This window comes from Periophthalmus magnuspinnatus, chromosome 9, assembly GCF_009829125.3.
Source record: "Periophthalmus magnuspinnatus isolate fPerMag1 chromosome 9, fPerMag1.2.pri, whole genome shotgun sequence".
Lineage (NCBI taxonomy): Eukaryota > Metazoa > Chordata > Actinopteri > Gobiiformes > Gobiidae > Periophthalmus > Periophthalmus magnuspinnatus.
The window spans coordinates 35,359,740-35,503,918 of NC_047134.1; the positions used below are offsets into that span (position 1 = coordinate 35,359,740).

General features: G+C 40.9%; 1 protein-coding gene across 1 annotated transcript; it reads right to left on the reverse strand.

Annotated features, from left to right (window-relative positions):
• Positions 1-23,578: 23,578 nt before the first annotated feature.
• Positions 23,579-74,293, reverse strand: LOC117376555 (calcium-binding protein 7). The gene is made up of 5 exons (XM_033973068.2): positions 73,602-74,293; positions 34,970-35,113; positions 33,527-33,636; positions 28,410-28,560; positions 23,579-25,017 (listed from the first exon to the last, which is right to left on the reverse strand). The coding sequence occupies exons 1-5, from the start codon at positions 73,708-73,710 to the stop codon at positions 24,887-24,889; spliced, it is 645 nt and encodes a 214-aa protein (XP_033828959.1). The 5' UTR covers positions 73,711-74,293; the 3' UTR covers positions 23,579-24,886.
• Between the last annotated feature and the right edge of the window lie 69,886 nt (positions 74,294-144,179).

Genomic DNA, 144,179 nt, shown 5'->3' on the forward strand with positions numbered 1-144,179 from the left:
ATTATGAGTTTAAAACTCGTAATTATGAGTTTAAAACTCGTAATTATGAGTTTAAAACTCGTAATTATGAGTTTAAAACTCGTAATTACGAGTTTAAAACTCGTAATTAGGACTTTTAAAAGTATGAATTATGAGTTTATAACTCGTAATTTTGGGAATGTAACATTTACAAAAAGTGAACCTTATCAATTTTGATTAAATGAATTTGGTATTTTAATAATTTCCTCAATAAACCAGCGGGGTTGTGACCAGCTGGCACTCTGCTCAGACCAGGAAAACGAGCGCTCACAGACACAGAGCACAGCTCATGAGTGGTCAGAACAGCACTCAGGGCCCACTGATTTGTTCAAGACGCCAGAAACTTTACTGGAGCTTAATTTATTCATTTTTTAAAAGTATGTAGGTGATAAACATAACAGTCCTCCTCCTGTCTCCTCTGCTCTGTACACTCAGTTGCAGTGTGCTACAAGCTCAATTAAGACTTTAAAAGTTCTAATTACGAGTTTTAAACTCATAATTAGTAGTTTTAAAACTCATAATTACGAGTTTTAAACTCATAATTACGAGTTTTAAACTCATAATTACGAGTTTAAAACTCGTAATTTCGACTTTCTGTGGGGCTTTTATTATTTTTTTCATGGCGGAAACGGGCTTCCATACAAAAAGGAGAAGAAGAAGAAGAAAACGTATTAAATCCCACCCCTGTGTGTACTTAAAGTAAAAAGTCAAAGTATTTCTCACAGATTTTGAGTCTGAAGTTTCAAATGTGATTTGTCATTTTGATGCAGATTTGAGCTGAATTTTGTTTTGTTTGTTAAAATAAAATAAACCCTCAGTATTTTCAGCAGGTCTCAAAAAAGTATAAAAAACACTTAAATACTTTTACTTTTTCAGTCCAGTTCAAAAATGTAGTGGAGTAAAAGTAGAGATACTGCTCTCAAATGTACTCAAGTAAAAGTAAAAGGTACATACTGTAAAATGTACTTAAGGAACCTACAGATACCTAAAACTTCAGTGTAGTACTTTTACTTCATTACGTTCCCTGGAGCCGTGACTCTGAGACTCTGTGATTCTCAGCAGGAAAAGCTCAGATTTAAGGTCAGTTTGTATTTGTAACTTCCAGATCCCATTTATTAATTTACTTATTTACATAGCTATTTATTTATTTATTTATTTATTTGCTTACTTACTTATTATTTTTATTTTATTTTATTGATTTATTAGTATATTTATTATTAATTCATTTATTTATTTACTTATTTATATATTTTGTTAATTTCATTTATTTATGTATTTGTTTTATATATTTATTGTGTTTATTTATTTATTTATTATTAAATTATTTCATTTTTTTTTTTCTTTTTACTTTTTTTTTTACAATCTCAAACCCTGCCTCAGTGTGAATGAGGCACGAGTGTAAATGCAGTAGGGCTGTGTGCAGTAGGGCTGTGTGCTGTAGGGCTGTGTGCAGTAGGGCTGTGTGCAGTAGGGCTGTGTGCAGTAGGGCTGTGTGCAGTAGGGCTGTGTGCTGTAGGGCTGTGTGCAGTAGGGCTGTGTGCTGTAGGGCTGTGTGCTGTAGGGCTGTGTGCAGTAGGGCTGTGTGCAGTAGGGCTGTGTGCAGTAGGGCTGTGTGCAGTAGGGCTGTGTGCTGTAGGGCTGTGTGCAGTAGGGCTGTGTGCTGTAGGGCTGTGTGCTGTAGGGCGCACTGCAGAGGCGCGTGCACTGCCCCGGGATGACCACAGGGGGGCAGGAGTGACCAGCACAGAGGAGGAGGAGGGTGGCGCAGTGGAGCAGCCCCTGGAGGAGGAAAAAGGTGAAGCTTCAGCTCAGAGACAGGACTTTGATCAGAGTGACTCATGTGGCTCAGGAGTAGAGCTCTGCGGATGTGTCTGGAGGAAAAAAACAGGGAAGAAGAAAAAAAGAAGATTCATCACAAATGTACAAACCTGGAGAGAAAGAAGAAGGAGGAAAAGTACAGAAAATGATTTAGTTACATGGATTTAGGTGTGTGAGCCAATCAGATACTGTGTCTGAATACTCTGAGTACTCTGAATACTCTGAGTACTCTGAATACTCTGAGTACTCTGAGTACTCTGAATACTCTGAATACTCTGAGTACTCTGAATACTCTGGATACTTTTACACTGGGCTGCATTATATTATAGTGAAAAACATGACATATATTTGCAAACACACACACACACACACATCTGTGAATCTAAACACACAACTGATGATGTTTATGTTAAGAGCAGGATTCAAACCACCAACCTTCAGGTCAATGGGCAAACGCTCTACCCACTGAGCCACTGTCAGGTCTGTTTCCTGTTTTCTGCCTCTCGTGAAGTGACTCGCTGCTTATTTGTGTTTTGGTGTGTTGTGTTGTGTGTGGTGTGTTGTGTGTGGTGTGTTGTGTGTGGTGTGTTGTGTGTGGTGTGTTGTGTGTTGTTGTTGTGTGTCATGTGTGGTGTGTTGTGTGTTGTGTGTGGTGTGTTGTGTGTGGTGTGTTGTGTGTCATGTGTGGTGTGTTGTGTGTTGTGTGTGGTGTGTTGTGTGTCATGTGTGGTGTGTTGTGTGTTGTGTGTGGTGTGTTGTGTGTCATGTGTTGTGTGTGGTGTGTTGTGTGTGGTGTGTTGTGTGTCATGTGTTGTGTGTGGTGTGTTGTGTGTGGTGTGTTGTGTGTCATGTGTGGTGTGTTGTGTGTTGTGTGTTGTGTGTGTTGTGTGTTGTGTGTGGTGTGTTGTGTGTTGTGTGTTGTGTGTGTTGTGTGTTGTGTGTGTCGTGTGTTGTGTGTGGTGTGTTGTGTGTTGTGTGTGTTGTGTGTTGTGTGTGGTGTGTTGTGTGTGGTGTGTTGTGTGTTGTGTGTTATGTTTTGGTGTGTTGTGTGTGTCGTGTGTTGTGTGTGGTGTGTTGTGTGTTGTGTGTTATGTTTTGGTGTGTTGTGTGTGGTGTGTTGTGTGTCATGTGTTGTGTGTTGTGTGTGTTGTGTGTTGTGTGTGGTGTGTTGTGTGTGGTGTGTTGTGTGTTGTGTGTTATGTTTTGGTGTGTTGTGTGTGGTGTGTTGTGTGTGTGGTGTGTTGTGTGTGTGGTGTGTTGTGTGTGTGGTGTGTTGTGTGTGTTGTGTTGGTGTGTTGTGTGTCATGTGTGGTGTGTTGTGTGTTGTGTGTTGTGTGTTGTGTGTGATTTTAAAGTGCTTCTTCTTCTGTAAACCTCTTATCGTTGGAGATGAGTCAAACACTAAAGTTCTTCTTCTCTATTGTTTCTTAGACTTCGAGGTCGCTCTTCAGTTCACACTTAAACGACTTCAGTGGACACAGTTGCCTTTTCCGTCTAAAAGTGTCGTGTTGTGTCGTGTTGTGTCGTGTTGTGTCGTGTTGTGTCGTGTTGTGTCGTGTTTTTGTGTCTTGTTCACTTCTTTGTCGTATTTTAGTTTATCTTTTATTTCCTGAATAAATGAATGAACAAATGTATTTATAAACAGATCATGTCACACGTGGCAGAATGCTGTGATTTTTAATAAGGAGATTTTTGTGAACTGGGCCATCTGACTCGAGGAGCGGGTGGAGCGGGTGGAGCGGGTGGAGCGGGTGGAGCGGGTGGAGCGGGTGGAGCTCTATTATTTGAGCTGGGACGTAGTCGAGAGAGAGAGCGGAGTGGGTGAGAAAAAAGAAGTGAGAAAAAATCAGCCTGGACGTTTAGAAGAACAGAGACTCCACGGAGCCGACTCCACGGAGCCGACTCCACGGAGCCGACTCCACGGAGCCGACTCCACGGAGCCGACTCCACGGAGCCGACTCCACGGAGCCGACTCCACGGAGCCGACTCCACGGAGCCGACTCCACGGAGCCGACTCCACGGAGCCGACTCCACGGAGCCGACTCCACGGAGCCGACTCCACGGAGCCGACTCCACGGAGCCGACTCCACGGAGCTGTGCACGTGAACATCCAGACTGCACCAGGACTGAAGAAACGAGCTCCACAGAATCAGGACACACTGAATAATAAAGAGCGGGTTATTATGGACATGTTTATTATGTTTATTTTGTTTATTATGTACATGTTTATTTTGTTTATTATGTTTATTATGTACATGTTTATTTTGTTTATTATGTTTATTATGTACATGTTTATTTTGTTTATTATGTACATGTTTGTAAGTGATATTTATTTTGAGATCATTCAGTTTAACTGTTCATTCAAAGTCACAGATGCTTAAAATGTCTGAAATGGCAACGTTATGGAAAAATCTACTTTACAGTGAGTCGGCTCAGCCTCAGGTGGAGCAGCTCAGGTGGAGGAGGACGTGGTGAAGATGGAGCTGAGTCCACAGGCAAAGCTCTTGATTTCCTGGTCAGTCTCTGCTCCTGCCCTCAGCTGTGGTCATGACCTTTGACCTAAAGGATTATGGATCTTTGAGCTCCTGGACACCTCCCTGGAGACATGTCCCACTGGGAGGAGGCCCCAGGGAGGACCCAGGGACCTCTGGAGGGACTGTGTCTCTCTGGACTGAGAACAGCCTGCAGTCCCACCAGAGGAGCTGGAGGACATGTCTGGGGTGAGGGAAGTCTGGGAGTCTAATCCCTTCTCCTGTGTCTCTGAGTCACAGCGGTGTGGGGTCGGGGCAACACCGTGTTTATCCAATAAAAACTCAAATCCTCACGTGTCAAAAGTATAATTAAATACTTTTTAAATATTTTCCCTTCACTTCTTCCTGTTTGATGCACATTGTCCTTTAGCACGTCCTACTGGTCAGTGAGGGGACTGCAGCGTCCGCGGGTCCAAACGTCTCGTGTCCAAAGCCCGAGGTCTAAACATGGGTGAGTTTGACCTTTAGCAGCGTTCACGTTTGTGATGATCAGATCTTCATTCTGATCTAGTTTCATTTGTATAAAAAGTGATAATATTAAATTGTTGTTGTGTAAATCCTGATGTCCACCCTGAGTCTGACCTGTCCAGAAAAATCACGCTGCTGTTTTCAAATATCGTGTCCAAACCTTGTTGCCCCAGATAAACTGTCACTTATATAATCAGTATTTTGTCCCACCTCAGGCTCAAAGCTGCTGGACTGTTCCATAAATACTCCACATTTGTACATAAATACTCCACATTTGTACATAAATACTCCACATTTGTACATAAATACTCCACATTTGTACATAAATACTCCACATTTGTACTTCCTGTATCTGAATGAACAGAGTGAGCTCCATGTTCTGTCTCTGTTTCATTGTAAAAGTCTCAGATCAGACGTGAGAATCAGAAATGTGCTCACCTTTAATTTAACAAATATTTGTATAATAATAATAATAATAATAATAATAATATTAATAATATTAATGATAATAATAATAATAATATTAATAATAATAATAATAATAATAATAATAATAATAATAATAATAATATTAATAATAATAATAATAATAATAATAATATTAATAATAATAATAATAATAATAATAATAATAATAATAATAATATTAATAATAATAATAATAATAATAATAATATTAATAATAATAATAATAATAATAATAATAATAATAATATTAATAATATTACTCGTGTCCAGACTCTTCTGACTCTTGTTCTGTTTTGTTCCTCGTGTTTGATGAAGTCGTCTTCTTCAAACTGTGAGCACAAAGACGCCACTGCAGCAGCGAGAGGAGGAGCTTATGAGAGGAGGAGCCTATGAGAGGAGGAGTCTATGAGAGGAGGAGTCTATGAGAGGAGGAGTCTATGAGAGGAGGAGTCTATGAGAGGAGGAGTCTATGAGAGGAGGAGTCTATGAGAGGAGGAGTCTATGAGAGGAGGAGTCTATGAGAGGAGGAGCTTATGAGAGGAGGAGTCTATGAGAGGAGGAGTCTATGAGAGGAGGAGTCTATGAGAGGAGGAGTCTATGAGAGGAGGAGCCTATGAGAGGAGGAGTCTATGAGAGGAGGAGTCTATGAGAGGAGGAGTCTATGAGAGGAGGAGTCTATGAGAGGAGGAGCCTATGAGAGGAGGAGTTTATGAGAGGAGGAGTCTATGAGAGGAGGAGTCTATGAGAGGAGGAGTCTATGAGAGGAGGAGTTTATGAGAGGAGGAGTTTATGAGAGGAGGAGTCTATGAGAGGAGGAGTTTATGAGAGGAGGAGTCTATGAGAGGAGGAGCTTATGAGAGGAGGAGTCTATGAGAGGAGGAGTCTATGAGAGGAGGAGTCTATGAGAGGAGGAGCTTATGACACGGCTCAAGTGAAGAAAAGAGTAAGGTAGGGCATCTGGTTTAGACCGCTGTATTTGTACTGCACTGTATTTGTACTGTACTGTATTTGTACTGTATTTGTACTGTATTTGTACTGCACTGTATTTGTACTGTATTTGTACTGTACTGTATTTGTACTGTATTTGTACTGTATTTGTACTGTACTGTATTTGTACTGCACTGTATTTGTACTGCACTGTATTTGTACTGTATTTGTACTGCACTCTATTTGTACTGTATTTGTACTGCACTGTATTTGTACTGCACTGTATTTGTACTGTATTTGTACTGTACTGTATTTGTACTGTATTTGTACTGTACTGTATTTGTACTGTATTTGTACTGTATTTGTACTGCACTGTATTTGTACTGTATTTGTACTGCACTGTATTTGTACTGTACTGTATTTGTACTGTATTTGTACTGTACACAAATACTTCCTGTGTAGTTTCACACTGATGTGATACTTTGTACTACAAACTAATTCTGCTAAAACATAAACTCCTTAAATGCCCAGATCTCTCTGTTCTCACGTCGTTTCCTCGTCGCTCAGACCTGGACTTGTGTTTTGTTTCATTCTCAAACTTGTTCCACCTTGTGATGTCATCATGTGACACAGGAAGTGCTCCTCTGTGTTTTTAAACTCCACACACCTTCATTTATAGAATCATTTGGATCATTTCAGCGAATCTGGAGTTGTCAATCTACCACTTATCTAAAGGTAAAAGTAGGAGGAGTTAACTTGAAAACTCCCACTTGATGACATCACAAGGTGGAACGTCACATTTTGATCTTTGTAGATGTAACAGACTAAAAATAAATGAAACAAAACACAAGTCCAGGTCTGTTTTTGAGCAGATAAATCCACATTTGCCCGTGCGTCTTGAACCTACAGACACATATTTATCTTTATGGTCACATCAGAGCCTGGACTTTAAACGTGTTTCCCGAGGGCCCGATGCGCCGCTGCCGCCGTCCACCGCTCCAGACGGGAAGAATCTGACATCGCACACACGCCGCTGAGGAATATTAAAACTCCACTTGAAATTGGCGTCTGGATATTTTCAATTTGGCTGTGATTACCTGGGTGAGAGGGGAGCGCGGCCGATTGACTTCCCCGCCGCTTTAAACGCCGACTCGCCCACTGTACGGATGAATATTTTATCAAGAGCGACAGTATTAAATTTGCCGGGGCTGATGAAAAACGGGGCTGTGGTCGACTCCCTCCAGATTAAATTATTAGAAAAGTACGTGTGTAAAAAAGTGGACGAGCGGGTTCGATACGTGTGTTTATATTTACAGTCTGTGGATTAAACTGAAAAGTATGTTCCAAAATAAACCCCAGTGACACAGAAAAGACAAAGTGTCACATCTGGATGGAAAAATAAACAAATCTTTTTACAGATGTGTCTTTGTAAAAGTAGAAACAGACACATGTGTCTCAGTGTCTCTGATGTCACAAACAGGACAAGTGTGGACAGAGACGGAGCATCAAATACTAAAATATGTAGTGTTAGTAGAAGCAGCAGTAATGGTAGTTTAAAAGTAGTAGTAGTAGTAGTAGTAGTAGTAGTAGTAGTAGTAGTAGTAGTAATAGTAGTAGTAGTAGTAGTAGTAATAGAAATAGTTAATAGTAGTAGTAGTAGTAGTAGTAGTAGTGATGATTATGGTGATTATTAGTAGTAGTAATAGTACCAGTAGCAGTACTTTTGATAGTAATAATATATAATAGATTTGAGTATCACTGTTGTTGTCATTGTTGTTGTTGTTGTTGTTGTTTGTAGGTCCATTTGTCACTGTTGTTGTTGTTGCTGTTGTTTTTGTTGTGATGCTGTTTGTCGGTGCTGTTGTGTTTGTGGACCTGAGCGTCACTATTGTTGTTGTTTTTATTGTGTTTGTAGAGCTGAGTGTCACTGTTGTTGTCATTTTTGTTGTTGTTGTTGTTTGTAGTTCTGTTTGTCACGTTGTCTCTAAGTCGTTCATGAATCATCCGTACTTGACGTGGTCTGAGTGTTGCATAATTAAATATTTTCCAAACCCTAAAAGCTCGACGGTCCTGAGCCTCACACTCGTCCTCACACTCGTCCCAGGCCTCACACTTGTCCCGAGCCTCACACTCGTCCTCACCCTCGTCCTCACCCTCGTCCTCAGCCTCGCCCTCGTCCTGCACAAACCTGCTCTGGAGCTGCTCGTTTATTCCTCCATCTCCAGTAATAAATCTCCCTCGATTACAGAGAAAATTTAACTGTGCCATAAAATCAATCCATCTGCCTGTCAGATCCCTTGTCCTTGGCGATTTCTACAAATAGCCATTATTACAGAGAAACTCGAGTGTGAAAAATGAGGCCTCTCTGAAAAATAGCCCAATTACAAAGTGCTGAAGTTCAGAAAAGTGACACTTGACTTGGCCTGGTGTAGATTTCTGACAGTCAAAAAAAATCTAATTGTACAAGTTACGTTTGACTCAGAAGATGCTGAAAAACTGTGATAAACGATAATATTAAAGTACTTTACGACACAATTTAAGACTGAAATAAAGTAAAATAACCTCAGTAAACCGTTTTAAATAGACAGTTTCATTAAAAAACATGAGCTGCAACAAATAAATGGCAGAATGTCACAGTAATTAGCCTCAAATCTTCTCACATTACAACAAAAACACATAAAATCAACTCCTTTACTCCTAATACTAATAAACATTCAAATAATTAATACATAAGGTTTGTGATATAAGACGTGTTTTTGACTCTTCATTTTATGGTTTTATCCCTTTTTATAAACAACCGTGGACGACATACAAAAGTAACACATGGTTTATTTTCTTAAAGGTGCAGAGTGTTCTTTTTCCCATCATGCAGCAGTGTTCATACATCACTCTAATGGAGGAGAACAGCTCTGGTTCTTATCTGTGGCTCCTCTCATCTCAGGAATGTGTGACCTCCACAGAGTTTAAAACACTCTGTTTGACTTTGGTTTTAACGGTTTAACGTGTAACTCCTCAGTCTGGTATAAAACACGGGGACAGCTTCACTTTGTTAGACTCTGGACTCAGGACACGACTCTAGACTCTGGTGGAATCCTCCTTAAAGTCTTAAAGGGATGAGTCCACAGGTTCATGTTCCTAATAACATCAGGTGTCGTTTAAGTCTAAGTTCTGTAAAGTGGCTGTCACAGTTCTGCCTGTTCTGCATGATTTTTCCTCAGTCCGGCTCCATTTTTTCAGCCTGTTCTGGCTCTTCTTTCTTTTGTTTCCTCCCTGTTTTCCTGCAGCTGCCTCTCGTTTCGTTGATCAGCCCTGGGTCGTCTTTACAAACTGCTTCTGTTCTGTCAGTTCTTGCTCGATTGTTGAACAGTCAAAAGCAACAATGAAGCCCTAAATCTGAAATCCTGAACGTGCATTTATCCCTGTCGGAGTTTCCTGTTCCTGAGTTTATTTCCCAGCCTGTTTCCTCTTTGAATTCCCAGTGTTGGATGAGATTTTTGTTGATATTAAATTAGATCGTCCCTCAGTTGTTCACTATATTCTGAATTACCTGTTAAAGTGACTCTTTCTGTTGTAGTTTCTAAAATGTTTGGACTGTTCACTTTGTGTTGCGTTTGAGTCCAGTTTCCCTGTGTGACCGGGGCGTTCTGTAGATTCTGTAGATCATAAACACAAGTTTCATTTGATCAGATCCTGTTTTTGTAATAAACATTTCACTATCAGAGCTTTTGTCTTTTGGGTCATTTCCTGAAAACATCCTGCTCCAGACCAGAAGATACAGAAGAGCAGCTGTGAGGAAACTACACCGGACTCCGCTTTAGACGCCGGGGATGCGACTCGCCGGACTCCGCTGTGAGTTTTGCTGGACGCTGCTTTTAACCCGACTGTTTTGCTGTAACCGACAGTAAACATCTACAGGACGATCCCCGTGTCTCTTCGTCATAATGCAGGAGGATTGGACTCGGGGAAAGGTTTACAGTTTTTATTTACAATAAGTGATAAATAGGGGCGTGTTGTATCCTTGGGCAAGACACTTAACCCACCTCGCCCTCAGTGTCTGGTGTGTGAATGTGTGTGTGTGTGTGTGTGAATGTGCGTGTGAATGTGTGTGTGAATGTGTGAGTGGTTCTTGTTGTAAAGTGCTGTGAGCGCCTTGAAGGTAGAAAAGTGCTATAGAAAAATGTGACCATTTACCATAAACTGAACAATAATGAGGGTAGATTTGGCTGATGATGAGCGGTGGGCGAGGTGCAGGCCACCAGCTCCGCCCAGCTCCGCCCAGCTCCGCCCAGCTCCGCCCAGCTCCGCCCAGCTCCGCCCAGCTCCGCCCAGCTCCGCCCAGCTCCGCCCAGCTCCGCCCAGCTCCGACTCAGGCAGGTGAGGGAGGGGAAGGAGCAAGACAGGAGGCAAAACAGGGAGCAGGAATAACATGGATCATGAGCAACAGAAACTGACAAACTCCTACACAACGTTAGATTTAGGTTTAGATTTAGGTTTAGAGTTGTGTTTATTCTGCTGATGTGGTTTGGTTTGATTAGAACAGAACGACTCTGATCCTGAAGCAAACTGAAATATCCACTTTGTATCGTTTCTTATAAAAGAATCATGTAGAGGCGAGTTTATTTGTGCAGCACAATTCATACACAAAGTCATTCAAATGCATTATAGAATAAGAAAGATTAAAATCACACAAATAAATAAATAATCACAAATAATCATCATAAAATGTATTATTTATTTTATTTTTATTTTTTTTTATTTATTTTTAGCAATACAATACAAAACAAAAGTATTTTTAATATTCTGTTCATCTTATTCCAGACGTTTTCATGAACGTCGCCATCGTCATGTGAGTTGTTGGGTGAACGGGGCGATTTTCAGAGTAAATGACTTTTATTCGGACGACGGCGCCGTCATAAAACCTCCCAGAGAATCGTGAAGTGTTGACTTGTTGTCGCACATGAACAAAAAACATTTTACACAAATCAACTCTGCTTTATTTCATATTTTTGAGGCAAAACTTCACAAATTCGCCACTGAAAATAAACGGATTCCCTCTTAACTGGAAAAGAAATCGCGGTTTGGAGCGTTTAGAGGCTAAAGTGGGCGGAGACGATTAAGATCAATAGAACATTCCAGGCAAAGCTGTAACATCTCCATGGAAACAAGCAGGCAGGCAAAGTTACATAGTGCATCTTTAGATATTTAGAACATACGCATCAGAAAATATAAAAAGAGTCGACAAAAATCATCTGTGGGACGTTTTATATAATCGTGATAATCGGCAACAAAGATAATCGCCGTTATATCACCAGAATGTGCAGAAAAAAAAGATTTATTCACAGAGGAGTCGACAAAGGGGCCCAGAAATGGAGCCTCTTCCTATTAATTTGTATCAGAGGGGGCCCCATGTGGGACTTAATGCCCTGGGCCCCCAAATTTCAATCGAAGGCCCTGTTCATCCAGAATATTCTCCGCTAAAGCTTTGTTGTTTTCACTGAGAACAAAACACAAGACTAAACCAGCCGTTTAAACATGGAACTTATTCATAATATTAAAATTATAATGATTCAAATCCAAAATATTTTTAAACTATCAGAAAATGTCATCGTTTATCGTGATATAATTGTTTATCGTGATTATTTTGGCCATGTCTACTATGTACTACGACCAAACACTCGCTTCATGTCCGCACGCCGCCCAAATGCCACAGAGTACGTTGTGTTTTTGAGTATTGCAGTATTTGACACATATTCTTGTGTCCAGATCTTTGTTGAGGAGAATTTTCCAGTAACCACATGAAGCGTGAGTTGTGCTTCCCCCGCACGCTGCGCCGGCTGAGTGGAGCTGGCAGCCGTTTGAACCGTGGGGATTTCATATTCATTTGAGGTTTGAGATGCAACTATTACAGCATTTGGAGAGCGACGCCAGGGCAGCGGCGGTAAATGTAACGGATCAGTCCTGACACGACAAATAAAGAGCTGGTTTTATTTAGAGTCTCATTGATTCATAAAACACCATCATGTTTATGTGGTGGGTTCAGTTCTGCACATTGGCATTCGTGAGGTCGATTTGGGGCTCGTGTGATTAAAATCCCGGCTTTGACACTGTGTTGAATGTCTCTACACTCTCTTCACCCTCTTTTACATACACCTCCTGTGCTGACGAAATGCTACGTGCTAAATGTGTCAAATATCTGAGAGTAAAACAAAAATTCAAACCGGTAAAACTGGACAAAAAGGTGCAGGAGTGAAGACGTTTGAGCGTTTTTAGCGATGCAACAGGAAACAGTTTTTAGTTTATGATTCACATTATTCTAGATTTTGACAGAAAATAAGTTAAAGTTGTAGTAGTTAGTAGTAGTAGTAGTAGTGTAGTAGTTTAGCTGCTCGTCCAATCCGCTCTTCAGTTCTGGACAGATCACTGCTGTATCTTTAATCCTACGACGCTTTGTCCCGTTTACAGATTTGAGTTTTTGTTTTACTGTGGATCAGACGTGGACGACTGAAGGATTAAACACACACATCAAAAATCTGATAAGTTTTCTTAAATAGAAGTAGCTCAAAACATAAAAAGATTATAATCTGACAGAAATTCTGCTTCTTTTGGCATTTATTTTTCCTCTTTTTACAGACGCACACGGCCCAAAAGTCACTGACAGTTGAAAAAAAATCATAACTCTTTTGTTTCTAAATATTTGTCTTTTATTTTCCAGAGCATTTAGAACGACTCCTCCCACATTAATCTGAGCAAATCCAGCACCAAGGAACGACCCTCATTGTCCAGTGGAACTTTGAGTCACATGGGTCAAATTTGACCCAATACCAGAGACGCCCCGAGTGTAAACGCCATTAAAGGAATAATAAGTGTTTTTCACAGACAGGGGGCAGTATCTCCACAGACCTGACTCGTCCTGATTTCTTCCTGTGGGTGGATCTTAAAGAAAAGGTGTTTGTGAATAAACCTCAGACGATAAACGACTTAAAACGTGACATCGAGGATCAAATAAGAGACATAAGACCGGAAATGATTTAAATGTGACACAGAGTGAGTTGGATCAAGCTTTTAAAAATTAGGTCATTTTTACTTCCTCTAGTTTAAGTCATGATAAGTTCAAGGGTAAATGAACAATTATAACCGTATATATCGCCAAAGATCTCAGAAGGTTATATCGCCAAAGATCTCAGAAGGTTTCAAATTTGGTGAATAAAAAATAAAACGAACAAAAAGAATTATAGGAGGTATTGAAGATTTAAAAGTGTCTGTGACTTTTGGGCTTTTTAAACTTTTTGTACATTGATAAACTAATAAACTGTTTAAATGCATTTCCTCTCATACATTTCCTTAATGCACCGACAGTATTTGGTTTTCCAGAGTTTGTGAAAGACTCTGAGGAGCAGACAGACTTCAGTTCAGTCCAAACTCAAACTGATGTGTCTCCTGATCCAATCACAGGCCTGGCCCTCGTCCACCGCCGCGACATGAAGGATAATGGCACCGTGCACGAGACAGGACGGAGACAGGACGGAGACAGACGGAACCGCGAGGATTAAGAAAGAAGCACGAAACGCAGAATCTGAACTCAGCATATGTCACACTTATTCTGCCATGATGACCCAGATGTTTCACAGAAATGTTTGTGTTTCTGTCTGTGGCGTCACGAGGAGCCGCGGTGGAAAAGCATCAGATGGTGAGACAGATGCACCTCCCACAAAAACATTCACTGCATTTTACTTTTTTAATTTCATACTGTATAATTGTGAAACTTATTGACTAAATCTGTGGCTCTGTATTTGCTGCACTGAACTGTACACTGCCTTTGTGCATTTGGGCAAAACACTTGACTATGTTTGAATGGCACACACTTTTTCAACACTTTACAAAGATGTGAGTCTGGTCAAAGCTGAATCTCCTTGTTTTTTTCAAATGGGTGTGATTGACAGGTGGTTTAGCCAATCAGGCGCAGGCGTCTGGTTCGTCTGGATTCGAAATAATGAAGGAAAAAAATATCCATCGCAGGAAGTTTGAAAAACATTATGGATTTCTGCAGAATCAATGGGCAAAGTTTTTCCCTCTGCAGCACAAACTCTAAACTCTAAATTTATGTGAGATAAGTTTGATTTTATTTGTAAATCACAGGCGACCAATGAGCTCCTTCGTTTCACACGTGTCACTGACCAAACTGATTTGACTGGACGATCACGTTTGACCAGGTTTGAGATGGAACAAAGAGACCGGACTGAAAATAATATGTATAAAAAATACAAAGACATATGAATGAATGAATTTTATTTTGGTTGTTTACGTTTTTTGACCAAGACAAAACAAAAACCCAATATTTTCTTCATTAATTACGACCAAAAAAGGACTGTGTTTATGTGAGACCGTCCTGACCAACACATAATCCACAAAACTGTCACAAAACAACATTTATTTACTTTAATCAGTATTTTAAACAGATGCCTTGACTCTTATAACCTACTGCACTGTTTATGTCTGAATTAACTCATGTTTTAAAGGTTTTTTTGGATTTAGACGGAGTTTTAATTCACTTAAATTCATCACTGATCGTTCCAAAGTCTTTTTCCTCAAACAGACACGTCTTTGTCACATTAGTTCTTATTTTACTAGATTCAAACTGAAGCAAAACTATTAAGTTAAAGTGATTATTTGTTAATTTAAAGAAGGACTGAATTCATACGAGAATATCCACGTTCACAAAACAGAACTGTCAAAATTTAAATATATTTGATTTTATAAAAAGTTCATTAGATCACGTAATCCTGCTTTATTAATTATTCTTATTGCCCTTTTCTGTGGTTTAATTACAGGATCTACATGTTTTACAGACAGAGTTGCTGTTTATGATTCATCATTTCCGAAGAACAGGCAGCCACATTTCCATCAGTCGACCCCAGGGCAGGTGTGACTACGACAGAACCTTCTGAACACTGAAGGTCGGGCGTGAGTTTAAACGTGTAAACCAGTGCTGTTCATGATTTTCTGTTAAACGGTGCCATTTTGAGGACTTTTGCTCAATCACGACACAATATTTATCTTTGAATTGTGAATTGCCACGGTAACAGTTAAACATTTATCATTTTGAAAATTTTGGGATTAGCAATTAGCATTAGCATTAGTTCACCAGCTCCATTAGGACGGACACTTCATCGTAAAAGCCCCAGAGCGTCAGAGGCGACAGGGCAGTTTGTGTTTTTCTCTTGGTGCAGTGGGACAGCAGAGGTTTGGCTGTGCTCCCATAATCCCACTGTGTCTGCAGCTGTGAACATAATCCACGCGTGAACAGGTTAACTGGTCCCGTGCCCACTGTCCGGCCCGTGTGCACGTCCAGGACCGCTCCCTTACACGCCGGTTGTGAACACGTCTAACCCGTTTGCCAGGACTTTAACCTCAGAATAACACATCCACTTTACTCTGCACTGCACCACCGCTCAAACCTCGGGGGGGAAACGTACAGTGACGTGTTCAGGCGGCGTAGCAGAGTTTAAACTGCACTTTGAGCCAGTCCCTTTGGAGCAAAAACATCCAAACTTTACAAAGGTGAGCTGGTTCTTCTTCCTTCAACAAAGTTATAGATTGCTTTAGCTCAGTCGGATCAGCGCGGGGAAGTACTGCAATACCTAAAGTGATTTAAGAGAGTTTAGAGTTTGTGCTGCAGTTTGTGAGGCCAGTGCTGCAGAGACGACACATTTTTCTATTATTTTACAAACTGGATGGCCACAAATCCCTGATCCCAGCTGTTTGAACACACAAAAACCAGATGGAATACAGAAGCTAATGAATTCACACTATTATAACAGTAAAAAAGAAATATATTATGTCCTATGTGGGGTCAAACGCATCAGAAACACACACCTGGAGTTGTGTTTTGTTTCATTCACATGTTTGAGTCACTTTATTATTAGTCTGTCACATCTACAAAGCTCAAAATGCGACGTTCCACCTTGTGATGTCATCAAGTGGTAGTTTTCAAGTGAACAGCTCCTTTTACCTTTAGTTCAGTCGAGATAAGAGACAACTCCAGGACTGAAATGATCCAAACGATTCTATAAATGAAGGTGTGTGGAGTTTAAAAACACAGTGGAGCACTTCCTGTATCACCACATGATGACATCACAAGGTGGAACAGAGCGTTTTCAGTCTGAGAGATTGTGAGCTGAACGAAATCATGTCTTTATCTCTCAAAATGACTCTCTAGCGCCCTCTTCAAAAAAATTTTTTTCAAAAATTCATTACAGGAAATAAGTTTGTCTTTTACTGTTCAAATGGTTTATCCTGTTGTTTTTTTGTTAAATATGAATTAAGATATATATATATTTTAAAAATGTAGAATTATTATTATTATTATTATTACAGTTATTATTATTATTATTATTATTATTATTTTATTATTACGGTTATTGTTATTATTATTGTTATTATTGTTAGTTTTTATTATTATTATTATTTATTTTTTATTATTATTACGGTTATTATTATTATTGTTACTATTATTATTTGTTTTATTATTATTATTATTATGCATTTTTTATTATTATTACGGTTATTATTATTGTTATTGTTATTATTATTATTTCTTTGCTACATAATTCCAAATATCTTCCTTCATATATTTTAATCTCTTCCGTGTGTATAAAGTATAACTAATTCTGAAAAAAAAAACAATACTGAATGCGACTGTGCGTCCAAACGTTTGACCCGTGCACATCTGACCGTCGTACATTTCATTTCTCTGAGTCTCCAGTTCAGAAATGACACATTTAAATGGATCAATCAAGTCAAACTGTGATTAATCTGCGTCGCACAACAACAGCGTCGATACAACAGATTCCTCTTGAACTTTCCCTGATTGCCTCGATCCTTATCATTATACGTTCCATTGATTGCAGAGGGTTAGATAATGACCCGAGTCGTCCAATTAGACATTTCAAAGTCCAAAAGGGGAAATCATTAATAATCTGAAATGCCAAGTTAATTATATATAAGACCAGGTTTACCGTCGTGTTTTCTGTCACCCGGGAGCAGATCCTCAGCTGAACTTTACGTGGATGAAGTGTCCAGATGTTGGTACAAATATTGACAATAATAAACCGAAACGAACAATTTAAAAGATGGAGAGAAGTGTGTGACGTTAGCGAACGAGACGGCGCTTTTGGACGGTTCCTTAACGTTGTTCTTTCTAGTTTTTATCCATTTTCATACTGATTAACGCCATAGACTGTTTATATAAATGGACACAGCTAACGCGTTCAAACAGGAAGTGCTCGTGGGCGCACATCAGGCTCCATCGACTCTGGCTCCAATTCACTTTCTATTGAAAAGGTCTTGAAATGTTGGTATTAACCCTCTACATGATCCTGAGATGTTTATTCCACTATTTTGTCTGTAAATCGAGATATGAACATGAATAACAGACAAATCAGGTCCTTCTTTCCTCCAGTTCGCCCTCGCTAGCGTTAGCAACAGGTTTGATTGACAGCGTTGCTAAGCGTGTGGGTGGGAAGGGGCGTTACCTTCAACATCCTTGCTCTGGATTGGCTCTTTCGTCGCTGTGATACTCGCAGTCGGAATCACAAATACGGCACTCGTCTCCAAATTAGCCGCTGTAACTGTTAGCCTCGATTAGCTTCATTTGGAGCCGGACGCTGTGGTGACGTCGCACTCGCTCAGTCCATTTCTTTATACGGACGAGGATTAGCGCTGAATCAACACAGAGTGGGAGATTCGTACATAAAAAAACCACAAAAAAAAACATGTAAAACTATTTAAAATTATTGTAGCACAAAGGTTTTATTTTGATTGTGCGTCATTTGAAAGAGCAAACACACAAACACACTCCCACTCTCAGTCTGAACCATTTTAAACACATCTCAGCCTTGTTCTCTCTGTGATCAGTTTGTAGATAAACGAGTTCTCACGTCGGCTTCTGTCATAGAAATAAATATAAACGAGACGGTCTTCAAAAGATTCGGATCCCATAAAAGAGCCGAAAGCCCCATTACTAACACAGAGGTACATGGTGGTGCAGTTAGTAACGGTTCACTGATACTGGTATTTAATTATGTGGATTGTAAAATTGCACATTACAGTCGCACATTTAATTAAACGAGATCATTCACGTAATATCTGTGATCATCCGATGTCCTAAAGGCAGAATGAACAGGATTAGTGTTTCTTTAATGTAGTTGCATAATGAAACGGAAAATGAACAGGACGTGAAACGATGAGGAAGATGAGACAGAACTCCACTTTGACAATGTTTAAGTCCAGACTCAAACGCTTCTGTTTAGACCACACGTGTCAAACTCAAGGCCCCCGGGCTAAATGTGGCCCCCCACGTCATTTTATGTGGCCCACAACAAGATAAATTAAAAGGTTTGACCGTCTTAAAATGTCAGTTTATCAGGAGATACAGTTATACAGCCATATTTTTACATCTGAGGAAATGTATTTGTAATATTTTTGAATAAAACATTTTGCCGATGTGGCCCTTTGTGAAAATGTGTTTGACGTCCGTGCTTTAGACCGACTGAATGTGGTGTCATTTCAAACGCGCAACGAAAACTTTCTAAACAGCCGAGGAAACTGCAGGATCGTTCTGTTGTATTTAGAGTAATTCACGCTTAAGTCGTCTTTATTCTCCTGCAAACACGATGCCGTTCCTGTTTTACCCACAGTCTGTTTATATAAATGGACAAAGCTAACCTGCTAGCCGCTGCGTTCCAAACAGGAAGTGACCAAGCACAACGGTTGGATCCGGATCTCATTTTTTTAAAGAATCACATCTTGTTTCTTTCTAGTTTTTGTGCATTTTCATACTGATTAACGCCATAGTCTGTTTATATAAATGGACATAGCTAACGCGCTAGCCGCCGCGTTCAAACAGGAAGTGACTCTCTCTGGACCTGCTGCTGTCCGTGTTCACTTTTTATCTGTAACGCGGCAGCTAGCAGGTTAGCTTTGTCCATTTATATAAACACACTGGCACAAACATGTTCAGAAACGTGATTCTCCTCCAGGACGTGTTTAAAAAGTCAACTTTGCGCAGAATCCTATTAAAACATTAATGACCAAACTAATCTCGTCAGAAAAATGGCAATTAGACGGGCCATCGTTCCAAAATCATTCCGGCCTAATGGTGGGAGGAAATCTCTCTCATTCTGTCTCATTTCTTCCCAAAACACGACGCCTCCTTTACACGGCGTTGCAATATTCTGTGTGAAAGTTGAGTATTTTGTGAGTCAGTGATCCCGCTGAGACGCTGATGGTATTCCTGTCTCTTACACTGGCACTTTAAACACCATTTTTCGACTGTAGCTGGAGCTAACAAAGCCTCGCTCATTCCCCCGATGATTTACGGAGCTGGGAGAAAGCACATTGTCTGACCTCCATTGATCACCAGGTCGCTGTAATGGCGCGGCGCTCGCATGTGATACAGTCGGGTTTGGTTTTATATTTATTTTTGCCATATTCCCCCCGCAGCTGAGAGGAGAAGACGAATGCCGCTGCGGTGGTTTCGTTGTGATTACACGTCTCACCTCGGGGCGCTTAACAAACTGATGAACGCTCAAACGTAAGAAATGAAAGAGTTTTCCCATTCCCCGCTCCCTGTGGGAATGACACGTCGTTACTCATCCTGCCATTTAAAATCCACGGTTTTTTTCTGCACAAAGTCATTTATTTTCTATGAAGTCCCAGACAAACAAAGCAGTGACACCGCCGAGGCCTGGCATTTCCACGGCAAATTCAAACATGAAAAACAGAGTGGATTTAACGGATTTAAACACGTCAGCGTCAAAATAACAGGACGGGACGGTGACGCGGAGAGGAAAGGTTAAAGTTCACTCAAAATGGGACGAGTGAAGCTTCATTTCAAGTGGTAGAAGGTGATGGAGAACAACGAGGAAAGTGCAGGACTTAAGAAGGATTTTCAAGTATCTGTGGTTTATTTAAGTACATTTTACAGCTGGTACTTTTTACTTTTACTTCACTACACCTGAGAGCAGTATCTGGACTTTCTCCTCCACTACATTTTTCTCTTCTTTTCACTTTTCAGTTATTTTTATCATGTTCGTGAAAACATCCGACAAAAGTTTAAAAGTTCAAGTTTCGACTTTGAGCAAAACAAAAATAAAAACAAAACCATTTCTTAAATTTTTCCACTGATATTTGTGTTTTGTTGTTGAAGAAAAATATGTCTCATTTTTAATCAATATCACCACATGAACAACACTGGAGTGAAGTACTTTATACACTTAAAGTACATTTTTAAACGCGTACTTAAATACTTGTATAACTTTTTACCTCTGTATTTGTACTTCACACAACATTGTTCATTTCACATAATTAAAGATTCTGCTTGTCTCCATGGAGATTTCACTGCTTTGCCCAGAATGTTCCATAGTGTGACATTAAACTTACTTATTAAATTACAGGTTTATTACTAAAAAAAAAACAAAAAAACCCAAAAACAAAACCCTTGACCCCTGTGGCATCTCCAGTTTGTTTCCATGGAGACAAGTTTAATTCTATGAGACATTCCAGGGGAAGCTTTATTCATTTAGTTAGAATATGTATTTCATTATATATTTTATTTTATTTTTTTCATATATTTTATATTCACATTCTCAACTTAGCCAATGTAGTTTTGTCAAAAAAAATTAAAAAATTGTGGAGTTTTTTTTTTTTTCTTTGTTACATAATTTACATAATTCCATATATATTTTATATATTTGTATATATTTGTTATATATTTGTCTTCTGTGTGTGTCTAAAATGTAGAAAGTCATAAAAATAAAAAATAAACATTGAATGAGTCTAAACTTATGTCACACAAATATAAAGATGAAGATAAAGAGACGTTTCACTGGAGCCGACTGTGTCCAGGAGATTAGACAACTGTAACCAGGACTAAACCAGGACTAAACCGGGACTAAACCAGGACTAAACCAGGACTAAACTAGGACTATGATGATTATTTACGTTTCAATTTGTCGTATTGTGATTTTCTTTCTTATTCTGTAAAACACTTTGAATCACTTTGTTCTGTATAAATAAACTTGTCTCGTCTGAATGAAAAAGAATAAAACCTCTGACTCTCTCCAGACCTCGACAAATCCATAAACGTGAGAATTCCAGTCTGAAATGTCGACGTGTCAATCAATATGACAAACCTGAGGGAGTCATGTGACGGCTGGAGCCAATCAGGCGTCTGTTGTCATGACTTTATTGGTGTAAAGATCTATTACACAGACAGGGACAGTTCGGACAAGTATCTAAGTCCAGTACAATGGAGATCGAACATTCATGAGACTATTAACAACTCCATACATCTGTAAAAACAAAATAAATATACGTTTGTAGAGTTTTCTCTGGTAATAAATGTACAGACGTGATCGATGTGGGTGAAATAATAAGGCAACAAATAAAATACCGACGTTTCTCTCCTCAGAACCACCGCTTCAAAACAGAACATGTGTCTTTTTCTTTTCATTCAAATGGAAAAATAGATCCATCTTATAATAAACTATGAGTAAAATGACGGGACAATCATGGCGGTGAGTCGTTGTGCGCCGCAGCACGTCGTAAAGTGCAAAATGGACAACGAAATATTCACTAAAAGATTGTGTTTTTGTGTTTTGTGTGTGTTTTTTTTCCCGTGTATTCAGTAGAGAGTTGACACGTTTGACAAATGGCCCGGGCGTCTCAGATAATCGCCGCCGTGCCTGGCTGCGGAGATACCGGGCGCCGTTTGGTCCCAGGCGTCAGCTCTGTACGGTCCGTGTCACAGTAGCTGCCAATACTGACCCACTTTCACATTCTGAGCCGTTCATCGATCCGTGTGTGTCTGCTATAGGGCGTCTGTACATCGGGAGTCGGGCTTTGTGTTTCGTACGATAGAATTTCACTTGACGAACGAGATTATTGACCAGAGCAGCTCTCCGTGTTTGGGTCAAAGGTCGGCTTCGTCGCTTGGTATCGCGCTTTAGTCAAACATCCTCCACGGCGTCGTTACAGGAGGTGTTCAAATCAGTTTAATCGTAACAAATGACCAACAAATGTAACACTAAATAAATTAAAGACACTAATTGACTTCACGTTAGCACTAAAATACTGTTATTGCGCTTTACACCATTTGGTCTTTGCTTCTGCTGATCGTAAATCCATTAGACCCTGTTAAATCGGTTTTGTATTGCCAAAGCGCTGCCAGTTGGCAAAGCGGGACCCTCCGTTTGAAAAGTGCGATAATTTAAAGATGCTCGTCGCTGAAGGTTGCAGTATGTTTGGATCTAGTTTATAGGATGTGTATTTCACGTACACTTATTGCTCTATAGCAGCGTAACCTGACAGAAAGTACAGTACAAACAGGACGTTTCAATACGACACAGTAGAAACATCTGCTTATTCCCCAAAGAGATGAAAAACACGCTGAAGTCATGTCGTGGCCAAACTCTAATCATGACACAAACGACACATCTGAACACGTTTTTTTTAGCTCGACCTTCCGAGAAAGAAAGTTTATCGGTTTTATCGGAAGTAAAGATGCTACATAATCCATCGTCTGTGTTTGGGGAAGTGTTTCTGAGCTCAATGACCGAGGGATTACCCAATGTTTTAATCTTTTTGAAATGTTTTTTTTGGATTTTTGGAAGTAAAGCTGTATGATTATGTCTGTACATGTAGAGATATTAGTGACGCACACGCCTTTACTTCGCCTCCAGAGCAGTACTTTGTGTGTGTGCGTCCTCCTGCGCACACACTACACGCTGCAGTATTCTTGTGTGAGTTAAAAACGTAGCATCACACTGCTTTGTTTTCTCTCAAGACGCTGCTGAAGTTGCGACACGGGCTCTTCGTGCGTTAAACTAAGCACATGCTACAAACGCAAACACATGCCGGGGTAGAACTGCGCATTCTACTTCAAAAAATCCAAAATATCTCAAATTCTTAATCGATTTGCGGAGAAGTATTTTCGCTCGCCATGCAGTTGTGTGTTTTGCGATCGCCGCTAACCCTGTACAACACAGTTTGTCACAGTTCTCTTTAAGTTATTAAAACAGTTCTATTACACAGTCAAGATGGTAAATACACTGAGCGGGACATTTACAGAGACGACATTTGAAACAGTTTAAATCCATGCACATCATCATGCATAGCTGACCAGGGTCCAGGGCGGAGAGGGGGCGGAGTCGCTGTTTTCTTCAGTTTTCTCCTTCCTTCCTCCTTCCTTATCTCGGAGTCTTCCTCGTCTGTTGTGCGTTTTGAACAATGCTGCACGGTACAACGACGCTTTTTGCTTCCACTGGGAATGTTTATCTTTTTTTTTTTTTGTATCGATACATTTCACAGCGTTCTTTTCATTGCAGAATAACCACATGGCGCACGTACAAAACGGCACAGGCACATCACTTTTTCTTCTAATAGCTGCCTCTGTGTCGTACGGCGGCGCTGCTCAAAGACGCACACGGAATACTAAAGAACGTTTCCACCAAGCAGATTCTCTCGATCCGCAAAACTTTTTAGTACTCAACACGTACGTACGGGCTAAACCGCGCGGTAAAAACGAAGGTTATCTACGTGATAATGAAGAAAACGCACGTGTTGAAGAACAAATCAGCTTGTTCTTTACGATTAGTTTGTCCATCACAGTGTTAAGTTAAGAGTCGACGCGTTTGTGTCTGAAACTTAAAGAACATTACAGAACCGCGACAAATTTAAATAAAAATCCACCCCGTGTCTCAGTGTTTTGGTGCGCGGAAGATCGACCAGCGCAGTGAAGATGTACACGCCGCCAACAGGCAAGCACTGGTACTGCAAGGTGTTGGTAAAAGCTGAAAAAAATAAATAAATCCTTAAGTTACAATGATGATGTAATAATACTAAAATATATTGAAACTTACAAGGTTTTGGAAAGTATCAATTATCTTTTTTGAAACAGGGTTAGGTTTTAGGATGCGTGCGTGCGTGTTTTTTTATTAATTTTTTTATTATTATTTTATTTTTGCAATCACATTTTTAAATATGTAGTTTATATTTTTAGTTCTCTGCACATTTATTTAATTTCTGTATCAAGTTTTGTCTGGTTCAAGTTGAGGTGGACCCAAAAATAAAGTCCGCCAAGGTAAAATTCTTTAAAGTAGAGACGGATTTCAGTCCATTTAATACAAGACTCATTTGTTGGTATTGGTTCGTACTTTTCCATGAAATATTCAAAACGTAAACGCACAAATATCGAACCCGACCTTTTTTCTTAGTGATTCGAGCCCGGAACTCACTGCGTTACAACAGAAAACTGCATTTTCACTTCCCTCCTGACGTTTATTAAATATAATTGGACGATAGAATTCTGCGACGTCGTCTGAAACTCACCGATAAACAGAAATCACGACTTGGTGGAAACGGTGCCTGAATTCCATACGATTAACAATGATATGTTTAAGTCGATCATGTTACACTCTCGATGAGGTCCTGATGTCTTTGAAGCGTTTCCGTTGGTCGATAAACGAGCAGCGTCCTCGTTTACTGAGTCCCGAGTTCTGTTTTGCGTGTGATTGTCTGCTGTGATCGTTTGTTTCAGTCATTCGTCCGCCGGGGCCTCGGAGGCGGTGAGGCCGAGGCCGCGGGCACAGTATCCGCCCTCATTTCATCCCGCTCCGCAGCACCTGGTTGGCCGCTATGAGCATGACGCTGATGATGAACGCGATGGCGAACGCGCAGATGAGACTCTTGCGGACGCAGGTTTGCTTCACCTGCTGCGTCGGGCTCGAACCTGGAAGAAGAAAAGACAAAATCGTGAAAAAAATGTTTAAATGACAGTTTGAAGACAACATCAACAAACCAATTTATAGATTTTTACTGGCTTATGGCCACCGGGGGGCGCTGTCTAGCAGTCAACGCAAAAGTGAGACACACGTGGGGAAAGATTATGCTGAAGAATACACCAGTTTTGGTTTTAAACTGTCATTTTGTGAATCATGTACACAGCCTCATCATGGAAAACACATGAAGAAATGAGTAAAAGAAGGAAATAGAGCCACTGCACGGAAGTTTGACCAACAAAGAAGGAAATAGAGCCACTGCACGGAAGTTTGACCAACAAAGAAGGAAATAGAGCCACTGCACGGACGTTTGACCAACAAAGAAGGAAATAGAGCCACTGCACGTAAGTTTGGCATAAATGAACCGATGGTGCGACGTTGGCGGCGGCAGCGGGAAGAACTTAGTCAATGTAAAAACACGACAAAAGCTTCAGGGGAAATAAAAGCAGACGGCCCGTGTTGATGAAGTTGTTGCTGTTTTATTTCCTAAACATGCAGGTGTGTTCATCCCGTGTTGGTGCCGATTTTCAGGCACAGTTTGAAAAAAAAGCCCGTCTTCCTGTGTAAATATCTCATGTTACAACATAAAAACCTGTGCCTTGTATTCAAGTGCAGCTTATTTATGCACAAAGTTTTTTTCTTTTCAAATTTATGTGGTGTGGCTCATATTCAGGTGCGCTCAAGTTAGAAATTTTCGTTAAGTCGGTTTATAGATTTTAGATATAGATTTTTAAATATAGATTTTTTTTTATGAATATGTGTTTTAATGATTATGAAACATCAGTGGGGTTTGTATAAAAACAGAAGCTTAGTTGGTCGTAAATAGCAGTGGCTCAGTTGGTGTTTGCGCACTGGTCTGAAGGTTGGTGGTTTGACTCCTGCTCTCGACATAAACATCTTTGGTAGAGCAAATGAACACTGTCGTTGTGTCGTTGGGCAGAGCACTTCTTCACCACTGCTCTACCTCGCCCCAGTGTCTGTGTGCTCTGCTGTGGGTGAATGGGGGAGTGGCTTCTTGACGTAAAGCGCTTTGAGTGTCTCGAAAGTGGAGAACGGCGATAAAAAATGGAACTTTTCACCAACATGGGGTGAACAATTTAACAGTTTGTTGTCCAGGCAAGAAAATCAGGTAAATTTGGTAAGTATTAGACTTCTTCTTCTTCTTCTTCTTCTTCTTCTTCTACAGCAGGTAACGAGGAAGGAAACTGGACTCAGACGTACTCACTGCCACATCTGGGACGCTTTTGACACTTAATTATTAAATACACTTCATAATCCTACGTTATGAAACACAAATCCAAAATGTAATAGAAGCATCACAGACTAAACACTGTGTAACACTTAAATCAACTTAAATCATTCTTAAACGCACAATATTAGACATGTTTTTGTCTTTGTTCAGTTGTGTTTTGTTTCATTCACACATGTTTAACACACAAACCTGCAGATTTAGAGTTAGAGTTATTTTCTCAAACTGAAAACACTCTGTTCCACCCGGTGATGTCATGAAGTGGTGATACAGGAAGCGCTCTCCAAGGTTTTTAAACTCCGTACACCTTCAGTAGAATCATTTAGATCATTTGCCGTGCTGGAATTGCCCAACTTTGAAGCTACAGCTATTGTTTTATCCTTTTAGACTTTCTAATGACACTCAGTTGTACAAAATGTGAAACGATGGCAAAAACGTGTGATTATTCTCGTGTATCGTACGGTAAATCAGTTCAATTGAGGCTAAAATAGCTGTTAAAACTACCACTTTATGACATCACAAGGTGGAACGGAGCATTTTGATATACACAGCCTATACACAGGATTATTAAAACATGTGTGATTGAAACAAAACACAACTCCAGGTCTGTTTTCGATGACGTAACAACATTTAACGTGAGTCAGTTTTGTACAATATACGACATTTAACATGATCTAACCAGGGATCACACAGGTTCTCCAAAAACAAAAATGCCGTTTGATTTAATGAGATATCTTTTCCAGTGAAGGAGAAGCCTCAGCTCTCATCGGGGTAAAGAACACAATCACAAAGACTCGCTGTCGCTGTGTCTTGTTCTCACACCTGTTCAGAGCCGAGATTGAAAAGCTGATTGAAGTTTTGGGATCACAAACACACACCGGCACCTGAGCGGAATATTTAGTCAGAGATCAGCAGAGATACGACTGCTGGGGACAAAATTAATAGAGATGTGATAGGATGGATTTGTCAGGACGCTCCCTTGGACTGTTTGAGTGTCATAGCAACCAAAGAGCCAATCAGGAGTGAGGATGTTGAAGTTAGGGCCATATAAACTTTGATAATGTGCAACACTTTAGTCTGTTATAAAAGGTTTGTTGTAAAATGTTTGAGGATATTTAGTGCGTCTGCTGCAGCCAAAAGAAAAAAATGTGATACCTGACAGTTTCGACTGCTCACTACCGAGACAATAAACCGGGACGAGGGGCTTTTTCACTCACGCACACCTGCGATACTGTCCTGAAGAAGTCGGACTGCAGATGGCGCCAAAACCTGTTTAAATCAGCTGAACGGACATTACAAAGCAACATCACGTGACCACTGTGAGGCGCTAATGAGCAGGCGAAACTGTCAGGGATGAAAACAAACTAAAGCTTCGTGCGAAAGAGAATCTGTTAAAATAAATTCACAGAAGATGAGACAAACCTCATTTAACGTCACAAACTCAAACTGTTATTTTAGAGAAATGCGTGGAATTTTGGTTTGATAATTTATGATTGAAATTAATTAAAAAAGCTGCAAACAAATAAAAACTAAACTTGCTTTGTAATTCATTAATATTTTGTGCAATATAAAGTTAAAACCATCACAGTGAATCGCACGTTTTAGCACATTTCACATTAATATCGTATCAACGGGGTGAGTTTGTGTCTCTAAATCAAACACAAACACAAACACTTTACTTAACAACAGCACAGATAGAACTGTTCTGGCAGCAAACATAAATAAATTGTTGAGTGGGATAAAGTTGTTTTCACCTTCGCCGGTCGGACGAGCAACAAGGCAACATTTATTTTGAAAAATCAATATTGTATAGACTTTAGCTGCTGCTCAAGGTAACACATTCAAAATCCCAAGTTTTGAATCAATTCTTGGGAAACTGAGTGAAGTTTTTCGATCCTAAAAAGAAGCTGAAAGTCTCATCTCTCCCTCAGACTCATTACATTTGTGTGACAGATGCTGCGCTCTTAAAAACCAGCTGTGAAACGAATGGGAGCCAGCGACGCCAAACCGCGCGGCGATCGCTCCCTCTGCTCCATATCGCGCCCCCTAGTGGAGACGTGTGTCGTTGCGGTGCGTAGTGGCGTGTTTCCTTACTGTCTATATCCACCTGGCAGTCCTCTGGGTTCTCTATGTGGTTCTCCTCCGTCATGATGATGTTCTCGATGTCCTTCATGGAGAGATGGTCGCAGAAGGTGTCGTACAAAAGCCTCTTCAGCTCCTCCACCGTCAGCTTCTGCATATCACACTGCACACACACACACACACACACACGCACATTGTTAGGTTGCTCTGACACCGGGGATGATGGGTAATAAACCACCTGGCTATATAAAGGATGCAGAATGACACTCGGGAGCACTTGGTGTTTACCGAGAAGACCCCCTGCTGTGGAGTCTTCAGAAGTACAGCTCTGGACACAACAGTAATGAGGATGAATGGAGCCTATTAAGATTCAGAGGAAATGGGTCAGCCGTGACAGTCGGAGAAAGCCTTGTAAAAGTGTATATTGCGACGCTGCTTCGATAGTAGAGCGTGCAAATATTATTCCAGCTCTAAGTCATCGAGATTATTAACTGTTAAAGCTCCAATATGACACAAAATGGACTCTTATGAGCTTTAAATCATGTTAGAATGTTGTTATCTTCTCGAAAACAGACCTGGAGTTGTGTTTTGTTTCATTTATTATTAGTCTGTTACATCTCCAAAGCTCAAAACGCTCTGTTCCACCTTGTGATGTCATCAAGTGGTAGTTTTCAAGTTAACAGCTCCTTTTTAGCGTTAGTTAAGTTGAAACTATTGACAACTCCAGAGGCTGAAATGATCCAAATGATTCTATAAATGAAGGCGTGTGGAGTTTAAAAACACAGCGGAGCACTTCCTGTATCACCACATGATGACATCACAAGGTGGAAAAGAGAAGAGCTCAGCGTAAATCTGCAGGTTTGTGCGTTAAACATGTGTGAATGAAACAAAACACAACTCCAGGTCTGTGTGTGACGAAGAAACGACATTAGAACAGAACAGAAAACAGCGTGATGTGTGTGTCCCTCAGTCGTCCACGTCTGATCCACAGGAAAAGACAAAGTTAAATCTGTCACTGGACAAAAACAATGTGGGAGTGACGACATTTTGCTGCTCGTCCAAGTCTCTTCTTCAGTTCTGGTCAGATTCCTCCTGGACACTGCCTCATATCTGTCTGAAGGAGGCGCTAACGACACTGAAACTGTAAACAGCTATTGTTTACAGCGAGTCCTACTTAGCGTAATCATTCAGGCCACTAATGAGTGACATCACACCTATTAGCATCCTGGCTCACTCTTTTGTTTCCTTTGTTTCCTTTGTTTGCTTTGAGTCTGAGGATGGAGTTATAGATGATGTTTCAGGCTCCATTCCTGTTCAAAGAAGGATTGTCTTTCTAACAAAAATCTCTTCTTTAACTCTCGTCTCAAACCATTTCTTTTCTGTGGCTCAGATCTGACCCTCACTCTGTTCAAAGTTGTGGTCAGTGTGTTTGAGATGGAGATGAACAGCAGACTGTGGTCCTGAGCTGCTCTCTCTCTTCTTCTTTTGTGTTTTTTGTGTCTTTGAGATGGAGATGAACAGCAGACTGTGGTCCTGAGCTGCTCTCTCGATGGTGTTTGTCCTTTAAGTGCGTTTAATCGGCTCGTTACATGTTTTCTTGGGTGGAAGTTGCTCACGTGTATTGTATATTTTTTGAAGTACTTTTACAATACTTTACCTACTTCATCTGTTTGTTATTTTAAACACACTGATGCCTCACCTTTTCTTTAAACACTCCACAAACGCCTTTTACTTTTCAAATAGAACTGCTAAACTGGGCAGTACCAAAGAAGAGAGTGAAGAGGGAGCATGGGCAGGTTCTGGAGTCATAAAAAAACTTGTTATTTGTCTCCACACAGCTATTTGGGGTTTGTGTGTGTTTTTTGGGTTCGTGCATCCAATAAAATCATCGTCCAAAATTGTCCAAATATTTTGAGTTCTGCAAAAGAAAACATGTTCTGCTCCTGAGACCCGAGCTCTTGCAGGACTTTATTTGCAAAAACTATTAAGTGCTTGAACACATACATTTTGTGTAAAAAACAAAATGAGAAACAATTGTGCCTCTAGGAACAATGTGTCTCATTTGTGCTGCCGACAGGTGCAGGAAGATATATGCCTTTAAATAAAATAATAAAATAAATAAATAAAAAATAAATAAATAATTCAAATACAATAAAAAATAAAAATAAAATAAATAAATTAATAAAATAAAATAATAAATAAATAAATAAATAAATAAAAAATAATAATAAATATTCTAAACTCTTAGAAATATTCAAAATTGAACATGTTCTTGTTGCTGTTCTTCTAAAAATGTGCACTGTGGCCTAAACAGCCCAAAATGTGCTGTCCACAGGTGAGGACACCAGGTCTCAGGAGGTTAAGCTAAACCCGACTCCACACGTCACATTCTTCATCATGTGTTATACGTGCACTGCTCCCATCCACCTCTAGGGGCAGTGCATCAAACACGTAATCCTCTTAAAGCTGTTTAGATCAAACTGTATTTGCAAAAACCCACAGACCACGTCGTCAGGACATTAACAGACCTCACGATCGTCTCTGAGGAGGACATCTGTTGTTTTACTGGTGAAATGAAAGTCCACGACGCCGGATGTGACTTGAATAAAAGGCAGGTGTGTGTTTCTCCACAGAACGTTCATCGCCCTGAGTCACAGCTTCACAAACTCTGCGGTTTATAAAAGTCGTCTCAGCTTTACCAAGTTGGGGGAATGTCCTTAGCAAACTTTAGATTCAAGCTGTTGTGTCGTCTAATGAAAATAATATCAGTCTTTACGATGGATTGAGACTGAACTAATGACCGAAAGGACAAGATCGTAGATACAAACGGTCAAAATGAGACCCTGGAGTGAGGGAAATCTGGGAATCCCTGCTTAGTCTGCTGCCCCCTGCTGGCCCCGGATAAGAAACTGGACGGATAAATGACGATATGTTATGTTTTCTTCTTTTGGCCGGTAATTTTTAGAACATTTCACACATTTCTCACATTCATTTGGACTTTAGACCATGACTTTTCTGCTTCCTTTTACATTTAAATGAGTCTAATGACGTGTTTCTCAGTTTTTTTCTGGTTATTACACAACACAAATCAATATTAAACTGTTACTAGGAGAAAATACTCATTTGAACAACTATTTCTACTGACAAACTGTAATTAAAAGGACACAGTTGGACCTTTCCTCATGTTTTAGAATGATAATAATCTTGATATTTACAGGATCTACTATAAAACCACTTGAAGAATCATATTTTCATTGAAACTACTAGTGTTTTATCAAAGTTTGTATCAAGTATGAAGCCTGTTCGGATCAAAACGGGGTTTGAATATTCAGTATTGTGACAAAACTAGATATGGAGCTATGTTTTTTCTACATTTTCTGCCTTTTGTCGACTCTTTTCATGCTGAAACTGTCTGTCATTTGCATAAACACTCTGTGAACCTTCATCGAGGAGCTTTAAATAGCGCTCGTTGGCTTTAGTAAACATTGTGCTTGCAGGACGTCCCTCTCTGCGAGTGGAGATGCTGGAGTGACCGTGGGCTTGGTACCACTTTCCTCTTATATAACACTGTCTACGTCTGAAGTCCCCAAGGAGCCGGACTCACAGAGGGTGTTTTCCGTCGTGTTTCTTTTCCCAATCGTATGTTTCTATAAATCGCACTCCATTTCAAACTAATCTCCGCTGCACTGACGCGGTGTCATTGTACTTTGTGACGACTTAATTCAAAGCTTTGGGTTAGGATTTAGAGTTTAGTTATGATTCTTAATAAAATCCTTGTTCGTTAAAGGTTCTATATCACACAAAATGTCCTCGTGTCGCTGTAATCCACGTTATAATGTTTCCTCCTCAAAAACAGACCTGGAGCTGTGTTTTGTTTCATTCACACTTGTTTGAGTCACTTTATTATTAGTCTGTAACATCTACAAAGCTCAAAACGCTCTGTTCCACCTTGTGATGTCATGAAGTGGTAGTTTTCAAGTTAACAGCTGCATTTTTACCTTTTGTTCAGTAGCGTTTGGCAACTCCAGGACTGAAAAATGATCCTAGTGAAGGTGTGTGGAGTTTAAAAACACTTTGGAGCACGTCCTGTATCGGCACATGATGACATCACAAGGTGGAACAGAGTGTAATACGGGCCCTTTAAGTGTTTGTTCATTAAGGCTTGAGTAAATGTGGTTATTATAAAGTGTTTTGGAGTTTTCTTTGGTCTTTTGGGCTTTTTTTTTTTTCTGGAGTCGCTGTAAATATTTAAACATTAATATTAAAACTTTCACGAATCTGTTCAACGTTTGTCTGTTTTTTTGTTGTAATTTTTCTCACAATAAAACTGACTAAACAATGAAACTAAACATGCAGTTTAACAAAACCAATGAACAATCCTAACGCGTCTTTGTACTCAGAGGTGTTAGCTAAAGTCATACTACGTAGCTTTTCTGTACCTGCGACTCTGTGGACATTTTATCGCTTCACCTGGAATACTCCACAGTAGGGCATTAAATGTTTTAGTCCATCTCCGTGTAGATAAACAAGCACCAGGTCACATGACAGATCAGACGCATTTTTGTGCTTTAAAAAAAAACAACTATAAACTATTAAATGTAGATGAGTTTAATGCCATACTGTGGAACATTCAGCATCGCCATGGAGACACGCAGGTGGTGGACTACTATAACAGAAGAGTTACACCTTTAAAGTCCCGATTGAGAAGCTTTGTTGACCTCTGACCTCTTCTATTTAAAGAGAAAGCTGCAATTTAACGACACCGTTTATTCATTAAAGCTGAAACCATCACTGTTGCATTCTCACGTCTCACCACTAGATGCCGTCTGTGTTACTGCTGTCTGATGTGTGCCAGATTTATCCTGACAGAAGAACAACCACACGTTTGTTTGTTAAAAATAAATAAACTGATATATCACTGGGAACCGAAGCGGGACGGATAATAACTCATGAAGAGTTTTAGACTTTGGGGAGGAAAACTCAATCGATCCTGTAATAACTGCAGTAATTAAAAGTATTTTGGTTTAACTGCTGCACAAACACGTCTGCGTCTGGCGGTTTGGCGGTTTGGCTACGGTTCCTCCAGTGTCTGTCGTCGCTAAAAGGCATGAAATGAGAGTAATAAGCACCTTCCAGAAGACGGAGTCAAAGTCGGTGCCGTTGAACTTGTCTGGCACTCCGGCCGTCAGCTTGGGTCCCAGGAGGGTCACGAACTCTTCAAAGTCCACCTGACCGTCACCTGAGGGAGAAGAAACACAGGAAAGAGGAGGATCAGGAAACGACTGAGGGAGAAGAGACACAGGAAAGAGGAGGATCAGGAGACGACTGAGGGTTCACGCTAAAAGTACGAGCTCGTTGAAACGCCGTGCTGTGACGCTCCACGTTCAGATCGAGCGCCGCGTTCGGTCGGTTCAGGTTTGGTCTTGTGGCGACTCGTTTGACGAATGTTTGGCTTCATCACTGATTTGAGTCGAGTATTTAATGGAAATGTAATCAGACCGAGATCCAAACATTTTAAAGAGTCAATTAGTTTTTTTTTTTTAAATAAGAAACATTTAAATGAATTAGTTGGCGCTGAAAGACAAGATAGAAATCAAGTGACACGATTAATTCAACAACAACCTGCCAACAACAAACTGAGAAAGAAACAGAGGAGCTTCAACGGCACAAAAACATAAAAGAAAATAAAAGAAAATAAAAGAATATAAAAGAAAATAACAGAATATAAAAGAATATAAAAGAAAATAAGAGAAAATAAAAGAATATAGAAGAAAATAACAGAATATAAAAGAAAAGAAAAGAAAAAGAAACAGAGGAGCTTCAACAGCACAAAAACATAAAATAATATAAAAGAAAATAAAAGAAAATAAGAGAATATAAAAGAAAATAACAGAAAATGACAGAATATCATAGAATATAACTGAATATAACGCACAAATGACCAGGACTAAACCAGGACTAAACTAAGACTAAACAGTCACTGAACTGGGACTAAACCAGAACTGAATCAGGACTGAACCAAATCATCACTTTACCCAACACTTTTATTTATTGATTTATTTTCTTTATTATTTTATTTATTTTTTCTCTCTTTTTTTATTTATTTATTTATTTTATTTTTATTTTGTCCCCATCTTTAAACTTTGTGCGTTCTTTACACTGTGTGCGTTCTTTACACTTTGTGCGTTCTTTACAACATGTGAGTTCTTTACATTGTGTGAGTTCTTAAACCTTTTGCGTTCTTAACACCGTGTGCGTTCTTAAACCTTGTGCGTTCTTAAACCTTGTGCGTTCTTAAACCTTGTGCGTTCTTAAACCTTGTGCGTTCTTAAACCTTGTGCGTTCTTAAACCTTGTGCGTTCTTTACACTGTGTGCGTTCTTAAACCTTGTGCGTTCTTAAACCTTGTGCGTTCTTAAACCTTGTGCGTTCTTAAACCGTGTGCGTTCTTAAACCTTGTGTGTTCTTAAACCGTGTGCGTTCTTTACACTGTGCGTTCTTTACACCTTGTGTGTTCTTAAACCTTGTGCGTTCTTAACACCGTGTGCGTTCTTAAACCGTGTGCGTTCTTACCGTCCATGTCCAGTCTCTGGATGATGACCTCCAGCTCCACCTCGTTGGGCATGTACCCGAGCGAGCGCATGGCCATCCCCAGCTCCTGCTTCGAGATGAAGCCGTTCCCATCCCGATCGAAGACTTTGAACGCCTCACGAATCTCTGGAAAACACAACAAAGACATTAACCCTCCTCCTGGAACGCCGCAGGAAGAACGGGAACGTGGTCGTCGCGCCGCAGACGCAGCGTTACGTCACGGGCCGCGGAAAATCAGTCTAAACAAGCTCTCCAGAAATGTCAACAAATACTGAGGCAGAGACCAGGACAAATTGGCAATCAAAAAGCATTCATGTCGTTCAAACGGTCTGCCAAAACACAACGGGCTGCGATAGACTGTTAATGACTCCAGTTTAGAAGGATTTACTATTAATTTAGGTGCGCGCTGTGCGGAGCGCTCTTAATCAGGCAGAAAGACCGGCCGGGCGGCAAAGACTTCATCAACCAAACTGTGATTGAAGGAAAAAGACTGAATAACAAACCAAACAGGAGGGCCCCATGTTAAACCCTGAGCTAGATTGTGTTGGTTTAAGCATTTGACGCATTAAAAGTGCATTGTGTAACATTTACTGCGTGGTTCTGCAGTACGGCGATACATTTATCCATTAGCATGTGTGTTTGGACAGTGTTTTTGAGCAATAAAAACACCTAAATACAACATAAATGCAACATACTGTACATGTATTTGTGTTTATTATAGATTAGATTTCCATTCATTTTCACCGTTCTCTCAGACTTCGCTTGTTTTACACATCAGGCTAATAACTTCTTAGTGTTTCCTGCTCGTAGTAAAACTGCTGTAGTTTAAATTGGCTTTTAGGAGTTTTATTAACTTAAAGGATGTTACATTTGTCTCTGAGTTCAATCAGATCTTTATATGTTTGTTCAGAAGGATTATTAAAGTGGTTTGACTGAGTTTGATTTATTTTATTTTCCAATTGTTCCATTTCGCTCTTTTATGTTTGGAGTTTGGATATCTTATCATGTGACCTCTTAAAAAAGCTTTAAATCGGAGTCTCAAATGATCTGGGGCCTGAGTCTGGGTGAGGCTGGACCACATCACGTATTCCACAAAAAAACAAGGTGAGTTAAAATCTTCTCAAACATTCTCGCCGTTTTCAACGTACATGAGGAAATACGCCAATATACGTCGTTATTGAGTCTTTTGTGACGGGAGGACACAGTCTGTTTGGGGTTTACCGATTTGGTGGAACTTTCTACACGCAGCATGGAAACGCCGCACTAACAATAAACTAAATATCGTCCCGCGGGCCTTAAAATATCATCCCGCGGGCCGCAATTGGCCCCCGGACCGCAGGTTTGAGATTCCTGCTTTAAAGTTTTCCCAACGAGTAGAAGCTGAAGTTTGACCTGCATTAACATCCTGTACTTTTATTTAATGCTTTACTGCGGAATTTTCTAGGCAATGCAATAACATCTCTGGAGAAAAGTAGGTGTTTTTCACATTACACCAGCGAGGAGGGATTTTTATTTTTATTTTTAGTCTATGCAACTCTGCTGAATCCTACGAGTGTCATCGATTAGTAAAATAAAACTGGAAAATGAAGTAATCGACAACGTGGCGTCTTGAAAAAGCGGTTAAAGATCAAACAAACACGCACGAATCGCTCCAAAAACAACTCTGAAAGGTAAAAATGAGACGAGGAAACAACTATAACATGATTCAAATCTCTGAAAAGTCTTTTTTGCAGAATATGTCTGATTTAACTTGGCCTTTACAGAAACTCACTTTGGCTCCATCGTCTGTTCCACTGCGACATCAGACTCATGAAATATGTTCAAATACAACAAAATGTCACATATTTGGGTAAAGAAATTCACAGTTTCATGAGAGAAAATGTCATTCTCCAGCTCTGCACTAACTGAGAGGCAGATTTAAATAAGTTGTACCTCACTATGACAGAAAACCAGGGAACAGTAGATTTCAGTTTGTTTTATCAATTATACTTTATTTCAGGCAATATTTTAACTCAGATACTTCAGATATTTGATATAAAATGCATAATAATGAAGAAATGAACATATATAAGTCGCATTTTTTGGGGAAATTTATTTTACAAAATCCAAAACCAATAGATTATTTTTCCACTCGAAAGTTTAGTTAGTTCCTACGACGGAGTATAAGGGCCACTTAAATAAAATAAATATGCGGGCGCTACAAGAATAAAATCGTAGCATTTCGACAGTCCTAATTTTATGAGAATAAAGTCGAAGCCAGAAAAAGTCGTAATATTACGAGAAAAAAGTCATATTTTTATGAGAGTATAGTCTGCTGTGTGTGATTGAGTGACCAGTGCATTATGAAGAATTTGGAGCATTTTGTTCAGATGTAGCAATTTCTTCCAAATCTGTTTGTTTCCTACGACTAAACAAACTCAAATGCAATGCAATTGCAATGTCCCTTCAAAGTACTTCAAAGTACTTGAAAGTACTTCTACTGCTGATAGTGCGGTGATGGGGGGATAAAAGACACAGTATTACATCGTGTGAACCCCAGGTGAAAGTTTATCTGAACAAAATGCTCCAAATTCTCCATAAAACACAACGCACTGATCACTCATTCATGCACAGCAGCCTATTCTCATAAAAGTACGTTTTTATTCTCGTAATATTATGACTTTTTGTCTCGTAGCACCTGCATATTTTTTTATTTAAGTGACCCTTATACTTGGTAAGTTGAGTGGTCATGTGATATTGCTGTTCAGTTGCTGCTTTTGGCGGCGTCTTTCTCCCGGTGGAGGCGGGGCGTGTCAGCTGACCGCACATGTGACCACTCAGTCCAAACTGTCTGCTACAAAAACAAAGTAAACCTCGATAACAGACGACCAGACGGACCTGGACTGGTACGACTGGTGTGGATTTGTTGAGTAGCTCATTAAACGTCCGGCGTGTGCGTCTGTGGTTTTGGCTTGAACTTGTTCTTGGGAATGTTCCACAGTTTGACACAAGGCCAGAAAAGTGCATTTGTTGAAAGTCGAGCGGAAAAAAGGATTTAAATGACTGATCTTCTATTTTCTGATCTGTTCTAACGTTTCCTCGTCACACACAGACCTGGAGTTGTGTTTTGTTTCATTCTCACATGTTTGACACACAACATGGCACACAACATTTAGGCTGATTTCTTTTATCAAACTGAAAACACTCTGTTCCACCTTGTGATGTCATCATGTGGTGATACAGGAAGTGCTCCACTGTGTTTTTAAACTCCACACACCTTCATTTATAGAATCATTTCAGGTCTGGAATTGAGAATCTCGACTAAACTAAAGGTAAAAAGGAGCCGTTAACATGAAAAAAACTACCACTTCATGACATCACAAGGTGGAACGGAGCATTTTGAGCTTGTGTGAATGAAACAAAACACAACTCCAGGTCTGTTTTTGAGGGGGTAACACCATTAAAACGTGACTTAAAGCTCATAAAAGTCAATTTGGTGTAATATAGAACCTTTAAATCCAAACCTGTAACAGTCGTGTTTATTGATCCTACATATATCGATTATATTTTATTCTAATTCATCCTCTCACAGTCAGTTTACAGCAGACATTTGTGAAAATACAAAAACGCCAAACCCAAACTGACCTCACACAGGTGTTTTTCATTTATATTCAGCTCAGATCGCTCCATTGACAGTTGGCACGGCGCTAGCAGGAGGCACTACGCTGCAGAAACACGAGCGCCTCCTCTAGAATCTATAATAGTCCAGGTGAAAGGGGGATTAGTGTTCTGTTTGGAGCAGTTTTTGGACAGACTTTGTGATTGACAGCTCTTAATAATAATGGACATTCACAGCTTTGTTCTTGTCAGTCAGTTTAAGTATGCAGAGTTAGTCCAAGTGTTAATTTACAAAGTTGGCCCTTCCTGCGGCTCACAGTCCAGTGCAGTACAATGTGATGAAGGATCTGAAGTCTCCAGTGTATAGAATGAAGCGTGGAGATGTATTAACAACGGTAAAGACGTGTTTCTCACAGTTTTATCGGTCAATCTGTAAGAACATTGTGCTTATGTCGCTCTAAAGTTATAATCTATGACACTGTGGATCATTATGTTGTTTTAAATTACAATGTTCATCTAAAACGACTTAAAAAAAGAAACAAAAAACTGATTTCTGGAGCTGTTGGCGCCCCCTGTGGACAGATGCACGTCACACTAGTGAGCAGCGGATTTTTTTTAAAAATTTGGACCAAAATGACGACGCGATGCTGCAGAATCCGACACGTGTCATGGATTAAGAAAATAAAACTGGAGAACATAGTGTGAACGGATCAGATCACATTAAAAACTGCTCAAAGAATCACTTCAGGATTAATTTCGAGAGGGTAAATGAGCAGAGGAAACAACTATAACGACGGTAAAAGCTCTGAAAAGTGCATTTTGCTGAATAAGTCTGCTTTAATGTACTGTAAGTTTAACATTGTGACCTAAGAAATCACCTTAAAACACCTTATACTGATCAAAAAATACTATTTAACTTAGGAAATATTGATTGATCTTAGGCCGTTTTCCTATTAGATTTGAAAACTTTCTGAATTTAGTATTGATTTCATGAACAAAAAAATCAAGACAAACTTTTATTGGCCACAGTCAAAGCAAAAGCCAAATTTCTTCGGCCAAAGTCGTAACTCTGCTCCAAACCACAGACTTTAACGATCTGAGGATTGGCTGTAGATCCTCCAAAGCTCCTCAGACTTTTATTGATCTGATTAAAGCAGAACTGAATGTTTCCCGTCACCGTTTACTCTCCTGAAGTTGTTTTTGGAGTGATTCTTGCGCGTTTGAGTCGTCTTTAATCACTTATTTTCCAGACGCCGTGTTGCAGATGAGCTTCAGGGACACGCCCACTGTGACGCACTTACTCTGTTCTCCAGTTTTATGTTCTTAATCTCTGATACATGCAGGATATGGCAGCGTTGTGTCGTCAGTTTGGTACAAATGAAAATAAACTCTTCAGCTCGATGGCGTGAGGCGCAGCCGTCCACAGGAGGCGCCGTCTCTTTGTTGTGACGACGTTTACGGCGACGTCAGCTCCAATTGGACACCACGGTTTCAAACACAGAAGACAGACTTGTTTCTTTTATTAAGTCGCTTTAGATGAATATTGTGATTTAAAATGTGCAAATTATAACAAAATGATCCGCAGAGTCTGAGATTAAAACTACAGTCGTCTCTCACTAAAATAAAAATATTATAATAATGCAGTTCATCTTTTATCATCTCACTTTTTCGTGGATATTTTTAGTTCAGTTTTGCAACAGATCGTGCATTGTGTCGTGCGTCCTGATTGGCTGTTGGACTGTAGACCATTGTGTCGTGCGTCCTGATTGGCTGTTGGACTGTAGACCATTGTGTCGTGCGTCCTGATTGGCTGTTGGACTGTAGACCATTGTGTCGTGCGTCCTGATTGGCTGTTGGACTGTAGACCATTGTGTCGTGCGTCCTGATTGGCTGTTGGACTGTAGACCATTGTGTCGTGCGTCCTGATTGGCTGTTGGACTGTAGACCATTGTGTCGTGCGTCCTGATTGGCTGTTGGACTGTAGACCATTGTGTCGTGCGTCCTGATTGGCTGTTGGACTGTAGACCATTGTCCATCAGTCTCCTCCGTGCCGTGTCTCCTGTCCAGTACAGAATGTGTTCAGACAAATTTACATAAACGTTGGATCTCAGTGTGACTCTGAAGTGCTGTACGTTTGCAATTTGTTTTCTCCCCGACAAAACCCACAATGTCGATGAAACGTTCTGCACCGACAAAGACGCCTACGAAGGTTTGAACTTTGAGAGAGTTTAAACGAGAGAGAAATGTGAGAAAATGTTAACGCCTGTGTGAGAAAAGTGTATAAAGTGTGTGGTGAGGGGTTTTACAGACAAAAACAGAGAGAATAATGTAAAAAATAAAGCTGATGAGGGACCACTTTATAGAGACACAAGTGCAATACATCAGCTTTAAAGTTCTAATCACACAGCTCCACACTTTTACTTAAATCTGGGACTCAATTCTCTTCATTACGTTGGTGATTATTTAACAAAACTCACTTAAGCACATTATAAAATCTGTTGTAATTGGAAACACTCAGTAAACTCCTGCAGCGCTTCAGATTCAGACAAATGTGAATCTCCCACTCTGCCGATTTACCAAAATGTCACAACAGTAACAAACGGCGACGCCTGGGGACCACATCCACTCTCCCACAATGTGTGACAAACTCTTCAGCGCAACAGAAAAACTACCCACAATTCCTGAAAATGTGCTATTTCCTGTATCGTCGGCTGTCGGCGTGAACGTGGGAACGGCTTAACGCTGCGTCTGAATAGTTCCGGCGGGCGCAATCTCTCCTTACACGATCATAAAAACCACCGGAGTGACACGATATCCTTCAAAACGTCTCGCCGCAGGTGTCGTTTTCGAGTCAATGAGATCCTCGGCGATGTTATTGTTTGTAAATAGCGCCGCGGACTCGTTCCACCTGGGGTCGAAAGCGTCGGAAAAACCCGCTCTCCTGCAGATTTCTTTTTGAGAAGAAAACCGGCTGCACAAAAGGCGAGCAGCACACTCTTAAATGAGGCGGCGAAACAGTTTTAGCCCGCGCTCGATCTCCCGTTGAAAGCTTTATTTATTGATCAAAGTGCACGGAGAAACGCCCACAGCAAAGAGCGCCGCGGTACGTGTGCGTATGTGTACACCGCTCATCGAGAAACCTAATATAAAGGGACGCACAGCCAGAAGTGAAAAGGAAATCAGGAAACAGAGGGAATCTCACAAGTAAAGCGGCTCCGCATAATCCGCATTGAACAAACGGGCTGAGTAATTGTCGTCTAAAAGAATCACGGCGTGTTTGAGTTCGCCGCGGCCGCACGCAGAGATAGCACCATCGCACACGTCCTTCGGAGGGACAAATATACACTTCCACTTGTTCACTTCACTTGCGATTACTCTGCCAAAGTCGCTCCAGGCCCGTCTTTGGTGTGAAAAACGCTGTTAGCCGAGAGCGCTTTAATATTATTTTTACTTCCCGGTGACAAAGGAAATGTTAGTCATGAGCCGATGGTTCATTTTGGCGTGGAAGAGTTTGCGTTGTGCGGTTTTTCAGTGGGACTATTTCAAAATGCATTTATTAAAACGACTGTATCTGATTTTTTTCCAAGTATTTGAGCAAAATTCAGTCCAGATATATTGTGTAATCAGCTGTTTAGCGTCTAATTAGAAGGTTTTTACTGTTATTGAATCAGGAGGTGCACAGTTATGGTCTTCTGTGAGTTTATTTTAATAGATTATTTTTTCAGACGAAGGTTTAGTTTGTTTTCATACGTGACAGTTTGGAGCTCATCCTCAGTAAAAGTGTGCACACGAGCAACAAAACACAAAGCAAAACAAATAAAATCAGACATCTGTGACCATTTTAAAAGAGAGAACCACATTATGGACTGAGACGGAGCGAAGGGCATTGACACAAACATCGACGCTGGATTAAGGAGCCAATCGAAATACGGAAACATCTCCACAGGACTTTAAACCGAGACGAGGGGCTTTTTTACTCTCACACACCTGGGAGACTGTCCTGAAGAAGTCAAACTGCAGATGGCGCTGTCGTCCTGCCTCCACCAGTAGGAAAACAGCAACAAAATGTGTTTAAATCAGCTGCAACATCACGTGACCACTGTGAGGCGCTAGTGAGCTCCAACCGAAAACAAACTAAACTCTGGTCTCTAAAAACAATCTAAAAAAAACAAAACTGCATGTTACTGTAAAAGAAAAACTCCACACTGACACTTACAAACTCATCATGGTGAATATTTACAAAGCTCAAAATGCATAAGGAGGAATAACTCTGGATCACTGCAAACTGTTTAAAATGAACTTGTTTTTGTTTTTGTGATCACAGTTTTTACTCAAGTATTGATCTCGTCTGCAGCTAATCAGGTTACAGTCTGATTACCCCCCGTGATGGGCATATACACAGAGAAAATAATAATAATAATAATGATAATAATGAATACACAATAAGGGCAAAAAAAGAAAATAAAATACAAAATAAATTAAAAATATGCATATAGCAATAATATAATGTAATAATAATAATAATAATAATAATAATAATAATAATAATAATAATAATAATAATAATAATAATAATAATAATAATAATAATAATGAATACACAATAAGGACAAAAAATAAAATGAAAAAAATATAAAAATATGCATATAGCAATAATAATAATAATAATAACATAAAAAGTAAAATAATAAAAGTACTTCCATCCAGGTTATTTCCTCAATCAAATGACATCAGTAGAAATGATACATATTTTGTGTCTTTGGTGAATATACAGTTTGACAAACACATTCAGACACAGATACATGATTTATTCTCATCTTGGTTTTGGTCGTGAGTTGGATCAGGACGTGTTTTTGAGCAGCAGAAAACTGCAGCTGAAATCAACCTGTTTTTCACCTTTTTTAGTTCAAGTAAAGTTTAAGTAAACATCTTATTTTCTGAATGATTGTTTTTGGACGTATAATTATACTCTAATTAAATTCTTGAGTTGTTTGTATACTTTATCTGCTCAGACATTTATTTTTCAGGTCAGCTCAAGCCTGGGTGAAAATAATGACAGTCTGTTTACTCCAGGGTGGATTCTCCGTAGAGGAGGTTCAATGCATTTTAATACAAAATTCATTGCCAGCAGTTCTCGGTATCAGATAAAAAGTCAAATTACTGGTATTGCCGATCAGCAGTGTCCTCCCTCCCTCTTTTTTTCTCTCTTTCTCTCTGTTTTTTCACACTCTTCGCTCGTTGTATCCATTTCCTTGAGCCCATGGAGCTGAAGTGGAAAATTGAACATAACGGCGATGATGTTTTCAAGCCTTTGTTTAATGGACAAACGTGTAACATCTCAAACGCTGACACTGTTTTCACTTTGGGACTGGAAACTGTTATGGTAATATTCAAAACGGGCAATGCAGGAATAAAAACGTGTGAAGATGGGAGAGTTTGTGCAGAGGATGAGCCTGGCCCCAGGACGACGCTGTAATTGAGAAACGCTTCTGCCAAAATCCCAAACTTGTGCAGAAAGAGACGCAAAGGCAGACAATGGCTCCAATCAGAGTAAGACGGCTTCATCAGCGCTCGCACCGGCTGGAGATTTACGAAATTATATGAACTTCAAATAATTATACTGACACGGGTTTTCAAAAACTTCAAAAAGTCACAAGCAAATCATTTTCAAGTTCATGGTAAAAGTGTCAAGATCCAAGGCTCCATAAGGTCCAGACGTCAGCAAAACCTGTCCATATGTGCGACTACGAAGAGACGCCAAGTGTGTGTGTCTGGAATGTTCCACAGTACTGACGGGTTTGAGACGACGCCACGACATTCTACAGGCTAATAATGTTTTATACAGACGAGGGCGGGCGAATTAATACTGTTGAAATGATGATTTTTGTTGTAAGTTGTTCCCTGTGTCGTGGCTTTTTTTGTGTAATTTTTTGGATCACAGTGTGACTCTGAAGTGCTGTACGTTTGCAATTTGTTTTCTCCCCGACAAAACCCACAATGTCGACGAAACGTTCTGCACCGACAAAGACGCCTACGAAGGTTTGAACTTTGAGAGAGTTTAAACGAGAGAGAAATGTGAGAAAATGTTAACGCCTGTGTGAGAAAAGTGTATAAAGTGTGTGGGGAGGGGTTTTACAGACAAAAACAGAGAGAATAATGTAAAAAATAAAGCTGATACTTCACGGATTTCACCTATTGCGGGTTATTTTTAGAACGTGACCCTGAGATAAACCAGGGACCACATATCTCCATGGAGATGAGGAGTAACCCGCCAGATCTGCAGAGAGGAGAGCCCACTCACAGTAAAAATGCATGTTTTTAATGCAATTGAATAAATGCAAGATCGGTCATTTTAATGTCATACAGTGGAACATTCGACAGATAAAGCAAAAACATCTCTGAGGAGAAACAGCTCCTTGAAACGATGTTGATTTCAAAAGTGTAAATGCATGCTGGGTAATCTCACTCCCTGTTGTAAATGTTCCTGGATATTTGTGATACTGTGACACTAATGTCATGTTCACTGATGCAGGAGCTTTACGTTGCCGTGGTGTCGTGATATTTCTTTGAAGTGAGGAGGTGGCCTTCAAAGAAACAGCACCAGCCCCCGCGGAGTCATGTGACGAGGAGGAAACGCCCCCGCGGAGTCATGTGACGAGGAGGAAACGCCCCCGCGGAGTCATGTGACGAGGAGGAAACGCCCGAATGTGAGCAGAACTGGAGCTGTCCTCCCGAGAGACTGGAGGAGGGAAGAGCTGAACCACTGAAACACAACCGCCGAAACTCAACCGCCGAAACACAACCGCCGAAACTCAACCGCCGAAACTCAACCGCCGAAACACAACCGCCGAAACTCAACCGCCGAAACTCAACCGCCGAAACTCAACCGCCGAAACACAACCGCCGAAACACAACCGCCGAAACACAACCGCCGAAACTCAACCACCGAAACTCAACCACTGAAACACAACCGATGAAACACAACCACCGAAACTCAACCGCTGAAACACAACCACCGAAACACAACCGCCGAAACTCAACCGCTGAAACACAACCACCGAAACTCAACCGCTGAAACACAACCACCGAAACTCAACCGCCGAAACACAACCGCTGAAACACAACCACCGAAACTCAACCGCTGAAACACAACCGCCGAAACACAACCGCCGAAACTCAACCGCTGAAACACAACCACCGAAACTCAACCGCTGAAACACAACCACCGAAACTCAACCGCTGAAACACAACCGCCGAAACTCAACCGCTGAAACACAACCACCGAAACTCAACCGCTGAAACTCAACCGCTGAAACACAACCACCGAAACTCAACCGCTGAAACACAACCGCTGAAACACAACCGCTGAAACACAACCGCTGAAACACAACCGCCGAAACACAACCGCTGAAACTCACTGCCGCACATAACGAGCTTTGAAACAGACAGGACGATCACAGCGTTAGCCTCTGTAAATAAAGCTCTAGTTGGATTCATTTTCAGTCACTTTTCGCACATTTAGTCTTGGTATTTCATGTTGGATAACTTCAGATTATGAGAAAATAGAAAGTTAAAACCATACTGCGGAACATTCCTTGTAGAGATAGATACGTTTGACAAATTGTGAAATATTATACCCTGTTCATAGTAAAGACGCATGTTTTTTTGTGCAATAAATGAAAACACACGTCAACAAACATCGTCGCTGGATTAAGGATTCAATCGAAAACAGAAACATGCCAAAAAGGGACTTTAAACCGGGACGAGGGGGACTTTTTTACTCTCACACACCTGCGATATTGTCCTGGAGAAGTTAAACTGCAGATGGCGCTGTCGTCCTGCCTCCACTGGTAGAAAAACAGCGACAAAGTTTAAATCAGCTGAACGGACACTTCATCTGAAAAAATAATCTATGAAAACAAGTGTGAAAAAACAAATAAAAGTAAAGAGAAAAAAGACTTAACTGGTGAACAAAAATTTTTTGAAATGTCCTTAAAATTGGACTGGACTAATCCCACAGAGACGCCTTTTCTGAATCACGCTGCGTCAGACCATGGCCTCAGAAGTAACAGGTTTACATGTAAAGTCTACGGAGGGGCGAGCGTCGAGGTCCATCGTTTCCACAGGTCCAGGCGTCAAATATAAAAGCGTCGAGTCGGTGTTTGGTGTGATTCTGACGCTTCATCTGGACACAGCTTTACTATTAGAGAAGGAGGCGGTCTGGAGGGCGACAGTGGCTCAGTCGGTAGAGCTTTTGCCCGCTGATCTGAAGGTTGGCTGTTCAAATTCTTGCAGGTGGAAAAGCGTTGTATAAAAATGACCACGTTCCACAGACCTGCAGGATTATTCAAACATACATGAATGAATTACACTCCAGGTACTTTTATGCGGTAAATATAGAAACTCGTACGTATGCCTTTTGTGGCAGTGAGGTTCTATTCCTGGAGCTGAAGTGGTGGAGATTTTCCACTTGTTCTTGCAGTGAAAAACTCTTCTTCGACAGCTGGGATGTTTGGGAAGAAAGTGTCAGTGAGTTGTCAAATGAATCAGACTGAGTGAAATCACAAAGGTAGAATTCTGCCAGAAAAGAATGACAAAATGTGTTTGGGAGAATGATATTGTTTTCCCATCTCCACCGTTTCAGCAAAAACTCTGAGTTCTGTGTCCAGACGACTGATCTGAACAACCAAAACTCAAGAAATCTGCGTCTTGACCTGATTGGCTGCGGCGTGAAGACGTTAAAGTCGCTCGTCGTTTCTAAATTTGATTATGTCTCAGGACTTTAACGTTTTGTATGATACTACTGCTGTCTGTCATTGCTTTTGCCTTACAATGTTCCACAGTATTGCATTAAACTTACCTGTGTCGATGACAACAATCGAGTGACGCCATTAGGCCAGGTTACAAGTCTAATCTATGGAGAGGCGAGCCTAAAAGCCTAAGAATACATGTTTTTCAAGGTAATTTTGATCAAATAAACACCTGTAATTGAATATATGCAAAGTGGATAAGTTTAATGTGATACTGTGGAACATTCCAGGCTCCATGGAGACAAATGCAAGCCAGGAAAATCACGTAGTGCACCTTTAAAGTGATAGTAACATCCACAAAAATATAATTATAGTCCCAAGGCACATTACAGTTATCGTTAGCTGATATTTATTCCAGTTCATAAAAAGGTCCATTCTACAAGAGCTACACACAATTTATGTAACAGTTAAAGGTCCAAAATTACACAGAATTGAGCTTTAAGACATAATGTTGTTACTTATGCTCTGTTCCACCTTGTGATGTCATCATGTGGTAGTTTTCAAGTTAACAGCTCCTTTTTTACATTTAGTTCAGTTAAGATTAGCAATTCCAGTGACTGAAATGATCAAAATGATTCTAGAAACGAAGGTGTGTGGAGTTTAAAAACACAGTGGAGCACTTCCTGTATCACCACATGATGACATCACAAGGTGGAACAGAGCGTTTTCAGTTTGAGAGAAGATTCCAGCATAAATCTGCGCGTTTGTTTGTGTGTTAAACATGTGAGAATGAAACAAAAACACAACTGCAGGTCTGTTTTTGAGGAAACAACACAATAAAATAGATCAGAAAATAGATTAATATGGGCCCTTTAAACAATAATAATAATAATTCCAGAAACAAACGTGTGTCTTTGAGTTTACAGCACCATTTCAGCGTCTTTATGACTCCAAACACTGTCACATTCACCTCCGTACGTTCTGTCTCATTTGCACATGTGACTGAAGGATCCTGAGACTCTCCCGAGCTCCGTCTGGACTCTGGAGCTCGTAAACAGACCTGTCCCTTCTTGATCCTCTCCTTCAGACCTGCCTGTGCCCTTCTCTGCAGCTTCACATCAGTAATTGCCACACACCCACTCTTTATGTAAGACCTCACCTCACCACCGACAAAAACACAACTCCATGTGTGTGCGAACCGTAGACGACTATTTTTAAAACACCCATAGCAACCTTAATCCATCTTTAGCCGGATGTGGGTTGACTCGAGCACCCGGAAGATTTAAATATTACCATAAGAGTCTCCTAACAAGGCTCTGGAGTATTGAAGCGCTGGGATATGAACCAGGATAAGTCCGTGTCTGCCTTAAAGAGGAAAAACCCCATCTCGTTTTAGGATAAAGACTGCACCGTTCTTTATAAAAATGGAAGCACTTGAACCTTTGATGACTAACGGGGAACGATACGGCGAGGCTAAAGTATGGTTCTATTTCACCCGCTGACGTCCTTGTCGCCTTGTGATGATGTAATAAACCTGCGCCTCTCCGTTCAAGGCTCGATTGAGGTACAAAAAGATGAGAAAACTTGTATTTATCGCACTCTGAGGATGTTGTAACAGTGAAGTAAGAACAAGAACACATCTCTGGCTTCATTTTGTTGTCAAATTAAATCAAATCAAATACAGAGGGGATCATTTAGTGTTGGAGTGAAATAGATTTTGCTGAAAACTAAAATGAAATGTTACTGAAATTGTCTCATTCTTCTTCTTTTTTTTAGTTAAAACTCTAATAAACCAAAATAAAATATCCAAAAATCCTTCTGTGTTAAACGTGACTGATTGTGCTTGTGTCTGCTCTAAACTATGGATCATTACGTTATAATTTGGATGTTTTAAATCTTAATATTAATCTAAAACAGCTTAATCTGCGTTAGAAAACTGCGGTGTCCAATGGGAGCTGACGTTATCACAACAAACAGCCGCTGAGTTATTGGCAAATCCGATGGATGGCTGCAAATGACGAGCGAGCTGTGGATTTAAAAAGAAAATGCACCAAAATGACCACACGACGCTGACGAATCTGCACATATCACGATTAAGAAAATAAAATAGGAGAACGGAGTAAGTACAAGACTAAAGGACTGTAGACCATTGTGTCGTGCGTCCTGATTGGCTGTTGGACTGTAGACCATTGTGTCGTGCGTCCTGATTGGCTGTTGGACTGTAGACCATTGTCCATCAGTCTCCTCCGTGCCGTGTCTCCTGTCCAGTACAGAATGTGTTCAGACAAATTTACATAAACGTTGGATCTCAGTGTGACTCTGAAGTGCTGTACGTTTGCAATTTGTTTTCTCCCCGACAAAACCCACAATGTCGATGAAACGTTCTGCACCGACAAAGACGCCTACGAAGGTTTGAACTTTGAGAGAGTTTAAACGAGAGAGAAATGTGAGAAAATGTTAACGCCTGTGTGAGAAAAGTGTATAAAGTGTGTGGTGAGGGGTTTTACAGACAAAAACAGAGAGAATAATGTAAAAATAAAGATGATACTTCGCAGATTTCACATATCGCGGGTGATTTTTAGAACGTGACCCCCACGATAAACCAGGGACCACTGTAAACACTCATATACTGTACGTACTTAAAAACAGTGCAGTACAAATACAGCTTCAGGTGAATAAATGTTGAGGTGAAAACTGTAACATGGTCAAAAGCTCAAGTGGATTTTCAGAATACGTCTGATTTAAGTTTGAGATTGTAAAACAGGTTTATGCAGCTGCCACTTATGGAAACGCTGGAGTCACACTGAGCCGTATAAATGTCGGGATGTGGAGTTAAAGTTAAATTAAACAGGAGCAGATTGGACGACGTTGTTGTTTCCAGGTGAAAGCTTTTTATTACGAGACTTTTTGCCTGTAGTGTTTCACCTTAAAGATTTGGAAATTGCCTCCCTCCTCTGGGTCCTCTGTCGTTCAGATTAAATTCATTTTTTTTAGGGAGCAGCGTATATAAAATGAAGTCTCCAAATTGATCCAATTTATCCGACTATGAGAGCTGCATTTTCAGCACAGCAGCAAACACAAATACTCCCACGGAAAAGAAAAAGTGTTTGGTGTTTGACAAGAGAACCAGGGGAAAGATGTTCAGAATTAGCACGAATCCTGTTAACAATACTCGATGTAAAATAATTACACGTGAACGCGCTGAGCTGAGACACAAAGACGATTCAAGGACAAATCAAAGCTAAAAGGTCAAAGTACTTCAGGCGCGATAAAAACTCCAACGTCGTGTACTTGACATCGTGTGATCGAAAGGTCGGGAAAGTATCAATTATAGTTTGTGGCGTTTTCTCGTCTGACGCTCTGTTCAAAGTCTGACATCAGGAGGAAGAAGCAACAGATACAGAAGCAAACTCAATCAGTTTGTTTCTATTTGGAGCTCTGTGTCATGTCGACCTTCTGAGGACGGTCGGAGTGGAGACAGTACGAGACGCTGAGATCGTAAAGAGCCGCTTTGCTTCGCTTCGTGCAGTAATAATCCAACAAAATGGAACGTGTTCGTGAGTTAGAAAGACTTGAATTCATACGCTCTGGAGTATAAGTCGCACCAGCCAAAAAAAAAAGCAAAATAATGAAGAAAAAAACATAGAAAAAGAACCTGAATGCTCCTAAGATGTGTCAGGAGCACAATCTTTACATCCAGTGAGGTTCATCTCGTCTTCTGATCATTTATTTCGTCTTTTTTCAGACCAAGGACTCACATATTTTCCGCACTATATGTTGCTCTGGAGTTTAAGTCGCACCAGCCAAAAAAAAAAGAGGAAAATAATGAAGAAAAAAACATATATAAGTCACATTTTTTGGGGAAATTTATTTTTACCAAAGAAATCACATTTTCTTGTCAAATTAAGTCAAATAAAATACAGAGGGGGATCATTTAGTATTTAAGTAAACTGGATTTAGCTAAAAACTGAAATAAAATGTATCTTAAATCATCTCATTCCTCTTTTTTTTTTAGTTAAAACTTGAATAAATCAAAATAAGATATCAAATGTGACTGATTGTGCTGGTGTCTGCTCTAATCTATGACACCCGTGGATAATTTCGTTAAAATTTGGACATTTTAAATCACAATATTAAACTAAAATGACTTAGAAAACTGCAGTGCCCAATGGGAGCTGACGTCATCACAACAAAGAGCTGCAGAGTTACTGGCAAATCTGATAAACTGTAAATCACACTAGCCAGACGTGGATTTAAAAAGAAAAAAATGACTAAATGACCACACGACGCTGCCGAATCCTGCACATATCACGATTAAGGAAATAAAATAAGACAATGGAGAACAAAGCAATGGAGCAGTGTTGGCGGTGAAAACGGAGTCGATCTGCAAAATGGCGTCTGGACAATAAGCGATTAAAGATACATATACAAAACAGACATTTTATCTTTAAAGTCAAGTTCTAATAATAATAATAAAATGTGAAACCACAGGCTGAATATCAGTACATCATGCTAACGCTAATGCTAACGCTAACGTAACACATTTATATTTATTCAGCTCCATGAAGCACAGACAGAACTGAACACGTGTCTGGTTTGTTAACGTAAGATATTAACAGTTAATCACATAAATAAAGCAGAAAAAGTGACACAGTCAAAAATAAATAAAATAATCTGCTTATGAAGTAACTTTTATTTTTTACATATGTTTTTTCTGCCTCGTTCTCCACATCGTTTGTTGGAAAAGCAATTTGTGAGAGGAAAAAATAGATTGAATTAGAATTTTTAAAAGTTGTTTTTCTGGAACCATGAAAACCATCAGGAAGCAACTGCCAGGGACAAACAATTTCATCCAATCAGAAAACTTAAGAACCAGAGGAAGGTCAGAGGGACGGAAATGTTGTGCTAATAAAAGTGAATCAGCAGTGAGACAGTGTGTGGGAGTTTTCATAAAAACATGGGGGAAAATGGGACTTTGGTACAAGTTATGATCTTACAGATAAATCCACATATTTATAGAGATACAGAAAGATATATATTATAGTGATAGTATGCAATTTTCTGGAGGTGGAAAGTCAACTGCGTGATGAGAAAACAGAAAGTTAAAACCAGACACCGGAGCATTCTGCACAGAGACAGATCAGTTTTATGAAATATTATATTCTGTTCATTGTACGGACGCGTGTTTTTCAGCGCAATAAATCAAAAAACATGCCAACAAACGCCGTCGCTGGACTAAGTAAACACAGAAAAGTGGACTTTAAACCGGGACGATGGGACCTTTTTACTCTCACACACCTGGGATATGCTCCTGAAGAAGTCGCACTGCAGATGGCGCCGTCGTTCTGCCTTCACCGGTAGAAAAACAGCGCCAAAACCTGCTAAAATCAGCTGAATGCATACGTCACAGCAACATCACGTGACCACGCTGAGGAAGAACGTTAGAGAGGAATCGAAACTGCCACGGATGAAAACAAACTAAACCTTCGCCTGATAAAATAATCGATTAAAACAGTGACTTTACGCTTCAAAACAGCCCAAAATCTGAAGAAATAAATATCAAATCAAGGTAAATGACTTGAGGTTTTTTGCATTTCAGCGATTCATTGATCAAACCAGACTTTCCTCCCCTCTAACCCTCATTTTGTTTTCAAAGTTGAAGTTTTCAGACGGCAGCGAACCAAGCGAAGCCCTGCCAATAACAGCTCACACCTCAATCTAAGGTCAGAGCCTTCGCCGCGCCGCCCGCTCTGTGCAGCACCCTCATCTGTTCCGCCGTATTACCACGACAGCACAAACAGACTCCAGGCTGCGATCGCCGAGGCCTGGACCCGCCGCTATTGTTCATCAAAGCGAGGAAATATTACCATGGGACTAAAGCACTTCACCTTCCAGAACCCATCACAGTTCATTTCACAGGCAATAAAGTCGGACAGATACACTCCTCCACGCCAAGCAGTCGATCAAAATGGAAATAAATGAGTTAACATGAGCCGCACGGACAGTCCAATCACAGAGCTGGATCGCACCGTCTCCGCCCATAATCTGCTCCATGTGCGGTCCATCACAGGGCGATTTTAAAAAGATGAGATGGTGAATTCAGAAGAGAAAGAGGCGCCTGTGTCGGCATGTTTTAAATTATTATAACGTTTTAGACGTTTTGTAAGTTTCAGCCACAGTTTTTGCTCGATGGCGTCACCCACAGAGTCAAATGAAGCTCATTGAGGTCAGAGCAGTTACAACGGCTAATTTAGCAGAGTTCCACCTTAGTATCATAGCAACCAAAGAGCCAATCCAGAGCGAGGCTGTTGAAGGTAACGCCTCTTTCTGCCCACACAGGGAGCGGTCACTTTGCAACGCTGTCAATCAAACCTGTTGCTAACGCTAACAGGAGCGACGTCGGGGACAGAAGGACCTGATTTGTCTGTTATTAATGTTCATATCTTGATTTACAGACACAATATCCATCCATCCATTTTCTTCCTCTTATCCGGGGCCGTGTCGCAGAGGCAGCAGTCTGAGCAGGGACTCCCAGACTTCCCTCACCCCAGACATGTCCTCCAGCTCCTCCGGTGGGACCTCAAGGCGTCCCCAGGCCAGAGAGACATAGTCCAAACAACTGTCTTAAAGGTGAATTAACAAGTGACCCGTGACTTCCCCGGGGCCTCCTTCTGCTGGACATGAACACCTCCTCACAGAGGTGTCCAGGAGCCGCCTCAGCTGCTCCTCTCCACAGGGAGCAGCAGCGGCTCTACTCCGAGCTCCTCACTCTATCTCTAATGGAGCGCCCGGCCACTCTGCGGAGGAGACTCATTTCTTCCGCTTGTATCTGTGATCTCGTCCTTTCGGTCATGACCCAGAGCTGATGACCACAGGTGAGGGCAGAACGCAGACTGACGGTAAATCCAGAGCTTTGACTTTGGACTCAGCTCCTTCTTCACCACAACAGATGACACAGAGACATCATCACTGCAGACACTGATCCAACTGTCAATCTCACGCTCCATCCTCCCCTCAGTCGAGAACAAGACCCTGAGATACTTGAACAACTCCACCTGAGGCAGAGACTCAAGAGGAAGGACACGATACTGAAATTTAATACCATTCCAGTCATAATTTTGGTCTCAATTTGCTAATTTGCCAGTCAAATCTAGAAAAGTTTCTAAACATTTAGCTTGGAGGCTCACAGAGACGTAGATGATCGGGTTTAAATCTCATTTGTTCTGTGGTGTTCACATATCACGAGGAGCTGAGTGTTCTCTTTATAAATTCATAGATGTTTTAATTGCACATGACTGAGCTCCAGCAGTGACCTGTGCAGCATCGAGATACGTCTGGTTTGGCGTGGAGCTCGTTTGAGAGCAGATATGCAGAATCTTTTATTTTTTTTAGCTTTGTACCGTGTTATGACGTCGTTCCCTCTTTAAAAACACGCCCCAAGAGGTTTTAGATACTGTATTATCTATGCAAGTTTCAGTAATTTAGCAATCTCTCCCGTGCCCTATTTAAACCCTCCTTACAGTTAGCAGTACGAGTCTGTACGAGGCTCCGCCCACAAGCCGACATCACCCATGCTCCACACAACAATCCTCCATAAATCTACAAAAATATGACACAAAACTGCACAGAACAACGGGACAGGAGTTTCATTGAGACGCAGCTGATTTTGTTGTGTAATAGTGCTCTGAAGGGGGAGTTGCTTAGAGCAGAGAGCTGTTTTCTGCATTTTCAAAACAATTAAAGGAAACAGGGTGATCTGAATATGTTAAATGTTAACAGTTAATACCACAAAGAAGTAAAATAGTCCTTCTTTAAGTCAGATACTTCATGTTGTTCAATAAAATGAGCAGAAAATAGGATTTATCTGCATTTTGAGTAAAAAAAAACTAACAAAAAAAAAAACACACAAAAAGAGCATCAAACCAAGAATTTGAGAAAGTATTCAGAAAGTATTCAGGAACACGGATGTATGAATAAATCAATTTGAACCAAAAAGTCCAATAGTAATTTACAATTCTAAGGGGAGAGTTTTTCTTTCTTTTGTTCTAAAATGTAAAACGTTCACTAAATTGTCCTCGTTTTTCAGGGACCGCTGGAGGGAAAGCCCACAGTCGAGGCATTAGGATCCTGGTGTGAAATACAAAAATACTGACTAAACTAAAAGAATCAGAACTTTTCAGGAGCTGCAGACTCAGATGTGTCTTTACATTCTGCTCTTTTCTTCTGCAGAAAACGTCACGTGAAAAACAACACAAAGAGCAACGTCTTTGTTCAGTTCTTTTAAATTTAACTTTCAAATATTAACAGATAAAACCAGGGACATAACGAAGGAAAAGAAGAAAAGTTATGTACTTAAGTATGCATTTTAGAGATCTGTACTTTACTTAAGGAAATAAAAGATAAATAAACAGATCCATTCAGTCGTTTCTCTTCACTTTGTTGCTGATCTTGAAGGACAATGGTGCAGTACATTTGAAGTATCTGTACTTTACTTAACTTTTACTTTACTACATTTGAGTGCAGGTATGTGTACTTTCTACTCTGCTACATTTTGAACAGGATTTATATGTTTTTGTTGTTTTTGTTCTAATAGTCTGAGACCTGCTGAAAAAGGCTCAGGGGGAGGGTTATTTTTATTTTTAACACATTTGTAGTTTGAGCAAAAAAAAAAAAAAAAAAAAAAAAAAATGGAAAAAACTTCAAAATTCAGCACAAATCTATCAAAGTCACTACATTTGAAGTTGCATTCGATCTCAAAATACTTTTACTTTTTATCCTTTCAGTACATTTTTAGACAGATATTTTAAAAAAGTTGTTTCTGTTGAACAAAAGTCACATAAATCTATATCAATTCAAAACATTTGTATTTACTGTAAAACCTGCACATAATGACTTTTTAAATCTTGTTTGTGTTTGGACTGTAGGAAAATACTGTACTGGACATCGGGACATTTACTGTATTTTACTGCTAATGTTAATGATAATAATAATGTAATTGTAGTGAAATGTGTACTTTAATGTGTACTTTAACATGTATTTTCATGTGTATTTTCATGTGTATTTTCATGTGTATTTTAACGTGTATTTTAACGTGTATTTTAACGTGTATTTTAACGTGTATTTTAATGTGTATTTTAATGTGTATTTTAACGTGTATTTTAATGTGTATTTTAATGTGTATTTTAATGTGTGTTCATCTTTTCTTTTGTGAGATTAATATGTATTATTTGTTCATGGTTCCTGAAAAATAAAGAAGAAAAAAAGATGAAGAAGAAGCTGCATTACATCTAAAAAACTGTGAGAAATACTTTAAGTTTTTGTCCTTTAAGTAAATTTTTAAACAGATATTTTAATAGTTTTACTTAAGCAGATTTTTCATGTGATATTTTTACTTTACAGTATTATTTGCTCTGGTATCTGTACTTTTACTGAAGTAATAGCAGATACTTTTAAACTTTTACTTTACTAGAGTACTACATTTTGAACAGGACTGATGAGTATTTTTTTATTTTTGTGTGATTGTCTGAGGCCTGTGGAAAAAGGCTCAGGGGGAGGGTTATTTTTATTTTTAACACTTTTGTAGTTTGAGCAAAAAAAAAAAAGGAAAAAACTTCAAAATTCAGCACAAATCTATCAAAGTCACTACATTTGAAGTTGCATTCGATCTCAAAATACTTTTACTTTTTATCCTTTAAGTACATTTTTAGACAGATATTTTAATACTTTTGCTTAAGTAGATGTTTCATGTGATACTTGTAGTTACTTTACAGTACTTTTTGCCCTGGTGTGTACTTTTACAGTGGTACAGCTGTGGTCCCTCTGTTCCCTGTGACGTTTGACTCTCGTCTTTCGCTCGTGTCTTTCCGGTTCGTTCCTTAGAGGCTGATCTTCTCGTCTCTGCAGCAGGTGAGAGACTCTGTGTCGTCAGGATCACTGCAGGGAAATGACGGGGAAGTGCTGCACTTTGATTTATCATCCCACAGATGATTAGATCTGAGGAGGTTTAGCACCGCGGCGTCACATTTAGAATCTCACAAACACAATCTTATGCAAAATACACAAGGGAAAGTATTTCACTGTGGTTTATCTAAAAGTACATATATATGAAACAATGTAAGTAAAAGTACTGCGCAGTAACTCAGAGTGAAGGACGTGGCGCTCACTTTGCATCACTTGATAACTCAGAGAGCGCTGAGGATGCAGAGGATGCTGAGGATGCTGAGGATGCAGAGGATGCAGAGGATGCTGAGGATGCAGAGGATGCAGAGGATGCTGAGGATGCTGAGGATGCAGAGGATGCAGAGGATGCTGAGGATACAGATGATGCTGAGGATGCAGATGATGCTGAGGATGCAGAGGATACTGAGGATGGTGAGGATGCAGAGGATGCAGAGGATGCTGAGGATGGTGAGGATGCAGAGGATGCAGAGGATGCTGAGGATGGTGAGGATGCAGAGGATGCAGAGGATGTTGAGGATGTTGAGGATGCTGGGGATGCAGAGGATGCTGAGGATGCTGAGGATGCAGAGGATGCTGAGGATGCAGAGGATGCAGAGGATGCAGAGGATGTTGAGGATGTTGAGGATGCTGAGGATGCAGAGGATGCTGAGGATGCTGAGGATGCAGATGATGCTGAGGATGCTGCGTGCGTCGCTTTTGTTGGAAATGTACAAAAGGCCGTGTTTGGCATTTAGTTGTTGAGTTGTTGTTCAGTCAAAATATTTCAAAGAGCGAGCGTTAGAAAGCTGTCGTCACGGCAGATTAATAAAGATAAACGCGTAACATTGAAAACAGCGTGGAGCTGTCGTTTTTCTCTCCCGAAAAATGGTCTCAGAATATCACTGATAGTTTTATATGAAAATTTAAAGTGGCAGGTGTTTATGTGCTGCCAGTTCAAGCCAACGCTGAAAGAAAACCCCAGTGTGGAGTTTATTTGAACAAGTTCATAGTTTGAACAAAAATACACAAATACAAACAGCTACGATAAAAAAGATCGATTCAGTTTCTACTGAGCAAAATTCCCCCTGAGCAAAATTAAACGTTGAGTAAAATTAAATGCATTTTGTCGTCTTTTCTAAAATGGTGATCTTTTAATTTATGTTTTATTATGAGGAGTTTGAGGCGGTTTGAAGGGGTTTGAGGGGGTTTGAGGGGGGTTTCAGGGGGGTTTCAGGGGGTTTAAGGGGGTTTCAGGGGGCATGAGCCTCCCCGAGAAGGGTCAGTGCCTCCCCAAAGCTCCTCCAGGGGCTTTAAGGGGGTTTGAGTGGGATAAACCAGTGTTCAAAGGCTCTAAATGAACATAAGTGACTTTATCCTCCTGTTATTTCCTCTAAACTTTAATACTTTTACTTAAGTCGATTTTTTCATGTGATACTTTCACTTGAGTATTCATTTTTCATTTTTCCTGCTCCGGTGTCTGTACTTTAACTTAACTAATAAAACTGGTTGTGAATGAACTTGTGACTTGTTTCTGTCTCTGAGTTAAGTCCAGTGAACGTCCCTGAGGAACCATCTCCTGAACCATGTCCGTGTTCATATCTTCTTCATACTTTACTGGTTTCATTTTGTCCTCAAACGTGTTAAAAGAACAAAATAAACTACATTTGTCAGGATGTGTGACGACTGGGAGACTGAAAACGTGCAGATCTTGTCGGTTGTTCCTTTCCTTTATCCAGACTGATCTCTCTGTACTTTTTACACAGATTGATCTCAGTCTTTTCCGTCTGTTGCGTCTCAAACCCGCTCAAACGTGATCGTCCAATCGGATCAGTTTATTTCAGTGACACACGTGAAACGGAGGATCTCATTGGTCACCTCTGATTTACAAATAAAATCACATTTCTCTTGCCTCAGATTAACACAGTTTAGTCTTCACTCGTTTAATTCTGCAGAAATCCTCCATGTTTTCCAGCCTAAGCGACATTTTTTTCCTTTATTTTTCCAACACAGACGGTTCCGTGCTCGTCTCTGATTGGCTCATCCATCTGTTTGAAAACGAGATTCACCAACGCCCAGACTCACATCTTCGTAAAGCATTAAAGAAGTGTTTATTCTGGATCTTAGGTGAGGACGTTCATTGTCTGCGAGCGATTATTACAGGAGAAAACACCGAGCTAATGCTAATGCTAATGCTGTGTCTGTCTGATATTTGTTGGAAGCTGCGTTTATGTTTCCATTGTTCTTAGATGACCTCTTTGGATCTCCTCCTCTACTTCCCACTCAATCTGCTCCGCTGATATGAGCCTGTTCCTTCCCCTGCAGATGCTGGCGTCTTTAAATATCTTCATTTGTATTCATGTAAGTGTTTAAAGCAATAGAAGTCAAGCGCGTACCTCAGGGCGCTGCAGTGAGTCAATGTTTTTGCACTGCAGCTACAGTAGGAGTCGGCGCAGAGATGGAGATGGCCTCTGCGGCACTTTACGCCATTAGGAACGCACAAGCAGCTGTCACTCATTTACCAAAAAACTCCACAAACTCTCACAGAAATGACAGAAATGTGGAGGGAAATAGATCACAGATAATAAGCTCCACTTGTGTTACATTTTATTACAATTTCTTGAGACTAAATTAAACGTTGAGTAAAATTAAATGCATTTTGTCGTCTTTTCTAAAATGGTAATCTTGTATTTTATGTTTTATTATAGTTGTACAGTGTTGAGTTCAGTTTAAATTAATCGTCTGTTCGATTTCTCTTTTATTGCTTTTCTTAAACTGTCTGTTGCAACCCTGGAATTTCCGAACTGTGGGATAAATAGAGGTTGTGTTATTTTATCTTATCTTGTCTCTTACACACATCAGATGAGTTCAAAGTGCACATTAAAACTGCTCTGTATCACATTTTTGTTATTCTCTGCCACCTGCTTTGCCTGAAATATTCCACAGTGTGGCATTAAGCTTATTTATCTCTATGGAAACAAGCAGATGGCAACACAAGTCTAAGTAACGGTCTGGTTTGTGGAGAGGAAAAGTGTGTTTTTTGGAGAAATTTTGAGACGTAAATCAAGATTCAAGAAAGATTCAAGATTCAAGAAAGATTCAAGATTCAAGATCAATGTTGTTGTCATAGAAACAACAAAATTATGTTTAGAGCATCAAATATTGCACAGTTTTGGTGTAAAGTGCAATACAAAAGGTGCAAAAGCCAATCCACTACCTCCATAAATAAGTACAGTGTAAACTTTAGCACAATAATGACATAATCACTCAGATATGTGGAGATTTTGTGTCGTTACGCAACAACGTCCAGTTTAATGTTATTGAACGGGTGGATGTGTTTACTGTCCATGGGGCGGAGGCAGAGAGGGGGCGGAGGCAGAGAGGGGGCAGAGAGGGGGCGGAGGCAGAGAGGCGCTGAGGATACTGGCTTTTGGTCAGTCTGGTTGTTCTGGCCTTTATCGACCTGGACCTTCAGCAGCCGGTGGAGCAGGGTGGTGTCGGTCACGCGGGATGTTGTGCATTTTCTTTGGACGGTGGGTGGTGTAGATGATACTGGTCTCTCCTCAAACTGTGGGTGGTGTAGATAGTACTGCTCTCTCCTCAGACAGTAGGTGGTGTAGATGGTACCGTGGGTGGTGTAGATGGTACAGCGGGTGGTGTAGATGGTAAAGTGGGTGGTGTAGATGGCACTAGTCTCTGGGAGAGTCATCCCACTGATTTTCTTCAACATCTCCACCATCTCCTGGAGGATCTGCAGGTCGGTGTTGGTGCAGGTGGAGAACTACACTAATAATCCACAGAACTCTCCTGACGATGACGCAGGTGGAGAAGTTCACCATCATCGGTCTGAGGATGTGTCGTTCCTCGGTTTCCTCGGGTTAAAGAGCCGGTGTTGGACGTTCTCCACAGCTGAGATCACCGTCACCTCCAGGAATTAAACGTCGCTCCACCTTTTTACCACCTCAGAGCTGACGGAGAGACAAGAAAACTCCACCATCATCTCTTTGGTCCTTCTTGATGTTTGTGACCAGATCGTTGCCTCGTTGTCGTTGGCGTTGAGTCCGAGCTCTGCGGTGATGAGATTAAAGGAGTGAAGAGCAGAGGCCTCAGCACACACCCCTGAGGGCCACCTGGTATTGATAAAAAGGGTGGAGGAGGTGGAGGAGGTGCTCTTGTCCTCTCTGACCCTCCATCCAACTGCACAGTGTGGTGTTTGGGCCAAGATGGTGCAATTTGGACTGGAGTTTGTGTGTCTGGATGGTGTTGAAAGACAAACACAAAGAGGAGGTGTGGTGGAGGTGTGGTGGAGGTGTGGTGGAGGTGTGGTGGAGGTGTGGAGGAGGTGCGGTGGAGGTGTGGAGGAGGTGCGGTGGAGGTGTGGAGGAGGTGCGGTGGAGGTGTGGAGGAGGTGCGGTGGAGGTGTGGAGGAGGTGTGGAGGAGGTGTGGTGGAGGTGTGGAGGAGGTGCGGTGGACGTGTGGAGGAGGTGTGGAGGAGCTGTGGTGGAGGTGTGGAGGAGGTGTGGTGGAGGTGTGGAGGAGGTGTGGTGGAGGTGTGGAGGAGGTGTGGAGGAGGTGTGGAGGAGGTGTGGAGGAGGTGTGGTGGAGGTGTGGAGGAGGTGTGGTGGAGGTGTGGTGGAGGTGTGTCGAGTGATGATGAATGAAGAAACAGAATTCCAGGAAAATCATTGGCGTCTCAGAGCCTCAGAAAAGCTTTTCATCAAAACACAATTATTATAGAGAAAGGACGAGAACACATTTTAAAGTCGACATTTACATTTGTGTGTGTTTTAAATGCATTATGTGTGTGTGTGTGTTATAAATGCATTATGTGTGTGTGTGTGTTTTAAATGCGTTGCAGGTGTGTACTCACAGACCTAAACACACACGGGGCAGACACACACACACACACACACACACACACACACACACACACACACCTCAAGGGCCAATTTAGACCAAAAACATGTAAATGTTTGAAAAATGGAAAATTGAAGTAAATGTCGGTGCAGCTGTTTTCAGTCCTGATGTGGACCCCAGGTCCTGCTCTGGTCCTGGTTTAGTTCTGCTCTAGTCCTGGTTTAGTTCTGCTCTAGTCCCACAGACTTATCCGTTTGATGCCGCCACATTTCTCTCCTCTCCTTTAAAATAAACTTTAAAATAATGTTCACTTTAATAAACCCTGGACTGAGACTTGATTCATAATAAACATTTATTTATATATTTTAGTTCATTGAGATTCAGATTTATAAACTGCTTCATAAAGGTCAGAGTTTGGAGTTTGGATTAATTAAACCTGAGTTAAATGTGTCTTATGTAACACTTTGTCCAGGTTTGTCTATTCAAAGTCTTATTATTGTTGAGAAATAGCAGACAATTATATTTAGTGTTTTTTTTCCAGTGCGGCGCCGTGTGCCGCTTTTACCAAACACATTTGGTTGTTGTGTCAGAACTTATTGATGAGTTATGAATAAATTCTATTTTCTCTGGTATACGAAGAGAAATAAGGTTTTGGGGCCGACTCTCTGGAGAAATACAACTCATTTTAATGTTTAATTTGTGATAAATAGACTGCAGCAAACAGACTGAGGGAGAAAACACAAAACATGGAACATGTGGCATAATCTGGACCTTTAAATGTTTGTGTCACAGAAATAAAGCTCCAAATCTGCAGAAATGACCCAAAAGGAAATGAACATAATGACTTATATATAAAAAAATGCAGACCGAATTTGTTGTGTATTTTGTTTAGTTCAATTCTGATTATTTTTAACTCGTCATAATCCAGCCTGTGTGAGGTTTGTGCGGCTGGAGTTAAACCAACCTGCAAAATACAACAACACACTGTCAGGATTTGGGTTTTTTGTGTGTGTCCTGTGCTGTTTTCCCTCCTCCCTTCTGTATTTGAGCCTGGAGGTGGGCGGAGACTCTGGCACCGCCTCCACACACCTGCGTCTGAGCGAGGAATCGATCCAATAAAACGACCGAGGACCCGACACACTGAGCCAGATCGTCTCGTCATCTTCCGTTTTTTCTTCATGTCATGCTCCGGTTTATTTGTTTGTGTTTCCATCTCTCTGCTCCTCTGTCTCTGACCCAGCTCTCCACGACCGGTACAAACACCTCAGCCTCTGACCCTGCGACCTACGACTGGTACAAACACCTCAGCCTCTGACCCTGCGACCTACGACCGGTACAAACACCTCAGCCTCTGACCCTGCGACCTACGACCGGTACAAACACCTCAGCCTCTGACCCTGCGACCTACGACCGGTACAAACACCTCAGCCTCTGACCCTGTGACCTACGACCTGCTTCAAGACGACGCCTACGACACCACAACCGTCTGCTCTGTTGTTCACATTCATGTATCTGCAAATAAACTCTCAACTGTTTCTCGAGTCTGTATCTGTGGTCCTTCCGTCAGTCTTTCCGTCGCACACAGACACACACTCGTCCACCTGTCCACACTCGTTGTGTGTCCTCCGCTCTGAGACTGTTCTGTGACTGTGGCCTCTTAATAAAATAAACATAAAGAAATAAAGGTGCACTGTGTAACTTTTCTACTGGAGTGATGTTTCCTCTGAAAGTTAAAATGTAAAATATATTCAACTTATTTTGTGTTTAAAGGTCTTATATTACTCAAAAACAGACCTGGAGTTGTGTTTTGTTTCATTTATTATTTGTCTGTTTCATCTCCAAAGCTCAAAACGCTCTGTTCCACCTTGTGATGTCATCAAGTGGTAGTTTTCATGTTAACTCCTCCTCCTTTTACCTTTAGTTCAGTCGAGATAAGAGACAACTCCAGGACTGAAATGATCCAAATGTTTCTATAAATGAAGGTGTGTGGAGTTTAAAAACACAGTGGAGCACTTCCTGTATCACCACATGATGACATCACAAGGTGGAACAGAGTGTTTAAAGTTTGAGAGAAGATTCCAGCGTAAATCTGCACGTTTGTTTGTGTGTTAAACATGTGAGAATGAAACAAAAACACACAACTCCAGGTCTGTGTGTGACGAGGAAACATTAGAACATGTCTCCATCATTTTAAAACCAGACTGCGGAACATTCCAGGATAAAACAGACAATGACGGTGATTAAAAGCATCAGCATATTGTGAGTGTAAAAGTGCACACAGCCACACTGCCTTTTCAAAACATTATGTAAATGATACTTTCAAGGTGGTGCGCAGTGGGCGGAGAATTTGGCCGCAGCAACGAGGCTCCCCAGAGTCAAACGCTCTGGAAAATAAACATCCAAATATTCTCAAAAAGCCTCACAAAAACGATCAAGAAAGTCGGATCGTGTTTTTATGTGTTTATAAACAAAAGCGTCGGGCGGATACTTTAGGACACGGGTCTCCAAACTTTCCCTCCAGTGAAGTACTTTTACAAAACGCCACAGAGCTGCACATTTTAGCAAAAAAACTGAGTAAATATTATGACCACGGCGAGTCTTAGATGAGGCGCAGTTACACCTACGAAAAATAAACTTTAATCATATTTTTGCGGTTCAGAAATCCTTTGGAAGATTCCGGACAGTGACTGGACGCTCCTGAGTTACACGTTGGACAGTCGCGCTTCAGGATGTGCACAGAGGCAGAGATCCGGCTCGTAAAGTTGTGAATAAAATAATCTTATATTTTATCATTAATGAACGTGTACGAAAGCAACACGGTGCGACGGAAACAATAAGCCCGAAAACAGAAGTGGAAAACGAGATGTTTGTGTGAAAGATACAGAGTGTTATTGTTAAAAACACTGAGTTGAGTCGTGTGTTGAAATTGTGTGTTAAAAAAGTGTCACGTGTTAAAGAAAAGTGTGTCACGTGAAGAGAATGTGTCATTAGTCCAAATAAAAGACAACAGTGAGAAGGAGGAAAGCGGAGAAGGCACAGAGAGGACACTGTGGAAGAGGTCTGCCGTCTGCGGTCGGCGCTCTGCGGTCGGCGATCGGCGGTCTGCGGTCGCTTCTCGTGTGCGCTCTCTCCCGTGTGATCAGAGTAGAAAAAGTCTAACACTTGTCCTGAGTCTTTTTGGATAAACAGCACGTCAAGAATGTGGTCTGAGGTCTGCGGTCTGAGGTCTGCGGTCTGAGGTCTGCGGTCTGAGGTCTGCGGTCTGAGGTCTGCGGTCGGAGGTCGGCGGTCTGCGGTCTGTGTCGCTTCTCGTGTGCACTCTCTCTCGTGTGATCAGAGTAGAAAAAGTCTAACACTTGTCCTGAGTCTTTTTGGATAAACGGTGCATCAAGAACAGAGTTTTCTTGACAAAAGTGTAAAATGAATCCACCTGCTGCTCCACCGACTCGTGATCCAATCTTATTATTATTTGTTTGGAACAGTCTCCTTGAAGTTTCCGGATTAAATTTACGACTTGACAAAAGACGAAGTTTAAATCTGTCGACTCAACAAATCGTTGAATCGGACGAGCAGCCAAACGTCTTCACTCCTACAACCCGCTGCTTCATTTGTGCCTTATCTCCGTCTGAAGGAGGAGCTAACGACACTGAAACTGTAAAAATACTGTCTCCAGTTTCAGCCTTTAATGGCCCTACTCAACCTTTAATGACCCTCCTATTGTTCTCTTTGGTTTCTCTTTTGTTTGCTTTGTGTCTGACTTGACAAAACTTATACATTTTGTGTTGAATAATGATTTTCTGAAGCGGTTGTTGCTGCCCCCGCGACGCAGCAGAGTCTAAACAGGGACTTCCAGACTTCCCTCTCCCCAGACACGTCCTCCAGCTCCTCCACTGGGACTGAGAACCTCACCCTGTCTCTAAAACAAACAAAAATCTAACAAAATAAATGGATTTCACTTGTTTATTTATACTGGCTGAGCAGAGCAGTGGGTGGATGTTGTTTTAGTTTTAGTTCCATGTGGATAGGACCAGTGACCACAGGGATGTTCACTATAAAAAAGCTAAAAGTGAAGCTAAAAGTGAAGTTCTAACATGTAATTCTGACCTGACCAGCTCATTTTAAACTACAAACTACTGTAAAGTCACGGCAATCGTACAACAACACAACTCACATCAGAACACGACACCAAACGTAAATCACACAAACGATATCGAACCCGTCCCCTCCACAAATCCAGCTGAAAAAAAGAACGGAGTAAAAACACAGCACTTGTATGTTTTGAACGTGGAGGAGGTCAGGAGTACACGGCGCCGCTGCGACACGACCGAGCGCCTCTGTGACCCTCTGTGTGGGAGGGGCAATGGAGAACATGAAGGAGCGAGGATTGTTCACACGCAGCAGTAAAACTCAAACTCACACAGCTGAACCGACCTCACACAAACACAAGCATCAGTCACACAAACACAAGCATCACACAAACACAAGCATCAGTCACACAAACACAAGCATCACACAAACACACAAACACAAGCATCACACAAACACAAGCATCACACAAACACAAGCATCAGTCACACAAACACAAGCATCAGTCACACAAACACACAAACACAAGCATCACACAAACACGACACAAACACCAGACGTCATGGTGTTTTTGAGTTATTATTGTTAAAAGGTCCTACGTGTATCCCACAAAATGGACTCGTATGAGCTTTAATCCATGTTCTCACGCTCAAACACTGACCTGGAGTTGTGTTTTGTTTCGTTCACACATGTTTTGAACGCTCTGTTCCACTTTGTGATGTCATGAGGTAGTAGTTTTCGAGTTAACAGCTCATTTTAGCATTTAGTTTAGTAGAGATTGGCAATTCCAGGGCTGAGATTATCCAGTTTGAGAGAAGAATTCGAGGCTAAATCTGCAGGTTTGTGTGTGAAACGTGTGTGAATGAAACAAAACACAACTCCACGTGTGCGACGAGGAAATGACATTAAAACAGATCAGAAAACAGCGTAACACGAGCGTTTTAAAGTCAGAGTTAGATCGCAGATGTGTCGACCTGGTTTATAGTCGAAGAGCGTTTATTATGCAAAATGTATGTGCGTTTGGCCCCTGTTCGAACCCTCCTGTACGAGGCCCCGCCCACAAGCCGACATCACCCGTACTCCCACACGACAATCCTCCAGAAATATACAAAAACAAAACTGCAAACAACAACTCCACAAACCTAATGCGACGTGTGGGAGTTTCATTAGCAGGACGCAGCTGGTTGTGTTGTGAAGGGGGAGTGATTTAGCATGGAGAGCAACGGGAGGGGAGACTCCAAAGCAAAACTTATAAAACATATGTTATTTTTAGCATTTTCAAAACAATAAAAGGAACCGTGGATCTAAATCTGTGATGTTATGTTTAAATTCCTGAGCCGATCCTCATGAAACAAAACAGTCCAACATCTTTTTCACAATTTCTGCAGAAACTGTTTTCAATCTTCAAGTCCAAAGGTGAAACAGTCGTCAGTCAACCCCAGAGATTCAGAAGTTCGTAGCTCGTATCCGCAGCAAATAAATAGTATCGTCCCCTGCGCCGTTTCAAATTATGACAGACTGAAACGTGAATGCAGCCCATTATCGTCGAGCGAGACAAAGACGCGCCGCTCACCGAGCCAACCCCCCTGACGCCCGGGACAGTAATTGAAAATCAAATCCTGGGCGTTTCGTGCCAATAGGTCATAAGCCCGGCGTCCCCGCACATGCGCCGCCACACATCACTAATGTGCAATTTCATGTGGCGACACAGCCCCGTCCCCCCCGTCTCCCCCGTGGCCCGGCTGACGTACGAAAGCCTGAGACGCCGAGCCAATTTTGGTCCTTCCCTCGCGAGATTAGAGCCGAAACACGCGTCCTGACAGGCAGAGCTCCGCGCCTCTCGTCTCTGCGTCCACTTTAAAACGTCGCCGGTGCCAGAATGTGATGGACACGTGTGGGAAGACTATCAATTATCAATTAGAGTTTGGACGGGCGCGCGACAGGACGGGGCGGCGGCTGCATTAAAGCTGCGCTCAGAAAAGGAACAGCAAAAAGTGAAACTGTTGAGTGATTTGAGCAAATTACTGTTGGACGTTTTTATGACAGCTCCTCCCCCGACGCAAAGGACTAAAACCAAACCTGTCACGATAACAACATTTGAAGTAGAAGATATCGTTGAAGAGAATACAGACGATAAACGATAATACTGAAGTGGATTTATGACACTGACGCAACAATCCTAGGGGAATGTACTCTGTGAAAACTGTTCTAAATGTGTAAAATGGTCAAAAAACAGAAAGCAGAAAAAAAAAAAAACATGTTTGAGCAGCACTTTATTATTAATCAAGCCCAAAATGCTCTGTTCCACTTTGTGATGTCATGAACTGGTAGTTTTCAAGTGAACAGATACTTTTTAACTTTTGTTCAGTAGAAATTGGACAATTCCAGGGGCTGAAATTGTCCAATGAGGAACAGAGTGTTTTCTATTTGAGAGAACTCAGCCTAAATCTGCAGGTTTGAGTTAAACATGAGAGAACAAAACAAAACACAAGTCCAGGTCTGTGTGTGACGAGGAAACAACATCAGAACAGACCAGAGAACAGAGGAATATGGAACTTTAAGCTCAAATCTGTGTCTGAATGAAACACTTGAGGAGTTACCTGTAGTTTACATCTAGAATGAGAAATGGAAGTGATTTATTTGACCCTCTGCAGCTCAAATCTTATCACAGAAACAGAAAAATAACAGAAAAGTAACAGAAAAATAACAGAAAAATAACAGAAAAATAACAGAAAAATAACAGAAAAATAACAGGCTTAACTCAAACAACTGCTACTGGCTCCTTAAAGTTAGAATACACTCCCTGGTAATTAACTTAACGATACCAGAAAAGTTAATATACAAATCGATATTTTCCTGCACAAACTTCCTCAAATACTTTTATCAGAAATATTTTAGACGCTGGAACTTTCCTGGTCGTCACGGTGAAATGGAAAAAGTTTTATACAGCACTTTTCTACCTTCAAGGCTCAAAGCGCTTTACATCAACAAACCACTCACACACACACACGCACACACACACACACACACACACACACACAGGGTACGCACACGGTGTGGGAGAGGTGGTGGGTTAAGTGTCTTGCTCAAGGACACAACAGCAGTTTCATCTCTGGAGCTGGAATCGCGCCGCTCGACCTGTGATGTTTATGTTTCGAGAGAGAGATTTGAACCACCGACCTCCAGATCAATGCAAAAACACTCTACCAACTGAGCCACTGTCGCCCCCAAACAAAGGTGGAGTCTTTGCCTCCTGCTTGTCTCCATGGAGATGTCATTACTTTGCTTAGAATGTTTCACAGCGTGGCATTAAACACATGGATCTCACATTTACTCAGTTGAACGTGTTGATAAAATACATTGAAAACATCCGGTCTCACTGTCGGGAAAGGTGCCATTTTACACAGATCTGGCTTGTAACGTGGCCAGGTGGCTTGTCTGCTTCCCTCCAGGGATGATAAACGCCAAGTTAATGCCGTCCTTTGGAACATTCCTGGCGAGGTAATAACATCTCCATGGAAACAAGGCACAGAAACTCTCAGTCTGAAAAGAAGCATATTTTTGGTTCATTTTCTGCCTCCTACTGTTGAAAGTCAGTCCCACAGTGATGATCCAGTTGTAATTACAGCTTCATACATGTATTTAAATGTTATTCATGATCATTTTGCTCCTACAGAGAAATCCTTAGAAACACAACGACACATTTACCATTTTCCTCCGTCTGTGGCGTCGCACACAAAACACACACAAAACAAACACAAAACAAACGATCACAAAGACGTCGTGTATCATCGTAAAAACAAAACATATCTGGGGTGAGTCAGGTCTGTGGAGCTCTGGACTCACCTCAGTGTTTGAGAAAATAGAAACAAATCACAAACATATTAGAGTTTATGTCCCGTCACGTCGTCTGTGTTAAATCTGTTTTATCATCTAAAACCACTTAATAAAAGAAACAAATCTGCTGACGTTCGTGTTAGAAAACTAGTGTTCAATAGGAGCTGACGTTTTTTAAATTTGTGCCAAAATGACGACACAAAGCTGCCAAACCCTCCACGTGTGATCGATTAAGAAAATAAAATTAGAGACGGTGAAAACGGAGATTAAAGGTGCACAAACACGCACAAATCACTCCAGATACAACTTCAGAGGGTAAATGAGACGAGGAAACAACTACAACATATTTCAAAGCTCTGAAAGGATCTGCAGAACAGGTTTGATTTAAATCCACTTAGAATCATAAAAATAAAAACGTACAGCGCTCTCGGTTCAATATCATCTGAAACAAGTTTTCTCTCACGACGCTGTGAGAAACATGGGAAAAGAAACGCTCCACAGCAGCTCAGAGCGATTCTGTCACTCCAGTTAAATGCTGAACCTTGGCTCGTGTGTTTTTTCTCCTTTCAGCCATTAAAGAAAACACGTCCAACGAGACGATCTACAGGACGAAGAGAAGATTTAAAGAGGAAATATGACACAGAATGGACTCGTGTGAGCTTTAAGACACGGTAGAATGATGTTCACTTTAAAAACAGACCTGGAGTTTGTTTTGTTTCATTCACACATGTTTGAGTCTGTTACATCTACAAACCTCAAAATGCTCTGTTCCACCTTGTGATGTCATCAAGTGGTAGTTTTGGGGGGGTTTTCAAGTTAACTCCTCCTTTTACCTTTAGTTCAGTCGAGATTGGAGCTGAAATGATCCAAATGATTCTAGTGAAGGTGGAGTTTAAAAACACAGTGGAGCACTTCCTGTATCACCACACGATGACATCACAAGGTGGAACAGAGTGTTTTTTTCAGTTTGAGAGAAGAACTCAGCCTAAATCTACAGAGTTTGTGTTAAACATGTGACAATGAAACAAAACACAGCTCCAGGTCTGTGTGTGGCCCTTTAAACACAGAAATACGGGTTCACCGAAAATGCCATATTACTTCAGGGTCTTAAAGCTTCATTATGTAACTTTTCGGGTGGGGTTCACTTCCTACTTTACTGCTTTGCTCACAGTGTTCCACATTATGGCATTAAATGACATGTTTTTATTGCCAGACCAGAGAGAGAGCTGACCTGTAACTTGGCGTCACCTACTTTGTATTACGTTTAATGCCGTAGTGTGAAACATTCTAGGCGACTAACATCTCCATGGAGAATAGCAGGTTGCACAGCCTCCACTGGAGAAGTTACACAGTGCTTCTTTAAAAATATTTGTGTCAAGTTTTGTTTGTGACGAGGAAACGACATAAGAACAAATCAGAAAAGTAAAATGAGACTTTTAAGATCAAATATCTCAATCTGTTTTTTATTTTATTTTTTTCATGACAACAGGAAATTTATCTTTATCATTTTTTCTGCTTAAAGATTAAAGTTTTGTAACGTCTGTGTTGGTCCATTTAATGAAACAGTGTGAAGCTTCTGGACAATCTGCAGAAAATCGTCAGTTTTGTAATAACTCGATTTCACCGGAGGGTCTGTCACCTGCTCGTCTCCATGGAGATAAAATCACCTAATCTGGAATATTTCACACTGGAACATTAAACTTACATGTATCTAACACACATTTATTCAATTATATGTATTTCTATTGCTCAAAAAACTAAACTAAACTAAATCTGAGTCACTTTTCTATAAATCTAACCTTAACTTGGCCACGTGGATCAGTTTAATGCCATATGGTGGAACATTCCAGACAGACACTCGTCCTAAAGTCACACAGTTCATCTTTAAGTGTATGTTGTGTTTTATCAGTCATTATTTTGTTCAAAACCAGCACAGAATTTGCTCATTTATGGTTAATATTCAGAGAAAACAGCACAAAACGACGACAGGACGAGACTTTGAGGTTCGTATTATTAGTTTTACCTCAAACTTTGGACATAACTTTTCTCTTCTGACGTCTTAAATCAAATCTACCAATATTCAGACTTATCAAGCCGTCAAAACTGCATTATTAATCAGAATAAAACAGGAGAATGAGTGGGACTGAAATGGTCAAACGCTCGTTCTCGTTGAAATCAGCAGTGGGCGCTGTCCGTGGTGCTGAACAGATTAACAGGGTCTGAGGGTTTTATAAATGTTTGAAACACCATAAAACAAGAAACAAAGTCATTACAAACTTGCTCCACTAAAAATATGCTCCATCTTTTATGTTTCCTTCTAATTATTAGCACAGAAATGTTTACAAAGGGAATTATGCAGCTCTAAAAAGAGGAATAGAGGATTTAGTGCTCGGTTACACTGCTGGAGCTGGAGAGAAGAATCTGGGCATTATCTTCAGCCAATTCACTGAAAATTTAAATCTTAAACATCATTTCAAAACTGTATTTTTCCATAATTTGCAGAGCACTTGTTCAATTAAACCTCACTTTACTCCTTCAGCTCAACACAAAACAGGAACAGCACCAAAATAAAACACAACACACAGATAATCCTTAATGTTTCCCAATTTGAGGACACATTTCACACAGGCTTTTTATAGACACCACCACACCACACCTCCACCCTTCTCCAGCTCCACCGCCCTCTGCGTTTGCCTTGTTTGTCTCACAACATGCACAGAATTAGGTGAACGCAGTGAGAAAAGAAACAGAGGAGCCGGCGAAACACGTCAAGAGCGAGGCCAGAATCGGAGCAACTGACACTCAAACCGACACGAGGGGGTTCAGGGGATCGTCTCGGGACCTGACGATATGCAAATGTAGAGTGTGGATGGAGCTGCGGGCGCACACACACTCCCATGACGCTCCGACGTGGCGTGTTATTACAGGGGGAGTTGCACAGCTTTGGGAAATGGTTTTCTATTTGTGTTGTAGTATTAGGGGTTAATGAGTTGTAACCACAGCCACGCACAAAATGAAGCCCGTTCAATCCTTCTGCAAATCAATGTGTCTATAAGAACCAGCCGAGCATGAACACACCGATGGAACGATCCTACAGACTTTAAGGCAGTGTGTCATTTTAAATGGGTGTAAATGGGTTGATGACAGTTTGGACCAGAGCATCAGTTGTGGTGGAAAATAAATGTTCACTCAGACTGGACACGATTTAAAGAGCTGGACCCAAATGGAAAACACAGAAAAATCTACTGAAACATATGGAAGAAAGGTTCATTCACTAAAACATGTCAACACTTTCTGCTCCACTGCAGCAGAGTGAGGGGCTGACGGGATCAACTACACAAAATCATGGCCAAACTGGTGGATTCCATAAAGACATTTGAACATTTAACTCTTTATAAACCAAAGCAGCACAGTTCTATTCTTAACGGACTTTAAACTGGCTCTAAACTCGTTCCTGTCTGATTCTCCCTGGGAGCTGTCCATGGTCCTGTCTCAGCCTCGTGTAAATGTCACGCGTGTCTCTGTCTCACTCAGGTCACCGCGCGCTCACCTTCCACCTCGTCCTCGGGGAGATTGACCGGTGCGCTGTAGGACAGGATGTCAGGGATGGTGCACATCCCCCGGTACATCAGCGTGGACGTCACTGGGTGCATCGGCATTTTGGCTGCGACCTTTGAGCTCCACCGGAGACCTCGTCATACAGAAGAGTCAGGACAGAGGAGCCTCCACCTCACGGCTCTGGGGCTCCGGGAGAGCGGCTCATGGATGAGGCAGAATCAGGGGACGGGGTGTTTCCGCAGCCCCAAAGCCCCGAGTCAACAGAGCAGATCCGGGGATAAAAAGTCTCTTTTATTTTACCTCATCGTGGATCTTCACAGACTGAAGTCTCTGGAAACTAAAGACACGCGCGCGGAGACTCGAGCCTCACAGACTCTCCAAACGGCTCAGAATCGTTCACCAGCCTCTCGTTTATTTCCCCTCGGCTCCTCCGTCAGGGCATCCCCCGGATCCACTTGTTGGATGTGTAGATGCGCACTCCCCGCGGCTCCGTGTAATCCTCAAAGACGAGAGCGCGCGCGGGAAGAGCCGTGGCTCCCGTGGAAAGAGCCGTGGCTCCTGTTGAAAGCCTCAAACAGGTCTGTCCTCAGCAGAGCAGCGCGCGAGGCTCCCGCCCTCAGAGAGAGAGAGGCGTGTGAGAACCGAGCTGCACGAGCCGCTGTCTCACTGCCTCAATGTCTCACTGTCTCACTGAGCCACTGTCTCACTCTCTCACTGTCTCACTCTCTCGTGTGTATAAAGTCACAATCCACAACCAGTTAAAACACAAAATGAAAAGAATAAGAACAATATTTAGGCAATAAAATGACAAAAAAACCAAACAAAAAACAAACATGTAAAGCTTCACAGAATAAAGACTCAACTGTGTCCAAACTATGACTGTGGTCCATGCGGTCCATGTGGTCCGTGTGGTCCGTGTGGTCCGTGTGGTCTGTGTGGTCCATGTGGTCCATGTGGTCCATGTGGTCCATGTGGTCCATGTGGTCCGTATGTACCTCTCTAAGTGAATTGTTTGATGGTTAAATCCCTCACGTCAGAAGGTGGATGAAGTGTTTTTGTTTTGCCAAACCCTCTGTACCGCTCATAAAAACTACAGATACATAAATATTACCACAATGACCACACAAGTGTCAAACCTTTTACCGCATTAGAAAGTCTGAATATTATTTCTGCTGCTTAAAAATACCACTGGAAATGTGTCGTGTTCAACTAAAAATGTCCTGTTTTGTTTAGGTCTGTGTCAGAGCTGGACGTGATAAAAGTGAAGACAAAGGGTCAAATCAAGAGCCGTTAACAAAGACACTGATACTTCAACAACATTTTATCTTTAAAGTCTAATCAACACACATCATTTAAACGCTTTGACCGCAGACCGCCTGACCACAGACCGCCCACCGCACTCACAGACCGCCCACACGTCCTCCACGTTTCTCCTCACGCTCCTTTCACACCAGTGTCCTTCTTCAGTCCACAGGATCTTAAACATGAGACAAACAAAGGCTTTTTACAGAGAGTGAGACACAGAGAGTGAGACAGAGAGTGACACACAGAGAGTGAGACAGAGAGAGACACAGAGGGTGAGACACAGAGAGTGAGACAGAGTGAGACACAGAGGGTGAGACACAGAGGGTGAGACACAGAGGGTGAGACACAGAGGGTGAGACACAGAGTGAGACACAGAGTGAGACACAGAGAGTGAGACACAGAGTGACACACAGAGAGTGAGACAGAGTGACACACAGAGTGAGACAGAGAGTGACACACAGAGAGTGAGACAGAGTGAGACACAGAGGGTGAGACACAGAGGGTGAGACACAGAGGGTGAGACACAGAGTGAGACACAGAGTGAGACACAGAGTGAGACACAGAGTGAGACACAGAGGGTGAGACACAGAGTGAGACACAGAGGGTGAGACACAGAGGGTGAGACACAGAGGGAGTGATACACAGAGAGTGAGACAGAGTGAGACACAGAGAGGGAGACAGAGTGAGACACAGAGGGTGAGACACAGGGTGAGACACAGAGGGTGAGACACAGAGGGTGAGACACAGAGGGAGACATGTTTAGTGTCCTCTCGTCTGAGTCAGACTCTGTCAGTTGAAAAATGAGGAGGAGAAAAGTAGAGGTGACGTTGGGGGGAGTGGGGCAGATGTGGCTCCTGTGGTTTTTTTTTTCTTTTTCTTCATGATTGTTGTGTTTTTTATTTAAACTCATAAAAAGGCGTTGAGTCCTGCACATTTCAGTGAGTCGACCTGGAGCCAGAGCCAACGAGGATGAATCTGTTCTGTGAAAAAATGAATTTAAAATGGAGATTCTGCAGAGTGAGACATGACTGAAGATGTTTGTTTAAGTTTTTGAAGCAGATGTTGAAGTTTATGTATTTTACTTAAATATAATCTGTAATACACCCACTTTATTTATTTACAAAGACAGAACTGTTTGTATTTTTCAAAACCACGTCGTGTTTAATCATTTTTCATGGAGTCAGAGTAAGTGTCTTATTTTGCAATTTAGATTTGTTATTTAAGTAAAAGTAGAGGATTAGATACTTAAAAAAGTAGATACTGGAGCAAAGAAAAAAGTAAAAGTATCACATAAAATCATCTACTTCAATTAGAAAATAAAAAATGTACTGAAAGAGTAAAAGGTAAACATATTTTGATTTAATGTAGTGATTTTTATACAGATTTGAGGTGAACGTATTTGATTTTATTTGTATACTTTTTTTTGCTCAGACCATGAACGTGTTAAAAATAAACACTCAGACTTTTCAATAATAATAAAAAATACTTTTACTTTTAAGTTAATAAATGTAGTGGAGTAAAAGTACAGATACTGCTCTCAAATGTGGTAGAGTAAAAGTAAAAAGTACACACTGTAAAATGAACTTGAGTAAAGTACAAATACATATAAAGTGTACTTAACTACAGTACTTTAATACTTTTACTTTCTTTGGAGATTCCCTTTTTAAAATGACTTTATCACTGTTTTCATCTGGATTACATTAGAATTTGGGTAAATCCAGACTGATGTACTTTTATACAGTTTGACATGAGTCTAGTTCCTCTGGTCCGTCTCAAACTCGGTCAAACGTGCTCGTCCAATCAGATCTGTTTATTTCAGTGACACATGTGAAATGAAGCAGCTCATTGGTCGCCTGTGATTTACAAATAAAATCACATTTGTCTCACCGTAGATTAACAGAGTTTAGTGTTTCTCAGTGATTCTGCAGAAATCTAAGATGTTTTTCAGCCTCTGTGATATTTATTTTATTTTTTCCGCGTGCATGTCCCTGATTGGCTAATCCACCTGTCAATCAGGCTCATTTGAAAACAGAGAGATTCACCTGTGTCAGACTCACGTCTTCGTAAAGTATTGAAGAAATGTGTGTAACTGCAGTGGAACAAGAAAATATAACACCTCAGCAGCAGAACCAGGAGCCTTCTCAGCCCATTCCTCCTCTTCCCTCTCCAGAAGGTCCAGAATCTCTTTATTATTTATTTATTTATTAGTTTGTTCACTTATTTATTCATATTTTCTTTCTTTCTTTAATTTTATTTATTTATTTATATTTTCTTTCTTTACTTTTATTTATATTTTCTTTCTTTCTTTCTTAACTTTTATTTCTTTATTTTCATACAGAGGGGTATCAGCCTGAAACAACAGGGGAAAAAACTGCATTTTCCTCGTTCATTGGGACATGGAGCAAAGTTTGTTTTGTTTTGGACAGAACAGCAGTGAATGTAAAGTCCACACGAGCGGAAGAAAATAACTGTGTGTGGAATTCAACATAGAAACAGAAACAGAAAAACAGAAAAACAGAAACAAACAGAAACTCTGCTCAGAGACGATGGACATTACTGTAGTTTATGTTTATTCAGATCATAAAGTAACAGTTTGTGACTTTTTACTCAACATGAAAATATCTGAGTGGAACAAAAGACAAAAGACAAAAGACAAAAGACAAAAGACAGTGCACTTTTTCTCTGCCAAAAGACCAGATGAGATAAGAATCAGCCGGATGTTTCCCTGTGGGCTTTAATCCATCTCAAACTCCAAAAACCTTTCATCATTTTCCAAATTTGCCGCGTCTCAGTGGAGCAGATCAAACTCTGCACTGAGTCTGACGCTCAGTCTCACTGTAAACTCAAACGTCCCTCTGACGGCGTCCTCGGGTGACGAGAGCCTTTTATAACCACAAAACAAATAAATAACTGGACACGAGAGGAGAGTGTGAAGGTCAAAGCACTTTAAAAATCCAAGAGCCGCCGTGAGTCCAGAGAGAAGCACACACGGCTCCTTTGTGCAGCTCAGATGTGTAATGATTCCTCCCCACGGCTCCCGGAGGTGTGTGTGTGGAGCTGTGTGTGTGTGGAGCTGTGTGTGTGTGGAGCTGTGTGTGTGTGTGTGTGTGGAGCTGTGTGTGTGGAGCTGTGTGTGTGTGGAGCTGTGTGTGTGTGGAGCTGTGTGTTTGATGATTATAATCGGCTCATGTGTCGAGTTTGTGTTGCTGTTTCTGAAAAGTTGTTATTTACTTTTGATTATAGTTTATTCATTTAAAGACATTTTGTGTGTTTCTTGTATTTCTGTGTGTTGTTTTTTATCTTCTGGGTGTGTAATGTGTTTTTACTTTGATGTAAAGCAGCAAATAAATAAAGATGATGACGATTATTATGATTTATTCTATCATTATTATTATTATTAGTAGTAGTAGTAGTATTTCTTGATTTATTTTAAAAAACATTTTATTTTATTTTTTTTATTGTCTTATCTTCAAAGTGCAGTTTTAACATGTAACATTTCACACAACCCAAAACTTTCCCCACAGGGAAAATCGTCCGGATGAGTCATGACCACCTGAACAAACCTAACAGCAACATCACATGGCCGGGTCCCATGTCGCCGGTTCCCCTGTGGCCGGGTCCCATGTCATGGGACGACGCGCTCCTGATGAGACGCTCCAGTGACACTGAGGGACGGGTCAAATGCAGAGCACAACCACAGGGACATTAAAGTGGAGCTTAACCTTAACTTAATTAAGTTAATTTAATTTCCTGTTTTCTGTCCTGTATCTTCGGTATCTCCAAATGTACAAACATGTGACATCAGTGACGTTACAGACCAGATCTGTGGAGAGACGAGGCTGCTCAAAGTGACAATGTTTTTAAAGGTGTTTTTTGTTGGTAAAAAATAAGAACATGTAACGTGTTGTAGGCTAGGCGGACTGACTGCAAAAGATGTCTCAGGCTAGATTCGGTAGGGAGCCAGTAAGTAAGTGAAAGAACACAAACAAAAATAAAGTTGATTATATGAATGATTGTATTAATATTTTTTCTATATATAGTCAGAAATTCAATAATACTTATAATAATCAACATTTATATTAAACAGGTATACAATAGTGATGTGATCAATCAAAATAAAGAAAATAAATGAATAACAACTTCAGACCCGTGAAATCCGATTGTTCATGTGAATATTTAGTCCATGAGTTTGTGTGTGTGGGTGAGCAAAGTCTTTCAGACCAAGTTTCAAAGTTTGTATAAAATCCAGCGACAGAGAAAAGAGTTCAATTTCCTACCACAGAGTGGTGTATGGGCAGCTCGCCATCACAGGTGAAGTTAGAATCATCAGACTGAAGGGGGGAAAAAAACCTGACCTGTACATGGTCAAAAAGGAAAAACCCAAATTAAACTCACATTATGTAGCTTACAGGCTATAAGATAAACAACAATACATACAGTTACAATTAGAATGAATTGCAATATTATTCATATCAAAATATTATAAATTATTCATTAGATAATATTTCACATTTCCAAAACATAGTGCACCTTTAAGTTAACTTCCTCTGTTTTAGGCCATTAACTGAAATGAAATGTGTCAAAGTTCTATAAAGTTGCGCAACAAACAAACAAAACGTAGCTACATTGGTCAACAAATCACCCATATCAAAATAACAAATAAACATCAAAACGGGGGTGACTCAGAAAACTAAAAGTGTCCTTTGACGTTAAAGGTTAGGCCTTTAATTCGGCATAAGTAAAAACTTGATTTAGTTTGTATTTAATCAATACTGACGCAAATCAGGTTGCACTCTTCATAGGCGCTAGCATTAGCGTGTTTAGCCGTACCTCTATGGGGGTTCGTCACAGCTTAGCGTAGCACTAGAGTGCGCTTTTTTTCTCAATTGAACAGCGATTAAAACAAGAGCAAGACTCACTGAGCGGTTGGTTGAATGCGTAGAATGCAAGAAGTTGATTCGGATTTTGAACGACAGATGAGCAGGACCAGCACGAGCCACAGTGAGCAGCAAGAACCAGAGCAGGAAGTGACAGGGGCGCGCCAGGTAAACACTCACCGGTGCTTTAATGGGTGGGGGCAATCTAGGCCACGTGGGTTACAAACATCTTCATTATGTCAGACCTCCCTCTTCTCCCTCTGCAAAAGTTCCACAGTGTGTCTTTAATTTCTCACATTTCTATGACGTCCTGCGGCTCCAGAAAAGTGTCACTGTGTGTGAAGCTCGTGCTGATCCACACAACTGCACAGCTTCAGATTTGACAAAATAATAGTTTTTTCTGTCTTTTTAGTGACGTCTCTGCAATAAACTCAGATTTAAAGGTCAGGACTTCAGTTCATGTTCAGTTTTTCCTGTTCAGTTTTTCATGTTCAGTTTTTCATATCAGTCGAACCGTCGGTTTGTGCTTCACGTCTGTCCATCTGAAGCGAAGAGAAATCAGAAAACAGTGTGTGATTGTGACTAAAACACCGGTGTAGAAAAGACATAAGTGTTTGAGTGTGTCATGTCCTTCACGTCATAAAAACATTTCTATTTTTATTTCACTTCTCATCATCACCTGTTCCATAAATGTGATACTTTCTATGTCGGTCGTTTCTCTTTTTTGTCCAGTGAGGTTCATCTGATTCTTGAATAGATTCTTTTAGGCTGAGTTTGTTTTCCGACCTGACGGTTTGGGCGGCTCATTAGTGGTCCTCCTCAGAGTGGTCCTTGGTCTGAAAATAGAATCCATTAAAATAAATTAACAGAAGAACCAGATGAACCACAGACTGAGAAAAGAAGAGACTGAGTGAGTCTGACGTCACAGCTTCAGGACAAACAGAGAGTATCACAGCAACTAAAGAGCCAATCAGGAGCCAGGATGTTGAAGGTAACGCCCCCTTACACCCGCACCACTGGTTTAACAGGAGCGACCTCGAGGAAAGAAGGACCTGATGTGTCTGTTATTAATGTTCATGATTTACAGACACAAAAGTGGATCATGTAGAGGGTTAATACGAACATTTAAGACCAGAATGAGTCTGAAGCAGCAGATTAAGGAGGTCACGTTCTAAAAATAACCCTCAATAAGTGAAATCCCTGAAGTATCATCTTTATTTTTTACATTATTCTCTGTTTTTGTCTGTCAAACCCCTCACCACACACTTTATACACTTTTCTCACACAGGCGTTAACATTTTCTCACATTTCTCTCTCGTTTAAACTCTCTCAAAGTTCAAACCTTCGTCGGCGTCTTTGTCGGTGCAGAACGTTTCATCGACATTGTGGGTTTTGTCGAGGAGAAAACAAATTGCAAACGTACAGCACTTCAGAGTCACACTGAGATCCAACGTTTATGTAAATTTGTCTGAACACATTCTGTACTGGACAGGAGACACGGCACGGAGGAGACTGATGGACAATGGTCTACAGTCCAACAGCCAATCAGGACGCACGACACAATGGTCTACAGTCCAACAGCCAATCAGGACGCACGACACAACGGTCTACAGTCCAACAGCCAATCAGGACGCACGACACAATGGTCTACAGTCCAACAGCCAATCAGGACGCACGACACAATGGTCTACAGTCCAACAGCCAATCAGGACGCACGACACAATGGTCTACAGTCCAACAGCCAATCAGGACGCACGACACAATGGACGTTTATAATCTGTAAAAAAAAAATTACACAAAACATCCATGAAGCAGCGAGACCACGAAAGGTGAACTGCGATATAACGGTGGACGACTGTACGGAGAGAGTAAAGTGAATTGGAGCCAGAGTCGATGGAGCAGGAAGTGCGCACATGATCACTTCCTGTTTGGAACACGGCGGCGGCGGGTTAGCCGTTTATACACACAGTTTATGGATGAGACTCATTGATGAGACTGTTACGCTCAAGTCATGGACAAAAATATACCAAGGAATTCTGAACTTAGAGCAACATTTGTTTTTCTTTCTGTAAAAAAACACAAAAAACAAAACATAATGAAACATTAACTATGAGAAATGCAAACCTCTGAGTCTTCCTCCTCCAGTAAATGCTAAGTTTGGGAACACATTATCGCAGCGTGAGCCAGTTTGCCTCAGATAAATAGTTGAGCAGCCGTAGTTTTGAAGCCAAATGGATGCAGCGATTTGAGAGTCCAATATTTCTCTCATTAAAAGTGGGAGATTCCCTCATTGTGGATGCACGGCCCCGCGGCGCTCTGGCAACGCTCCCTTCATCTGTTCTTCACTTCTGCTTCCAACGCTCTAAATTACTAACACTCACCAACAGACAGCGTGTCGTCGAGTTTGTACCTACAACTTTATCAGGCCGCACAACAAAGAAAATACAATCCCCAAACGCACAAACTCACACACGAACACACACACGAGCAGATTCAGTCAAGTCACAACACGGAAAACGACTGAGCTGAGTGCGCTCGCCTCTCCACAGACCCGAATCCCACCAGTTTGTCTTCTGGAAATGTTCTGACGTTGCTTTTCAATCTACAGATCAAAATGGTTTTAAAAAAAGTGGTTTTGATTAACGATTCCCCAGAGTCGTTTGCGTCGGTAAGTTCTGACTCGAGTGTGATTCATGCAACAGCTGAACTAAAACCACGACATAATCGACACAAAACTGAGCTCAAACGAGTGCGAAGCTTTAAGAGCCGTATGTGGAGTTTCTTTAGTTTCTCCTGTGCGACTGCGTGAATCGTTAGAACTAAATGTCGTTTTTTTTTTTAAAGAAACAAATCTTTTTATTTCTAATCTCTGCATTTTTACACTGATCTGGTCCAGCAGCTGAGCACAGATGAGAGATTTGTGCATAAAAAACACATTTAACATCATAATAACACTACGTTTTTTAATTATTATTATTGTTGTGCAGCTTTTTTTTTTTTTTAATTATGCTAAATTTCTCACATCTGAGTCTTGGTCACTTCTGTCTGTGATTAGTTTCATGAATAAGTTTATTTCTCCTGTGCACTACACTGTCTTGTCTGGAGGAGGCGCTGTGGCTCTGGTGTGACTCGTGACGTGATGTTCGAGAACTCGTCGGCTCTTCTGAACGGTTCCTTAACGCGCACGGTCGGAACTAGATTTGAAAGCGTAAAAAAACACACTCCCGCTCTCAGTTTGGACCATTTTAAACGTCTGAACTTTGGTCGTTTGATTAATTTGTTGATAAAACGAGTCTCACATCGGCTTCTGTTTTATAAATAAACAGTAAAAGAGCCGGTGTTTTGAACGGCTCTTTGAAGCGAACAGATCCAAAAGATTCACATGTCACACAGGAGCCGAGAATCCCCGTTCAGACGCGTTTGGACCGGGACCGTAGAGCGAGAAAATCCTCCGTCGGAACGTGAGACGCTCCAACACAGTCACGAGTTTGTACGTTTTTTTGTTTCTCAAATCCAAACGTTGCCTCTTCTCAAAAATCCAGATCAGTATTTAAAGTATTTTACCCGTGATAAATAAAAATATGTGGCTTCGATTGTTGTTACTACAAACATCGGCCTGTTTCTCGTCGTTTTTTTCCTCTTTTTTCGCAGCCACGTCAATCACATCGTCTGAAATCAGGGAGAAAGGAAACGCCACGGCTCCAGATCCACTCGTTTTGTGAAAGCGTTTGTCCGGGCGAGGGGTAAGCACGGGGAGCGGCTTTCTGTTGACCTTTCACCCCGTGTGTTAGCGTGCCGCGGCGTGTGGGATGAGCCTTTCCACACAAACGCCTCACTGCTCCACGTGGTTTCTCTGTGTCTCCGTGTTCCCGTGGTTTGAGTTTAAAGCTCCTCTGTGTAAATCCAGAGAGAACAGTGACTCATGATCGTTTTAAATTCACTGAAATCCATTTCACAGAACGGCGAGGTCACGCGTGTGCACCGCAAACATCCTGGATAACGCTAATGGTGTTTTGATCATTGTAATCGTCGTGTGGACTGTACAGACCTTAAATCCAGGGGCGTCGGACTGGAGGGGGGTAAAGGGAACGTTTACCCGGGGTCCAGTGCAGAGAGGGGCCCCGTCACAAACTCGGTAATATGTATTTTTGATGATTTGAAGAAGATTTTTTACGTTGGGCCCAGAATTTTGTGCTTTTCCTCTGCTCAAAACACATGCACAAAGATCAAAATGACACATATAATATACAATTTCTGTTTTTTGGGGGGTTTTGTTTGTTTTTTTTGTTTGTTTTTGTAAATATTCTCGATGTAGACACTTTATTTCACCATATTTACTCTTTTAAATGTGTTTTAAACTTCTCAATGTACAAGAAATAATCATTTAATATGCAGACCAATCAGAAAAAACAAACAAAAAACTGAGTCGACTACGAAAAGAAGAGAATTTTAGTAAAGCTTTCATAATTTATAATGTCAGGACTTGAGGTGTGTGTGGTGCAGTTTAGGATCAGAGAAAATGAAGGGAGTGAAGTTAATGTTTTGGTGCAAAGTGTGGAGGAGGGAGGAGACACGGCTCTATCTCGAAGCAGAACTTTACCTCGTGACTCCACTGAGCGTGATATTAGAATAATGTCTGTGTCTCTGTCATCAGACAATTTGTCCCTTTTTAAAGTTGATTAAAGCCACACTATGTTTTCTGATGTGGAGTAATGAGCTTGTAGTTTGTGTTTAGTGATCTCAGGGAAAGAAAGCAGCTGGTTTGTCTGTTTTTAATGTTCAAACGTTGATTTACAGACACAATAGTGAAATAAAAACCCCAGGATCATGTAGAGGGTTAATACGAACATTTAAGACCAGAATGAGTCTGAAGCAGCAGAGACAGAGAGAGGACTCAAAAAACAAAAAATAAACTTAAAATTAAAAATAAAAAAAAATAAAAATTAACTCAAAATAACTAAAAAAAACCAAAAACCTCAAAATTACAAAAAAAGTTAAAAAATAAACAAAAAAACAAAATAAAAAATAAATAAATAAATCAAAAATGAACTCAAAATAAAAAAACAAAAACCTCAAAACTACAAAAAAAAGTTAAAAAATAAACAAAAAAAAAATAAAAAAAAATTCTAAAATTAACTCAAAATAACAAAAAACAAAAAAAATCAAAATAACAAAAAAGTGAACAAATAAACTAAAATAAATAAATAAATAATAATGATGAGTCTGAAGCAGCAGGTACAGAGAGAGGGACAGTTTTTCAATAGAAAGTGAACTGGAGCCAGAGTCGATGGAGCAGGAAGTGCGTCCATGATCACTTCCTGTTTGAAACGCAGCAGCAGGTTAGCCATGTCCGTTTATATAGAGCCTACAGTTTATGACCAGAATGTTACAGCGCAAGTCTCACTGTAAATGGGCTCTTCTCGTCACAGATCTGAGCTGTAACTTGCCTGGTGATGTCTACCTGCTTCTGTCCATGGAGGAGGGTAACTTAAATAGCAAATAACATCTCCATGGAGACCTCCACCAGAAAAGTTACATAGTGGACTTAAATTTTTACTATCCAGTCGACACAGTGGTGGAACGTAACAAAGTTAAACTAGTAAAGTTCTGTATTTAAGTAGAATTTTTAGATATCTGTACTTTACTTGAGTACATTTTACAATGTGTACTTTTACTTTTACTACATTTAGTACATTTCAGAGCAGTATTCGTACATTCTACTCCACTACTTTTTTGAACTAGACTGAAAAGTAAAAGTACTTTCTCATAACCTTGAGACCTGCTGCAAAGTCTGAGGTTTTATCATCAAAAAAATACAAAAAACTGCTAGAAAAAATGATCAATTTAACTGTTTTTGTTCAAAATCGCAACATTTAAAGCCTCATATGAGCTCAAAAACTGCACAAAATACTACTAAATACTACATACTACTACAATACTACAATATACTCGACTGAAAAGTAAAAAGTACTTTTCATATGATTTATTTGTTATTTGGACCATGTTCGTGGAAACATCCTGACTAAAGGTTTTCAGTTCAAGCTTCGACTTTGAGCAAAACAAAAATAAAAACACAAAGTACAGAAGAAAAATGAAGAAATTGATCCGTTTTGCTCCTGCTGAACAAAAATATGTCTCATTTTTAATCAATATTTTTACATTTACGCTTGAACAAATGAACAGCGCTTGTGTAAAATACCTTTACTTTTCAGTCTTAAAGTACATTTTTAAACAGATACTTAAATACTTTTACTCAAGTGGATCTTTTTTCTTGCGTTACTTTTACCTGAGTACCTTTTCACCTGTGTATTTGTACTTTTCCTCCGCTGTTAGACTCTGTTGTCGGCCTCAATCGTGTCACATTTCACTACACAGAACGAGAACAGTTTGAAGGGATGAGCCCAAAGTGCTGAGTCGCCTTCATCGCCTTCGCCGCGTCGGATTGAAATGTCTGGGATTAAAAGGAGCGTGAGATATGCACCGATTTAAAGTCTGACACCTGCATTTGGATGATATTGTTTCAGGAAGATTTACCCACATTCAAATGGAAGCCCTGACAAAGTATAAGCGACGCAATTATAGAAACATCTGGCATTTGATTTGAGAGCGGGGCGCCGGCTCTTTGGCCCGATCTATCTGCACCTCGGGGAATAAAGACAGCATTTGGGTCGTCCTTGGCCATCGAACACAGCGCTGAAACGTATTGAAGTGAATAATGGCTCCAGCTGAGAGCCCATTCAGCCGCTGCCAGAGTCTGAGCGCCGAGCCAGCGAGCCGCAGACGAGGGGGGGGGGGACGTACTGTGTGTTTGGGGAGAAACAAAGATCGATGTGGTCATTCCAAAGCACCGCACAAACCCGTAATGCAATCCTCAAAATCTCAGGGATGTTTTATTTCTCGAGCTAATCCATGACAAATCATATTCATCCGACTTGTACCCGAGCGCTCCAGCCGCATTGTGATTAAATTGCGTTAGTTATTACGGCGTTTTGCTTCCTCGGGTTGTGTGACGCGGCGGCTCTTGAATCTGCTTCAGTCTGATTGTAATTGGCTTTAACGATGCAGATCTTTATTTGTTTTAATTTTCAAATAACCTGGCGACCGTGTGACCTGTGGAGACGACACAGACGGTGAAAGTGATTCATTCATTTCTTTTGAGTTTATCTGGACTGTTCTAACCTCAGGAAGTGCTCGTTAAGTTTTCTGACCGATCGGTGAGTGGACAGTAAACGCGCTGACCCTTTGTAACTATCAATTAATTACAAAGGGTCAGTGTGTTTACTGTCCACACAACACACCTCCTCACATTTCTCTGCACGTCTCAGAGTCACCGGGAGATGAAAAACTGTGCTGTTTCTCAATGTCACTAAACTATGGATATTGCATAACATTTTAATTTGAAAATATAAAAAGGCCTTAGCTCCAGAAACAACCTGAAAGTTTGTTCTGTCTTTGTTTTCTCTTGAACACCCCGTCATGTCAAGAGTCTCACTGTTGAGTTCTGACGCACAGACTGGACATATTTTCAGAAAATATTGCCTCAACTGTTCAAAGACTTTTGTTTTTAGCAGAAACACGTCTTTGTTTTCCTGCTCTACATGTTCGGTTTCACCCTGTGGCCTTTGTCAGAAGCATCGAGCGACGGTGTTGTGACGTATCTTGTTTTCTTCTTAAATGAAGCAGGTGAAGCTTCAGCCCTGTCCCGTCTGAAGCCTGACCCAGGGCCGTGTCGCAGCTGTGGGATAACGTGTATGTTCTGTCGTCCTGGTTCATTGCTGGTGTCCATAACTCAACGGTCCGTCTGATGTGGAGCTGGTGCATTTTACTTTGAGCACAGTTGACCTGCAGCATCTTTCCTCTCATCATGTGTTTGTCATTAAGAAAGTTCTGAACAGTTTAAACTATTATTACCTCAGAAATGGCCCATTTCAGATCCACATGGGGCTCTGTGGCATTTTACAAACTCTATTTTAAAATGAAGGAACAAGAGCGGCAGAACAGCGAGGAAACACCGCTGTGATTCTGTCTTTCACAGTTTTAGTAATTCCACATTTCCTCTTAAAGCTGCACTATGACCTCTGACCTCTGACCTCTGCCCTGCCTGAGGTCACATCAGAGCAGAGCCTGGAGTACAGTCTGCGTCTGTGCCTGAGGATGAGCGAGAGCTGCACTGCGGGTCTAAACACAGTGGGATTTGTCTTGTGTTTATCTCCTGACGTGCCCTTCACTTCGGGCGGCCTCGAGCTGGACCCTCCCGACGACTTACAGAGGATGTGGAGGCCGTTTGAAGTGCTGCAGAGCTATTTGGGGAGTTTCCGCAGGGAGGACGTGCAGAGGGGAGCAAGATTTGGAGGAAACAAAAAGAGACGTTTTTTATTTATTTTTTGGAGGTTAAATAACAACAGCAACCCCTGGTGGAGGAGCAGAGCGGCTGGAGCGCGTGGCTGTGATCTCCTAAAAAACAAACACGTCTTCACTTCAGTGTTGACTCTGAGAGATTTGGAGAAGGTTATAAAGAGACACAGGCAAAACCAGCTCAGACTGACCCAACAGTGACGTGGGACTGTCTGTTTTACCTCGGATGACGCTATTGAAATGATTTTAGGACTATAAAACTTGTCTTGGTTGTGGAGAATGTCATTGTTGACATTGGTATTCCATTGTATCCTGAATAAAACAGAGTCAGACATCTGTTATCAGCCACATCAGCCCGACACCAGCTCATAAATATTGAGAGAGCTGCAGATGCCAAATCGATTGCCAAATGAATCTGCCGTTCCAACATCAGCGGCGCAAAGCCAAAAGGATACAAGTTTTCTTTGGAGAGGTGATAGCGATAATTTGCTCCAAAAGCGTTAAGAGCAAATGAGAGTTAACGCGGCGCCCGTCGAGCCTCAGCCGGCGCCTCTCATTAAAACTCCCTCAGCTCAGGGTAATCCCCCAGCCTTTCTCTGAAACGTAGTCTTCCACTTAGAGCACATCAATCACATTTAAACGATTTTGATGCCCATTAGCGACGACCACTCCCCTCGTACCGACACTGAGAGGACACAGGAGACGCGACGTTTTACAAATTTAACGTCGTTTTGTAGCTCCACATAAACGATCTGTTATTCCTCGATTCAGATTTCAGCTTCTTCTTCCATTTTTGAGTAATTTCCGACAGACACGTAACAGTAACCGCCTCCTTATTGTGGCTTATTGCTTTTTTGTTCATTAAAATTTCAATTAGCTTCTGCACCATGCATGAGCTGCTCCACCTGAGGACGTCATTTCACTTTGCAAATATTCCAACTTTCATTTGCAAATACTTGTAATTTACAGATTAAACGGGTTAAAATAGTTCAACAAAAGAAAACTCTCTGTAGTGACTTATGGTCGGTAAATATTTATCAGTAACTTTATAATTGCTACAGTTTAATTAGCCCTAGTAAAGCAAGAAATGAATTAATACGCTTTGTTTTCATTATGAATTCATTAAGACTGGTTCAGGCTTAGTAACTACTTAATTAATATCCTAACTCTGACTGTTAAGTAGTTATGAGCTTATTATATCTGTTAGCGTCGTGCTGTTATGTAATAGCTTTTCTTTTAACTAGCCATGTTACTCACTGCTGCAGAGTTTAAAAAACCCTGAATAAAACCTGGAAAATGGTAAAATGGTTGTGACAAACTGTTCCTAAGGTAGAAGGAAGTAACATGACCCTGGATGTGAAAAGGTAAATACAAAACGGCTTTTTTAATCACGAGGTAAATGAGGACGTTAAAATTACGCAGAAAACAAAAACGAAAGAAAAAGAAAGCTCAAACTGGTTAAACACAACACATCAAAACTACTCTCTCAAAACTAGCCCAGAATTCTGTAAGTGACAAGATTTTACGAGGTTTAAAGTTGGCAGGAGAGGTCTGTGGTTTCAAAGTTTGCAAATGGAGAGAGAGAAACAGCGGGGACGACGCACACGTGACTGTAGGAGGAGCTGGAGGTCAATGGTCACGTTTTTGTATCGCATTCAAAGCGTTTTACTCACCCATCCATACACAAGTGTACACAGACAGTATTCATCTACAGGAGCTAGAAACGGACCGCTAACCTTCTGATCAGGGGGTAAACGCTCCAACCTTAACCCAACTGAGCGACCACCACCCAAAGCAGAATACAGAAGCTCGCAGTGAAAATTCGGACCTCCGTTGGTCCAGGACAGCACGAGCCAGAGGCAACAGAACATCTGAGCCTCATTTTTGTACCACCGCGCTCACAAACTCGCCTCTATTATGATTTTGCCTGTAGCTCGTGGTTCGGGGCGTATCAGATGAACACATAAGCACCAGTGCGCTCTGCCGACCGCATCCCAATTCCATCTCGCTCACATCAAAGCGGGAGAGGAAGCAGCTCCAACAGGCGTCATGTTTACCTCTGGAGTGAGCCGCCGAATGTGTACGCACTTTTTTCTACGTCTGTTTTCCCTCACATGACCCAGAAAAAAAAGAAACATTGACGGCCTAAGGGATTTTTTTTTTTTTTTATGGGGAGAAGTTAAACAAACTCTCGGCTCAGTGGAGAGATAAGGTTTGATTGGATAACGTTTGCAGGGAGACCGATTCTGTGTACATTTCCTCGCTACTGCCGAAGACGCGAGAAAAGTCCCAGCGGAGGAAAAATGTGAAATAGTGAAGGTTTGGTGCATGTGCTGCATGTGAAATGAGATGAGTAATTACACGTGGTGGGACTTTGCACTAAAGGTTTCAACTAGAACTATTTTAGTAAAGCCTTCGGGACACTTCTTAAACCTGCACATGCTACGTTCCCCCAACTTTTTTCCAAGTGACGCAAGGATCAGTCAACTATTGAATCACCTCCTCTATATGGAAATGCTGGGAAAATAGGAATGTCGCACTGGTTCAAATCAATTATTTACAGTCATCTCCAGGGATGCTGTGACCGAGGCAGTTTTTACACGATGACGAGGAGCGTGAGGAGAGGGAGGAAGGTGCAGACTAACACCCTTTTCAAAGACGGGGAGATGGGGGAGGCGGGGGAGGAGGAGAAGAAAGAGAAGAAGAGGACCCTGGGAGAAAATGGGTCTCCCCGTGAAGGCCTGTCGCCGCTGATAGGCAAAGGTTACATGGTCTCAGAGGAGCTTTACTCGGGACTGCCTGCTGAGAACAAGTACTGAATGTTTCATAAAGAACAGGTTTCCTTTCATTCGCGCTGGTCAGAACTAAGAAGAGATGAAAGACATTAGGAAGTAAAATGAAGTAAAATGAAGTAAAACGAAGTAAAACGGTTACACTTCCACTGGGGCATGAGTGGATTATGAATGCAGATTTATTCACTACAACTGCGGCACATTTGGTTTGTCCACCAACCTGGAGTGAAGAGTCTGGAGCGATCAGCAGGTTATAGACACAAATAGTCTGCCACACCTACATGAGTCTGCCACACCTACAGACGTCTGCCACACCTACATGAGTCTCACCTACATGAGTCTCACCTACATGAGTCTCACCTACATGAGTCTCACCTACATGAATCGTTTCTATCTCCAGTGACTTAATAACTGTTCAAGTGTAAATCCTTTGGCACATTCCTCTGTATCCAGTGGATTAGGTCAGATTATAGAACTTCAACAGTTTTGTGCAGAAAAACCCTTGAGGATGGAGATGATCTGAAGAAAAATATTTTTTCTATCGTGCACAAAGCTCTTCACATTTGTGTAGAACTAATGCACAAACACATACAGCTCAGTTCAGACGACTCTGGACACACACACATTTATCTGTGTGCACAAAGAGACTGTAGCAAAGAATCTGAAATAATTTGATTTGTTTGGTGGAAATTACAACGGTATCAAACCGTAAAGGTGGTGGTTAAAGCGTAGCACCTCTGACATCGCTTCATGATCTTCACATTTCTTCTTGAACAGTTCCTTTTGCTCCAGTCTCTCCACAAACCTTAAACGAGCTCAGTATATTTCAGGTGTGGACCAGTCTGACTTAAGTAAAAAAGAAAACGCCTTTCTGTCCGAGTTCTGTTGTTTTACAAAAAAAAAAAAACATGATCCAGAGACAAAACACAGGAAGAGATAAAACGCCCTGGAAAAGTGCAGCGATAAAACAGTAAAATGTTATCTCCCTAATGATGTCTTCCTCTGCATTTGCCGTGTCTTCCGAGCTGTGCATCATGGATTAGTTTTCACTGATAACTGCCCCGGTGAGGATGGGCTGGTGGTTAATTTTAGTCCGTCTGCATCGATATCTGAAAAACACACAGAGCCCCGCGCTGGATGGTGCATTAGAACAGTCCCTATGGTGGTTATTACAGGGAGGCCATTATTTTAACACATCAATTAAGGAGTCCAAACACCTTTTAACACAAAACACACAGAAAAAAATCAAAAGTGTGTGTGTGTGTGTGTGTGTGTGTGGGGGGGGGGTCTGTGTGTGTGTGTGTGTCCTTTCTGAGAGGAGTTTCAAAGTCTCCCAGTGTCTCAATGTTTCCATCATGTGATTAAAAGATGAAAACTACGTCGGCTTTATAAAAATCGGATCATTATCTGGTTTCTGGAGTTACGCAGTTAAACAGTTGTGTCCTTGGGCAACACACTTAACCCACCTCGCCCCCTCAGCGTGTGTGAATGTGTGTGTGAATGTGTGTGTGGTTCCTTGATGTAAACAGCTTTGAGTGACTTAAATGTGGAAAAGTGCTGTATAAAAATGTGACTCTTTACCATCTGATGTGGATAATCTGGTTTCTCTCATTTCTCCACATCTGCGCAGACAATGACGAGGAAAAAAAACACAAAATAATACAGCAAAGACAAAAATTAAACAGAAATTTTAAAGATTGGAATAGTTATTTGTTTCTCTTTCAAACACAACAGGAGCTGACTCAGTAAAGACACAGATGACACAATGATCGTTAATCTTACTGTTGAATTATCGGTTTAGTCTGGTTTTCATTTTTGTTTTTTTTCTCATTTTTGTCATAAGACCAGTTAACTTGTCTTCACAGGTGAACACAGAGACACTCGAGTTTGTACAGATCCATCCATGTGCCTGTTCAAAGCTGCTGCTCAAACACAGATGAAAATATGTACAAAAGTCACTGACAGTTGAAAGAAAATCATAACTCTTGTTTCTAAATATTTGTCTTGTATTTTTCCAGAGCGTTTAGAACGACTCTTCCCACATTAATCTGAGCAAATCCAGCACCGAGGAAGAGACGCCCCGAGCGTAAACGCCATTAAAGGAATAATAAGTGTTTTTCAAAGACAGGGGGCAGTATCTCCACAGACCTGACTCGTCCTGATTTCTTCCTGTGGGTCGATCTTAAAGAAAAGATGTTTGTGAATAAACCTCAGACAAGAAACGACTTAAAACGTGACATCGAGGATCAAATAAGAGACATAAGACCGGAAATGATTTAAATGTGACGCAGAGTGAGTTGGATCGGGCTGTTCAGGGACAAACACAAAATGGCCGACACTTAAACATTATTTTTACTTCCTCTAGTTTAAGTCGTGATAAGTTCAAGTGCAACTGAACAATTATAACCGTTTATCTGCAGAATCCACCTGATCCATCGCAAAAGAAAAGTAAGAGTGAAGACGTCTCGCTGCTTGAAAGCATGATTTTTTTCTTTCATCACTGTCCTCTTAAACCCTGAGTTGATTCTGTGCGTTACAACATTGAGCTGAACTTGTTTCTCTGTAAAAATGTGAAACATGCTTATTGTAAGAATGGAATCTGCTACTTTGATAACATGCATTCATCTTTAGGTTGACAAAAGGTCTTGTTATACATCTTTTTAGTGACTGAATGCATCTGTCAGCTGAGTATTTTGTGTGAACAGCGAACTATACATCCATTTATGACCTTGTACTGACAGTATGTACATTTAGTTTAAGTACTTACAGGACCAGCCTTCTATAGATAGTACTTTTCATGGGGTATAAGTACTGCATGGCTCCTTTACACCAACACACACCAACACACACCAACACACACAGTCAACACACTCAGCACAAACGTACACAGAACATCTCATGACATAAACATCTTTCTACTCTCTCTCTGCTCTGGAGTCTCCTCGTTCACGATCACACGGCTCGTCCAAGTCTCTTCTTCAGTTCTGGACACTGCTGGACACTGCCTTATATCCATCAAAACCTATTAGCATCCTGGCTATTGTTCTCTTTGTTTTGCTTGGTGTGATTTGCTTTTATTCAAACAGGGACAGTGCACAACATCACACTGACTTTAAAAAACAGGAAACATGTTTGGTGCCAGGTTGTAGCAAAAATACAAATTTCCACCTGTCGTCCCGGGACAGACTGAGGCTTTGGGTCTGAGGATGGAGTTATTCTTTGGTTTGAGACGAATTAAAGAAGAGAATTTGTGTTAGGAAAGACAATCCTTAGACATCATCTATCCCCAGACATAAAGCAAACAAAGGAAACAAAGAGAACAATAGACCGTCCAGCAGTAATCTGACCAGAACTGAAGACGCATCTTGTAGGAGCGAAGACGTTTAGCTGCTCGTCCAAGCCGCGGCTTGGACGAGCAGCTAAACGTCTTCGCTCCTACAACGATTTGTCCATTTGACAGATTTAATTCCGTGTTTTTCTTTTATCAGAGACGTAAAACTCAACAGAAACACGTTCACGCTTTAATCATCAGCACTCGTGTTGCGTGTGCAGGTCCTGGGATCGTCCGACTCTACGCTCAGAGGACACAGGACTGAGCCGGCGGCGTTGGACCCGTCCTTAATTTCAGTCTTGATCCGATCACACTTTCTCCGTCTGTCTTTACCGTACATCAGCACTAAATCACCGCAGTCAATAGAATCTGACAGACCCACACTTTCTCTGCGTTAAAGGGTTGAATGCATCTCTCGCTTTCATCGCTTTGAGTTTCCTCCGACCTGAATACCAAATACGCACAGCTGCAGTATCTGTGCATCACAAAACAACACAAATCAAACACAACGTACTTAGCGACAGGAGAGTAGACGCGGAACAGAGCGGAACAGGAGCTTTCGGTCACTGTGTTTGTGTTTGAACAGTGAAACGAACCTAAACTTTAGACATTAGACAAGGAGAACTGCTGATTTTTGAGTTTCTCCCCCACAAAAGTACATAAATACTACATGTTTATTAGTGTAACTGCTGTTTGGACTGACACACACGCTCCTGCACAGGTCACTACTGCTTTTCTCCACTCACTTTCCAAAGCGACTGAGCCGTTTTTCACAGGTTCTTTCCTTCTGGAGCTTCTGAATAATGTGTCTTATTTGTGATTTGTGGGGGCTGCATGTTAATCAGGTGGTCACAATGTTCTGCCGTTTCTGTTATAAATCTCTGCGGGGAAAAATAGTATCGGCAGTAATCTAGCATCGCTTCTGCTCCGGCAGCTTCACACTTTATTAGCACGCTATTCATACAGTCCAGTGAACCAGAGCGTGACAGCGGCGGGGATCGCTCTGTATTCTAGCTACGAACGTTATTATAACTCAGCCTCGCCCGCCACTCCTCTCCGTGTATCCTGATATTAATTGCGTTTTTTGATAAATGTCATTTTCCTGTCATTTGCATCGTAATGATTCCCGTAATAGGGACGATCCGTCTGCCTGACTTTAAACACAAGAGTAATTTGAGCCTCATATTTGGCAACCTTTGTGGAGCGGAATTATTCACTTTAAAGCCGTCAAACGCACGCGGGAAATAGCGGGAAATATTGCCAGTGTTCAGCATATACTTAGCCTCTTATTATACTACTCCTTGAATACATTACGAACGCTTTGATATGCAAATCCCACGTCTTTGAAACGCCAAACACAAAACTAATATCCAGCTGTGTTGTATTTTTGCATTGTTCTGTTTAGGATCTCCATGGCGTTGTTCGGTACACGCCGCGTTTCGCTGATATATTCTTGTTGCTTGCACTGTAGCGACGGCGGTTGTTCTATTGGGCTGTAGAAATGAAAACATACAAAAGTAAAGTGAGACACGGGGCGTACTTTGACTCAGACTTTGACTCGTACTTTGACTCAGACTTTGACTCGTACTTTGACTCGCACTTTGACTCGTACTTTGACTCGTACTTTGACTCCACTTTGACTCGCACTTTGACTCGTGGTCGTTAGGTTAAATTGTAGAGAAGTTAAAGGTGATATATGACACAAAATGGACTCTTGAGAGGTTTAAATCATGTTATAATGGTGTTACAGCCTCAAAAACAGACCTGGAGTTGTGTTTTGTTTCATTTATTATTAGTCTGTTTCATCTCCAAAGCTTAAAATGCGACGTTCCACCTTGTGATGTCATCAAGTGGTAGTTTTCAAGTTAACAGCTCCTTTTACCTTTAGTTCATTAGAGATAAGAGGCAACTCCAGGACTGAAATGATCCAAATGATTCTAGAAATGAAGGTGTGCGGAGTTTAAAAACACAGTGGAGCACTTCCTGTATCGCCACATGATGACATCACAAGGTGGAACAAAGTGTTTTCAGGTTGAGAGAAAAACTCAAGTCACAAATACATGAAAAAGTGGTTTATAGCTGCTCTTCTGAGGCCAGACGTGCTTTATTTTTTCAACTGGTCTCTGAAAAATAAGGGCAGGACGAGGCCAGCGGCAGTCTGAGCAGGGACTCCCAGACTTCCACCATCCCAGACACTTCCTGCAGCTCCTCCAGTGGGACGCCAGACGTTCCCAGGCCACACAAAATGATGCATATTTTGCCAATGAACTCTCTTAAAGGCGAACTAACGAGTGATCTGGAACATTCCTGACCATCGTTCTTACTGGACATGTGAGTTTACATAAATATTCCAACGACTAGAGCAGTGGTTCTCAAATAGTGGGGCGTATGACTCCACGTATGACACTGTAGTACTGTACGCAGCGCGAGTACCAAACTGCTAAATTACTTGTTTTAATAATTTTAATGTATTATTTTGATATTTATTTAATTTTAATTTATTCATTTGATGTTTATTTAATTTTAATTTATTCATTGGATATTTATTTAATTTTAATGCATTATTTTGATATTTATTTAATTTTAATTTATTCATCTGATGTTTATTTAATTTTAATTTATTCATTTGATATTTATTTAATTTTAATTTATTCATTTGATGTTTATTTAATTTTAATTTATTCATTGGATATTTATTTAATTTTAATGTATTATTTTGATATTTATTTAATTTTAATTTATTCATCTGATGTTTATTTAATTTTAATTTATTCATTTGATATTTATTTAATTTTAATTTATTCATTTGATATTTATTTAATTTTAATTTATTCATTTGATGTTTATTTAATTTTAATGTATTCATTTGATGTTTATTTAATTTTAATTTATTCATTTGATATTTATTTAATTTTAATTTATTCATTTGATGTTTATTTAATTTTATTTTTTTATTTGTAATTTAATTAAATCATTCATTATATCATTTCATTTATTTTATTTTTCTTCTTTATAGGGGGGGCATGATAGAAAATAATTGAGAAGCGCTGGACTAGAGTGAAATGGAGTGAGTGTGTTTCTTCTTGGATGTTTACTGTCTGCTCTTCGCTCCACATTGATCACACTTCAGTCACTTTCCATTATAGGTGCAGTATTGATTCACAGAGTTGACAAGTCCCTCGCTCCAGTCCTGTAGACGCTCCATCATTTGTACAAGTGGGTTATAAAATATTCATAGATACTGTATTTTTTTCCCAAGGACACTCCAGCACTAATCAATTAATCCCATGCTTAGTGAAACTTATTCAAAGTCATAACTGAATCCGGCGCCAATCCTCAAATATATCACACAGTCAGGCTCCGTATTATAAAAAAAAGGAAAAAATGTCAGATACAAACTGGATCTGCGACGGGAAAATGCACAACAATAGAACGTGTTTATATGGGACTTAAACCAGCAACCTCAAGGTTACTCAAATGTGTGTACAGGAAATAAATAAATAATCTTGTCTTACCTTATATTTGAGTCTCAGGTGGAGTTGTTCAAGTGTCTCAGGGTCTTGTTCTCGACTGAGGGGAGGATGGAGCGTGAGATTGACAGTTGGATCAGCGTCTGCAGTGATGATGTCTCTGTGTCGTCTGTTGTGGTGAAGAAGGAGCTGAGTCCAAAGTCAAAGCTCTGGATTTATCGTCAGTCTGCGTTCTGCCCTCACCTGTGGTCATCAGCTCTGGGTCATGACCGAAAGGACGAGATCACAGATACAAGCGGAAGAAATGAGTCTCCTCCGCAGAGTGGCCGGGCGCTCCATTAGAGATAGAGTGAGGAGCTCGGAGTAGAGCCGCTGCTGCTCCCTGTGGAGAGGAGCAGCTGAGGCGGCTCCTGGACACCTCTGTGAGGAGGTGTTCATGTCCAGCAGAAGGAGGCCCCGGGGAAGTCACGGGTCACTTGTTAATTCACCTTTAAGACAGTTGTTTGGACTATGTCTCTCTGGCCTGGGGACGCCTTGAGGTCCCACCGGAGGAGCTGGAGGACATGTCTGGGGTGAGGGAAGTCTGGGAGTCTCTGCTCAGACTGCTGCCCTATGACCCAGCCTCAGATAATCAGAGGAAAATGGATGTTATATTTGAATAATAATCTCATGGTTGCGTGGAGCACTTCCTGCGCTGCTTCTGATCTGATCCCCATTGATTCACTTTGTTCAGCCTGAAGCAGATTTGTTAAAATAAAAACAATCTATCGTCTCAAAGCTCCTTCTGTCTGTCAAATCTTTCCACATTTCCTCTCACATGAGACTGAGCGGGGGGCAGACTCAGAGGTAAATGCACAAAGTACTTCCCGTCCATCACTCTGGTCTGTGTTGTGTATAATGGTCAGAGTCTGTGTGTACTGCAGTGATGTAGTACTGGCAGTACTCAGACCCACTGCGTCATTCTGGAGGGAAAGTGTTACACAACCAGCGCGTATAGTGGAAAAAACAGGAAACAGGAGACGCTGTCAGACGCCATTATAACCTCCGACGAAAATACTGAAATAATCAAAAGGGAAATGAGATTTTTTTGTAAATGCTTAAAAAAAAAATCTATTAAATTTATTAGACCAATTTAAATATATTATGTCATTTTTTTCAGTTTAAATTGTTTATGTTAAATGAACGTTTGCCCTTAAAACGTCCCAAATCGTTTGGTTTAGATCAACATAAATGACATAAATACAAAAAGGTGACATAACACATTTAAATAAAAGGGTCTTTTTCTTTTGGAGGAAATGTTTTCATGTTTTTATTATCCACGTTCACGTTCTCAGTTCTGTATTCTGCATATAACACATTTTAGAAAACAAAAACATTAGGAAGCAGTAATATTAGTGCAAAATAGACACAGACTGTGGTTATTGCATTTTCACATAATTTGACTCTAATAGAAGAAAATGATTTCCTCGTGTCCTTCAGGCCACAAACCTGCACAAGTTTATTATTTTAGAGACGCAGGAATTTCATACTAAGAAAACTATTGTTGCTTTAAGAGACTGAACTGCATCAAACACACACTTTTCTCAATATTTGCATCGCGACGTTAAACTCAGACTCGTGTTTTTCACATCGTCTTTTGTCACAGATTCAACTTTTCATATAAAAATAAATTAAAATGGTAAAAGACACAAGGTCATATTTTTATAGAGCGTTTTTCCACCGTCAATCACTGACACCCCCCCACACACCCCCCCACACACACACTCACACACCCCCACACACACACACCCACACACCCCCCCCACACACACCCCCACACACACACACTCACACACCCCCACACACACACACCCACACACCCCCCCCACACACACCCCCACCCACACACACACTCACACACACCCCCACCCACACACACACACACCCACCCCCCCACACACACACACTCACACACCCCTACACACATTTACACACACCCCCCCACACACACACACCTTCTCACACACACACACTCACCCCCACAAACACACACACATTAATAAAGTGACTTCATGTGTGTTAATGACACTGTCTATTTGAAAATGTTTTACGATTCTCATTTTACAGTTTTGTGGATTAAAGTGATTCATGTTTGAGAATCTTCAATCACTTATTTTCAAGACGCCATGTTGTCGACGACCACTGAGACACGCCCACTGAGACACGCCCACTGTGACACGCCCACTGAGACACGCCCACTGAGACACGCCCACTGTGACACGCCCACTGAGACACGCCCACTGAGACACGCCCACTGTGACACGCCCACTGAGACACGCCCACTGAGACACGCCCACTGTGACACGCCCACTGAGACACGCCCACTGAGACACGACCACTGAGACACGCCCACTGTGACACGCTCACTGAGACACGCCCACTGAGACACGCCCACTGTGTCACGCCCACTGAGACACGCCCACTGTGTCACGCCCACTGAGACACGCCCACTGTGACACACGCCCACTGTGTCACGCCCACTGAGACACGCCCACTGAGACACGCCCACGGTGACGTCAGCTCCCATGGACGCTGTGGTTTTCTAACGAGGATGTAAACGAGCTTTTATTAAGTCGTTTTAGATAAATATTGTGATTTAAAATGTGCAGATTATAACTATACAAAAATGTGTTCTTTTATAAAGTTGTATTGATGGATTGATTGGCGTTCTCGTTCTCGTTCTCGTTCTCGTTCTCGTTCTCGTTCTCGTGACGCTGCGGGGAGCGGACGATCCTCTCGACCTCATCTCTGCATCATCTTAAAGAAACATTTATAAGACAAGGTCAAACATCAGGAAACAGACGCCGTTTGACGACTCTCCAGCTCCATTAAAACAACGCGCGATGTTATCCAATTCATGATGATCCCTTTTACCGTTTCCGTGCGGCGAAGCCGCAAAATTCCATCGGATTTTTTGCAATTTTCAAAAGTCAAAATTTGCTCCCGTTTACGCATGCAAACTCCGATTTGGCTCAAATTCGAATCAGTTGTAAAACTTTCGGGCCTAAAGCTACTCATTATGACAGAAACTAAATTGGCACAATAGCGCCCCCTACAGAACATCTAATATATTTGTATGGACAGCCAAAAATTTTGTTTTCCCAAATGTTATCAAATTTGACACAAAATTCCATTGGGTCATCCCAATCAATAAAGTCAATGACACCCATGCGTTTTTTTGCACCGTGTTGCCATGGCGATGCGCCAAATTGCCAATGTTATGCTAATTGGAAATCTCAAAATTTTTCCCATTCATGGGAATAATATTACTTTTATGGAATAATGTGAAATTTGGCACCATGACTCTTCATGTCATCCTGATCAAAAAAGTCAATCAGACCCAAGTCATATTTTTCACTGGGTTGCCATGGCGATGCGCGAAAGCGCTCATGTTATCCTAATGGGAAAATTTCCAAATTTTCGTACATTTCAAAGTCTTATAACGACTGATTACCGTCAATGACGAACATAAAATTTGGCACAGTGATTCTTCAGGTCGTCCCCGACAAAAAAGTCCAGAGGGCCAAGTTTGTATTTTGCACGGTGTTGCCATGGCAATGCCTGGAAAAACCAAATTTTGCCATTTTGTGCATCAGCACTTCCAATGTATTTTGACTTGTTTGGTGATAAGTGCAGCCCAAAGCCCCAATAAAGAAGGGACAAGTGGTGCGTCAGCGCCACCCACAGGGAGTGCCGTGTCGGCCGAGTGCGAAGCACGGCCCGCGAGGGCCGTTCGATGCCGCTTGTGGCTTTAATTTAAGTTTCTTTTTGTTTTTGTTTTGTTTTTTAGTTATTTTGAGTTGTTTTTTTTTATTTGGTTTTTTTCCGTTATTTTGAGGGTTTTTAAAGTTATTTTTATCATATTTTTTATTTATTTTGAGTTTGTTTTTTTTATTTTACTTTATTTATTTATTTTTTATTTTTTTGTTCATTTTTTTTTCGTTATTTTGAGGGTTTTTAAAGTTATTTTTATCATATTTTTTATTTATTTTGAGTTTGTTTTTTATTTTACTTTATTTATTTATTTATTTATTTATTTGTTCATTTTTTTCGTTATTTTGAGGGTTTTTAAAGTTATTTTTATCATATTTTTATTTATTTTGAGTTTGTTTTTTTATTTTACTTTATTTATTTTTTGGTTTTTTTTGTTCATTTTTTTTTTTTTTCGTTATTTTGAGGGGGGGGGGGGGGGTTGGAAAAAAAACTGTCTCCTCTCTCTGTCTCTGTCCTTCAGACTCATTCTGGTCTTAAATGTTCGTATTAACCCTCTACATGATCCTGGGGTTTTTATTTCACTATTGTGTCTGTAAATCAAGAAATGAACATTAATAACAGACAAATCAGGTCCTTCTTTCCCCGAGGTCGCTCCTGTTAGCGTTAGCAACAGGTTTGATTGAGCGTTGCTAAGCGCCTGCTCCCTGCTAAACCAGTGAATCGGACAGGAAGGGGCATTACCTTCAACATCCTCGCTCCTGATTGGCTCTTTGGTTGCTATGATACTCAGGTCAGAATTCTACAAATGGAACTCTGCTCTAAATTGGCCAATGTTGTATTTTGCACGGTGTTGCCATGACAACAGTCACGTCTTTGATGTGTCACTTTGTGATATCTCAAAGAGCCAAAGCCTGTAAAGCCTCAGAGTTTGTAAGTGTCACTGCATTAGTTTATTTCAGTTATAGAGAAAAGACACTCAAACACTCAGCTGTTCAGTAGCAGAAGAGAACTTTTACAAATATCCGATAAACTCGCTAATATTAGATTAACAAACACAAACAGCAATGGAAACAAAGACTGAAACCAGGGAAACGACTGAGGGACCCCAAGAACAAGGGGCCAACGCCCCAGAAGAAAGGGGCCAGTTGAGAAACATCATTGAAAAATATGAAAAACTTGAAATGGAGCGACACAGGAGCAAAGTATCAGACTCTGAAGTGAGGAGAAATATTCAGAGGGAGGAGCCGACACGTTTGGAAAAGAAAACACCGGTTTGCACTGGTCAAGTCAGACGGATTAGACAATGTTTTGAAAAGCAGGATTCAGACCAAAGTCGTCCAAATGAAGTAAAACTGAGCAAAATCAAAACACTCATGTCTCAGCTCAGTCGCAAAGGATTAAAATGTAAAGTGGGGAGAAATAATCAGAGGGAGGAAATGAAAAAAACTATTCGCACTGGTCAAGTCAGACAAATTAGAAAACGTTTTGAAAAGTCGGAGTCAGACCACAGTCGTCCAAATGAAAAAGCCCAGGTCCCCAGAAAAGAACTTCAGACTGAAACCAGGGAAACGACTGAGGGACCCCAAGAACAAGGGGCCAACGCCCCAGAAGAAAGGGGCCAGTTGAGAAACATCATTGAAAAATATGAAAAACTTGAAATGGAGCGACACAGGAGCAAAGTATCAGACTCTGAAGTGAGGAGAAATATTCAGAGGGAGGAGCCGACACGTTTGGAAAAGAAAACACCGGTTTGCACTGGTCAAGTCAGACGGATTAGACAATGTTTTGAAAAGCAGGAGTCAGACCAAAGTCGTCCAAATGAGCCGACACGTTTGGAAAAGAAAATACCGGTTTGCACTGGTCAAGTCAGACAGATTAGACAATATTTTGAAAAGCAGGAGTCAGACCAAAGTTGTCCAAATGAAAAAGCCCAGGTCCCCAGAAAAGAACTTCAGACTGAAACCAGGGAAACGACTGAGGGACCCCAAGAACAAGGGGCCATCGCCCCAGAAGAAATGGTCCAGTTGAGAAACATCAGAGGTCTAGTCAGACAAATTAGAGAACGTCTTGAAAAGCACCACCGGTTTGCACTGGTCAAGTCAGACGGATGAGACAATGTTTTGAAATGGGATCTTTGGGAGATTCAGACACCGCTAAGGTGATCTGACTGGGGAGTTTAGCTGTTGTGTGAATGTGTGTGTGTGTGTGTGTGTACAATGATTAATTGTGCATAAAAACAGCAGCATGGACTTTACAAGAGTTCGTGAGGCTGTTTGGGACTTTGGTGATGGACCCAGAAAAGTTACATAATACAACTTTAGCAAACAACGAAGTTAAATCTGTCAACTGGACAAATCTTGTAGGACTGAAGACGTTTCTCTGCTCATCCAAGTCTCTTCTTCAGTTCTGGTCAGATGCTGGTGGCCACTGCCTTTAAATCTGTCTGAGGGGAGGGGCTAACCACACTGAAACTGTAAACAGCTGTTGTCTCCAGTTTCAGCTGAAACGACCCTGTTCAGCCTTAACGACCCTGATATTGTTCTCATTGTTCTGGGTCTGAGGATTCTTTTCTCTGGCTCAGATCTGAACTTCACTCTCTTCAAAGGAGTTAAAGAAGCTATTTTTGTTAGGAAAGAGAATCCTTCCTTAAACAGAAATGGAGCCTGAGACATAATCTGTCCCCATCTACAACTCCATCCTCAGACGCAGAACAATGAGAACAATCGCAGGGTCGTTAAGGTATTGGTATGATATTTGATCCTGGATGATTCAGACGTAGTAACGGCTCAATGAAGAGTCAGGGTCATGGCTTTAATTAAGTCTTTACTCAGTTTGAACCATTCTTTAAAAACTATTTGTTCAATAAACATAAAATCTTGAAAATTAAAAATGTAAATGATGTTTTTTGTGGTGTTGTTTTCTTCATAATGTCCAGTGTTTGTGTTATTGTTAAATGAAACATTTTGGTTTGGTTAAATTTATTTCAAACATCAAGACAAAGATAAAAAATCACATGTTCATTTGTCCAACAGTATCTTCATATCAGATTGCAGAAATTGCTGCTGTCACATTGGAGATAAATGTTTTGGTCCCATTTTCTCTCTGCAGGGGGCGCCGCTGGAGAGACATTTTCAAACATATAAGTTTAATTCACATCATTATGTCCAGTTCATCAAAATCAAAAACGCTGTTATGGGTCTGTTTAAATCGGACGATGTTTTGAATTTTTATGTTTTCAAAATGGCCGCTTTTTTAAGAAATCGTCATGACCTCTGACCCTGACACTTATGTAAATTATTTTAATAACTTTTGACCCCAGATCTGTCCTGATGATGCTGCCTCAGTTTGGAGTCTGTGGGGGGGGGGTTCTGGTTCACAGTTCCCATGGTTGCACATTCCATTCATTGCACATTCCATTTATTGCACAGTTCCCGTTATTGCTCCATACAAAATGTTGCATATTCCAGTCATTACACAGTCCCCATTATTTCAGTTTGGCCCATTCAGGACAATTATATTCTGCACCCACCCCCTTCATATTTTGTCCACCCCCTTCATATTTTGTCCACCCCTTCATATTTTGTCCACCCCCTTCATATTTTGTCCACCCCTTCATATTTTGTCCACACAGGCAAATATGTCTCTGTGGACAGTTCAAACCACACTGCTGCTTCTATAGGTGATGCATGTTTGGTTTGACCATAACCAGGTTTTCATCTGAGCTTTAAAAGAAGTGTCTGTGGGACATTCTCTCAGGGTTAGAGACTATTCCACTGGTTCTCACCTTGGTCAGATACATTCTGACCAAAGGTGGTCCGTCTGTGGGGTCACAGGTCACCTCTGGCGGTGGCTCGTGTGGTCCTTGCTAGATTGTCTTTATATTTAATGTCCTCCTTTAAAGGTGGTGGTCGAGGGAGTGTAGGACCTTATAAATTAGACAAGTTCTTTTGAGGTTGACCATGTTGTTAAAGTCCAATAGTCGATGCTTTTTCAGAACGTGACAGTGATGGTGGGAAATGGGTTTTTTATCAAGTATTTGTAGACCTCTTTTATAGAGGTTTTCAATGGTTTTAAGTGTCGTGGGGCAAGAGACCAAGTAGTTAAACAATAGTCTATGTGGGAGATGATCATAGAGTAGAAGTAGGTTTTAGCAGCGTCATGTTTAAGTTATTCTGGATGTGGCAAAAATTCTGATTATTGAATTTAATTACCTGGAAAACTTTTTTTACGTGATTTTTAAAGGACAATTTTGGGTCTAGGACGACTCCAAGGTATTTAAATTCTGAGACCAGATCAAGCTCTACAACGTTAAGAAAGACATTGGACTTTAGTTCAGTGTGACGTTTTGAAAAGTACATAAGACCGTTTTTGTGGTGTTTACCAAGAGACACGAACCCTTAAGCCAGTTATGCACCGACAATAAAGCAGCTGTGAGGTCATCAGCAGCTGTGAGGTCATCGGCAGCTGTGAGGTCATCGGCAGCTGTGAGGTCATCGGCAGCTGTGAGGTCATCAGCAGCTGTGAGGTCATCAGCAGCTTATCCTAATGGGAAACCTCCCAATTTTTCCCATTCATGGGAATAATATTAGTTTTATGGAATAATGTGAAATTTGGCACCATGACTCTTCATGTCATCCTGATCAAAAAGTCAATCAGACCCAAGTCATATTTTTCTCTGGGTTGCTATGGCGATGCGCGAAAGCGCCCATGTTATCCTAATGGGAAAATTTCCAAATTTTCATACATTTCAAAGTCTTATAACGACTTATTCGCTTCATTGAAGAATGTGAAATTTGGCACAGTGATTCTTCAGGTCGTCCCCGACAAAAAAGTCCAGAGGGCCAAGTTTGTATTTTGCACGGTGTTGCCATGGCGATGCCTGGAAAAAAACAAATTTTGCCATTTTGTGCATCAGCACTTCCAATGTGTTTTGACTTGTTTGGTGATAAGTGCAGCCCAAAGCCCCAATAAAGAAGGGACAAGTGGCGCGTCAGCGCCACCCACAGGGAGTGCCGTGTCGGCCGAGTGCGAAGCACGGCCCGCGAGGGCCGTTCGATGCCGCTTGTGGCTTTAATTTAAGTTTCTTTTTGTTTTTGTTTTGTTTTTTAGTTATTTTGAGTTGGGGTTTTTTTTATTTGTTTTTTTTCCGTTATTTTGAGGGTTTTTAAAGTTATTTTTATCATATTTTTTATTTATTTTGAGTTTGTTTTTTTATTTTACTTTATTTATTTATTTTTTATTTTTTTGATCTTATTTTCATTATTTTGAGGGTTTTTAAAGTTATTTTTATCATATTTTTTTATTTATTTTGAGTTTGTTTTTTTATTTTACTTTATTTATTTATTTTTTATTTTTTTGTTCATTTTTTTTGTTATTTTGAGGGTTTTTAAAGTTATTTTTATCATATTTTTATTTATTTTGAGTTTGTTTTTTTATTTTTATTTATTTTTTTGTTCATTTTTTTTTTTTTCGTTATTTTGAGGGGGGGGGGTGGGTTGGAAAAAAAACTGTCTCCTCTCTCTGTCTCTGCTGCTTCAGACTCATTCTGGTCTTAAATGTTCGTATTAACCCTCTACATGATCCTGGGGTTTTTATTTCACTATTGTGTCTGTAAATCAAGATCTGAACATTAATAACAGACAAATCAGGTCCTTCTTTCCCCGAGGTCGCTCCTGTTAGCGTTAGCAACAGGTTTGATTGACAGCGTTGCTAAGCGCCTGCTCCCTGCTAAACCAGTGAATCGGACAGGAAGGGGCGTTACCTTCAACATCCTCGCTCCTGATTGGCTCTTTGGTTGCTATGATACTCAGGTCAGAATTCTACAAATGGAACTCTGCTCTAAATTGGCCAATGTTGTATTTTGCACGGTGTTGCCATGACAACAGTCACGTCTTTGATGTGTCACTTTGTGATATCTCAAAGAGCCAAAGCCTGTAAAGCCTCAGAGTTTGTAAGTGTCACTGCATTAGTTTATTTCAGTTATAGAGAAAAGACACTCAAACACTCAGCTGTTCAGTAGCAGAAGAGAACTTTTACAAATATCCGATAAACTCGCTAATATTAGATTAACAAACACAAACAGCAATGGAAACAAAGACTGAAACCAGGGAAACGACTGAGGGACCCCAAGAACAAGGGGCCAACGCCCCAGAAGAAAGGGGCCAGTTGAGAAACATCATTGAAAAATATGAAAAACTTGAAATGGAGCGACACAGGAGCAAAGTATCAGACTCTGAAGTGAGGAGAAATATTCAGAGGGAGGAGCCGACACGTTTGGAAAAGAAAACACCGGTTTGCACTGGTCAAGTCAGACGGATTAGACAATGTTTTGAAAAGCAGGATTCAGACCAAAGTCGTCCAAATGAAGTAAAACTGAGCAAAATCAAAACACTCATGTCTCAGCTCAGTCGCAAAGGATTAAAATGTAAAGTGGGGAGAAATAATCAGAGGGAGGAAATGAAAAAAACTATTCGCACTGGTCAAGTCAGACAAATTAGAAAACGTTTTGAAAAGCCGGAGTCAGACCAAAGTCGTCCAAATGAAAAAGCCAAGGTCCCCAGAAAAGAACTTCAGACTGAAACCAGGGAAACGACTGAGGGACCCCAAGAACAAGGGGCCAACGCCCCAGAAGAAAGGGGCCAGTTGAGAAACATCATTGAAAAATATGAAAAACTTGAAATGGAGCGACACAGGAGCAAAGTATCAGACTCTGAAGTGAGGAGAAATATTCAGAGGGAGGAGCCGACACGTTTGGAAAAGAAAACACCGGTTTGCACTGGTCAAGTCAGACGGATTAGACAATGTTTTGAAAAGCAGGAGTCAGACCAAAGTCGTCCAAATGAGCCGACACGTTTGGAAAAGAAAATACCGGTTTGCACTGGTCAAGTCAGACAGATTAGACAATATTTTGAAAAGCAGGAGTCAGACCAAAGTTGTCCAAATGAAAAAGCCCAGGTCCCCAGAAAAGAACTTCAGACTGAAACCAGGGAAACGACTGAGGGACCCCAAGAACAAGGGGCCATCGCCCCAGAAGAAATGGTCCAGTTGAGAAACATCAGAGGTCTAGTCAGACAAATTAGAGAACGTCTTGAAAAGCACCACCGGTTTGCACTGGTCAAGTCAGACGGATGAGACAATGTTTTGAAATGGGATCTTTGGGAGATTCAGACACCGCTAAGGTGATCTGACTGGGGAGTTTAGCTGTTGTGTGAATGTGTGTGTGTGTGTGTGTGTACAATGATTAATTGTGCATAAAAACAGCAGCATGGACTTTACAAGAGTTCGTGAGGCTGTTTGGGACTTTGGTGATGGACCCAGAAAAGTTACATAATACAACTTTAGCAAACAACGAAGTTAAATCTGTCAACTGGACAAATCTTGTAGGACTGAAGACGTTTCTCTGCTCATCCAAGTCTCTTCTTCAGTTCTGGTCAGATGCTGGTGGCCACTGCCTTTAAATCTGTCTGAGGGGAGGGGCTAACCACACTGAAACTGTAAACAGCTGTTGTCTCCAGTTTCAGCTGAAACGACCCTGTTCAGCCTTAACGACCCTGATATTGTTCTCATTGTTCTGGGTCTGAGGATTCTTTTCTCTGGCTCAGATCTGAACTTCACTCTCTTCAAAGGAGTTAAAGAAGCTATTTTTGTTAGGAAAGAGAATCCTTCCTTAAACAGAAATGGAGCCTGAGACATAATCTGTCCCCATCTACAACTCCATCCTCAGACGCAGAACAAAGAGAACAATCGCAGGGTCGTTAAGGTATTGGTATGATATTTGATCCTGGATGATTCAGACGTAGTAACGGCTCAATGAAGAGTCAGGGTCATGGCTTTAATTAAGTCTTTACTCAGTTTGAACCATTCTTTAAAAACTATTTGTTCAATAAACATAAAATCTTGAAAATTAAAAATGTAAATGATGTTTTTTGTGGTGTTGTTTTCTTCATAATGTCCAGTGTTTGTGTTATTGTTAAATGAAACATTTTGGTTTGGTTAAATTTATTTCAAACATCAAGACAAAGATAAAAAATCACATGTTCATTTGTCCAACAGTATCTTCATATCGGATTGCAGAAATTGCTGCTGTCACATTGGAGATAAATGTTTTGGTCCCATTTTCTCTCTGCAGGGGGCGCCGCTGGAGAGACATTTTCAAACATATAAGTTTAATTCACATCATTATGTCCAGTTCATCAAAATCAAAAACGCTGTTATGGGTCTGTTTAAATCGGACGATGTTTTGAATTTTTATGTTTTCAAAATGGCCGCTTTTTTAAGAAATCGTCATGACCTCTGACCCTGACACTTATGTAAATTATTTTAATAACTTTTGACCCCAGATCTGTCCTGATGATGCTGCCTCAGTTTGGAGTCTGTGGGGGGGGGGTTCTGGTTCACAGTTCCCATGGTTGCACATTCCATTCATTGCACATTCCATTTATTGCACAGTTCCCGTTATTGCTCCATACAAAATGTTGCATATTCCAGTCATTACACAGTCCCCATTATTTCAGTTTGGCCCATTCAGGACAATTATATTCTGCACCCACCCCCTTCATATTTTGTCCACCCCCTTCATATTTTGTCCACCCCTTCATATTTTGTCCACCCCTTCATATTTTGTCCACCCCTTCATATTTTGTCCACCCCTTCATATTTTGTCCACCCCTTCATATTTTGTCCACACAAGCAAATATGTCTCTGTGGACAGTTCAAACCACACTGCTGCTTCTATAGGTGATGCATGTTTGGTTTGACCATAACCAGGTTTTCATCTGAGCTTTAAAAGAAGTGTCTGTGGGACATTCTCTCAGGGTTAGAGACTATTCCACTGGTTCTCACCTTGGTCAGATACATTCTGACCAAAGGTGGTCCGTCTGTGGGGTCACAGGTCACCTCTGGTGGTGGCCCGTGTGGTCCTTGCTAGATTGTCTTTATATTTAATGTCCTCCTTTAAAGGTGGTGGTCGAGGGAGTGTAGGACCTTATAAATTAGACAAGTTCTTTTGAGGTTGACCATGTTGTTAAAGTCCAATAGTCGATGCTTTTTCAGAACGTGACAGTGATGGTGGGAAATGGGTTTTTTATCAAGTATTTGTAGACCTCTTTTATAGAGGTTTTCAATGGTTTTAAGTGTCGTGGGGCAAGAGACCAAGTAGTTAAACAATAGTCTATGTGGGAGATGATCATAGAGTAGAAGTAGGTTTTAGCAGCGTCATGTTTAAGTTATTCTGGATGTGGCAAAAATTCTGATTATTGAATTTAATTACCTGGGAAACTTTTTTTACGTGATTTTTAAAGGACAATTTTGGGTCTAGGACGACTCCAAGGTATTTAAATTCTGAGACCAGATCAAGCTCTACACCGTTAAGAAAGACATTGGACTTTAGTTCAGTGTGACGTTTTGAAAAGTACATAAGACCGTTTTTGTGGTGTTTACCAAGAGACACGAACCCTTAAGCCAGTTATGCACCGACAATAAAGCAGCTGTGAGGTCATCAGCAGCTGTGAGGTCATCGGCAGCTGTGAGGTCATCGGCAGCTGTGAGGTCATCGGCAGCTGTGAGGTCATCAGCAGCTGTGAGGTCATCAGCAGCTGTGAGGTCATCAGCAGCTGTGAGGTCATCAGCAGCTTATCCTAATGGGAAACCTCCCAATTTTTCCCATTCATGGGAATAATATTAGTTTTATGGAATAATGTGAAATTTGGCACCATGACTCTTCATGTCATCCTGATCAAAAAGTCAATCAGACCCAAGTCATATTTTTCTCTGGGTTGCTATGGCGATGCGCGAAAGCGCCCATGTTATCCTAATGGGAAAATTTCCAAATTTTCATACATTTCAAAGTCTTATAACGACTTATTCGCTTCATTGAAGAATGTGAAATTGGCACAGTGATTCTTCAGGTCGTCCCCGACAAAAAAGTCCAGAGGGCCAAGTTTGTATTTTGCACGGTGTTGCCATGGCGATGCCTGGAAAAAACAAATTTTGCCATTTTGTGCATCAGCACTTCCAATGTGTTTTGACTTGTTTGGTGATAAGTGCAGCCCAAAGCCCCAATAAAGAAGGGACAAGTGGCGCGTCAGCGCCACCCACAGGGAGTGCCGTGTCGGCCGAGTGCGAAGCACGGCCCGCGAGGGCCGTTCGATGCCGCTTGTGGCTTTAATTTAAGTTTCTTTTTGTTTTTGTTTTGTTTTTTAGTTATTTTGAGTTGGGGTTTTTTTTATTTGTTTTTTTTCCGTTATTTTGAGGGTTTTTAAAGTTATTTTTATCATATTTTTTATTTATTTTGAGTTTGTTTTTTTATTTTACTTTATTTATTTATTTTTTATTTTTTTGATCTTTTTTTCATTATTTTGAGGGTTTTTAAAGTTATTTTTATCATATTTTTTATTTATTTTGAGTTTGTTTTTTTATTTTACTTTATTTATTTATTTTTTATTTTTTTGTTCATTTTTTTTGTTATTTTGAGGGTTTTTAAAGTTATTTTTATCATATTTTTATTTATTTTGAGTTTGTTTTTTTATTTTTATTTATTTTTTTGTTCATTTTTTTTTTTTTTTCGTTATTTTGAGGGGGGGGTGGGTTGGAAAAAAAACTGTCTCCTCTCTCTGTCTCTGCTGCTTCAGACTCATTCTGGTCTTAAATGTTCGTATTAACCCTCTACATGATCCTGGGGTTTTTATTTCACTATTGTGTCTGTAAATCAAGATATGAACATTAATAACAGACAAATCAGGTCCTTCTTTCCCCGAGGTCGCTCCTGTTAGCGTTAGCAACAGGTTTGATTGACAGCGTTGCTAAGCGCCTGCTCCCTGCTAAACCAGTGAATCGGACAGGAAGGGGCGTTACCTTCAACATCCTCGCTCCTGATTGGCTCTTTGGTTGCTATGATACTCAGGTCAGAATTCTACAAATGGAACTCTGCTCTAAATTGGCCAATGTTGTATTTTGCACGGTGTTGCCATGACAACAGTCACGTCTTTGATGTGTCACTTTGTGACATCTCAAAGAGCCAAAGCCTGTAAAGCCTCAGAGTTTGTAAGTGTCACTGCATTAGTTTATTTCAGTTATAGAGAAAAGACACTCAAACACTCAGCTGTTCAGTAGCAGAAGAGAACTTTTACAAATATCCGATAAACTCGCTAATATTAGATTAACAAACACAAACAGCAATGGAAACAAAGACTGAAACCAGGGAAACGACTGAGGGACCCCAAGAACAAGGGGCCAACGCCCCAGAAGAAAGGGGCCAGTTGAGAAACATCATTGAAAAATATGAAAAACTTGAAATGGAGCGACACAGGAGCAAAGTATCAGACTCTGAAGTGAGGAGAAATATTCAGAGGGAGGAGCCGACACGTTTGGAAAAGAAAATACCGGTTTGCACTGGTCAAGTCAGACAGATTAGACAATGTTTTGAAAAGCAGGAGTCAGACCAAAGTCGTCCAAATGAGCCGACATGTTTGGAAAAGAAAATACCGGTTTGCACTGGTCAAGTCAGACAGATTAGACAATATTTTGAAAAGCAGGAGTCAGACCAAAGTTGTCCAAATGAAAAAGCCCAGGTCCCCAGAAAAGAACTTCAGACTGAAACCAGGGAAACGACTGAGGGACCCCAAGAACAAGGGGCCATCGCCCCAGAAGAAATGGTCCAGTTGAGAAACATCAGAGGTCTAGTCAGACAAATTAGAGAACGTCTTGAAAAGCACCACCGGTTTGCACTGGTCAAGTCAGACGGATGAGACAATGTTTTGAAATGGGATCTTTGGGAGATTCAGACACCGCTAAGGTGATCTGACTGGGGAGTTTAGCTGTTGTGTGAATGTGTGTGTGTGTGTGTGTGTGTACAATGATTAATTGTGCATAAAAACAGCAGCATGGACTTTACAAGAGTTCGTGAGGCTGTTTGGGACTTTGGTGATGGACCCAGAAAAGTTACATAATACAACTTTAGCAAACAACGAAGTTAAATCTGTCAATTGGACAAATCTTGTAGGACTGAAGACGTTTCTCTGCTCATCCAAGTCTCTTCTTCAGTTCTGGTCAGATGCTGGTGGCCACTGCCTTTAAATCTGTCTGAGGGGAGGGGCTAACCACACTGAAACTGTAAACAGCTGTTGTCTCCAGTTTCAGCTGAAACGACCCTGTTCAGCCTTAACGACCCTGATATTGTTCTCATTGTTCTGGGTCTGAGGATTCTTTTCTCTGGCTCAGATCTGAACTTCACTCTCTTCAAAGGAGTTAAAGAAGCTATTTTTGTTAGGAAAGAGAATCCTTCCTTAAACAGAAATGGAGCCTGAGACATAATCTGTCCCCATCTACAACTCCATCCTCAGACGCAGAACAATGAGAACAATCGCAGGGTCGTTAAGGTATTGGTATGATATTTGATCCTGGATGATTCAGACGTAGTAACGGCTCAATGAAGAGTCAGGGTCATGGCTTTAATTAAGTCTTTACTCAGTTTGAACCATTCTTTAAAAACTATTTGTTCAATAAACATAAAATCTTGAAAATTAAAAATGTAAATGATGTTTTTTGTGGTGTTGTTTTCTTCATAATGTCCAGTGTTTGTGTTATTGTTAAATGAAACATTTTGGTTTGGTTAAATTTATTTCAAACATCAAGACAAAGATAAAAAATCACATGTTCATTTGTCCAACAGTATCTTCATATCAGATTGCAGAAATTGCTGCTGTCACATTGGAGATAAATGTTTTGGTCCCATTTTCTCTCTGCAGGGGGCGCCGCTGGAGAGACATTTTCAAACATATAAGTTTAATTCACATCATTATGTCCAGTTCATCAAAATCAAAAACGCTGTTATGGGTCTGTTTAAATCGGACGATGTTTTGGATTTTTATGTTTTCAAAATGGCCGCTTTTTTAAGAGCTCGTCATGACCTCTGACCCTGACACTTATGTAAATTATTTTAATAACTTTTGACCCCAGATCTGTCCTGATGATGCTGCCTCAGTTTGGAGTCTGTGGGGGGGGGGGGGGGGGGTTCTGGTTCACAGTTCCCATGGTTGCACATTCCATTCATTGCACATTCCATTTATTGCACAGTTCCCGTTATTGCTCCATACAAAATGTTGCATATTCCAGTCATTACACAGTCCCCATTATTTCAGTTTGGCCCATTCAGGACAATTATATTCTGCACCCACCCCCTTCATATTTTGTCCACCCCCTTCATATTTTGTCCACCCCTTCATATTTTGTCCACACAGGCAAATATGTCTCTGTGGACAGTTCAAACCACACTGCTGCTTCTATAGGTGATGCATGTTTGGTTTGACCATAACCAGGTTTTCATCTGAGCTTTAAAAGAAGTGTCTGTGGGACATTCTCTCAGGGTTAGAGACTATTCCACTGGTTCTCACCTTGGTCAGATACATTCTGACCAAAGGTGGTCCGTCTGTGGGGTCACAGGTCACCTCTGGCGGTGGCTCGTGTGGTCGTTGCTAGATTGTCTTTATATTTAATGTCCTCCTTTAAAGGTGGTGGTCGAGGGAGTGTAGGACCTTATAAATTAGACAAGTTCTTTTGAGGTTGACCATGTTGTTAAAGTCCAATAGTCGATGCTTTTTCAGAACGTGACAGTGATGGTGGGAAATGGGTTTTTTATCAAGTATTTGTAGACCTCTTTTATAGAGGTTTTCAATGGTTTTAAGTGTCGTGGGGCAAGAGACCAAGTAGTTAAACAATAGTCTATGTGGGAGATGATCATAGAGTAGAAGTAGGTTTTAGCAGCGTCATGTTTAAGTTATTCTGGATGTGGCAAAAATTCTGATTATTGAATTTAATTACCTGGGAAACTTTTTTTACGTGATTTTTAAAGGACAATTTTGGGTCTAGGACGACTCCAAGGTATTTAAATTCTGAGACCAGATCAAGCTCTACACCGTTAAGAAAGACATTGGACTTTAGTTCAGTGTGACGTTTTGAAAAGTACATAAGACCGTTTTTGTGGTGTTTACCAAGAGACACGAACCCTTAAGCCAGTTATGCACCGACAATAAAGCAGCTGTGAGGTCATCAGCAGCTGTGAGGTCATCGGCAGCTGTGAGGTCATCGGCAGCTGTGAGGTCATCGGCAGCTGTGAGGTCATCAGCAGCTGTGAGGTCATCAGCAGCTTATCCTAATGGGAAACCTCCCAATTTTTCCCATTCATGGGAATAATATTAGTTTTATGGAATAATGTGAAATTTGGCACCATGACTCTTCATGTCATCCTGATCAAAAAGTCAATCAGACCCAAGTCATATTTTTCTCTGGGTTGCTATGGCGATGCGCGAAAGCGCCCATGTTATCCTAATGGGAAAATTTCCAAATTTTCATACATTTCAAAGTCTTATAACGACTTATTCGCTTCATTGAAGAATGTGAAATTTGGCACAGTGATTCTTCAGGTCGTCCCCGACAAAAAAGTCCAGAGGGCCAAGTTTGTATTTTGCACGGTGTTGCCATGGCGATGCCTGGAAAAAACAAATTTTGCCATTTTGTGCATCAGCACTTCCAATGTGTTTTGACTTGTTTGGTGATAAGTGCAGCCCAAAGCCCCAATAAAGAAGGGACAAGTGGCGCGTCAGCGCCACCCACAGGGAGTGCCGTGTCGGCCGAGTGCGAAGCACGGCCCGCGAGGGCCGTTCGATGCCGCTTGTGGCTTTAATTTAAGTTTCTTTTTGTTTTTGTTTTGTTTTTTAGTTATTTTGAGTTGGGGTTTTTTTTATTTGTTTTTTTTTCCGTTATTTTGAGGGTTTTTAAAGTTATTTTTATCATATTTTTTATTTATTTTGAGTTTGTTTTTTTATTTTACTTTATTTATTTATTTTTTATTTTTTTGATCTTATTTTCATTATTTTGAGGGTTTTTAAAGTTATTTTTATCATATTTTTTATTTATTTTGAGTTTGTTTTTTTATTTTACTTTATTTATTTATTTTTTATTTTTTTGTTCATTTTTTTTGTTATTTTGAGGGTTTTTAAAGTTATTTTTATCATATTTTTATTTATTTTGAGTTTGTTTTTTTATTTTTATTTATTTTTTTGTTCATTTTTTTTTTTTTTCGTTATTTTGAGGGGGGGGGGTGGGTTGGAAAAAAAACTGTCTCCTCTCTCTGTCTCTGCTGCTTCAGACTCATTCTGGTCTTAAATGTTTGTATTAACCCTCTACATGATCCTGGGGTTTTTATTTCACTATTGTGTCTGTAAATCAAGATCTGAACATTAATAACAGACAAATCAGGTCCTTCTTTCCCCGAGGTCGCTCCTGTTAGCGTTAGCAACAGGTTTGATTGACAGCGTTGCTAAGCGCCTGCTCCCTGCTAAACCAGTGAATCGGACAGGAAGGGGCGTTACCTTCAACATCCTCGCTCCTGATTGGCTCTTTGGTTGCTATGATACTCAGGTCAGAATTCTACAAATGGAACTCTGCTCTAAATTGGCCAATGTTGTATTTTGCACGGTGTTGCCATGACAACAGTCACGTCTTTGATGTGTCACTTTGTGACATCTCAAAGAGCCAAAGCCTGTAAAGCCTCAGAGTTTGTAAGTGTCACTGCATTAGTTTATTTCAGTTATAGAGAAAAGACACTCAAACACTCAGCTGTTCAGTAGCAGAAGAGAACTTTTACAAATATCCGATAAACTCGCTAATATTAGATTAACAAACACAAACAGCAATGGAAACAAAGACTGAAACCAGGGAAACGACTGAGGGACCCCAAGAACAAGGGGCCAACGCCCCAGAAGAAAGGGGCCAGTTGAGAAACATCATTGAAAAATATGAAAAACTTGAAATGGAGCGACACAGGAGCAAAGTATCAGACTCTGAAGTGAGGAGAAATATTCAGAGGGAGGAGCCGACACGTTTGGAAAAGAAAACACCGGTTTGCACTGGTCAAGTCAGACGGATTAGACAATGTTTTGAAAAGCAGGATTCAGACCAAAGTCGTCCAAATGAAGTCAAACTGAGCAAAATCAAAACACTCATGTCTCAGCTCAGTCGCAAAGGATTAAAATGTAAAGTGGGGAGAAATAATCAGAGGGAGGAAATGAAAAAAACTATTCGCACTGGTCAAGTCAGACAAATTAGAAAACGTTTTGAAAAGCCGGAGTCAGACCAAAGTCGTCCAAATGAAAAAGCCAAGGTCCCCAGAAAAGAACTTCAGACTGAAACCAGGGAAACGACTGAGGGACCCCAAGAACAAGGGGCCAACGCCCCAGAAGAAAGGGGCCAGTTGAGAAACATCATTGAAAAATATGAAAAACTTGAAATGGAGCGACACAGGAGCAAAGTATCAGACTCTGAAGTGAGGAGAAATATTCAGAGGGAGGAGCCGACACGTTTGGAAAAGAAAACACCGGTTTGCACTGGTCAAGTCAGACGGATGAGACAATGTTTTGAAAAGCAGGATTCAGACCAAAGTCGTCCAAATGAGCCGACACGTTTGGAAAAGAAAATACCGGTTTGCACTGGTCAAGTCAGACAGATTAGACAATGTTTTGAAAAGCAGGAGTCAGACCAAAGTTGTCCAAATGAAAAAGCCCAGGTCCCCAGAAAAGAACTTCAGACTGAAACCAGGGAAACGACTGAGGGACCCCAAGAACAAGGGGCCATCGCCCCAGAAGAAATGGTCCAGTTGAGAAACATCAGAGGTCTAGTCAGACAAATTAGAGAACGTCTTGAAAAGCACCACCGGTTTGCACTGGTCAAGTCAGACGGATGAGACAATGTTTTGAAATGGGATCTTTGGGAGATTCAGACACCGCTAAGGTGATCTGACTGGGGAGTTTAGCTGTTGTGTGAATGTGTGTGTGTGTGTGTGTGTGTGTGTGTGTGTACAATGATTAATTGTGCATAAAAACAGCAGCATGGACTTTACAAGAGTTCGTGAGGCTGTTTGGGACTTTGGTGATGGACCCAGAAAAGTTACATAATACAACTTTAGCAAACAACGAAGTTAAATCTGTCAATTGGACAAATCTTGTAGGACTGAAGACGTTTCTCTGCTCATCCAAGTCTCTTCTTCAGTTCTGGTCAGATGCTGGTGGCCACTGCCTTTAAATCTGTCTGAGGGGAGGGGCTAACCACACTGAAACTGTAAACAGCTGTTGTCTCCAGTTTCAGCTGAAACGACCCTGTTCAGCCTTAACGACCCTGATATTGTTCTCATTGTTCTGGGTCTGAGGATTCTTTTCTCTGGCTCAGATCTGAACTTCACTCTCTTCAAAGGAGTTAAAGAAGCTATTTTTGTTAGGAAAGAGAATCCTTCCTTAAACAGAAATGGAGCCTGAGACATAATCTGTCCCCATCTACAACTCCATCCTCAGACGCAGAACAATGAGAACAATCGCAGGGTCGTTAAGGTATTGGTATGATATTTGATCCTGGATGATTCAGACGTAGTAACGGCTCAATGAAGAGTCAGGGTCATGGCTTTAATTAAGTCTTTACTCAGTTTGAACCATTCTTTAAAAACTATTTGTTCAATAAACATAAAATCTTGAAAATTAAAAATGTAAATGATGTTTTTTGTGGTGTTGTTTTCTTCATAATGTCCAGTGTTTGTGTTATTGTTAAATGAAACATTTTGGTTTGGTTAAATTTATTTCAAACATCAAGACAAAGATAAAAAATCACATGTTCATTTGTCCAACAGTATCTTCATATCAGATTGCAGAAATTGCTGCTGTCACATTGGAGATAAATGTTTTGGTCCCATTTTCTCTCTGCAGGGGGCGCCGCTGGAGAGACATTTTCAAACATATAAGTTTAATTCACATCATTATGTCCAGTTCATCAAAATCAAAAACGCTGTTATGGGTCTGTTTAAATCGGACGATGTTTTGAATTTTTATGTTTTCAAAATGGCCGCTTTTTTAAGAAATCGTCATGACCTCTGACCCTGACACTTATGTAAATTATTTTAATAACTTTTGACCCCAGATCTGTCCTGATGATGCTGCCTCAGTTTGGAGTCTGTGGGGGGGGGGTTCTGGTTCACAGTTCCCATGGTTGCACATTCCATTCATTGCACATTCCATTTATTGCACAGTTCCCGTTATTGCTCCATACAAAATGTTGCATATTCCAGTCATTACACAGTCCCCATTATTTCAGTTTGGCCCATTCAGGACAATTATATTCTGCACCCACCCCCTTCATATTTTGTCCACCCCTTCATATTTTGTCCACCCCCTTCATATTTTGTCCACCCCTTCATATTTTGTCCACACAGGCAAATATGTCTCTCTGGACAGTTCAAACCACACTGCTGCTTCTATAGGTGATGCATGTTTGGTTTGACCATAACCAGGTTTTCATCTGAGCTTTAAAAGAAGTGTCTGTGGGACATTCTCTCAGGGTTAGAGACTATTCCACTGGTTCTCACCTTGGTCAGATACATTCTGACCAAAGGTGGTCCGTCTGTGGGGTCACAGGTCACCTCTGGCGGTGGCCCGTGTGGTCCTTGCTAGATTGTCTTTATATTTAATGTCCTCCTTTAAAGGTGGTGGTCGAGGGAGTGTAGGACCTTATAAATTAGACAAGTTCTTTTGAGGTTGACCATGTTGTTAAAGTCCAATAGTCGATGCTTTTTCAGAACGTGACAGTGATGGTGGGAAATGGGTTTTTTATCAAGTATTTGTAGACCTCTTTTATAGAGGTTTTCAATGGTTTTAAGTGTCGTGGGGCAAGAGACCAAGTAGTTAAACAATAGTCTATGTGGGAGATGATCATAGAGTAGAAGTAGGTTTTAGCAGCGTCATGTTTAAGTTATTCTGGATGTGGCAAAAATTCTGATTATTGAATTTAATTACCTGGAAAACTTTTTTTACGTGATTTTTAAAGGACAATTTTGGGTCTAGGACGACTCCAAGGTATTTAAATTCTGAGACCAGATCAAGCTCTACACCGTTAAGAAAGACATTGGACTTTAGTTCAGTGTGACGTTTTGAAAAGTACATAAGACCGTTTTTGTGGTGTTTACCAAGAGACACGAACCCTTAAGCCAGTTATGCACCGACAATAAAGCAGCTGTGAGGTCATCAGCAGCTGTGAGGTCATCGGCAGCTGTGAGGTCATCGGCAGCTGTGAGGTCATCGGCAGCTGTGAGGTCATCAGCAGCTGTGAGGTCATCAGCAGCTTATCCTAATGGGAAACCTCCCAATTTTTCCCATTCATGGGAATAATATTAGTTTTATGGAATAATGTGAAATTTGGCACCATGACTCTTCATGTCATCCTGATCAAAAAGTCAATCAGACCCAAGTCATATTTTTCTCTGGGTTGCTATGGCGATGCGCGAAAGCGCCCATGTTATCCTAATGGGAAAATTTCCAAATTTTCATACATTTCAAAGTCTTATAACGACTTATTCGCTTCATTGAAGAATGTGAAATTTGGCACAGTGATTCTTCAGGTCGTCCCCGACAAAAAAGTCCAGAGGGCCAAGTTTGTATTTTGCACGGTGTTGCCATGGCGATGCCTGGAAAAAACAAATTTTGCCATTTTGTGCATCAGCACTTCCAATGTGTTTTGACTTGTTTGGTGATAAGTGCAGCCCAAAGCCCCAATAAAGAAGGGACAAGTGGCGCGTCAGCGCCACCCACAGGGAGTGCCGTGTCGGCCGAGTGCGAAGCACGGCCCGCGAGGGCCGTTCGATGCCGCTTGTGGCTTTAATTTAAGTTTCTTTTTGTTTTTGTTTTGTTTTTTAGTTATTTTGAGTTGGGGTTTTTTTTATTTGTTTTTTTTCCGTTATTTTGAGGGTTTTTAAAGTTATTTTTATCATATTTTTTATTTATTTTGAGTTTGTTTTTTTATTTTACTTTATTTATTTATTTTTTATTTTTTTGATCTTATTTTCATTATTTTGAGGGTTTTTAAAGTTATTTTTATCATATTTTTTTATTTATTTTGAGTTTGTTTTTTTATTTTACTTTATTTATTTATTTTTTATTTTTTTGTTCATTTTTTTTGTTATTTTGAGGGTTTTTAAAGTTATTTTTATCATATTTTTATTTATTTTGAGTTTGTTTTTTTATTTTTATTTATTTTTTTGTTCATTTTTTTTTTTTTTCGTTATTTTGAGGGGGGGGGTGGGTTGGAAAAAAAACTGTCTCCTCTCTCTGTCTCTGCTGCTTCAGACTCATTCTGGTCTTAAATGTTCGTATTAACCCTCTACATGATCCTGGGGTTTTTATTTCACTATTGTGTCTGTAAATCAAGATCTGAACATTAATAACAGACAAATCAGGTCCTTCTTTCCCCGAGGTCGCTCCTGTTAGCGTTAGCAACAGGTTTGATTGACAGCGTTGCTAAGCGCCTGCTCCCTGCTAAACCAGTGAATCGGACAGGAAGGGGCGTTACCTTCAACATCCTCGCTCCTAATTGGCTCTTTGGTTGCTATGATACTCAGGTCAGAATTCTACAAATGGAACTCTGCTCTAAATTGGCCAATGTTGTATTTTGCACGGTGTTGCCATGACAACAGTCACGTCTTTGATGTGTCACTTTGTGACATCTCAAAGAGCCAAAGCCTGTAAAGCCTCAGAGTTTGTAAGTGTCACTGCATTAGTTTATTTCAGTTATAGAGAAAAGACACTCAAACACTCAGCTGTTCAGTAGCAGAAGAGAACTTTTACAAATATCCGATAAACTCGCTAATATTAGATTAACAAACACAAACAGCAATGGAAACAAAGACTGAAACCAGGGAAACGACTGAGGGACCCCAAGAACAAGGGGCCAACGCCCCAGAAGAAAGGGGCCAGTTGAGAAACATCATTGAAAAATATGAAAAACTTGAAATGGAGCGACACAGGAGCAAAGTATCAGACTCTGAAGTGAGGAGAAATATTCAGAGGGAGGAGCCGACACGTTTGGAAAAGAAAACACCGGTTTGCACTGGTCAAGTCAGACGGATTAGACAATGTTTTGAAAAGCAGGATTCAGACCAAAGTCGTCCAAATGAAGTAAAACTGAGCAAAATCAAAACACTCATGTCTCAGCTCAGTCGCAAAGGATTAAAATGTAAAGTGGGGAGAAATAATCAGAGGGAGGAAATGAAAAAAACTATTCGCACTGGTCAAGTCAGACAAATTAGAAAACGTTTTGAAAAGCCGGAGTCAGACCAAAGTCGTCCAAATGAAAAAGCCAAGGTCCCCAGAAAAGAACTTCAGACTGAAACCAGGGAAACGACTGAGGGACCCCAAGAACAAGGGGCCAACGCCCCAGAAGAAAGGGGCCAGTTGAGAAACATCATTGAAAAATATGAAAAACTTGAAATGGAGCGACACAGGAGCAAAGTATCAGACTCTGAAGTGAGGAGAAATATTCAGAGGGAGGAGCCGACACGTTTGGAAAAGAAAACACCGGTTTGCACTGGTCAAGTCAGACAGATTAGACAATGTTTTGAAAAGCAGGATTCAGACCAAAGTCGTCCAAATGAAGTCAAACTGAGCAAAATCAAAACACTCATGTCTCAGCTCAGTCGCAAAGGATTAAAATGTAAAGTGGGGAGAAATAATCAGAGGGAGGAAATGAAAAAAACTATTCGCACTGGTCAAGTCAGACAAATTAGAAAACGTTTTGAAAAGCCGGAGTCAGACCAAAGTCGTCCAAATGAAAAAGCCAAGGTCCCCAGAAAAGAACTTCAGACTGAAACCAGGGAAACGGCTGAGGGACCCCAAGAACAAGGGGCCAACGCCCCAGAAGAAAGGGGCCAGTTGAGAAACATCATTGAAAAATATGAAAAACTTGAAATGGAGCGACACAGGAGCAAAGTATCAGACTCTGAAGTGAGGAGAAATATTCAGAGGGAGGAGCCGACACGTTTGGAAAAGAAAACACCGGTTTGCACTGGTCAAGTCAGACAGATTAGACAATGTTTTGAAAAGCAGGAGTCAGACCAAAGTCGTCCAAATGAGCCGACACGTTTGGAAAAGAAAATACCGGTTTGCACTGGTCAAGTCAGACAGATTAGACAATGTTTTGAAAAGCAGGAGTCAGACCAAAGTCGTCCAAATGAGCCGACATGTTTGGAAAAGAAAATACCGGTTTGCACTGGTCAAGTCAGACAGATTAGACAATATTTTGAAAAGCAGGAGTCAGACCAAAGTTGTCCAAATGAAAAAGCCCAGGTCCCCAGAAAAGAACTTCAGACTGAAACCAGGGAAACGACTGAGGGACCCCAAGAACAAGGGGCCATCGCCCCAGAAGAAATGGTCCAGTTGAGAAACATCAGAGGTCTAGTCAGACAAATTAGAGAACGTCTTGAAAAGCACCACCGGTTTGCACTGGTCAAGTCAGACGGATGAGACAATGTTTTGAAATGGGATCTTTGGGAGATTCAGACACCGCTAAGGTGATCTGACTGGGGAGTTTAGCTGTTGTGTGAATGTGTGTGTGTGTGTGTGTGTGTACAATGATTAATTGTGCATAAAAACAGCAGCATGGACTTTACAAGAGTTCGTGAGGCTGTTTGGGACTTTGGTGATGGACCCAGAAAAGTTACATAATACAACTTTAGCAAACAACGAAGTTAAATCTGTCAATTGGACAAATCTTGTAGGACTGAAGACGTTTCTCTGCTCATCCAAGTCTCTTCTTCAGTTCTGGTCAGATGCTGGTGGCCACTGCCTTTAAATCTGTCTGAGGGGAGGGGCTAACCACACTGAAACTGTAAACAGCTGTTGTCTCCAGTTTCAGCTGAAACGACCCTGTTCAGCCTTAACGACCCTGATATTGTTCTCATTGTTCTGGGTCTGAGGATTCTTTTCTCTGGCTCAGATCTGAACTTCACTCTCTTCAAAGGAGTTAAAGAAGCTATTTTTGTTAGGAAAGAGAATCCTTCCTTAAACAGAAATGGAGCCTGAGACATAATCTGTCCCCATCTACAACTCCATCCTCAGACGCAGAACAATGAGAACAATCGCAGGGTCGTTAAGGTATTGGTATGATATTTGATCCTGGATGATTCAGACGTAGTAACGGCTCAATGAAGAGTCAGGGTCATGGCTTTAATTAAGTCTTTACTCAGTTTGAACCATTCTTTAAAAACTATTTGTTCAATAAACATAAAATCTTGAAAATTAAAAATGTAAATGATGTTTTTTGTGGTGTTGTTTTCTTCATAATGTCCAGTGTTTGTGTTATTGTTAAATGAAACATTTTGGTTTGGTTAAATTTATTTCAAACATCAAGACAAAGATAAAAAATCACATGTTCATTTGTCCAACAGTATCTTCATATCAGATTGCAGAAATTGCTGCTGTCACATTGGAGATAAATGTTTTGGTCCCATTTTCTCTCTGCAGGGGGCGCCGCTGGAGAGACATTTTCAAACATATAAGTTTAATTCACATCATTATGTCCAGTTCATCAAAATCAAAAACGCTGTTATGGGTCTGTTTAAATCGGACGATGTTTTGAATTTTTATGTTTTCAAAATGGCCGCTTTTTTAAGAAATCGTCATGACCTCTGACCCTGACACTTATGTAAATTATTTTAATAACTTTTGACCCCAGATCTGTCCTGATGATGCTGCCTCAGTTTGGAGTCTGTGGGGGGGGGGTTCTGGTTCACAGTTCCCATGGTTGCACATTCCATTCATTGCACATTCCATTTATTGCACAGTTCCCGTTATTGCTCCATACAAAATGTTGCATATTCCAGTCATTACACAGTCCCCATTATTTCAGTTTGGCCCATTCAGGACAATTATATTCTGCACCCACCCCCTTCATATTTTGTCCACCCCCTTCATATTTTGTCCACCCCTTCATATTTTGTCCACACAGGCAAATATGTCTCTCTGGACAGTTCAAACCACACTGCTGCTTCTATAGGTGATGCATGTTTGGTTTGACCATAACCAGGTTTTCATCTGAGCTTTAAAAGAAGTGTCTGTGGGACATTCTCTCAGGGTTAGAGACTATTCCACTGGTTCTCACCTTGGTCAGATACATTCTGACCAAAGGTGGTCCGTCTGTGGGGTCACAGGTCACCTCTGGCGGTGGCCCGTGTAGTCCTTGCTAGATTGTCTTTATATTTAATGTCCTCCTTTAAAGGTGGTGGTCGAGGGAGTGTAGGACCTTATAAATTAGACAAGTTCTTTTGAGGTTGACCATGTTGTTAAAGTCCAATAGTCGATGCTTTTTCAGAACGTGACAGTGATGGTGGGAAATGGGTTTTTTATCAAGTATTTGTAGACCTCTTTTATAGAGGTTTTCAATGGTTTTAAGTGTCGTGGGGCAAGAGACCAAGTAGTTAAACAATAGTCTATGTGGGAGATGATCATAGAGTAGAAGTAGGTTTTAGCAGCGTCATGTTTAAGTTATTCTGGATGTGGCAAAAATTCTGATTATTGAATTTAATTACCTGGAAAACTTTTTTTACGTGATTTTTAAAGGACAATTTTGGGTCTAGGACGACTCCAAGGTATTTAAATTCTGAGACCAGATCAAGCTCTACACCGTTAAGAAAGACATTGGACTTTAGTTCAGTGTGACGTTTTGAAAAGTACATAAGACCGTTTTTGTGGTGTTTACCAAGAGACACGAACCCTTAAGCCAGTTATGCACCGACAATAAAGCAGCTGTGAGGTCATCGGCAGCTGTGAGGTCATCGGCAGCTGTGAGGTCATCGGCAGCTGTGAGGTCATCGGCAGCTGTGAGGTCATCAGCAGCTGTGAGGTCATCAGCAGCTTATCCTAATGGGAAACCTCCCAATTTTTCCCATTCATGGGAATAATATTAGTTTTATGGAATAATGTGAAATTTGGCACCATGACTCTTCATGTCATCCTGATCAAAAAGTCAATCAGACCCAAGTCATATTTTTCTCTGGGTTGCTATGGCGATGCGCGAAAGCGCCCATGTTATCCTAATGGGAAAATTTCCAAATTTTCATACATTTCAAAGTCTTATAACGACTTATTCGCTTCATTGAGGAATGTGAAATTTGGCACAGTGATTCTTCAGGTCGTCCCCGACAAAAAAGTCCAGAAGGCCAAGTTTGTATTTTGCACGGTGTTGCCATGGCGATGCCTGGAAAAACCATGTTTTTGCATTTTGTGCATCAGCACTTCCAATGTGTTTTGACTTGTTTGGTGACAAGTGCAGCCCAAAGCCGCAATAAAATCAGAATCAGAATCAGAAGACTTTTATTGCCATAGTCTGTGAACACAGTTCACAAACTAGGAACTTGCTTCGGTGAAAAAGTGCAACATAAACACACTGAATAAATACAAATACAAATACAAATACAAATAAGGGCATGCACAAAGTTAAAAAGATATGCTTAAAAAAATCTAATGAAATACTTAAAGGGAGAAAATATGTACAATAGCAGCATCAGAACAACAGTGCAAAGTGGCTTATTAAAGTGACCGGTGTTATAAAGTGTCCAGTTTAGTGCAGATATTATAAAGTGTCATGAGACAAACAGCAGAGGGGAAGAAACTGTTCTTATGGCGAGAGGTTCTGGTCCCAATGGACCGTAGCCTCCTGCCAGAGGGAAGTGGCTCAAATAGTCCATGTCCAAGGTGAGAAGTGTCAGCTGCTATACGGCCTGCTCCCCCCGAGTCCTGGAGACGTACAGGTCCTGTATAGATGGAAGGCTGCAGCCAATCACCTTCTCAGCAGAGCGCACAATGCGCTGCAGTCTCTGTCTGTCCCTGGCAGTGGCCCCAGCCAACCACACAGTGATGGAGGAGGTGAGGATGGACTCAATGATGGAAGTGTAAAACTGCACCATCATCTGGACCGGCAGCTTGCGTTTCCTCAGCTGCCGCAGGTGGAACATCCTCTGCTGGGCTTTCTTGATGAGGGAGCTGATGGTCGGCTCCACTTGAGATCCTGGGTGATGCAGGTGCCCAGGAAGCGGAAAGAGTCCACAGTGGTGATGGGGGAGTCCGTCAGGGTGAGGGGAGGCAGGGGGGCTGTGACTTTCCTGAAGTCCACGATCATCTCCACTGTCTTCTGGGTGTTGAGCTCCAGGTTGTTGCTGCTGCACCAGGACACCAGCCGGTCCACCTCCCTCCTGTAGGCAGACTCATCGCCGTCCGAGATGAGTCCGATGAGGGTGGTGTCATCCGCAAACTTAACCAGTTTGACGGAGTCGTGGCTGGAGGTGCAGCAGTTGGTGTACAGGGAGAAGAGCAGGGGAGAAAGTACACAGCCCTGTGGAGATCCTGTGCTGATAGTCCGAGTGTCCGAGACATTCTTCCCCAGCCGCACGCGCTGTCTCCTGTCTGTCAGGAAGTCAGTGATCCACCTGCAGGTGGAGTCCGGCACGTTGAGCTGAGCGAGCTTGTCCTGGAGCAGAGCAGGGAGGATGGTGTTGAATGCAGAGCTGAAGTCCACAAACAGGATCCTGGCGTAGGTTCCCGGGGAGTCCAGATGCTGGAGGATGAAGTGAAGGGCCAGGTTAATGGCGTCGTCCACAGACCGATTGGCTCTGTAGGCAAACTGCAGAGGGTCCAGGAGGGGGGAGGTGAAGGACTTGAGGTGGTGCAGGACCAGGCGCTCAAATGACTTCATGACTACAGACGTCAGCGCCACAGGTCTGTAGTCATTAAGTCCAGTGATCCTGGGCTTCTTGGGGACGGGGACGATGGTGGACAGCTTGAAGCAGGCTGGGATGTGACATGACTCCAGGGAGGTGTTAAAAATGTCTGTGAAGACAGGAGCCAGTTCCTCAGCACAGTGTCTAAGGGTGGAAGGAGAGACACCATCTGGGCCCGCGGCCTTACGGGGATTCTGCTTCCTGAAAAGCTTAGTCACGTCCTGCTCCACAACTGTGAGGGCAGTGGGGGAGGAGGGGGGGTCCGAGGTGGGTTTGGAGGTAATGTCCATGATGGTGAGGGAGGAGGGGGAGGGGTGTGAAACTTCAAACCTCGCATAAAAGCCGTTTAACTTTTCTGCTAGTTGTTTGTTGTCCACGGCGGGAGGGGCTTTGGGCCTGTAGTTGGTGATTTGCCTAAGCCCTCTCCAGACAGAAGCAGAGTCGTTGGTGGAGAATTGCTGCTCCAGACGTGTATTGTATTTCGCTTTAGCCTTTTCCACCTCTTTGCTAAACGCATACTTGCAACGCCTGTAGCCCTCACGATCTCCTGCCCTGAAAGCCATCTCCTTTTCCCTCCTCAAATGTCTAAGTCTGGGTGTGAACCAGGGTTTGTCGTTGTTAAAAGTCGCCCTGGTGCATGATGGAATGATGCTGTCCTCACAGAACTGAATGTATGACGTCACAGTGTCTGTGTACTCATCCAAACTGTCTGTGGCCTTAAACACATCCCAGTCTGTAGTGTCCAAACACGTGTGAAGCTCCTCCACAGCCTCACTGCTCCACTTCTTAGAAGTCCTCACAGCAGGTTTGGAGAGTTTCAGCCGTTGTTTGTCAGCAGGGATGAGGTGAACCATGACGTGATCAGAGTATCCTAGAGCAGCGCGGGGCACGGCCCTGTAGGCTCTGTAGGCTCTGTAGGCTCCACTGACCGTTGTGTAACAGTGATCCAGCGTCTTCTGCTCTCTCGTCGGGCAATTAATAAACTGTTTATATTTGGGCAGTTCCTGGCTCAGATTTCCTTTATTAAAATCCCCCAGGATGATGAGTACAGAGTCCGGGAAGGTTCGCTCCACATCCAGAATCTGCTCCGCGAGCACGCGCTGGGCCTCGTGCGTGTCCGTTTTTTGTTTTTGTTTTTGTTTTGTTTTGTTTTTGTTTTTTTGTTTTTGTGTGTTTGTCCTGTGTCTGCGTGCTCTTACACCCGTGAAGAGCTCTTATCCATCAGAACTACCACTCCTGTCGATCTACTGCCGGTCTTTTTAGTTCCTGCAGTAGATTTTGTTCACTCTTTGGCCAAAAGAGTGAGACGCCGAAGACGAGGAAAGCGGGCAGGGGCCTTGGTGCGCCTCCGGAGACGCGGCGCTCGCACGCCCCTACCTGGAATTTTCCTGTCTAACGTTCGCTCACTCAGCAACAAGACGGACGAACTGGCGCTGATGAGGAGAAACAAGGACTTCTCTTCCTCTTGCGTCTTATGCTTCACGGAGACATGGCTCAATGAGCGTATCCCGGACTGTGCGCTTCAACTGGAGGGATTCCAACTCCTCCGCGCGGACAGACAACGGGGACTCTCCGGGGGAAAGACGAAAGGTGGAGGTGTCTGTTTCTTCATCAACAACGCCTGGTGTACGGATGTGACTGTGATCTCCCAACACTGCTCTCCCGCCGTGGAATATCTTATCATTAACTGTAGGCCTTTCTATTCTCCACGTGAGTTCACTTCATTCATTCTGGCCGCTGTTTACATCCCAAAAAGGGACAAGTGGCGCATCAGCGCCACCCACAGGGAGTGTGGGGCCGGCCTAGTGTGAAGCATGGCCCGCGAGGGCCGTTCGATGCCACTTGCAGCTTTAATCTTTCCATTTGTTTTCTGTTTCCCGTGGTGACATTTACAGTATAATTGTGTAGTAAAGGACAACATTTGTTATGGAGTGTGTGAAGTGAGCACGAGGAGGTCACGTAACCATCTCTGGAGTAACGTGTAAAGTCAGTGGAGCGAAAGCCTTTTCCATCGTGTAAAGACGTGTAACGTACAAGCTCGAAAACGCTCCATAAATCAAACTTTATCTGTGAAACGCACATAAACTGTACAAGTCTAAACGGGTCAGGACTTTTACGTCGCCGGTTTGTGAACGACAATGACATAAGACGTGAAATGGACGGACGGTTGTGTATTTCAGCGACTATCGCAAAGTGCTGCCTTCAGGGAGGGTGAGGAGAGTGGGAAGAACGGGCTCTGCTGCTGCTCTCTCCACTGGGATTTCATACCAGAGGAGAGATAAGGAATACTACACAAGTGTTTAAGACGAGCTAAATAAATATAAATGTGACACAACATCAGTTTGAGTAGAATTTTCAAGGTCCAATAATACTGTATTTTCTGGACTGTACGTCGCTCTGGAGTTTAAGTCGCACCAGCAAAAAATACAAAATAATGAAGAAAAAACATATAAGTCGCATTTTTGGGGAAATTTATTTTACAAAATCCAAGACCAAGAACAGACATTTTATCTTTAAAGTCAAGTTCTAATAATAATAATAAAATGTGAAACCACAGGCTGAATATCAGTACATCACGCTAACGCTAATGCTAATGCTAACGTAACACATTTATATTTATTCAGCTCCATGAAGCACAGACAGAACTGAACACGTGTCTGGTTTGTTAACGTAAGATATTAACAGTTAATCAGATAAATAAAGCAGAAAAAAACAACAAGTCTCACTCCAAATCAATAAATCCACTGAATTCTTCATCCTCGGTGTCGATTCTGAACAACTCCACCCACTCCAGAGGAAAATGAAGCGGAATAACATTTTGTTTTAGTGTCATTTTTGTTGAGTGTTTGTCTTTGTCTTTTAAATGAGTGTAATGTTGATATTTTAAATGTTGAGTGGTTCAGGAGGAGTAGATACTGGTCCAAGTCTAGAGCCCCTCGCACGACTGTCACTGTGACAAGAACCAACATGTGACATTATAGATTTGAATCATTTCACAAATAAGTCGCGTCTCAGTATAAGTCGCACCAACGACAAACTGAAAAAAGTGACACTTATGGTCCAGAAAATACAGTCCACAAAACTGACTCCTGTAGCTTTAATCCATGTTCTAACCCTGTTTCCTCCTCAAAAACAGACCTGGAGTTGTGTTTTGTTTCATTTATTATTAGTCTGTAACATCTACAAAGCTCAAAACGCTCTGTTCCACCTTGTGATGTCATCAGGTGGTCACAGGTCCTTTTACCTTTAGTTCAGTAGTAGATTGGCGAATTTTCCAGGACTGAAATGATCCAAATGATTCTAGAAACGAAGAAGTGTGGAGTTTAAAAACACAGTGGAGCACTTCCTGTATCACCACATGATGACATCACAAGGTGGAACAGAGTGTTTGCAGATTTAGGCTGAGTTCTTCTCTTCTCTTTTTTGTGAATGGAACAAAACACAACTCCAGGTGTTTGTGACGAGGAAACGTCGTTAGAACTGATCAAAAACAACGGCCCTTTAACGTTTAGACGCTCGTTACTTATTTCCAAAACACAAAAAATATTTAAAACATGAAACTTCGAGCTGGAGTCTTCGCTTCTCCCTCGACACGTTTTACTAACTTTACTAATTGTGTTTTCTGACATGATTTGCAGCGATGTGGTTTATGGAAATCAGGATTGTTTTTATGATACAAAATGAAAAATAATCATTTACAAGTAGATATTTATTTTCTGCAGATGAACTGAAGTCCCCAAAACGACGGCGCCATCGTCCCCCAGAGGAACAGATTCATAAACAGTAATAAAGCCACAGTCTGAGACATTTGCCAACAGCGACATTAAACAAAGTACAAATCAGGAAAACAACGCACTGAAAGAAAACTGTGGTTCAACCAGTCAAAAAAAAACAACTTTAACTTTACATAATTGGATTAATATTGATATAAAAGTGTCACAAAAGCCCAGTGCTGTTTGAAGAGTTTCATTTAAATACAATGAAAATGGATTAAACTATAAAAGGCACAAATCCAAAAAGAAACTGGCTCTTCAAAAAAAAAAAAAAGTTCAAATAAATGCAGCTGAATTATTCAAAAGTTGTTATTAAAAGTCAAGAGACTGTCCCTTTATCTTGAGCCGTGTTCTCCACATGGATCAGAATGATAAGAATGATTTATTTATGCTGCATTTTACGTTTCAGAATCAACTAAAAGGTTAAATTTATCTGACGTTGGGAGTTTTAAAAGTAAAAGGAAACGTTGAACCTGAAATTTCACAATCTGTTGTAATTTACACATTTTAAATCACAAAATCCAACAAAACGACTTAATAAAAGAAACGAGTCGACTGATTTCCACGTGACAAATCTGTGGAGCTGACGTCGCCGTGAACGTCGTCACAGCAAAGCGGCGTGGAGCTGTGAGCGCCCCCTGTGGACAGAGGCACGTCACACTGGAGCGACTGTCACATCCTACGAGAGTCAACGATTAAAGAAATTAAAACTGAAAACGAAGTAAGTGCATCAGAACAGGCGTGTCCCGGAGAATATGAGGAATATGTTTGATTTAAGGTTGAAGTCGCTCAACAAAAGTCTGTTTTCTATTTTAGAATTTACTGTTTGACTCGGATGAAGTTACAGACGTGTGGAGCTGGTTTATGGTTAATGTCTCTGTAAGAAAAGAGTTTATCACCTGGAACAAAAGGTCAAAGTGCATGTGACAAGTCTGACTCAACTAAAACAAACTGAACATAAATATATTTACAGTTTTACTGAAAGTCTGGCCTTTTTCTCTTTTTTTATCATTTTACTTCCTGATTGGACATGGGCAGCAGAAATAACAAACGTAAAAGTCATTCTATAACTGTTTGTTAGGAATAGAGACGGGACCAGATCTCGTGCTTCAAAATCTCGTGCTTCAAAATCTCGTGCTTCAAAATCTCGTGTTTCAAAATCTCGCGCTTCAAAATCTCGCGAGACAAAAATGCCGTGAGACTGAGGCCACAATTTTCATCCATTTACATTAAAAAAAGACTTAAGTGCAAACAGTTTACATTTCTCAAAAAGACAGAGCCACAATCACAGCAAAAATAAGTCGAATAAAATAATAAAAAATAAATAAAAACGTGTCAGGCCAAATTTCTGACCAGAATGACACAAAAGTTAAATATAATTAAACATAAAAATGCACTGAACTTTGTGCTGTTTTCTGATCATCGATTTTCTGATCATGTTTCATCACACACAGACCTGGAGTTGTGTATTTTTTGTTTCATTCTCACACGTTTAACACACAAACCTGCAGATTTATAACTGAAAACGCTCTGTTCCACCTTGTGATGTCATCATGTGGTGATACAGGAAGTGCTCCACTGTGTTTTTAAACTCCACACACCTTCATTTATAGAATCATTTGGATCATTTCAGTCCTGGAGTTGTCTCTTATCTCGACTGAACTAAAGGTAAAAGGAGGAGTTAAAACTACCACTTGATGACATCACAAGGTGGAACAGAGCGTTTTGAGCTTTGTAGATGAAACAGACAAATAATAAATGAAACAAAACACAACTCCAGGTCTGTTTTTGAGGAGGAAACAGGACTAGAACATGATTTAAAGCTACAGGAGTCAGTTTTGTGTGATACTGGAGCTTTAAAGTGAAGCCGTGACATAATTGAAGTTCACTCACACTGTCAGGGACTCCCAGACTTCCCTCACCCTAGACACCTCCTCCCGCTCCTCCTGTGGGCCCCTGAGACGTCCCAGTCCAGTCTTAAATTACAGCGTCATAAAAGTGCAGCGTGTGACCGTCACGTGGCGGCGTGTTTTACACATCCTGATTGATTTCGCTTCTCGTCTGGAGTAAACGTCTCGGTTCCGCCGCGGGCCCCGTGTGATGGAGGCGTCTGTCAGTCAGAGGAGACGGGGCCAGAACCGGAGCCACGAGTCAATATCACATCACGGACGAGGAAACGACGTCCTCAAGAGGAAACACCCAACAGACGCAGGAAAAATCACTACACTCTGGAAATTTAAAGGAGAACAGGACTTTTTGAGCTAATGAACTAAAACAGGCCCCGAGACGACAAATATCAAACAAATAAATATAAAAACAGACAAATAAATATGATATGTATATGTATTAGTTATATAATAGTAGTTTTTGTAGTAGTAGTAATAATAGTTGCAGTAGTTGTAGTATTAGTTGAGTTTTTTTGAGGAAAGAATAAGCCTGTCCCTCAGTTTGTCCCCTCTGTCCCTCAGCTCGTCCCTCTGTCCCTCAGTTTGTCCCCTCTGTCCCACAGCTCGTCCCTCTGTCCCTCAGCTCGTCCCTCTGTCCCTCAGCTCGTCCCTCTGTCCCTCAGCTCGTCCCTCTGTCCCTCAGCTCGTCCCTCTGTCCCGCAGCTCGTCCCTCTGTCCCACAGCTCGTCCCTCTGTCCCACAGCGTCCCACTCCTCAGACACAATAAACCGTACGTCTCATGTGGACAAATGGACCAAACTTTACTGTTTTGTGTTTTTTTTTTTTTTGGCTCTTTGTCCCACTGGCTCGTTCTCAGTCTGAGTCGGGCGAACTCCCAGACGTCACGTCCAAACTCATTACGAGGGGACAGCTGTTCCAGTGGGTCCTTTTCCAAAAAAAAAGGACTTTCCACAGCCTCTGATACGTCCAGTACTGACCCTGGACACGTCCTGGCTCCTGTTTAAAGACGACGTGTTGTGGTTTTTTTGGAGTATAAAAGTCTTCAACAAACAGACACACTGAGGCGTGAGAACCATGAGGAAACAGCCGCTCTTTCTGTCGTATGAAATTTGCCAAAGGACAAAAAAACTGGATTAGCACAAACGTCCCTCATGTCTCATTTTATCACTAATTAAAACGACTAAATGATGTAAATCTGTGATCATGTGTTTCTTAAATTAAAACTGTTGTTATTTCACCCCCTGGACCTCGATGAAAAGTCTCCAAACCAGGTATAGGATCGATCGGTTTGGCGAAAAATGTGATAAAATTCACATCATGACACTGTCCCGTGTCCACCGACTCAACGGCGCCACCTACAAGTTCACCCCAATGGGAGAAGAGCCTCAGATTTTGGCAAACACTCACAAAAATCAGAACAGTGATAGAAAACTGTGAAACGAGCCTGAACTGAGACAAAAGCCCATGGTCAGTCCACACGACAGCGCCCCCTACAGTATAATACACATAAAAGACACAATATTGTCCGACTGGCGTGAAACTTGGGGAAATAATTGTAGGGGTTAAAAGGTGTAAAAAAGTCAATTACACCACGAGGTTGCCAGTTCCAAGCCACGGACGCCACCAGTACAGAGCGATGGCCCCACCGCACTAGAGAAGGTCACCAGGGCCATCATCTCCACTTGCGGCTTTAAATGAATACTGTTGTTCACTGACGTTAGCAGATAATCCCAGTGAAAACAAAACAAAACAAAAAAAAACCCAGACATGCACAAAACGTAACTAAACTGTACAATGAAACTATGAAATCCAACAAAATAACAAGTCCAAACAAAACAAAACAAACTAAATGTCACAGGTAAAAAGTCTGAGTGTTTATTCTGTGAGAAACACGTGAGGATTAACAGGAGTTTGACTTGAAAATACGAAAAACCTCCATGTTTAGCGTCAGGGTCCGGTCTTTTCACCGTCCCCTCGAGTCTGACGCCAAACGGCTGGTCCTTATGTCACTTCTGTCGTTGAACACGTCAGAAAAATCCACTAAATGTAGTTTATGGACGATCGTTTGAAGTCAACGACTTACATCCTCGTTCGTTTCAATGTGTCTTCTGTTTTCACTCAAAAAGGGGCGTGAACCTTCTGCCAGTTCAGGAAATGACATGTATGTAGTCTTAAAGCACTGCACTGTCCCTGCACTGACCTGATGTTTCAAACTGCAGAAGTGACACATCCTGTGTTTTTGTCGCAGCAAATCATTTTAACAAGGAGCAGATTCATTTATGTATTTTTATTACTGAAAAATATGTGGCATTTTGAACTGTACATTTATGACCCACTCAGGCCTTCACTGCAGGAGAATACAGAACTACACAAACATGAATCAAACAAAACACAACTCTGAGTAAAATAATCACAACTTTAAAGGTCCTATAGTGCTCACAATTTACTCTGGAGAACTTTAAACCACGTTAGAACACAGTGTATCTCCTCAAAAACAGACCTGGAGTTGTGTTTTGTTTCATTCACACATGTTTGACACAGCTCAAAATGCTCTGTTCCACCTTGTGATGTCATCAAGTGGTAGTTTGTTGTTTGTTTTTTTCAAATTAACAGCTCTTTTTACCTTTAGTTCAGTAGAAATCGGCATCTAGTGAACGAGCGCTTGATACACCAGGCGTCAGAGTTTGTGTTTCTGTTTAAGTCCAGTCAATAGTCCCCCCTGTGCGTCTGGTCCAGGTCTGTGGGACAAACTCTGCACGTTTCAGCCTCGAATGAGACAAAAACCTGACGGTCCCTGGAGCTTCTCGTCCATATCGTCAAACAGGTCACTTAGAAGCTGCGTCCTCAGGGTCTTTTCTCACTGAGAGTTTCCTGTGTCTCCGTCTCCAGAATCAAAGGGACACAGTGTGAGTCATGACACTGTCCACACCTGTGTCCTCCAGACGTCACGTGATTCAATAATCTCAGGATCTACGTGGAGCCGCCGTCAGGGTTTTCCTCAGAGAAAATCGATAAACACAGACGCTCATTTTGGTGTTTTTGTGATGAAATCCACACTCACACCGAGACTGAGGAAAGAAAAAGAAACGTCAGGGCCTGGTGAAGGAGTGTGGAGTTTAAGAACACATGGAGCACTTCCTGTATCGCCACATGATGACATCACAAGGTGGAACAGAGTGTTTTCAGTGTGTGTTTTTCTGAGTTGTGTGGTCTTGTCACACATTTATTAAAGTGGCTCAGACGTCCACACTGATGAGCGTCTCCGTGTGGTAAACGTGTTTCCATCAGCCTCCTGGGGGTCTCCGTGTCGTGAACGTGACCACACACACACACGTCGGCGCCTACGGGGACGTACGCGGCTCGTGTTTACTCTCCCGACACGCCGCACACGTCATGAATCAACCCATGATCCTTGACAAGTAAATCTCATTACTGCAGTTCCAGTTCTGAATGTGCGGCGGGTTCAGAGACGGTCCCTCCTCCGGCAGATGTGCGTCTCTTAGTAGTCCGAGCCAGGCGCCGCACGGCCTCTTGGGTAATGCACAGGTGGTCTGAGAGGGTCTGGAATGTGCTGGAGGGAATGCGAGTGCCACTTGGTGAGTTTGGATGGATGTCGGAGCGAGAAGTTGTTTTTCTTCTTTGTTTTTGAGTGTTTTTTATGTGTAAAGTAAGATTCTGTTCACCGCTCTCCATTCACAACTGAAGAAACTGAAATATAAACGGGTTTGGAGAGGTCTAAACCACAGGTACAGCCTTTTTATAAACAAAGACAGGATATTTAGTTATTTTCAGAGCACATTCTACTTGTGAAATCAGCGATCTGCAACTTTTAACAGCAAAAGAGCCACACTGGAACATTTCAAACCAAACAAAAGTCAGAAAAAGCCACACGGTTTTAAAAAGTAATGAGACAAAGTGATTAAAAAATGAATTTAAAATAAGTAAATCAACAGTTTGCAGCTTTTAACACCTTACAAAGTTCTGTATTTTTCAGATTATAAGTCGCACCAGCCAAAAAATCCACAATAATGAAGAAAAAAACATGTATAAGTCACATCTGAGTATAAATGACACTTACAGTCCAGAAAATACGGTTTATGTATCATTTTGTATTTATGAAGTTTGCAGACATATTTGAAGTGTTTTTCGGGGTCTGGGGGTCATTTCTTGTGTTTTATGTGTAATATTTACTACTTAATGATCATGTTTCTGATTTTATGGAAGGGATTTGCTCAGAACAGTAAAAAAATACATATAAATAACAAAAATCATTTCAGTAGAATGAAAACTCTTTGCTACAAACTGTGTCAAATGCTTCATAAAAGTAAATACAATATCCAAATATGTTTTTAGTCAAAGTGCAAAGAGCCGCTCTGGAGGTTTTAAAGAGCCGTATGTGGCTCTTTAGGGAGCGGCTGCAGACTCCTGATCTGCATAAACGTTTCATTTGGGTTTAAATACTAAATATTATCACGCTGTTACCGTCTCGTATAATAGAGCGAGTCCCATTAACCTGAACGTCACGACTGTAAATGATTCAAACGGGTTAATGATGAAGATTAACGAGTCCTGGAGCAGAATCTTAAACGGTTTATGTAACGATTCAGATGACGTCACAGGAGTCGCTGAAACGGGCGGGAAATGGACACTTAAAATGAACGTTTTTGTTGTTAAATAGAGTTTTAAGCTCTAGTCATTAATTAACATCTGTGAATTTGTGTAATTGATCGAGGAAACTGGCTCTTGTCCCTCATCCAGGAGAATGACATCACAGACAAATCCATTTATTTTATTTTTTTCAAATAAATGTTTTGTTGTAAAATAGATTTATAAGCTCTGATTTGTGAATTTACTTTTTAGACAGGCCTTTTTCATAAGATACAATTTAAATAATAATTAAATAACAGGGGGAACTGACTCTTGCCTCTCATGAATTCTATTTTATTTATTATTTAATTTAATTAATTTATTTATTCAACTAAATGCAGAGCAGAACACAAATCCTGACACATTCTTAGTCACAATGGCACAAACGTGGATACAGCAGAATGTAAACCACACGTTTCTATTATTCATATTCTCTGACGTATTTGCAGCGGGAGAAAACTTCAGGATGTGATGTACATAAATCCTGAGGAGGAAAAACTGTCACTCTTCCTTCCCGTTTGCTCAGGTACATAATCCATGACATAAATGTTTACTCTTAATTACCGTCCAATCAGAATCCACGTTTACCGACCCCATGGACATAATGAAAGGTAAAGTTACGTTGGCGCTGACTCGTCCTCGTTTCACATTACTGTACTAATCGATGTTTGTTAAATTGTTTTGCAGAAGAGCAGGCCGCTGAAAATGGACCTATTTAAATTCTGCTGCTGTTCGGTTCAGTTGGATTTGTTCAGCGGCGGAATAATGGCGGACAGAGGAACGTTAAAACATCGCAATTATTTCTATTTTCGATTAGGAGCTTGGCCTTTCAGTTTTTCTCATAACGTTTGTTTTTATTTGTGCGAGTTTGTATCTGTGAAGTTTGAAGGTTTAGAAAAGAGGAAAAAACAGGAGGAACTTTATTATTTATGAACGTGCCGCCTCAGTTTCCAAAATGTTTGTCTCTCGTCTGATCTGGGAAGGCCACGCTGCCCCCTGCTGGCCCTGGATGAACAGAAGAACGTGGATGGATGGACTTCCCAGAGCTCAGGAAACATGCAGCAGCAACACAGAGATACACGTGACATGGAGTTAATCACTTTGGCTGCGTTTGTTTGAAAAAATATGTAAAAACCCCAAACTGCTGCAGTGGGAGAGATGTGTGAGACGTGCTGGTCCTTACAGGAAATTAAATGATATTTTTTAAGCATTTTGTGCAAAGTTGCTGTGACAGTTTCATTTTCGAAGCTGAACATTGACTTGTTTGTGTTTTATTTGTGAAGAACAAACTCTCTCATTTGTCTCTCATTTGTCTCTCGCTGAGACATAAACTCAGGACAGAACCAGGTTTGTGTTCAAGGCCGTTGTTCCAGTGGGATATTGGATCATCTGTCACTCGGCCCCAGAGGTGACATTAAAAAAAGATGATCAGGTCGAGGAGTGAATGAAAAAGCTCCTCGGTGCAAAAGTAAAAACAAAGAAAATGTGATGTTTGTTTTTCATATTTCAGGCCTGTACTTGTGCCTGAACTGTGTTTGTGTTTGACTCGTCTCTGCAGGGCGTTTTACGCTCGCACTCAGACACAAAAACATGACACGACTCGACTCGACACAACACAACACGACACAACACAACCCGACACAACCCGACATGACACAGCACGACACAACACAACACCACACAACTCTAATGTCACTTCTCTTTTTGATGTAAACAACATAATGTCATTATGCAAATGTGCTCTAATGAGAGTGTAGAGTGTGAGAGTGTGAGAGTGTGAGAGAGTGAGTGTGAGAGTGAGAGTGTGAGAGTGTGAGAGTGAGAGTGTGAGAGTGAGAGAGTGAGAGTTTGCCCCGAGGTATTTTATATATATTTTATGTATATTTTATATATAATTTATATATATTTTATATATATATTATATATAATTTATATACATTTTATGTATATTTTATAAATATTTTATGTATATTTTATATATATTTTATGTATATTTTATGTATATTTTATATATATTTTATGTATATTTTATGTATATTTTATATATATTTTATGTATATTGTATATATATTTTATATATTTTTTATGTATATTTTATATATATTTATATATATTTTATATATATTTTATGTATATTGTATATATATTTTATTTATATTTTATATATATTTGATGTATATTTTATATATATTTAATATATTTTTTATGTATATTTTATATATATTTATATATATTTTATGTTTATTTTATATATATTTTATGTATATTTTATATATATATTATGTATATTTTATATATATTTTACGTATATTTTATATATATTTTACGTATATTGTATATATATTTTACGTATATTGTATGTATATTTTATATATTGTATGTATATTTTATATATATATTATGTATATTTTATATATATATTATATATATATTTTATATATATTATATCTATTTTATGTATATTTTATATATAATTTATATATATTTTATATATATTTTATATATATTTTACACTGAGCTGGGCCTCTAGATCCGAGAGGAAAAGGGAGAATTCCTCATCCCTGCCGTCGGAAAACTGCTGCAGAATCAACTGACTGCAGATTACAAACAATTCCCAGGATGAGCCGATCTGCAGAACAAGAGCAAAAATCATCTTTACGTTTTATTTTGTGCTAAATCCACAGCGTAAAGATAAAGCAGCGTCAGGGTAAGAGGTTATTGATCGATTAAATGAAGCTGATCACATGGTGTTTCTGCAGTGGACTGTTATCAGACTCAAAGAGCATCCCCGAGCTCATTAAGACAGAGAGAGAGTGTGTGTGTGTGTGTGTGTGTGTGTGTGTGTGAATGGAAATCCCCCTCTGTGACACCAAACCCTATTAAGATTCTCCACACACTCAGTGAACGAGGAGCAGAGGGGGATTCTCTCCTGAACAGCCTCAGTTCACAGATTCACAAACAAGATTCATGTCCTCCATGTTCTTAAAGACGATTTAAACATCGAGAGAGAAAAAGGGAACTGTCTCTATGCACGTGATCGTGTTTTTATACAGAAAAAAGTGCAGATGTTTCCTGATTTTAAAGATCACACTGGATATTCTACTTTTAAATGTCTCCAAAACTACTGCAGTATTATCTGTGTTTGAATAAAAAAAACTCTAAAGTCATAAAATCCATTAGTCTCAGGTTTAGTCTGAGTTTATTCTGTGTCTGTGAAATGGACAGTTTTAAAATCCTTAAATGACATTCTAAACCTGATATTGTCCAATAACAGAGACATTATTTGTGTTATATAAGATTTATAATGTCACATAGTCGTCGTATTAAAAATGTGTTTATTTTATGACGTCGCTGTTGCTCCTTTAAAAAAAAAAAAAACTGAAAAATGGAGCTGGTTCATTTCAAACATTTCGCAGAGATCCCAGATTATTCCTCACATTCCAGATACATTCCACAGATCCTCGAGGTTATGAACATGAGGCCACAGTGGAGTTTTATCGTCACAACACGATGGAAAACTTTACAGCTGGATGAAGAAAGAAAAGAAAACACACGAGCAAATAAATCAACAATTAATCAAAGGAGAGATGATCTGTGTCGTCTGTGAAGAAGGAGCTGAGTCCAAAGTCAAAGTTCTCGATTTATCGTCAGTTCTGCCCTCACCTGTGGTCATCAGCTCTGGGTCATGACCAAAAGGACAAGATCACGGACACAAGAGGGGGAGGAGCTAAGTCACACGCCTCGGGGTCCCACTGGAGGAGCTGGAGGACGCGTCTGGGGTGAGGGAAGTCTGGGAGCCCCCGCAGCCCAGCCCCAGATAAGAGGAAGAAAATGGATGGACGGATGGAAAACAAACCAATGGAGAAGTGTCCCAGAGCGCCCCCTGTCCTTAGACCCTCCTCCTGCAGGAAAAACTCAAACAAAACAAAAAAACAGTGAGGAAAAGAGAAACCTCGAGGAAAACCACAGTGAAGGAGAAACCCACTCCCACGGACAGACAGCACAACAGGACCTCACCACACGAAGTACTGCGAACCCCATTAACCCTCGCACGACCTCGGCCACAGACGAGGCAGTGACAGACGCTCGAGTCGCACTGAAGGATTTGTAAACCAAGGCTCCTGGATTCAGCCTCATCAAAGGTTAAAGTATTTCACGGTCGTCCTCCACATGAGGTCCATCCCTCAGAGTCACGGGGGGAGCCGTCAGGAGCAGCGAGGAACTACGATTCTTATGAGTCTTTAGACAGAAGCCACGTCAGCAGCATCATGTTGAAATATTAGCCCATTGTGGATGTGTGAAAATAAAAAAAGAACTCGTGTCACACCTGAAAACCACTTCAGGAGATTTCACCGTAAACTCGACGACAGAAGGACGAGGGTTTGTGGCTCTGTCGACAAAACAAAGGATCAATACTCTGAGGAATCTGAATCTTAAATATAAAACACACACTGCCCTCGAATGCAGCGTTTTTCTTTCTCTGTTTTATAGAGATACAGAAGACATCACATTTATCAATAGAATTACTGTATTTTCCGGTGTATAAGTCGCACCAGCCAAAAAATACATAATAATGAAGAAAAAAACATATTTCAAATTTAAATCACATCTGAGCATAAGTCGCTCCGGCCAAACTATGAAAAAAGTGCGACTTATAATCTTGAAAATATGGTATGTAGTAAAAAAAAAAATAAAACTACTAAATATTTTTTAACAAAGCGAAGGATGGCTCTGTTGAGGATTTTATTATTATTATTTATTTATATTTTTTGTATTTATTTTTATTTAGTAGAGTGTTATATCCAAAGTTTGGACTGGTATAGTCATTTTTAATTTTTTTCCTAATACACATTGCTTCATATATGTTGACCTCTGCAGTAATAAACATCAAAATTAAGTCCAATGAGAGAATGTCCAGACCTTTGATCATCATGGACATTGTAAATTTCCAAGTGCAAAAATCTGTGGGTGTTTCAAAGAGACTCATTATAAATCCAAATAACTGTCAAACATTTTCCAGTTCAGTTCGTGAGAAACACACAGACATGAGCACGGCCCTTTTAAACAGATAGAACTTAAATATTTGTTTGTAAAGTCCAGTGTGTAGTTGGACCGTGCTTCAGTTCAGCGTCTCTCCACTTTTGTACATTTTTAAAGAAAGAACCGTCCCCTGCTGCTCCATTTGGGGAACAGGATTATTAACAGTGTTACTAAGTCCGACCTCGCGCTCCTGAACATAACGTCTGCTGGAGGGCGATCGTTTAGGGCCATTTGTGTCTCTGCAGTGTGTTCAGCTCGGTGTGTGTCAGGTCCACAGAAGGTTCACTAATGTGGATAAATAAACAAACAGAAACTCAGAGGCTGTGGAGACGCTTCAGTGCGGAGGTAAAATACTGTACGGTTTAGTTGTTTTATATTGTAACACTTTTATCCAGCGATATAAGAGTCCTGGTGTAAAAGTAGGACAGAGTAAAGCCCGACACACTGCAGGATTTATAAACGTGTGGCAAAAAGTGCAGACGGGAGGAGAATCGAATGAGATTTTAAATATTAACATGTTTCACAAAGACTGCAGCGAAGAGACCGCACACCACAAGCTGAAAGGTGCGTCAGCTGTTTCCTGTCTACAGTAAAACGGCTCTTTTTGAGACTCTAAAATGTTCCAAGTAGATCAGTGAAATAAGCAGGAGTTTCAGTGTCGTTAGCGCCCCCTTCAGACAGAAATATTAAAGCAGTAATCTGACCAGAACTGAAGAAGCGGCGTGAACGAGCAGCTAAACGTCGC

Excerpts from the sequence above, each read along its gene's own strand:
- LOC117376555 (XM_033973068.2), bottom strand. The coding sequence starts at position 73,710 with ATGCCGATGCACCCAGTGACGTCCACGCTGATGTACCGGGGGATGTGC. Across the intron at positions 35,114-73,601 it reads CCCCGAGGACGAGGTGGAAG|AGATTCGTGAGGCGTTCAAA; the intron begins GTGAGCGCGCGG and ends TGTGTTTTCCAG. Across the intron at positions 25,018-28,409 it reads CTGCCAGGTGGATATAGACA|GTTCGAGCCCGACGCAGCAG; the intron begins GTAAGGAAACAC and ends TTCTTCTTCCAG.